Here is a 144,179-nt window from a genome sequence, read left to right as displayed (position 1 = left end):
ATGGTCACTTTGGCCTTTTTAGCTGCTAAACCCTTATGTTTACAATTTACTGTGAGCAAATTTATTGTAGTGACTACCTCACAATATGTTATAGATAGATATATATATATATATATATATATATATATATATATAGAAAAAGCAGGGTGGGCTGCACCTCAAAGGAGTGTGAAGATAGGTGCACGCAGCGGCTGGTCCCAGGTCCCGGGTCCGTATCGCTAGAAGAACAGATTTGCTGCAGCACACAGAGTAGTGACAAGTGGTTTATTTCATTCCAATTGCTACGTTTCAGCCGCACATGCGGCCTTTTTCAAGCACAAAGCTTTGTGCTTGAAAAAGGCCGCATGTGCAGCTGAAACGTAGCAATTGGAATGAAATAAACCACTTGTCACTACTCTGTGTGCTGCAGCAAATCTGTTCTTCTATATATATATATATATATATATATATATATATATATATATGTAATTGGTGATGGCTTACTTTTTTTTTTTTTGCTGTATTCCTCCTTGATATGCCACCCCATATGTGTATATGTTTTTAGGTAAATTTTTTGACTTATCCATATTTCAATAAAGTACAATTATTATTCTTATAAGTGACTCTATATTTCTTTGTGTTTAGTATATTGTTGGGAGTTCACCTTAGTGTGCCATAATATAATAATTGAGATTATTCTTATTTTTCATACCCACTGTCATTTTGATTATTTATTTCAGTTGGTACAGGAACATTGCTCGTGTCCGCTTGTATTCTTTTTATAGATTAATGTAATGCATATTGATCTGATAGATCGGCATCGTGGGGTCAAACCCATGTAACAGGACCCTAAAAATTAGCCATTTTAAATATTTTTTAAAAAGTCCATATTAGTTATGTAACTTGTCATGAATGTGATTAAGTTTGTAAGAAATAAGAACGTCTTTATCTCCCAGGCTGGTATGACTTCCCATATATCAATAAGAGTGAACAATTTGCATATATTTTGAATTATTTTTCTGTATTAATCACAATTAAGGTGGACTTCAGTTTTCAGGTTTGCATGCACACTTGCCATGTTGTGCCTAGGGATGTGTTGCTAAGTCCTCATGCATGAATGGGTTAATCGGCTTTAGGTTGCGTTGCTTATTAAAGCTGGAGGGCAACGGCAGGAGAGAATGGTTTATTCCATTGAGATTTAGCAGCTGTTGTGTTGTTTTCCCCTATTACGTTTAAAATCATCTAGCTTTTCCTTCTGTTGAACCGCCGAATAGATAACTAAAGGTCGCAAATACTGCTAAGTTCTTGGAGAAGACACATTGAACTCTCAAATTTCTCCTGCCCCTTACAGGAGAAACGCAAAAAAACTTTTCAAATATTACATTGTTTTCTTTTTAACATGAGCTGCTTATCGTGGATAGTCCAGTTAGTTATTGTGCCCTTGGCTCTCCAACTAGGTAAGATCTCTGCCTGCCTGCATATCTCTGTAATTTAACTATATGGGTTTTATTTGTTGATGCTTTGCATTTTGTAATTGTACAACTTATGAGTTTTATTTCTTTATAGGAGTACTTGATGGTGTTGGTTATTTCTAGATTTTCTAAATGTTTATGCAACTTTGTTTTATAAGTTTATATACTAGAAAACAGTTCGGTGCTGCAGAATATGTTGTCACTTATTTATGATTTTCGGTGACTTCCATAAGGCTGGATTTACACAGTGTTTAGCAGCATTTTAGGCGTTAAAGGCGTTTTGATTGGTTTTTGTACATAAAAATACCAGATTTTACTTTGATTCTATATTAAAATATAAAGCACATTGTGTACAAAATATTGTTATGTTGCTTTTAGGGTAACAGGTTTTTGTTTTGTTTTTAAACGCAGTTTGTTCTACGTTTTGCGTTCTTTTATTAGAGTGTTTCCAGATAGGATCAAACTATATTGATCCTATATTTGACAGTGCTTTAAGGTTAAGTTGATTGAATGTATTCACATCTGTGTTTTATGGCCGTTCTACTTGATTGTTAATTAACAAAATGTTTGGGGTCTATATTACATTGTTTCTAGTCTCATAACATCCCCCCAAAAAGTACTACAATATATTTATACGATAGGCCATCAGAATGATTATTTATATGAAAGATAACGTTTTGTAATGCATCAGAGCCCCTATGAAGGCCTACATGTATTATAATTCCCTGGAAAATAAGCTCCCAAATGCAATGCCCCAGTTTTTCAACAGGCTTAGCAAAGGCACAGACAGGAATACATGGGTCAAAATCTGCTGCGTTTTTATGCTTTATATATGTGCCATCATTTCACAAGCTTCTGTTTGTCGTTATATGTTCTTATAATAATATTTTTTGTACCTACTGTTTTCTTTAGCTTATGCTCAAGTCTAATATTTTATACTGTTTATTACGTTACAGTTGCATGGCTGATAGCTGTGTTATATAATATCTGTTTTTCTGTTTAATGTCTTCATTTCAGTCAAATGGTTCTTGTTTTTTTTCTATTTATCAAATGCAGGTGATATGAAAACTGGTGTTTCTAGAATGATTGTTGCTAATTTATTCACATTGGTTATTTATAAGTAAATTGTGATGCTTAAAAGCCAGCGAACTATACTATGCTAGAGCTAAATGGCAAGCTAAGAGGAAAAAAGAGTTTATTATGCAATCCAACTGTTGAATAGGGGCAGTCACACCAGGATAGACAAAAATTATGGCAGATTGCTCCGCCATTCTGTTATTCTGTTAACATAAAATTCACCAGAGAGATGATTCCCCTGAATTGTCTGACGAGCCCTTCAAAATCCTGAAATATAATGGGCCTCATTTACTGGTCGCTGAAATCGACCAGTTTTTGTCTGGTTATTTTGTCTGAGACATGTCTGCGCCAGTGTGCGACAGTGTGCGCCTGAAAAACCCGTCAAACCCAGAAAAAGGGCGTGGTCTGTCGCAAAAGGGGCGTGGTCCACAAAAAAAGGGGCGTGGTTTCACAACCCGACCAATTTACTATGGAATTCACAGAAAATCCTGTGGGTAAATGGCTGGAAATATCGACCTAGAAAAAGCTGGTCAGAAAATGTTCCCGACTTTTCCCAATAGCAAATAGAGAGGAATCCTACAAGTCTGAAACAACTTTTCCCACTAGTAAAAACCCGAAACTCTTAGTAAATGAGGCCCAATATCTCTTACATGATGTCTTTATTGGATTTAAGTTTAAATGGGTTGTCCCAGCATTAAGACTTATTCCCTATCCACATCATAGGAAATAAGTGTATGATTGGTCTCTAGAATGGTGTCTTAAGTCTTTTATCCAAGTAGAGATCATATAGGCAACATGGCTCTATTTATTGTCTATGGAAGCTTCAGGATATAGCCAAGCGCTGTACTCCACTGGCAGCCCCGCATGCATCGCCTTCCCACTGCTTACATTGGCCGAGCTGCACGCTCGGCTCTTCTTCCCCACTGCAGACTTCAGATCTTCACCTCTTTACTGTCTCAGATTCTTGCTTATTGCAGCCACATTTAGAAGAACAAGACATGATATGGTTGCAATAGAACTTAGATAGAATTTCAGGTGAATACTTCAATGGGCATTTCTTCAGAGCCCCCTTCCTGTGTCCAAGGCCTTGACATTTTTAATACCCTGGGCCTGTCCTTAAATAGGTACTGTCAGCTACAAAAACTTTTTATATGTTGTACATTTTGGCAAAACATTAAAGGGGTTCTCCGCTACTCAGCATTTGGAACAAACTGTTCTGAACGCTGGAGCCAGCGCAGGAAGTTTGTGACGTCATAGCCTGCCCTCTCATGACGTCACACCACCCCCTCAATGCAAGTCTATGGGAGGGGGCGTAACGTCATGAGGGGTTAGAGCTATAAAGTCACAAGCTCCTGGCGCCTGCTCCAGCATTCGGAACCGTTTTTCCAAAGGCTGAGCAGCAGAGTACCCCTTTAACCTTTCTAATATAGTTTATAAGAAAAGGTTATTTATTTTATTATAGAAATCATGGCTTATAAAATCAAGGCTTTGTCAGCTCATGAGAGCACAGAGGAGTGTTAGCCCACCCTCACTGTCTGGACGTATTTTATAAGCCATGATTTCTATAAAAAGGAAATAACATTTTCTTATGAAGTATATTAGAATGGTTAATGTTTTGCCAAAGATGTACAACATATAAAAAGTTTTTGTATCTGACAGGACAGGCCCAGGTTGTTAAAATTGTCAAGACCTTGGACAGAGCAAGTGGGCTCTGAAGAAAAGGACTATTTTCACACTACCACTTTCTTAAATGTTTAGTGAAATCCATAACAACTTTTTTGTCCATGTCAAAAGTTGAGATCGCAGTGTGTTTCAGTTCTGAGATCTGCTGCAGTTAAAAAAAATGGAGGCAGCAGTACACGACTCACTCCCCCACTGTGAATTCTTTTTTCTGCTTAAAGGGGTACTCCAGCCCTAATAAATCTTATCCCCTATCCCAAGGATAGGAGATAAGATGTCTGATCGCGGGGGTCTCGCTACTGGGGATCACCGCAATCTGTCATTCAGCACCCACCTTTGCAAGCTCTCTGCAACGTTGGAGGCTCTGAGTGTGCAGCGTGACAACCACGGGGCCGTAGTATCGTGACATCACGACTCCGCCCCCTGTGACATCATGCCTTCCCCCTCAATGCAAGTCTATGGGAGGGGGCGTGATGGCTGCCCGGCCACCCTCCCATAGACTTGCATTGAGGGGGCGGGCATAATGTCACACAGGGGCGGAGTCGTGACATCACGATACTCCAGCCCCGTGGTCGTCACTCTGCACACTTGGAGCCTCCAGCGCTGCGGAGAGCTCACAAAGGTGGATAGGGGATAAGTGGTACAATGGAGTGAAAAGGTTGGATCTGCTGGCCAGCCAGGGAGTTAAGGCACCCAGGTAACTACACTGCTCAAGAAAATAAAGGGAACACAATGCAACTCCAAGTCAATCACACTTCTTGAAATCACACTGTCCACTCAGGAAGCAACACTGATTGACAATCAATTTCACATGCTGTTGTGCAAATGAAACAGACAACAGGTGGAAATTATAGGCAATTAGCAAGACACCCCCAATAAAGGAGTGGTTCTGAAGGTGGCGACCACAGACCACTTCTAAGTTCCTATGCTTCCTGGCTGATGTTTTGGTCACTTTTGAATGCTGGCAGCGCTTTCACTCTAGTGGTAACATGAAAAGGAGTCTCCAACCCACACAAGTGGCTCAGGTAGTGCAGCTCATCCAGGATGGCACATCAAGGCGAGCTGTGGCAAGAAGCTTAGATGTGTCTGTAAGCGTAGTGTCCAGAGCATGGAGGCGCTACCAGGAGACAGGCCAGTACATCAGGAGATGTGGAGGAGGCTGTAGGAGGGCAACAACCCAGCAGCAGGACTGCTACCTCTGCCTTTGTGCAAGGAGAAGCAGAAGGAGCACTGCCAGAGCCCTGAAAAATGACCTCCAGCAGGCCACAAATGTGCATGTGTCCACTCAAATGGCCAGAAACAGACTCCATGAGGGTGGTATGAGGGCCCGACATCCATAGGTGGGGGTTGTGCTTACAGCCCAACACCATGCAGGATGTTTGGCATTTGCCAGAGAACACCAAGATTGGCAGATTCGCCACTGGTGCCCTGTGCTCTTCACAGATGAAAGCAGGTTCACACTGCGCACATGTGACAGATGTGGCAGAGTCTGGAGACACCGTGGAGACCGTTCTGCTGTCTGCAACATCCTCCAGCATGACCGGTTTGGCGGTGGGTCAGTAATAGTGTGGGGTGGCATTTCTTTGGAGGGCCGCACAGCCCTTCATGTGCTTGCCAGAGTTAGCCTGACTGCCATTAGATACCGAGATGAGGTCCTCAGACCGCTTGTGAGACCATATGCTGGTACGGTTGGCCCTGGGTTCCTCCTCACGTAGCTGGAGTGTGTCAGTAGTTCCTGCAAGAGGAAGGCATTGATTCTATGGACTGGCTCGCTCGTTCCCCAGACCTCAATCCGATCGAGCATATCTACGACATCATGTCTCGCTCCATGCACCACAGACTGTCCAGGAGTTGGTGGATGCTTTAGTCCAGGTCTGGGAGGACATCCCTCAGAAGACCATCCGCCACCTCATCAGGCACATGCCCAGTCATTGTGGGGAGGTCATAGGGGCACGTGAAGGCCACAAACACTACTGAGCCTCATTTTGACTTGTTTACATCAAAGTTGGATCAGCCTGTAGGGTGGTTTACCACTTTGGTTTTGAGTGTGACTCCATACCCATACCTCCATGGATTGATAAATTTGATTTCCATTGATAATTTTTGTGTGATTTTCTTGTCAGCACATTCAGCTATGTAAAGACGAAAGTATTTCATACGATTAGTTCATTCATTCAGATCTAGGATGTGTTATCTTTGTGTTCCCTTAAAGGGTAGCTCCCACCATCAATTTTTTTTCTTTTTTCTGTCCCTGCCTATTACCCATCTATCCCTGCCTTTAAGTTTTTTTTTTACATATTAAAAAATGCCTTTTTGTCTGCCTGGTAGCAGGCAGACTTCCCCAGAAGGCACCACGTCACTGATGCCTGCTGGGGCTGACACTTCCGCCCGTAGTTCACCTTTACAGGGTGCCTCCAGCTGGTTCCCCACTGCAACTCCCAGCTTGCCCTGACATCTATTGGCTGTCAGGGCATGCTGGGAGTTTAGTGGGGAAACAACTGGAGGCATACTGTATAGCTGAAAACAGTATCTGTGATCGCTGTGCACATCCCGCTCCCCGCCGCGCAGCCCGCAACCCCCCGCCTAAGCCCCTCTCAACTCACTCCCCACCCCCCCTTAGTTCAGCTATTTAGTGTCCCTCCAGCTGTTTCCCCACTACAACTCCCAGCTTGCCCTGACATCTATTGGCTGTCAGGGCATGCTGGGAGTTGTAGTGGGGAAACAACTGGAGGCATACTGTATAGGTGAATGGCCGCACATCCCGTTCCCGCCACGCAGCCCGCAACTTTTTGGGAACCCAAGCATTTTAGGTAATTTTTTTTTTTTTTACATATGTAAAAGTCGTGAAAGCCCTGTGGGGTATTAAGGTTCACTTTACCCCTTTTTACGTTCCCCAAGGGGTCTAGTTTCCAAAATGGTATGCCATGGTTTTCTTTTTGCTGTCCTGGCACCATAGGGGCTTCCTAAATGCGGCATGCCCCCAGAGCAAAATTTGCTTCCAAAAAGCCAAATGTTACTCCTTCTCTTCTGAAACCTGTAGTGCGCCAGCAGAGCACTTTTCACCCCCATATGGGGTGTTTTCTGAATAGGGAGAAATTGGGCTTCAAATTTTGGGGGGTATTTTCTGCTTTAACCCTTTGTAAAAATGTAAAATTTTTGGGAAACCAAGCATTTTAGGTAAAAATTATAATTTTTTTTTACATATGCCAAAGTCGTGAAACCCCTGTGGGGTATTAAGGTTCACTTTACCCCTTTTTACGTTCCCCAAGGGGTCTAGTTTCCAAAATGGTATGCCATGTTTTTTTTTTTTGCTGTCCTGGCACCATAGGGTCTTCCTAAATGCGGCATGCCCCCAGAGCAAAATTTGCTTCCAAAAAGCCAAATGTTACTCCTTCTCTTCTGAAACCTGTAGTGCGCCAGCAGAGCACTTTTCACCCCCATATGGGGTGTTTTCTGAATAGGGAGAAATTGGGCTTCAAATTTTGTGGGGTATTTTCTGCTTTGACCCTTTGTAAAAATGTAAAATTTTTGGGAAACCAAGCATTTTAGGTAAATTTTTTTTTTTTTTTTTTACATTTGCAAAAGTCATGAAACACCTGTGGGGTATTAAGGCTCACTTTATCCCATGTTACATTCCCCGAGGGGTCTAGTTTCCAAAATGGTATGCCATGTGTTTTTTTTTTGCTGTTTTGACACCCTAGGGGCTTCCTAAAGGTGACATGCCCCCCAAAAACCATTTCAGAAAAATGTTCTCTCCAAAATCCCCTTGTTGCTCCTTCCCTTCTGAACACTTTACATAGACATATGAGGTATGTGCTTACTTGAGAGAAATTGGGCTATAAATACAAGTAAAAATTTTCTCCTTTTACCACTTTTACCAAAAATTCAAAAATTGGGTCTACAAGAACATGCGAGTGTAAAAAATGAAGATTTTGAATTTTCTCCTTCACTTTGCTGCTATTCCTGTGAAACACCTAAAGGGTTAAACACTGACTGAATGTCATTTTGAATACTTTGGGGGGTGCAGTTTTTATAATGGGGTCATTTGTGGGCTATTTCTAATATGAAGACCCTTCAAATCCACTTCAAAACTGAACTGGTCCCTGAAAAATATCGAATTAGAAAATTTTGTGAAAAATTGGAAAATTGCTGCTGAACTTTGAAGCCCTCTGGTGTCTTCCAAAAGTAAAAACTCATAACTTTTATGATGCAAACATAAAGTAGACATATTGTATATGCGCTGCTCTGCTTTTCAGCCTGTGAGCCGCAGTGCTGGCCGCAGTGCTGCACATCCTCCCCATGTCGGAAAATGAATTGTGAGCCGCAGGCGCAGGGCTTCTGTTCTGATCAAAGAACAGAAGCTGTCACCTCCCCCTGCAAACGCTGAAAGCCAGTGAAGCGCAGGGCTTCTGTTCTGATCGGAGAACGGAAGCTGTCACCTCCCCCTGCAAGCACTGAAAGCCAGTGAGCCATGGGCACTGCAGAGCTTCTGATCCTGTGGCTCACTTGCTTTCAGTGCTTGCAGGGGGAGGTGACAGCTTCCGTTCACCTATCAAAACAGAAGCCCTGCGCCCGTGGCTCACAAATCATTCATTTACCCGACGTGGGGAGGATGTGCAGCGCTGCGGCCAGCACTTTGTCTCACAGGAGGAGAAGCAGAGCAGAGCCTGCGGTTAACATATGATTAGTTCCCCAATGTGGGGACAGAGCGCTACGGCTTATATTGTGATATTGACCGGTAATGTGGAATATGAAAAATTGATATTGTAAAAAAAAAAAAAAAAACACCAGTATTCGGTATGAACCGGTGTACCGCTCAGCACTAGGCCCTGAAATGAAAACACAAAAAGAAAAAAATTGGTTGGATCTCGAGGTGTTGAAATGGTTGACATGCCGCAACAAAAATCCTTTTTGTGCCTAAGGCTAAGAATATGCCCTGGTCATGTGATACTAACATAGTGCACAGATTATTACTGCTAGAGTTCAGTTATCAAATCTCTCATGTTACTAGCCATGCATCTATGTAAGCATACAGAACCATCCTTTACACGGCTGCAGGAATTATGTTCCAACCCCACATGTGATAAAGGCAGGCATCGTAGTAATACGCCATGTGTATGTAGACTATTATCCTTGCTAGTTAGAAGTCCTGCAATGAGAGGCACCATATGTGGCCACAGTATGTCCTGCACATATTGCTGAGCTGTTAGTTTCCCTTGTATCACTACTAGAGGTGACTGGCTGTCATATGTGTTCGCTCCCCATATCCTCACAACAGCAGTTGGAACAGTGTGTTGCTCCACAGCAAAGGCAGAATTGAAGTGTTCACCTCAAGGCCTCCATACTTGAACCCAACTATCCGTGAATTTGCAAAAAAAAACTGGATTCGTCACTAAAGACTTTAAGTCCATAGAAGTCCATGTTTTTTGTTCATAACACCAGTGAAAATGAAAGCGATGGCATAACACATAATGGGTACCATGACAACAAATTTTCTTCTGCAAAGCGCTAGGAAATGGTCCCGGTAAAGACAGAGGTATGCTATAAAGGTGTTACTTCTGGTGATGGTTGATAGTGAGCAATAAAATTGTGGGAGCTGCTCATGTGGATTAAATAATCCTCTCTACTGGAGGTCTGTCTAGGCCGTCTGAAGGCAGTGTGTGTGCCCTCACATACCCATTGCTCCCAACATCTCCTTACAGCTTGGTCACAATGGCCAAAATGGCAAGCAGTTTGTCTAAACAACCACCCTCCTTCTCTAAGTTCAGTTGCGCCCCCTGTCAATTGGGAAAAATGTCATCAAGTGCATAAAGGCAATTCTAGCTTTCAACAATCTGTTACCAATAAGTGCACTACCTAAAATAGGGCATCAGGGGAAGCACTTTTATGTCCCCCCGGGGTAAGACCCAGTTGCTATCATTAACATATCTGCCTGAGACTTACCTGATGCACATGCAGCAATCCAACATTATAACTATATGTGTGTATATATATATATATATATATATATAATCACAAAAACAAGGATAAGTTGGCCAGCACTTACTGATACCAAACTACTGCATGTACCTGGCATACAGGTGCACGCTGCTAGGTTGAATATACAAAAACAGGAGAATACAGCAGCACACTGCTAGCACAAAGATACAGATAAAACATGAAATGCTATAATGCTACATGCTACAATGCAAAAAAGGAAAAAATGAGGTACTTAGCTCACAATTTGGCGGCCAAATAGTTTGGACCATCCCACCAGGATAAGGTGACCTCATTGGGACAGACCCTAAACTGTGAATATGCCTCTGTGCAATCAGTTACTAGGCTTGTAAGGTCTGAAACCTCCAGCACCTTATAAAGATGGGTGGGGTGCAAGAGCCAACATAGGTGGGATGGTCCAAACTATTTGTCCGCCAAATTGTGAGCTAAGTACCTCATTTTTTCATTTTTTGTATTGTAGCAATATAGCATTGAAACAAACAACAAAAAACGTGGTCTAAAATGGCTGGAGGTGCTCAACCCCAAATGCGGTTGTGCATTTATACTGAGGGAACAGATCCTGCCCTTATAGTCCATTGCTAAGGGCGATCCCCCAGCCTAAAAATGCATACAATGGAGGATGCCTGCAGTGGACTACAAGTGCCACAATAGAATCCTACACCAGATAGACGGTGTGGATGTGTAACAATTAGAATAATACAATACAGGAATATGGGTGCACTACTGTGGTAGATGTATACAATGACATTGGCTAATCCCTCAACACTGATGTTAAAATTGAGACATTCGCCAGTATATCCTTATATGAAGGACACACCAGAGCCCGCACACCAACGCCAAGGTTTCTCAAAATGGCGTGGGACCTACGCTAATCCTACCTGTGCGTGATAAGCAAAACAGGGGCCAGTGGGCAATTACGGCAGCATTCGGTCGACTCACAACCTCCTCCCAGATACCCTCCAGCGTGACTGAGCACACATGCAATGGGAGGAGGGAGGCAAGTTGCAAGCCCCACCTGAGTTGGCTAATGTGGGTGCATAGCCTCACAGGTGCTACCTTAATGCTGCCTTGAATATATTCAAGGCGCATTAATTATGGAGTTTATACACCTCCAAGTATAAAATTTAAACAAGCAACAAAAAACGTGGTCTCAAATGGCTGGAGGTGCTCAACCCCAAATACGGTTGTGCATTTATACTGGGGGAGCAGATCCTGCCCTTATAGTCCGTTGCTAAGGTCGATCCCCAGCATAAAAATGCATACAATGGAGGATGCCTGCAGCGGACTACAAGTGCCACAATAGAATACTACACCAGATAGACGGTGTGGATGTGTAACAATTAGAATAATACAATACAGGAATATGGGTGCACTACTGTGGTAGATGTATACAATGACATTGGCATTTCATGTTTTATCTGTATCTTTGTGCTAGCAGTGTGCTGCTGTATTCTCCTGTTTATATATATATATATATATATATATATATGTATATATATATATATATATATATATATATATATATATAATTTTTCTTTATTTTTTTTCTTTATATTATACTTTTTTTTCCCCCTCTAAGTAATTTGACAGGTGGGTACAATAAAAAGGCTAACATTTAGTCCTACTGGGACATTAGCTTTGTAATGTATGAGCTAAGAATTGTTGCCTGTACATCCTGTTTCAAGGATCAGTTTGGATGCTACAGTAGTTGATAAGGGTATTGTATATAGCAGTAGCCATTGTATAGTAGGAGTCATAAGAAAGTTTGTAAAAATCTAGTCTCCTATGGCGTTCAATGAGGATTCATAGTTGTCATGGCTCTATTATAAACAAAAGCTATGGTGCTAGTGTAGTCTAACATGACAGTGATGAAATACAAAACACAAACAGATATATAAATAGAACTAACCATCCAGTGATTAAAGATAGATGCACACACATGAAAACCATTCTTAGCAGTTTCTTTACAATAATGCTTTAATGGAGCCAAAGCAGTTGAACATGAGTAAATGTAGATGTGTTCGATTATCCCCCCCAAAAATACGGGCATATGAAATACATATACATATTACAATGTTAGTGTAATATCTCTGTCTTATTATATCTGTATCTCATGTGAGTATATCTTAAAGTACAGGTGACACTGATGACAACGATACTTACCTGGTCCCATTCCGTGCTGTGGTTGTCCGACTATCCTCTTCGGTATCTTCAGCTCCGGGCCCGACTTGGAGAATAGGAGGAGCTTAGTGACGTCACCACTAGTGTTGCTCGCGAATATTCGCAATACGAATTTTATTCGCGAATATCGCATATTCGCGAATTCGCGAATATTGGCGAATATAGCGCTATATATTCGTAATTACGAATATTCGTTTTTTTTTTTGTTTTTTTTCACAGTACACATCACAGTGATCATCCCTCTCTGCTTCCAGCTTGTGTGGTGTAAAGAAGGCTCTAATACCACTGTGTGAAACTGGTGTGCGAATTTTCGCATATGCGAAAATTTGCATATGCTAATTTTCGCATATGCAAATTTTTGCTTGTACTGATTTTTGTATATGCTAATTTTCGTATATACTAATTTTCACATACGCGAATTTTTGCATATGGGAAAATAAAACGCGAATATTCGCGGATATATGACAAATATTCGTCCATATATTCGCGAATATTCGCGAATTCGAATATGGCCTATGCCGCTCAACACTAGTCACCACTGCTGTTCCCGCATCTATATATACACACAAAAGAAAAAGGAGTCATTTCACCAATTCATATAAACAGTATATTTCTTTATTTTGTAACATAAAAACAAGAGAGGAAACAATCCCCAAGGGGAGAAAAAACAAGTGGCAAAACAAAGGGGTGTCACTCCGAGCCCCTCCAGTAACCCTTATGACAATATACGACTATAAAATATTACTGTCCCCAATAAAGTGCATATGCATGAATCAAGTATCATGATACCTATATGTGCAATAATGCAAAACAGTACTGAAGTGCAACAGTATTACATAGTAAAGGATAGCACTATCCAGTGTCCCAAAAGAAAAATCAAAACAGCACCACAAAGGTATACATGCAAGATTAGGGGGTATACATACAGAAAATATCCTAAGTAGGAAGGAGGAGATCGGAGCGACACCACTCCAACGCTGGCGTTTCGGCAGGAAAGCCTTTGACGCATCTAGCAAACAGCAGTAGCGATGTCACTAAGCTCTGAACCATGCAAAAAGTCAGACCTGGAGATGAAGATACAGAGGATAGCCAGAGAACCACAGCACGGAACAGGATAAGGTAAGTATTTTTGTCATCAGTGTCAACTGCACTACGTTTCTGTACTGACAGGTTAGTGCAGGTGACACTGATGACAGATTTCCTTAAGAGTCCTTTTTGCATTATTATTGTACATTGTTGGTATGAACCAAGGAGCACAGATATGAGTCTTGCCTGTTGAGTAAGATCTAGAGAACTATTGTATCAGAAGTGTCACCCTCTTCTATGTATGTTGATGGCACCAAGAACTAGGGTTCTTAATGCCATCTTTCGGGAGAAGGAAGCCTCTGTACTAGGAGCCCCATATTGATGTGTCAATGAGCATTTTGATGCCAAGACACTGCACTACAACATGTCCAGGTGGCAGTAGACATGTCCTTTAATTAGTAAGTGAATGTTCACTCAGTACATCACATGGCAAGTAAAAGAGACCTTCTGTTAGATAGAGCAAAGGTCCAGGCCTGAGCAAGCCACTGAGGAGCAGCCAGAGGATTGGGTGGTGACTAGGGCTGCATGATATGGGAAAATGTGCAATTGCGATTATGGGCCTAAATATTGCGATTTCGATATGCGATGCGATATAATAAATAAATGGTGAAATCCCGATATTTCATGTAAAATCTCCTCCATTTTACAACTATCCATCATTTTATGCCCACCGCCCATTTCACATCTCCCCATTTCTCTCTCCCCTTGTCACATTCTCCCCTCATTGTCTCATTCTCCCCCCATCACATTCCCCCTCTCCCTGCCAAATTCTCCCCCCATATCGCATCGCACCCCCCTGTCACATTCCCCCCTCCAACTGTCACATTCCCCCTCCTCCTGCCACATTCCCTCCTGTAACATTCTCCCCTTGTCACATTCTCCCCTGTCACATTCTCCCCATTACATTTGCCCTCCCCCGTCATATTCACGCCATCCCCGTCACATTCCCCCCGTAACATTCCCCCTCCCCCCGTCACATTTCCCCCCCTGTCACAATCCCCCCCCGTCACAATCTGCCCCCCCCCCCCGCCCCCCTGTAGGTAGCTTTCTGTACTGCAGCAAATACACTCAGTTTCCTGGATGGTTTTCTAATCTCCTACCGGATCTGGGAAACCCAGAGTGTTTGCAGCCAAAAAAGGCCTTTCCCCATCAGCCAATCACTGGCTTGACACGTGACACCGCTGCGGCCAGTGATTGGCTGAAAAGGGAAAGGTCCTACTACTTGTATGGTAAAGAGGAGACACCGGACCACATGGAGACGAATGGCATCTGCAGGGCTGATGGGGAAAGGTCTTTTTTGGCTGCAAACACTCTGGGTTTCCCAGATCCGGTAGGGAGTAGGTGAGCAGAAGTTTTTTTTTTTTCCCCCGGCGCCCTTTTACTTAGCTCAGTGTTTTTCTACCAGGATGCCTCCATCTGTTGTGAAACTACTATTCCAAGCATGTCCGGATGCACCCTGGATGCACCCTGGTTGGGAAACAATGACTTTTAGTATTTAAATTTGTTTTTACCTGCTCTGGCCGGACCCCTCCTGCAGCAGAACATGTGAGCCGGCCCAAGAAGATAATCGCAAGTTTTCCCTGGGGGCCGTATCGCTATATCGCAGAAAGCAAAAATCTTGATTCGATTGCTTTTGCGATATATCATGCAGCCTTAGTGGTGACCGAGACGATAATGGAGGTCCAGGAAGCCAGCTATGATAGTACCTAGTGAATGCTTGACGTGAGTGAGAAGGAGAGCACAGTATGGCTCTTAGAGAAAGGGTAATGGAGGGCCTGAGCAAAGCTGTGAACAGTTGATATCTAAAAAGCAGCAATGGGAAGGCTGGATGAAGTGTTGGGGGCCAGTGGATACAAGGAGATCTTAAGTGAAAGAGAACACAGCACAGTATTTGGGGACTTCACTGATAAAAGCCAGAGAACTTGTATCTCAGTGTTTCAGCGAATGTGAGCTGTGGGGGTGCGTTGCTTGGAGGTCTAAGAGAACGCTTGTAAAGAATATACCTGATCTCTGTTTGGGCCAGATTTATAAGAGACGGGGATTCTTCTGCAATGAGCCCACCAAAGGGTTAGTATATGTTAGAGTACCCTTCTTTTACAAATGAGAAAAACCACACTGAGCTATCTTTAAACTGAGGTAGACTGTTCCATTGGATTAGCCCCTTCTGCTAAACCTAAGTTGGAGTAATACATTTAAGAAAAGCACAACATAGGGTGTTACCAGGTCCTAAAATGTAGGTTGCTTCCCTGACTGAGCACAACACTAGTGTAGGCACCCTAATGCTCTCTTGTCACTATCATTAAGGTTTATTGGTAAACCAAAACGTGTCAGCATTTCATTTGGCTTTGACATTTATGTTTATTTTTGTACTATTTTTAATGGACAAATTAAAGATTTAGGGGGAGATTTATTAAAACCTGTCCAGAGGAAAAGTTGCCCATAGCAACCAATCAGATCGCTTCTTTCATTTTTCACAGGCCTTTTCAAAAATAAAAATAAAATAAAAGTTGCTATGGGACACTGCGCAAATTTTCTTCTGGACAGGTTTTGATAAATCTCCCCCTTAATTTTTTATGGGAGCTGAAACCATTTTTCTTTCTACTTTGTACCCTAGTGCTCCCTCAGGAGTGGCAAGTGCATGAACAGGTAGGAGAAAATGCTGTGTACAGAGCGCTGCACAATCAGGACTTCAGTATGGAGTTCCTTTTTATTGTGGTAAAGGCAAGGCTCAAGTTCTGCAGGAAGGCGTGGGAACTGAGTTCCTGCACTTTTTTCACAGCATGAACACTGTTCCCAATAGCAGGACCAGTCCTTGAGTGAAAATCTTGGGTGAGTTCCCACACTTCTTTTCCCCAAGACTTGACCCCTGGAAAGGTATTTTCTTTTCGGGGGACAGCCAACTAGCAACAGCTGATGGGTACAGGTGACACCTCCTAGTTTGGTCAGTAAAGTAGGTCCTGAATGGGGGGGGGGGGGGGGGCATTTGTCAGATGGCTTCAGATACAGATGTCTCCCATGTACAGCAGCAAATTCTATGGAATTGTACCACAGAATTGCACCAAATATTTCTCACATTACTACATGTTGTTAGTAATTAAGTGGGAATGTTTATTTCTTGTCAGTTCTTTACTAATATTGTAGGAAAACTGTATTTCTGGTCAGGTACCAGTCATAGAATTGCTGAGAGAGATTTCCTGTGTAACTTTAGCCCGTTTAAGGACACAGGGCGTAACTGTACCCTGAGTCCGCTCCCGTTTTATATAGCGGGTCTGGTCCCGGCCGGGACCCGTGGCTAATAGCGCCTGGCACTGATTGCGGTGCCGCATGCAATTAACCCTTTAGATGCGGCATTCAAAGTGGATCGGCGCGTCTAAAGTGAAAGACTGCCACTGCGAAATTGCGGTGTCCCGAACAGCTTGCAGGACACCAGGAGGATCCCTACCTGCCTCCTGCGTGTCCGATCACCAAATGACTGCTCAGTGCCTGAGATCCAGACATGAGCAGTCAAACGGCAGAATCATTGATCAATGTTATCCTATGGGATAACAATGATCAATGTAAAAGATCAGTGTGTGCAGTGTTATAACATTGCAAAAAAAAAAAGGTGCAAAAAAAGGTGAATAAAAATCATTTATCCCCTTCCCTAATAAAAGTAAGAATCACCCCCCCTTTTCTCATAAAAAAAACTGTGAAAATAACAATAAAAATAAACATATGTGGTATTTCCGCGTGCGGAAATGTCCGAATTATAAAAATATATAGTTAATTAAACCGCACGGTCAATGGCGTACACGCAAAAAAAAATCCAAAGTCCAAGATAGCGTATTTTTGGTCACTTTTTATATCATTAAAATACTGCCCCGTACGCGGAAAAATAAAAAAGTTATAGGGGTCAGAAGATGACAATTTTAAACGTATACATTTTCCTGCATGTAGTTATGATGTTTTCCAGAAGTACGACAAAATCAAACCTATATAAGTAGGGTATCATTTTAATTGTATGGACCTACAGAATAAAGATCAGGTGTCATTTTTACCAAAAAATGTACTGCGTAGAAACGGAAGCCCCCAAAAGTTACAAAATTGTGTTTTTTCTTAAATTTTGTCGCACAATGATTTTTTTCTCCGTTTCGTTGTAGATTTTTGGGCAAAATTACTGATGTCATTACAAAGTAGAATTGGTGGCACAAAAAATAAGCCATCATATGGGTTTTTAGTTGCGAAATTGAAAGAGTTATGATTTTTTAATTGTACGAAAAAATGAAAGTGCAAAAATTGAAAAAACCCTGAGTCCTTAAGGGGTTAAGGTAGGAATATCTTTTGTATATTAGGAGTACTAATCACCACTAATCTGTGTTATCAGCTATATACTGTGTATAGTGATTGGTTCTTACTGCTGTGTACACTATATATATATATATATATATATATATATATATATATATATATATATGTATATAAATATATATATATATATATATTTATTTATACTATACTTGTTACCTCATAATTTGTCTTCATTCCTGCCTTCTCATATAGATAAACAACCTGTGAGGTAAAATAAAAGTATGAGTCAGCACAATGGGGGGTTTGTATGAAGCTTTTTACCCTGTTTTTTTGTCTGTGATTTGTCGCAATTTTTCCTTTATGTCATTTTTTGCGACAAACAATTGCGCCAAATGGTTTAGAACAAAATCACTGATTTCACTTTGTTAGTCGTGATTTCAGTTACAATCATTCTTTGGTTTGGAATTCATCAATTGCGACTTTTTGATTTTGCGCAAGTTTTGGCGCAAATTCCTTCATTAAATCTACACCATGAATAAAGTGACAGAGAAAATAGCTACAACAATAGAATGTCCCAAAGTCAGATTTACTGCCTGGAATTCTGGGGTCTGCGCCTTTTGTAGGGCTACATTTGTGCCAAAATTACAAACTTGTGTACGACAATTGACAATTTTGGTGCAAATATGCTCCATTTGACACAAAAAAACATACATAAAATCACACATTGCTACACCACTATTGATACATGTCCCCCAATGTCCTTCATTTAGAGAGTGGAGAGTGGAGTTTTCTTTGTGAATTTTTTTCCAGACAGGTATTTTTCCATGGTATTTACTTATTTTTCATATTTTTCATAACATTTTTCTTTTCCCTACATTTTGCTTTTATTTATTTATTTATTTATTTTTGCAATTGTCCTGAGCTGTCAGGTTTTCCAGAGCTCAAATCCACCACATTTTATGTGCGGACATTAGTAAATATGTCAGGAACACACCCCTTTTCAGTGGCATGTCTCTTTTCTATGTGTCCACACTGCTTTTTTGGGTTTTCTGCATAAAGTGTAGAGTTAGTAGGGTTTTTTGGGTTTGTCAGAAATTCAGGCGCACAACACATGCCACACAAAAAAACCTTACAAAATCTACTCGGAAAAACCTTAGTAAATGAGGCCCAATGTGTGCCTGAAAAGGGCCATACAGTATGGGATCCCCTCTCAGAAATGAAAAGGAGGAGGAAGTTGTGAGGATATCCTGAAAAGTAGTGATTTCCTTCTGTGGGAAATAAGAGAGCGTATATAATCTCTTTATTTTCTTCCTGAGAAGAAATTCTTTAAAGAAGTCTGGCTCCTGAAAAGGACAATATTATATGTAACTCAAGCGCTGAATATGAGGAGAGGGGACTAATGTGGAATATGTGACAGAATGGACATCATCAGAAGAGTCTTGTCCTGCACTAACAATGCAAGTAGCCATATGGTCAGCCTGTATATCAGCATAGAGCTCACTGAGACAAAAAAAAATATATGAAACTGCAGCCAGTGAGGTACACGGCACACCTCTATAAGACAGACCCTGCACCTCTAAAAATATGTTCACCCTGAGGAATTTACTCAAGTACGGTAATTCCGTTCGCCATTCCACTCCAATTTATCCTTAAATGAAAGTTCAATTGACTTTCCTCTGCCCTGTTCACACTGAGGAATTTCCACTAGTGGAATTCTGACACAGAATTCTATTCCACCTGAGGATTGAACATGTTCATTCTTCAGGTGGAATCAGTGGCTAAAAGCCCATTTAAGTCAATGGGATTTTTTTTCCTCACAAAATGAGTTTCACACGGAATTCATGCAGAATCCTGCACAGAAATTCTGCATGAATTCTGTGCGAAATCTGCGTAAGGGAGAAATGGCAAGAATCAAGTTTTTCCTGACCAAAATGATTCCTCTTTAGCAGGGCCGGACTGGCTTAGCGGGATACGGGGAAAATTCCCCGGTGGGCCGCTCACCCTGGGTCAGGCAATGTCCGGCCAATTGCTCAGGTACAATGGCTGACCCATGTTTACATATTCAGCGCAGCTGCGGGCTGCGGCGCAGTTCGGTCGGGCTGCCTGCGGCACAATGCGGTCAGGCCGAGGCGGCCGCGGCCCGCCCATGCACTCTATACTACACTAGCATACAAGGGCCTGATACTAGTATAAGGCCCTTGTATGCAGAGCAGCAGCGGCCGCACAGCGAAGAAGCTTATAAGCTCCGGCTCTGCCTCCCAGCCCTCTTAATTTTTCACCTCACACCAGCTCTATAACTAGGCGGACCAAGCGCCCGCTTAGGGGCGGCCAGGTCCGCAGTCCGGGGAGGGGGGGGGGGGCGGAAAATTTGCTGCCCGCTCCGGTCTGTGTCCGCCCGCTCTGTCTGCCACCCAACCCCCCCTGCCTGCGGCTGTACTGCTTCTCTGTAGCCCTGGGAGCGCAGGGGAGTCACGTGCGGCATCACATGCGGCGTCATTTCCCCTGCGTCTTTACGCCGTAAAGCTGGAAGCCCGGCACTGCTGCTGAGTGCGGGACGGATCTACGTGTGATTAAGATAAGCATGGGCTGCGGAGGGTAGGCTGAGGAGTACAAAAGAATAAAGTTGGGGGGGGATGGGGGGGTTAGGAGACTGAGGAGGGGGGGTGTTGTATATGTATTATTGATGGGGGGGAGGCTGGGGGTGACGAACAAGGAGGAAGGGGTGTATAATTATGATTGATGGGGGGAGGCTGGGGGGTTAGGACCAAGGATGAGCAGGGGGGGGGGTGTATAATTATGATTGATGGGGGGAGGCTGGGGGGTTAGGACCAAGGATGAGAAGGGGGGGTGTATATTTCTGATTGATGGGGGGGTTGGGACCAAGGATGAGAGGGGGTGTATATTTATAAATGATGGGGGGGGGGGGGGGTTGGGGGGTTAGGACCAAGGATGAGGGGGGGGGGTGTATATTTATGATTGATGGGGGAGGCTGGGGGGTTAGGACCAAGGATGAGGGGGGGTGTATATTTATGATTGAGGGGGGGAGGCTGGGGGGTTAGGACCAAGGATGAGGGGGGGGTGTATATTTATGATTGATGGGGGGGAGGCTGGGGGTTAGGATCAAGGATGAGGGGGGGTGTATATTTATGATTGATGGGGGGGAGGCTGGGGGGGTTAGGATCAAGGAAGAGGGTGGGTGTATATTTATGATTGATGGGAGGGAGGCTGGGGGGTTAGGACCAAGGAAGAGGAGAGGGGTATATATTTATGATCGAAGGGGGGAGGCTGGGGGGTGTTGGTGAGGATAACAAGGATGGGGGGGGGTTTGGGGAGGTGTGAGGCTGAGGAAACCAAGGATAAGGGGGAGGTGTATATGCATGATTGATAGATGCGGGGTCCAAAGAATATGGGATAAGTTATAGATTGTGGGGGGGGGGTCCGATCGCTGGGATCCCCGCGATCTCCAGTACGGGCCTTGGCAGTCAGCTGGAAAAGAGGTATGCCGACCCTGCACGAAGTGCCGGCTGACACACCACTCCGTATACTCCATAGAGATACATGGAGGGAGCGTTCCGACCACGGCTTCCTGTGGGGTCAGACGTCAGCTTCTGGCATACTGACTGGGCCCCTGTGCATAACTTATCCCCTATCCAAAGGCTAATCCAAAGACTAATGGCAGTATTATGTTTAGGGCACAGTGCATGGCAGTATTATATTCAGGGTACAGTGTGTGGCAGTATTTTATTCAGGGCGCAGTGTATGGCAGTATTATATTCAGGGCGCAGTGTATGGCAGTATTATATTCAGGGCTCAGTGTATGGCAGTATTATATTCAGGGCGCAGTGTATGGCAGTATTATATTTGGGGCGCAGTGTATGCCAGTATTATATTCAGGGCTCAGTGTATGGCAGTATTATATTCAGGGCTCAGTGTATGGCAGTATTATATTCAGGGGGTACAGTGTATGGCAGTATTATATTTGGGGCGCAGTGTATGGCAGTATTATATTCAGGGCTCAGTGCATGGCAGTATTATATTTGGGGCGCAGTGTATGCCAGTATTATATTCAGGGCTCAGTGTATGGCAGTATTATATTTGGGGCGCAGTGTGTGGCAGTATTATATTCAGGGCTGAGTGTATGGAAGTATTATATTCAGTGGGTGCAGTGTGTGGCAGTATTATATTCAGGGCTCAGTGTATGGCAGTATTATATTTGGGGCGCAGTGTATGGCAGTATTATATTCAGGGCTCAGTGTATGGCAGTATTATATTTGGGGCGCATTATATGCCATTATTATATTCAGGGCTCAGTGTATGACAGTATTATATTCAGGGCTCAGTGTATGGCAGTATTATATTCAGGGCTCAGTTACATAGTTACATAGTTAGTACGGTCGAAAAAAGACATATGTCCATCAAGTTCAACCAGGGAATTAAGGGGAAGGGGTGTGGCGCGATATTGGGGAAGGGATGGGATTTTATATTTCTTCATAAGCATTAATGTTATGAAGAAATATAACATCCCATCCCTTCCCCCATCCCTGTATTATATTCAGTGGGTACAGTGTATGGCAGTATTATATTCAGGGCTCAGTGTATGTCAGTATTACATTCAGGGTGCAGTGTATGGCTGTATTATATTCAGTGGGTACAGTGTGTGGTAGTATTACATTCAGTGGGTGCAGTGTGTGGCAGTATTTTATTTAGGGCACAGTATCTGGCAGTATTATAATGATTATTGTCGTCATACAGAGGATGAGGATCTGCTGACATAGGGGGAGATTTATCAAAACCTGTGCAGAGGAAAAGTTGTCCAGTTGCCCATAGCAACCAATCAGATCGCTTCTTTCATTTTTCACAGGTCTTCATGAAAATTAAAGAAGCAAGCTGATTGGTTGCTATGGGCAACTGGGCAAGTTTTCCTCTGCACAGGTTTTGATAAATCTCCCCCATAGTGAGGAGACAATGAAGTTTGGGCTTCAGACTCTGCAGAGAAGATGGAGCTGGAAGAAGACCTGGCGTCTGGACCAGAGGAAAAGGAACGACAACAGAGAAGACGTCACTCAGGTCAGTGATATCATTGTGTATTCTCCTGACTGTCCCATCACTGCTGTAATTTGTAGGTTCTGCAGTGATGATGGGGACACTGTACTCCAATCTGCGGCCTTCAGCTGTTACAAAACTGCATACCATAATGCCTGAGGCTCCAGACATGATGGGAGTTGTAGTTTGCAACAGCTGGAGGTCCGCAGGTTTGAGACCACTGCTGTACGCTGTATCCCTATGCCCGGGCTGCAAAAGATAAAGAAAATAAACTTTAACTTACCTACGTCGGCCTTACGCTGGGGACGGGAACGTTGGACAGCCGTCTGCCTTTCACCGGCCGGAGCGATGTCCCGCCCCGGCCAGTGATAGGCTGAGTAGTGTTGCTCGCAAATATTCGCAATTCGAATATTATTCGCGAATATCGCATATTCGCGAATTCGCGAATTTCGCGAATATAGCGCTATATATTCGTAATTACGAATATTCGTTTTTTTCTTCACAATACATATCACAGTGATCATCCCTCTCTGCTTCCAGCTTGTGTGGTGTAAAAAAGGTTCTAATACTACTGTGTGAGACTGGCGCGCGAAAATTCGCATATGCTAATTTTCGCATATGCGAATTTTCGCGTATGCTAATTTCGCATATGCTAATTTCCACACATGTTAATTTTCGCATACGCGAATATTCGCGTATGCGAAAATAAAACGAGAATATAACGAATATGCGAATATTCGCGAATATATGACGAATATTCGTCCATATATTCGCGAATATTCGCGAATTCGAATATGGCCTATGCCGCTCAACACTAAGGCTGAGCCCACTGTCATGTAAGAAGCTGGCCAGAGCTTTGTCACCCATGTACAGCCCTCTGTCTCCCCTGCACACTCCTCTACACCCCTCTGTCACCCATGTACATTCCTCTACACCCCTCTGCCACCCATGTACACCCCTCTACACCCCTCTGTCACCCATGTACACTCCTCTACACCCCTCTGTCACCCATGTACATTCCTCAACACCTCTCTGTCACCCATGTACACCCCTCTGTCATCCATGTACACTCCTCTACACCCCTCTGTCACCCATGTACACTCCTCTACACCCCTCTGTCACCCATGTACACCCCTTTGTCACCCATGTACACTCCTCTACACCCCTCTGTCACCCATGTACAGCCCTCTGTCTCCCCTGTACACTCCTCTACACCCCTCTGTCACCCATGTACACTCCTCTACACCCCTCTGCCACCCATGTACACTCCTCTACACCCCTCTGCCACCCATGTACACTCCTCTACACCCCTCTGCCACCCATGTACACTCCTCTACACACCTCTGCCACCCATGTACACTCCTCTACACCCCTCTGCCACCCATGTACACTCCTCTACACCCCTCTGCCACCCATGAACACTCCTCTACACCCCTCTGCCACCCATGTACACTCCTCTACACCCCTCTGCCACCCATGTACACTCCTCTACACCCCTCTGCCACCCATGTACACTCCTCTACACCCCTCTGCCACCCATGTACACTACTCTACACCCCTCTGCCACCCATGTACACTCCTCTACACCCCTCTGCCACCCATGTACACTCCTCTACACCCCTCTGCCACCCATGTACACTCCTCTACACCCCTCTGCCACCCATGAACACTCCTCTACACCCCTCTGCCACCCATGTACACTCCTCTACTCACCTGTCACCCATGTACACTTTTCTACACCCCCTCTGTTACCCCTTTACACCTATACGCCCCTGTATTCCTCTTCACTTGTAAAAGGGGAATCTGGAGGCTGATGCTGGTAAAGTGCGGAGCCTAATGGGTTTGTTTTGCAGGTTTAACGGTGAAGAATTGTGGCTGGAAGAAATGGTCAGGACGGTCCGGACCAGACGAACGACGCTGATCAGAGAAGACGTCACATGTGAGTTGCTGTATAAAGCAGCACTTTAAACTACATACCCACAGATAAATAGATATTGGAATTTGTGTGCATTGCGGCTTTTAAAAAATGTTTTTATTTTTTTTTTTCTCGTCATCTTTGGTCAGGGTGCCCCGCAAATTTTTTTTTCCGGAGGGGTGCCATAGTGAAATACAGTAGCAATTTATTTCTTCAAAATATATATGGAGGAAATAAATTAAAAAAAAAAAAAAATAAATAAATATATATATATATATATATATATACTGTACTGTAAAGTGATGAATCTAGGCGTGGCTACCGATGGCTGACGCGATGCTGTGGGGCTGGTCTGCAATTATTTCCAGGGCTGGTTTTCATCCCCAGTCCGGCCCTGCTCTTTAGTTCTGCTCCAATTCCTCATTGTGAACATAACCTAAGGCTATGTTCAGACCTAAGAATGTCCGCACAGAGACTGTGGGCCCCGGAATAATATATGGGCCGGAAACATCTCACACTGAAATTCCGCTGTGTGCACAGCACAGTAGAATCCCGTTGAATTCAACGGAACTCTGCTGCAGCAGAATTTCCGTGTAAACATTTCCAAGAGGAATTCTGCACAGATATTCTCATATGTGAACATGGTCTGATAGCGGGACTGCAGCCTGTGAGGAAGACAGCATTCCTCTATGAGACAGACCCTGCACCTCTAAAGGCCATGTTCACATGTTGGAATTTCCGTACGGAATTCCCTTTGGAATGTCGGCACAGAAATTCTGTTGTGCTGTGCACACAGTGGCATTTCCATGCCAGATGTTTCTGGCATGGAAATTCCATTTTCCGTGTCCCCAGAAATAGAATGAACCTGCTCATTCTTTCTGCAGACACCGCACGGAATGCATAGCCGTCTATAATATGTGTTATGCTGCCACCTGCAGTTTGCGGAATGTCTGCATGGAGATTTTCCATTTGGACATTCCGACTTGTGAACATAGCCTAAGGCTAGGTTCACACTACGGAATCTCTGGGCAGAAAATATCCGCCCGGAGATTCTGAGTGCGGCCAGCTCCGACTGCAGTCTCCAATAGACTGCAATGTGTTCCGTGAGTATTTCTGCCTGAAGAATGAGCAACACCATTCTTCAGGCGGAAATTTTAAAGCGGATTTTCTGTTCACAAATTCCACTTCACAAATTCCGAAGTGTGAATTTGTGAACGGAAACCCATTCACTACACTGCCTGCAATTTCAAAGCGGAATTGCTGGCGGAAATTCCATAGTGTGAACCTAGCCTAAGAGTGGGACTGCAACCTGAGACAGAGCCATTTCAGGTTACACATAGAAGCGCTGAAGGAAAATTGTTTGTTTGTTTGAACATATAAGATGCCTTTTAATAAGGCTGCATCGTGTGGAGTGTTTGCTCCACAATTAGTTCACAGCATATAGACACCGCAGAAGCTTTGTTAAAGGGGTACTCCGGTAAAAACAAATTTATTCTTATCAACTGGTGCCGGAAAGTTAAACAGATTTGTAAATTACTTCTATGTAAAACTTTTACTCCTTCCATTACTTATCAGCTGCTGTATGCTACAGAGGAAGTTGTATAGTTCTTTTCAGTCTGACCACAGTGCTCTCTGCTGACACCTCTGTCCATCCAGAGCAGGAGAGGTTTGCTATGCTTGTACTCTGGACAGTTCCTGACACGGACAGAGGTGTCAGCAGAGAGCACTGTGGTCAGACTGTAAAGAACTATACAACTTCCTCTGTAGCATACAGCAGCTGGTAAGTACTGGAAGATTTAAGATTTTTAAATAGAAGTAAATCTGTTTAACTTTCTGGCACCCGTTGATTTAAAAAAGAAAAAGTGTTTTCCACCGGAATACCCCTTTATGCTCCGCTATGCCTTGTCTGAGGCATGTAAAGCGATTGCTTCCTCATTTATCGCCAGCCAACAGGTTACCTCACAACTTATGTGAACCTTAGAATATACGCAGCAGTAGACTCTCATTGATTTCAATGTGATTCTGCTTCTCTGTTCACACGGCAGAATTTCAGCAGCAGCAACATCTGGCGCGGAAATCCTGAATGTGGAATCCCCTTGGCCGGTGCTCCACTGTCTGTGGAACGTCTGCATGGAATTTTTTGTCAGCATAGCTGTACTCCACTCACTTCTCTGTTGCAATAGTGGAAATTCTTCCATATTAGTCCATTAGGAGATTTTCTGGGGAGAAAATAAATACACACATACATATATATTTACACATTATGCAGTGCATAATGTACGCCAAACAAATCCATATTACTTTCACTCCTACCTTTAACCCCTTAAGGACGCAGCCCTTTTTCACCTTAAGGACTGAGCCCTTTTTCGCAATTATGACCACCCTCACTTTACGAATGAATAACGCAAAAACGCTTTTACCGAATATTCTGATTCTGAGACTGTTTTTTCGTGACATATTCTACTTTATTTTGGTTGTAAATTTTCGGCGTTAATTGCATCCTTTTTTGGTGAAAAATCCCCAAATTTCATGAAAATTTTGAAAATTTTGCATTTTTCTAACTTTGAAGCTCTCTAATTGTAAGGAAAATGGATATTCCAAATACATTTTATTTTTCTTCACAAACACAATATGTCCACTTTATGTTGGCATCATAAAATGGACATACTTTTGCTTTTTGAAAAAATTAGAGGGCTTCAAAGTAGAGCAGCAATTTTCAAAAATGTCATGAAAATTGCTAAATCTGAAGAGACAGATGTTACAGAACTACAACTCCCAGCATGCCTGGGCAGTCGAGGCATGCTGAGAGTTGTAGTTTGGCAACATCTGGAGGGCTACTGTTTGGGCCACTGTAACAGTGGTCTCCAAACTGTGACCCTCCAGATGTTGCAAAACTACAACTCCCAGCATGCCCAGACAGCCTTTGGCTGTCTGGGCATGCTGGGAGTTGCAGTTTGGCCCCCCCTAGTGGTTGCCACAGTAAAGATCGATTAACTTTCACTTTCAATCCCCCCCCCCCCCCCCCACTGTCAATTCTTTACCTGAGCAAAGATCCAGCAGGCTCCAGCGAAGATCCTTGGTCCCCAGGCATCTTCTCCTGCAGGTATGGCCTCCATCTTCTTCCCAGAGCCCCTCGACATCCAGGGGCGGGCAGAACGGGGGTTGCCATGGCAACCCCCTGTCCTGCGCTGCCATTGGTCAGAACTCCGTTCTGAGTAATGGCAGGGGATAGGAGGAGATCGCAGCTTTGCGACCTCACTCCTATCCTTTAGGCTGATCGGGGCTGTTGCTGACAACTCCGATCAGCCCTATTTTCCGGGTGATCGGGTCACCAGAGACCCGATCAGCCGGGAATTGGAGAAAATCACATGTCTGAATTGAAATGCGATTTTCTCCGATCGCCGACATGGGGGGTCTCAGGACCCCCCTGGGCGATGTGCCAGGGTGAATGCTGAATGATTTCAGCAGGCATCCGTCTCCGGTCCCCAACTGGCTAGCGGTGGGGACCGGATTTCCCACGGGCGTATGGATACGCCCTCGGTCCTTATGGACTAGGAATGCAGGGCGTATCCATACGCCCTGTGTCCTGAAGAGGTTAAGGCCAGGTTCACATTGGGTAGCTCTGGACAGAAAACTTCCCTAATAAAACTTTGAGTCACCCCTCTTTTCCCATTTAAAAAAAAAAATGATATAAAGAAAAATAAATGCGTAAATGTCTGAACTATAAAAATATAATGTTAGTTAGACTGCACAGTCAATGGTGTATAAAAAAAAAATACCAAAGTCTAGAATTGCGTATTTTTTGGACACTTTGTATACCCTAAAAAAATGTATTAACAGCGATTAAAAAGTCCCTTTAAAACAAAAATAATACATATTAAATACTACATATCACGGGGCAAAAAATAAGCCCTCACACATCCCTGTATACGTAAAAATAAAAGACGAGTAAAAAAAAATTAAATCAGTTACACTATCAGTTTTCTTACACGATGCGTTGATCAGAGTCTGTGCCTAAATAAATTACATAGATTCTAATCCATTGATTTTAAAATGTTTAATTTATCATCAGGTCAGCAGAATATTTCATCAGCAAAAAACTCAGCCATCTTTGCTTTTTATATCAAGCTACACTGTATAAGTTTTTACTGTACAGTCCGATATAATGGAATAATATATATAATACATTGATGTTTAGATGATGATACACATATATGGCTTAGTACTTGAGTTACTGATTATAGTTTCTACAATTTATGACTACTGCCTGCTGTGTGCTACCTTACCTATCACATGTAGCTAGTTGGCTGTCTGACATTTATCATTGTCTTTAGGCTAAGTTTACACTTGTTTTTTTTTCTGGCAGTTTTAGAGCCAAAGCCAGGAGTGTATTTAAAAGGAATAGGACATATAAAGGAAGGACTTACACGTCTCTTCACTTATAGATCCACTTCTGACTTGGGCTCAAAAACTGCAGTGGCAGTTTTCCAAAAACTGCCAGGAAAAAAACAAGTGGAAATTTAGCCTTAGACTGTTTTTTGTGTCTAAAAAAGGGGCAAAAAAGGGGCAAGCAGGGTTTTTTGCGCCTTTTCTTGTTTACACAATTTTGATGATTTTGAGTTGCAATCCACTGATTTTGAGTTGCAATCCACTGATTTTGAGTTGCAATCCACTGATTTTGAGTTGCAATCCACTGATTTTGGCAATACACATGATATGGACGGGTTTTATGAACTGCACCTTTTTGTGAAAAGGCGCAAAAAATGCGCAAAGCCACTGAAAAGTCTCTTAAACTACACCAGCCCAGACTTAGCTTAGCTTTTTGGTGTATGTGAAGAGAGACATTTCAGAAAATGTGACCTGCACAAAATTTATCAAATGCTCTTTGACCATTTAATAAATTTGGTGCTCCTACACATTACCAGCACACAAAAAAAAAAAAAAAAAAAAAAAAAGGTGTAAAAAAAAGGTTCACACTACAATAATAAATGTTGGCCTATGACTTGCAAACTAAATTTTCTCTAGGGACTTACACCTCTTAGCACGCCCAGTACTTTCCTTTCTTCTGCTCTTAGGCCTGTCATTAGTCTCAAAATTGCATTTACTGGTGTAATGTGTGTGTTACCAATGACAGTTTATGAGGTGGTATGATATTTTACTGCAAGCACAACAAAGCCTAACATCTCTCTCTCTCTCTCTCTCTCTCTCTCTCTCTCTCTCTCTCTCTCTCTCTCTCTCTCTCTCTCTCTCTCTCTCTCTCTCTCTATATATATATATGCATTGCAGAAGGATTGCAGTAACACATGTTTTGCTATACACATGTTTATTCCCTTTGTGTGTATTGGAACTAAAACAAAAAAGGGAGGAAAAAAAATCACAACAAAGCAGATAAAAGGTGAGAAATTCACTTAGTCTTTGCATTGTGTGTCTGTGTGTGCCACACTAAGTATGGACAACAGAAAGAGGAGAAGAGAACTGTCTGAGGACTTGAGAACCAAAATTGTGGAAAAATATCAACGATCTCAAGGTGACAAGTCCATCTCCAGAGATCTAGATTTGCATTTGTCTGCAGTTTCCAACCCTTTGCACTGTAGCTAATCTCCCTGGGCGTGGACGGAGAAAATTAATGAAAAGTGTCACTGCAGGATAGGTGGATAAGCAGCCCCAAACAAGTTCCAAAGATATTCAAGCTGTCCTGCAGGCTTAGGGAGCATCAGTGTCAGCGCTAACTATCCGTCGACATTTAAATGAAACAAAATGCTATGGCAGGAGACCCAGGAGGACCCCACTGCTGACACAGAGACATAAAAATGCAAGACTACATTTTGCCAAAATGAACTTGAGTAAGCCAAAATCCTTCTGGGAAAAAGTCTTGTGGACAGATGAGACCAAGATAGAGCTTTTTGGTAAAGCACATCACTCTACTGTTTACCAAAAACAGAATGAGGCCTACAAAGAAAAGAACATAGTACCTACAGTGAAATATGGTGCAGGTTCAATGATGTTTTGGGGTTGTTTCGCTGCCTCTGGCACTGGGTGCCTTGAATATGTACAAGGCTCATGAAATCTGAGGATTACCAATGGCTTTTGGGTCGCACTGTACAGCCAAGTGTCAGAAAGCTGGGTTTGTGTCCGAGATCTTGTGTCTTCCAGCAGGATAATGACCCCAAACATATGTCAAAAAGCCCCCAGAAATGGATGGCAACAAAGCGCTGGAGAGTTCTGAAGTGGCAGCAATGAGCCAAGATCTAAATCCCATTGAACACCTGTGGAGAGATCTTAAAATAGCTTTTGGAAAAAGGCGCCCTTCAAATAAGAGAGACCTGGAGCAGTTTGCAAAGGAAGAGTGGTCCAACATTCCGGCTGAGAGGTGTAAGAATCTTATTGATTTTTATAGGAAGTGACTGATTTCAGTTATTTTTTCCAAAGGGTGTGCAACTAAATATTAAGTTAAGGGTGCCAATAATTTTTTCCAGCCCATTTTTGGAGTTTGGTTTGACATTATGTCCAATTTGCTTTTTTTCCTCCCTTTTTTGGTTTAGTTCCAATACACACAAAGGGAATAAACATGTGTATAGCAAAACATGTGTTACTGCAATCCTTTTCTGTGAGAAATACTTCATTTTCTTGAAAAATTTCAGGGGTGCCAACATTTACAGCCATGACTGTATATATTGCATGCACAGCAATATTCAATTACTTTTCAGACAGAACTAGGAGGCATTGCCTGTTACCCATTAGCTGTTGCTATGTTACTGTCATTTTCTATTTTCCTGGAGAAAATGTAGTTTGCAGGTCATAGATTCTTGCAAAAATGTACTAATTTATTACCACAATTAGAAATTCATACTTTAGTCCTAGTTGCGCAGCACTTATGTACACAGCCTTTTCTTCTACCTGTGCATACCTAAGTTAAAGGGGTTTACTTTTTTCATGTGACTCTTAAAGCGTTACTGTCGTTAGAAACAACCTTTTTTTAATACTTCCTAAGGGTGCATTCCCACAGGGCGTATACGCAGCGTATTTGACACTGCGCAAAATTTATGGCAGCAGCGGGAAATACGTTGCATATTCCTCTCTCTCTATACACACAGGGCTTTTCGGCGGCAGCCTTATGCGTGTAGTGAGTTTTGGAGGCGGGCCGTGTGTCGGCGTGTCTGTGACGCGCGGCTCCGCCTCCAAAACTCACTGCACACATAGGGCTGCCGCCGGAAAGCCCTGTGTGTATAGAGAGCGAGGAATACGCAGCGTATTTCCCGCTGCTGCCATAAATTTTGCACAGCGTCAAATACGCTGCGTATACGCCCTGTGGGAATGCACCCTTAAAAGCATTTTCCTATTGTACTTCAATAAAAAAAATGGGATTGCTAAAGATGTGAAAAATGGTTTAAAAGAATGGCCATTAGGGGTCTCAGTGTATCAGTGCAGTGTATCAGCTAGCTTTTACCAGTGTGAGACAGCTTGCAGTCTTTTCAAAAGAGGAGGTGCTTAAAGGGGTACTCCTGTGGAAAACAATTTGTTAATTACTTCTATTTAAAAATCTTAATCCTTGCAGTACTCTTCAGCTGCTGTATACTACAGAGGAAGTTCTTTCCATTTTGAATTTTTCTGTCTGACCAAAGTGCTCTCTGTTGACACCTCTGTCCATTTTAGGAGGTCCAGAGCAGGAGAAAATCCCCATAGCAAACCTATACTGCTCTGGACAGTTCCAGTTCCTGAAATGGACAGAGGTGTCAGCAGAGAGCATTGAGTTCAGACAGAAAAGAACAACTCAACTTTCCATGGAGTATACAGCAGCTGATAAGTACTGGAATCATTAAGATTTTTAAATAGAAATAGATGTTTGTGCACACCTCATGACAGAGGATGGGAGGGAAAGAAGCTCATCATGCTCTTGGAGAAACGCCTCCAGCCTCCAAAAGAAATGGATATTATTATGCTTACAGCTCTTATACGGCACATTACTACACTCACTTGAGAATTTCTTTTTACATTTTCTTATTAAGGACTGTAACGCTTTAAACATTCCTGTTCTTGCAATAAACATCATCTTTATTATACTGAAGCTTCGCTGTTGTCAAATCAGAAAAGTAGGATCTTGAATTTCAGATGAGTTACCCAGAAAATGTAAACACAGTACTGTGGCCAGATGGTCATTTCAAGATCATGCAGCATTTTTAACTTTGCAGTTCAGGCTTCAGCAGGATCATGACATAACCCTTAATCCATGATCTTGAACCTTTGTGTACTAAGCAGAAGATTAATTTATTTAGTCTCTGAGTCACAGAGAGAAAGCATATCATGTGCCTTCTATATTATGCAGTAAATAACATTGAAATGTAGAGTGCACCCGGTGGGATGCAAATAAAACACAGACAATGTGATAAATTAGCCCAAAAAGTTACCCATCTAAACGTGAATGATGACGATTAACGTAATAAGGTCATTCCCAAGAGCCAGAGAAACACCAAACTAGCTATAGACCCCCACCAAGGAACCATAACCTCTTCTTAGGCATAATTTATACGTGCACCTTTTTAAAGCTTTTTCACATAACAACAGATGCAATGGATATAAGGTCTCAAACATGGAAAATTAAATTAGCCTCAGCCTCACCTAAGTGATAAGTGAATTAAGATACCTGAGTGACTTGGTTTAGGTTCCTTGGTTTCTGATATGATATCTTACTTAAAGGGGTTCTCCGGTGCTTACACATCTTGTCCCCTATCCAAAGAATAGGGGATAAGATGCCTGATCGCGGGAGTCCCACGGCTGGGGACCCCCGGGATCATGCACGCGGTACCCCGTTTGTAATCAGTCCCCGGAGCGTGTTTACTCCGGGACTGATTACAGGCAACCACCGGGCCGGCGGCGTGTGATGTCACGCCTCCGCCCCCGTCTGACGTCACGCTCCGCCCCTCAATGCAAGCCTACGGGAGGGGGCGTGACAGAATAGGGGATAAGATGTCTGATCATGGGGGTCCCACCGCTGGGAACCCCCGCAATCTCTCCTGCAGCCCCCCTGTCATCTGGTGCACAGAGCAAGCTTTGCTCTGTGCCTGATGACTGGCGATGCAGGGGCCGGAGGATCGTGATGACACGGCCCCGCCCCTTGTGACACCACATCCCGCCCCCTTAATGCAAGTCTATGGGAGGGGGCGCGGTAGCCATCACAGTACTGTACTGCTGCTAGAATTGTCATCTACACCAATCAGTCATAACATTAATCCCTTAAGGACATAGCCCATTTTGGCCTTAAAACATATCTGTTGGAGCCCACAAAAAAAAATAAAAAATTAATTAGTTACTCTATTACCTATATTTATTATAAAAATACCTATTTTCATTAGCTCACAGTGTTAGAAATCCTCTCAGGGGAAGAGGGCATGTCCCTTCCTTGTGGTGGTAGGAGGTGATTGGTGTGTCTGCTCATGCAGCCTTGTCCATGAGTCATCTTTTGTCCATAACTCATGGACAAGCCTGATGCTGCTGCAGGACTGGTTAGTGTCCAAGTAGGTATGGGGACCCCTAGTGGTGGGATTTTCAGGAGCAACCATATTACAAAAGGTCTTTAACCCCTAGTTGCCTTCGGCAATCTCCGGCTCTGCCATAGAGATGTATTGAGGGGGCGTGTCGGACGCCGTTTCGTGCGGGGGTCGACACTCGCTATCTGGCCGGAGAGCCTGGCCCCCGTACAAAGAGATAGCGGGGGGCCCCAGCGGTTGGACCCCCCGCGATCTCAAACTTATCCCCTATCCTTAGGATAGGGGATACGTTTTTCACCACTGGATTACCCCTTTAAGTTAAAAGGGTACTCCAATGGAAAACTTTTTTTATTTTATTTTTAAATCAACTGGTGCCAGAAAGTTAAACAGATTTGTAAATTACTTCTATTAAAAAAATCTTAATCCTTCCAATACTTATTAGCTGCTGAATACTACAGAGGAAATTATTTTCTTTTTGAAACACAAAGCTCTCTGCTGACATCACGAGCACAGTGCTCTCTGCTGACATCTCTGTCCATTTTAAGAACTGTCCAGAGTAGGAGAAAATCCCCATAACAAACATATGCTGCTCTGGACAGTTCCTAAAATGGACAGAGATGTCAGCAGAGAGCACTGTGCTTGTGATGTCAGCAGAGAGCACTGTGTTCCAAAAAGAAAAGAATTTCCTCTGTAGTATTCAGCAGCTAATAAGTACTGGAAGGATTACGATTTTTAATAGAAGTAATTTACAAATCTGTTTAACTTTCTGGCACCAGTTGATTTAAAAAAAAGAGTACTCCTTTAAGGGGTTAATTTTCAGCAGTAACAACATTTAAAAAGTTTTTGGATTTGACAGTGCTCATTTAAGGACACAGTTAATTTAACACAGTGCACTTTATGGTAAAAATGACATGTACTCTTTATTCTGTAGGTCAATGCGATTAAAATAATACCAATTTATTTCATTTCAATAGTTGGACAATTACGTTCGTGTCGATACCAAATATGTAAAAAAAAAATTCTATTTTGGGAAAATAAAGGTCATTTTATTTTTTATTAGGGGAGGGGTTTTATATAATTTTATAGACATTTTATTTTTTAATTTACACTTTTTAAGTCCCGCTAGGGAATTTTTGTATAATGCTATGCCTATGGTATAGCATTATACAGGGTGGGCTATTTACCGTATTTATCGGCATATAACACGCATTTTTTAGGCTAAAATTTTTTGCCTAAAGTCTTTCTGCGTGTTATACGCCGATAAGCCGCTGCAGTTTAATGATTTAAAGTGGGCGCTTTAAATCAATGAACTGCAGCGGCTTTTGCAGGTCCAGAGACCTGCCTTCGTTGCCCGATTCTCTGCCCCTGCCTGTCCTAGGGTCCAGTAACCACCGCCGCCACTGCCCCATTGCCTACCCCATACCCGGTTTTATAATTACCTTTTCCCGGGGTCGGGTCCACGCTGCTTCCGGCTCCGGCATCTTCTGCATCGTTGCTATGTGCTGCGCAATGACGAGTGACGTCTTCAATGCGACGTCACCGTCACTGGCCCGGCACACAGTGACAGCTGAGGACGCCTCCGGAGCCAGAATCAGCGTGGACCCGACCCCGGGAACAGGTAATTATAAAACTGGGGATGGGGGAGGTAATAGGGCAGCGGTGGCTGCAGTCTCTGGATAGCCAGGGGGAGAGAAGTAGCGGCAGGAGGACTCTAGACCCCAGGAAAGGCAGGGGGAGAGAAGCGGGCAGCGACGGCCTCTCTCCCCCTGCCTTTCCTGGGGGCTTCTGCGGGGTCAGAAACAGTCTATCAGGGTATACACATGCACACACACACACCCTCATTTTACCAAGGATATTTGGGTAAAAAACTTTTTTTTACCTAAATATCCTTGGAAAAATGAGGGTGCGTGTTATAGGCTGCTGCGTGGTATACCCCAATAAATACGGTATATGGATACACCTTAATAAAATGGGAATGGTTGGTGATATTAACTTCCTGTTTGTGGCACATTAGTATATGTGAGGGGGGAAACTTTTCAAGATGGGTGGTGACCATGGCTGCCATTTCGAAGTCAGCCATTTTTAATCCAACTTTAGTTTTTTCAATAGGAAGAGGGTCATGTGACATATCAAACTTATTGGGAATTTCACAAGAAAAACAATGAACTTTATTATTTCATGAGTTATTTACAAGTTTCTGACCACTTATAAAATGTGTTCAATGTGCTGCCCATTGTATTGGATTGTCAATGCAACCCTCTTCTCCCACTCTTCACTTCACACACTGATAGCAACACCGCAGGAGAAATGCTAGCACAGGCTTCCAGTATCCGTATACACTGCTATATACAACTATATACACCGCAGGAGAAATGCTAGCACAGGCTTCCAGTATCCGCAGTTTCAGGTGCTGCACATCTCGTATCTTCACAGCATAGACAATTGCCTTCAGATGACCACAAAGATAAAAGTCTAAGGGGGGTCAGATCGGGAGACCTTTGGTGCCATTCCACTGGCCCACGATGAACAATCAATCCACTTTTCAGGAAACTGTTCATCTAGGAATAGGTTAAGTATTCCATCTTGGAAAAAGAATAGTGACAGGGGGTGAGGGAGGGGGGGGGGGGTACCAGATAAGGTCACAGTGGGAGTTTCACCTTTAAAGCAAATGACTAGTAAAGTGAATAACGAATTATATTGGGATAAAAAAGGCCTATTACGTTATACTCTAATCTGAGCTGTTCACTTTCTTTTTCAACTTGCCTAGAACATCATCTTGATTTCTTCTAGCCACCACTCGTCTCTTCAGAATATGCAGGACAAACATCTTAGTCTCTGAACTTTTCCAGCACCTTCCTTACCTCCACACTATCTCCCTATCCATAATCCCTCAAATATTAGTTCCCCCTTAGGTAACTATTTCCCCCTAGTAGGTTGGTTTCACAAAGGAGGTGGGAAGTCTCCCATTATGTAGGTTTGTCCCCCAGGTAGGCAGATAGTTGATCAATTAGGCAGGTATGCCTTTAAGTAGATAGTTCCTCCATTTGGTATATTAATGACGGCCAAGAGGTCAATTCACAATTGAGCAAACATACCCAATATGCAGTCCTATGCCTAAAATCATTGCTAGTCAGCATCACATCGGCCTGTGTGGTTTTTTAAAAAAATGCCTAGTTTTGCACAGAGCTCTGGTAAAACAAAAGCTGATCGGTGTGGTTCGCCGTGGGCAAAACCAGGCAGTTTTGGTTTCAGGCAAATCTGGGCCACAGTCTCAGGAATACAACAAATAGTAATACTGTAACTACTTTAGGTATTGAAGGAGTACTCCAGGATAAGAAAACTTATCCCCTATGCTAAGGATAGGGGCTAAGTTTCAGATCGCAGGGGGTCCGACCGCTGGGGCCCCCTGCGATCTCCCGTACGGGGCCACGACAGTTGCGGCCAGGGGGTGTGTCCGACCACCGCATGACACGGCAGCCGACATGCCCCCTCAATACATCTCTTTGGGAGAACCGGAGAGCTGCAATCAGCAGCCTCCACCTCTGCCATAGAAATGTATTGAGGGGGCGTGTCGTCCGACGCATCCTGCTGTGGTCGAAATGCGCTATTTTGGCAAAAGGCCGAGGGCCCGTACAGGAGATCACGGGGGGCCCCAGTGGTCGGACCCCCCGCGATCTGAAACTCATCCCCTATCCTTAGGATAGAGGATAAGTTTTCTTATCCTGGAGTACTCCTTTAATGTATAATCTGGCCCTACAGTAATGTTTTGTTTACTTTGAAGTAATTTCTATCAGAATAATGTATTACCTCTGCATAATTTCATTTGGTGTGGTCAGCTTAAAGGGGTACTCCGGCGCTAAGACATCCAAAGGATAGGGGATAAGATGCCTGATTGTGGGGGTCCTGCTGCTGGGGACCCCTGTGATCTTTCACGCAGCACCTCGTTACCATCAGCCCCTGGAGCATGTTTGCTCCGGGTCTGATGATTGCTGATCACGGGGCCGGAGTATTGTAACGTCATGGCTCCACCCCCTCAATGCAAGCCTATGGGAGGGGGCATGATAGCTGTCACACCCCTTTCCATAGGCTTGCATCAAGGGGGCAGAGCGTGACGTCACACGGGGCGGAGCCGTGACGTCACACGGGGCAGAGCCATGACGTCACAATACTCCGGCCCCGTGATCGGCAGTCATCAGAGCCGGAGCGAACATGCTCCGGGGGTGGATGGTAACGGGGTGCTGTGGGAAAGATCAGGGGCGTCCCCAGCAGCAGGGACCCCCTCGATCAGGCATCTTATCCCCTATCCTTTGGATAGGAGATAAGATGTCTTAGCACTGGAGTACCCCTTTAAGAAAGTTGAGTTATCTATATCACTCTGTAGCCTGTTACAATAACTAAAATTATAATTTTAACCTGGTTTCTAAGATAATGGCTATTTTACCTTTTGTAGCACATACCCGCATAATGGGGACATACCTGCCTAATGGGGGAACCATGTATCTAATGAAGAACATACCTGCTCCTTGGGGAAACTATCTGCTTAATAAGGGACATACTGACTACTTAATAGGGGACAACCAACTACTGGAGAAACTACCAATCTAAGCACATACCTGCCTAATTTGCAACTATATGCCTACTTGGGGGGTGTACCTATATAAGGGGGACTTTCCCCATTTTTACCTGGTTAATGAGATATAACTATTTTACCCTTTGGTTCCAGATATGCTAATAAGCCCCAAATAACCATTTTGGTGGTAATTTGAATTTACAGACAGTGTCATAGCAGCTCATTGAGTGTGATCTTGTGAGAATAGCACCCTCGTCCCAGGAGCAGAAGGATGGTCAGGATGCTTGGCAGAAAGAGGAAGCAGCTACACACACACACACACACACAACACACACACACACACACCAGATTCAAGGATTACCAGTATGACTAAGTATGTTGGTGGTAGCTTCTGGGATGAGGGTTCTCTTCCTGTCAGTTACTTCCTCTGCTCCTGGAAACCAATGTGTACATGCAGGTAGCTTCTTCTTCTCTCTTCTTCTTGCCAAACTGTGCGTTCATCCCTTCGCTCCATGCACTGCTCACTTCAGCCAATCACTGTCCTCAGCAGAACATAAATTATTACAATTTGTAACTATGATTTCTCCCATATATTCCAGCACTTTATAATCAGATAATATAACCCACATATAATTAAAAAATTGATCTGCTTATTGCTTATTAGTATCCATTTTGTTTTTTTGCTTCAGCTCTTTTACATATTCCAGTGAAAGCAACAAGCAGAAAATGTGACACTATTTATAAAGGATTTGCTGACTGTCTTATCAGTCTGGGAGATAGCATGGCTCAAAATGTCCAGCAATCCAAAGTAAATGAAGAGCTTGATGATGCGGAAGAGCTTGACTCCATATGCAAGTAAGTCTTCTGAACTATGTGGACAGTTCATATATTTATTTTAAAAAAGGTCTCGTCATTTGGGCAAAAATACTTCCAAAGCTGATTTTATGGGCTTACAAAGTGGGCAGTTGTCCAGAGCCAGCTGTCGGACAGAGCACTTATTTAATACAATCAGGAGTTTTATAACTAATCTTTATTAGTATAAGGGCATCCTGGCTGTCCTCTGAAAGATGATGTCGGGGGGATGGTAGGTAAGAAAAGGATTGGACATGTTAGATTTCAATTGCTTGATCCTTTTGTTTTCTGAGAGATAAGCTGCCACAAGAGGAGAAAAAACAGCTGACCGCTCCTTTTACATCTAGAACATATGAATGCTCATCTGGTCTGAACATGTTTCATGTTTATGAAAGGATCGGGAGAGATACTAGTCTGCTGACCAAATAAGGCATGGGCACCTTAAGAGGGTTTTCACTATCAATCCCTTAACCAACCAATTACATCTAGGATTTAACCACAGCATTCTTTACCACCATAGACATCAACTCTCCTCTCCCCTGTATCATAAATAAACCATTCACTGGGATGTCACCATTCATAACCATTCTTGATTACCAGATATTGTCCAATTTAATTCCTTAACAGCCTTAGTTAAAATGCAGTGTGGTATTTGGGAATTGACTTGTACTAAGTACTATATAGCATTATTATGTGGGTTTCTTAATCACATAGATAGACATTTATCAAGCGATTTAGTTAAAAAAAATTTACTAAAAATGTCGCACAAATGTCGCACCTGCGACTACGCGATTTTTCGTGTGACATTTTGAATGGAAAGCGAGAAAAGCAAGTTTTCCAAAACTTAACTACGTAGTAATAATTTTAAAATGGACTACGGGTAGTCAGGTATTCATTAACCGCGACAGTCGCAACTGCGCAAAAAAAAGTCGCAACAAGGTCAAACATGGAGCCGAAAAAGCTACTACCAAAGTAAAAAAGAATTATCAACAGGCTGAAACCAGTTGATAAATAAGTCACACATAAGCAAAAAAAAAGTAAAGAAAAAAGTACTAAAAAAAGGAATACATAAGCAAACATTGATAAATTTCCCTCATAAATAGTACCTGTCGCTTAATAAACTTTTCTAAACTAACTCAGGCTATGTTCCCTAACTACACCCCCCCCCCCCCCCCCCGCTCTTAATTTTTTTTTAAGAGCTTTAAAAAGCTCTGTATCTTACCTTTCTTCTTGCTCACATTAGTTGAGCTCCAGGCAGGAGGATGTGTGCATGCCCCAGCAGGTGCTATGTCACTGAAGCCTGCTGGGGGGACTGCTTCGGCCCTCACTTCATCGAGGAGGAGCAGCGCAATAAGAAACTGCAGAGTTCCCTAGACCAGCCGGGAGAAGGTGAGGTCGCTCTGTCACCTGTCCCTAGCATGCGGCTGTCATCCCCATTACCTCCAGCCCCGCTGTCTGCTCGCAGTGCCAGTGAGCTGCGGCGGAATGCTGGCCTGACAGCTTTGAAAATGGAGCTGTGTGGCTGAAGGCAGCGGGGATGACAGGGGGAGGGGTGCGGGGGCGCGAGTGGCCCAGCAGAGTGTGTGGCGAGTGAGGCGCGTGCGGTGGGGGGGGGCAAGCGAGTGAGGCAACCGCTGTTTGGCATCTGGAAAGATGGAGACAGCCAGGTATTTTACTTGCAGCAGCTAGACCCTTGAAGTACAACCTGTTTTGGTAATAGATATTGATTGCTGGTATACAATTGGTCACAGAAGAAAATGTTGTAGTGAATAATATTCAAGATCAGAATTGAAAGTATTTTCTATTTAAGGAATCCTAGTATAATGGGATTTGGTCTCTTAGAATTGCCTTTATAAGTTATTAAAACAGTTGAAAAAAATATTTTTGCCTGACCCCACATAGACTCAGAGGGGAAGATTCATCAAAACGTGTGCAGAGGAAAAGTCAACCGGTTGCCCAAAGAACCAGTCAGATCGCTTCTTTCATTTTCATTAAGGCCTGTGACAAATAAAAGAAGCAATCTGATTTGTTGCTATGGGAAACTGGCCAACTTTTCCTCAGCACAGGTCTTAAAGGGGTATTCCAGGAAAAAAACTTTTTTTTTATTTTTTGTATCAACTGGCTCCAGAAAGTTAAACATATTTGTAAATGACTTCTATTAAAAAATCTTAATCCTTTCATTAATTATCAGCTGCTGAAGTTGAGTTGTTGTTTTCTGTCTGGCAACAGTGCTCTCTGCTGACATCTCTGCTTGTATCGGGAACTGCACAGAGTAGAAGAGGTTTGCTATGGGGATTTGCTTCTAAACTGGGCGGTTCCCAAGACACGTGTCATCAGAGAGCAGTTAGACAGAAAATAACAACTCAACTTCATCAGCTCATAAGTACTGAAAGGATTAAGATTTTTTAAATAGAAGTAATTTACAAATTTTAAAGTTTAACTTTCTGGAGCCAGTTGATATATATTAAAAAAGTTTTTTCCTGGATAACCCCTTTAATGAATCTCCGCCTTAGTTTGTTTCGAAATCTCAGACAGCAGTATTTTGTATTCTCTGTTTACTTTTGTATAAAGTACAGTAGCTATTTTGACAAATAGTTTACAGTGATAAACAGTTCATATGTGGCTTCCATCAAGCTTTCTGGAATTTCTGACAGCAACAATGGTGTAGCCTACAATAGAAAACACAATGGGGCCCCAATGGACTCGATTTAAGTCAATACGATTTGTAAGGATCCTTTTGAATGCGTCAGAAAGTGGAACCGTTATATTGGTCATATTAGATAGAATCCGTGATGCCTGTGTGAACAGTGCCTTACATGTAATCCATACCACTATTATCAAATTTGGCAACAATAAATCCCTACAATGCTGTACAAGTATGTTGTTTTACATTACTAATGATGCAAACCCAATTTATGTATTCCCCTTGAGTTCTTTACATACTAAAACAACAACAGATAATGAGCTTGCCACCTTATTCACGGATTAAATTAATATAATCAGAAACTAACTATATCCAGCTAAATCAGGCTCCATCTGACCAGCCCATCTGGACAGACAGTTGCACTGTAAATTAATTTTCTCCTGTGACTGTTCAAGTTCACTACAAATTGACTCATTAGCAGGGAACAACACATGCATGTAACACACATGCAAAGGCAACGCTTCAAGTAAAGGTTTAACAAAGGAACGGAAATATGATTTAAAAGAAGCGCATATAGTATACGAGTATAAGATCTATTTTTCTAAATGTCAACCATACTTTAAACTTACACTTAAACACATTCATCATTTTGATTTGCTTTGATGCATATTATATTTGATATAGGTTAAAAAAAATAATAATAAAAAAGATAAAATATATTTGTTTTATGGTTCATTCTCTAGTTAAAATTGTGCATAAAAAAACAGAGATCTTAAAGGGGTACTCCGGCCCTAAGACATCTTATCCCCTATCCAAAGGATAGGGGATAAGATATCTGCCGCATTGCCAGCTCACAAACTGCCGGGTACCAACCACGGGGCCGGAGTATTGTGATGTCACGACTCCGCCCCTGTGTGACGTCACCCCCCGCTATGCAAGTCTATGGGAGGGGGCGTGACGGCCGTCACGCCCCCTCCCATAGACTTGCATAGCGGGTGGTGACATCACACGGGGGCGGAGTCGTGACGTCACGATACTCCAGCCCCGTGGTTGGTACCCGGCAGTTTGTGAAATGGCAGCGCGACGTGCAGCTCAAAGAGGTGGGTGCCGAATGCAAGATTGCGGGGGTCCCCATCGGCGGGACCCCTGCGGTCAGATATCTTATCCCCTATCCTTTGGATAGGGGATAAGATGTCTTAGGGCTGGAGTACCCCTTTAAGTTATTAATTGTATTAAGCATTTTATATATTTAAATAAGGGAATAAGATTAATAACCAGTGACTCAACACCAAGCAATCCTTAGGTTATGTTACCACCGGCAATGTCGGCACAGACAGTTTCTGTGTGGACATTGCCCCGACAGCGGTGCATCGACAGAACATATCGATGATAGGACCGCTCAGAAAACCGCCGTCTCATAGATGGCAATGAATTACCATGTGGACTCTATAGACATGTAAATCTACAATGTAAATTCAGTGTCTATTGTATGACTGATATTGTCATTTTTTTTTATGTAGGTCCTGGGATGAATTTCACAAGTGTGCAAGCAGTGTCCTGATTAATTGTCCTGAAGATACAGCTGCCATATGGGAATCTCTAAGACAGGAGTCAAGGAAAATCCAGTACCAGGGCAATTTACATGACCTGTGCACTTCCAGGAATCAGCCTCCAAATAGCATGGGGGGCATGGATACTGGCGAAACAAACAAAGAAACCCTCAGAGGTTTAGCATCCATGGTACACCATAGCCTACTACCAACTGTTATTGCTCCAGTACTGGTTTGGATTGCAACTGAAATAGTATTATAACTGTTGCAACTCTAAAAATAAAGAGAGATTTGTCTACATATTGCAAACATAATTTTCAACTATATTTTTCTAACCCTTTATACTTAAAAATATGAATTCAAACTTGGACATTATTTAAAATTCTGTGCTGAAAACTTTCTCATTATATCGTTGTAGTGGTTGTAGATCCTTTTTCCATTTCTGAGCTCTAAATCTCCTTGTTATTTGCTTCCTTTAGCCACCTAGATATAATGTAGATAATACCATTATATGTATATTTGCAATATACATTGGTTCAAGAATGTGTATATTTTTGGGTAAAAAAGTGCTATCCCTGCATTTATCGCCTCTGTGTCTCTAAGATGAGTTCAAAGTGAGGGAGAAGCAGGGCTCTGTGCAGGCTCCTGGCTTGTCAATCATTCTGATGTGTGAGCTGGGAGAGTGTCATAGACCGTCACTGCACAGAGCCATGCTTGTCCTCAGGTTACAGAGCCCTGCTTGTCCTCACTACACAGAGCCATGCTTGTCCTCAGGTTACAGAGCCCTGCTTGTCTTCACTACACAGAGCCCTGCTTGTCCTCACTACACAGAGCCCTGCTTGACCTCACTACACAGAGCCCTGCTTGTCCTCAGGTTACAGAGCCCTGCTTGTCCTCACTACACAGAGCCCTGCTTGTCCTCACTGCACAGAGCCCTGCTTTTCCTCACTGCACAAAACCCTGCTTGTCCTCAGTGCACAGAGCCCTGCTTGTCCTCAGTGCAAAGAGCCCTGCTTGTCCTTAGTGTACAGAGCCCTGCTTGTCCTCAGTGTACAGAGCCCTGCTTGTCCTCAGTGTACAGAGCCCTGCTTGTCCTCAGTGTACAGAGTCCTGCTTGTCCTCAGTGTACAGGGCCCTGCTTGTCCTCAGTGTACAGAGCCCTGCTTGTCCTCAGTGTACAGAGCCCTGCTTGTCCTCAGTGTACAGAGCTCTGCTTGTCCTCAGTTTACAGAGCCCTGCTTGTCCTCAGTGTACAGAGCCCTGCTTGTCCTCAGTGTACAGGGCCCGGCTTGTCCTCAGTGTACAGAGCCCTACTTATCCTCAGTGTACAGAGCCCTAATTGTCCTCAGTGTACAGAGCCCTGCTTGTCCTCAGTGTACAGAGCCCTGCTTGTCCTCACTACACAGAGCCCTGCTCGTCCTCAGATTACAAAACCCTGCATGTCCTCAGTGTACAGATCCCTGCTTGTCCTCAGTGTACAGAGCCCTACTTGTCCTCAGTGTATAGGGCCCTGCTTGTCCTCAGTGTACAGAGCCCTGCTTGTCCTCAGTGTACAGAGCCCTGCTTGTCCTCAGTGTACAGAGCCCTGCTTGTCCTCAGTGTACAGAGCCCTGCTTGTCCTCAGTGTACAGAGCCCTGCTTGTCCTCAGTGTACAGAGCCCTGCTTGTCCTCGGTGTACAGGGCCCTGCTTGTCCTCAGTGTACAGAGCCCTGCTTGTCCTTGTTACGCTGAGCGCTCCGTGCCCCCTGCTGACCTCGGAGCGCTCACAGCGTATGTCCCCAGGTAGCGCTCCGGCGTCTCGGCGTGTGCGTCCCTGCTCTCTAGGGGGTGCGCGCGCCGGGACTCTTAGATTTAAAGGGCCAGTGCACCAGTGATTGGTGCCCGGCCAAAAGTGGTTATTAAGGGTTAAGGTTTGTGTGCTGGTTGGACTTAATTAGGCATTCACCTGTGCACTGCCTATAAATACCTTCTCCTCCCACAGCCTCCTGCCGGATCTTTGTGCCTTGTGAAAGCGTTCCCTGTTGTTCCAGTGTTACCCTGCCTGTTGCCGACCCGTTGCCCGTGACTACCACCTTAGAACCTGTGCTGCCTGCCCTGACCATTGCTACATCTGACTACGCTTCTTCCTATTCCTCCTGTACCGCGTCTATCTCAGCAACCAGAGGAGTTGAGTCGCTACCGGGTGGAACGACCTGGGGATTACCGCCGCAGCAAGACCATCCCGCTTTGCGGCGGGCTCTGGTGAAAACCAGTAATCCCTTAGACTCCGTTCCCCTGGTACGGCCCGCACCATCTCTCCTCTGGTCCAGTGGATCCACCTCCTGCCATATGATCGGACCGTGAGAGTCCTCAGTGTACAGAGCCCTGCTTGTCCTCAGTGTACAGAGCCCTGCTTGTCCTCAGTGTACATTGCCCTGCTTGTCCTCAGTTTACAGAGCCCTGCTTGTCCTCAGTGTACAGGGCCCGGCTTGTCCTCAGTGTACAGGGCCCGGCTTGTCCTCTGTGTACAGAGCCCTACTTATCCTCAGTGTACAGAGCCCTGCTTGTCCTCAGTGTACAGAGCCCTGCTTGTCCTCACTACAAAGAGCCCTGCTTGTCCTCAGTGTACAGAGCCCTGCTTGTCATCAGGGTACAGAGCCCTGTTTGTCCTCAGGGTACAGAGCCCTGTTTGTCCTCAGGGTACAGAGCCCTGTTTGTCCTCAGGGTACAGAGCCCTGTTTGTCCTCAGGGTACAGAGCCCTGCTTGTCCTCAGGGTACAGAGCCCTGCTTGTCCTCACTGCACAGAGCCCTGCTTGTCCACCCTCACTTCTTGTATTTGGTCTCCTCATAGAGACACACAGGCAATAGCTGCAGGGACAACAATATACATATTTTTTTAACCAATGTATATTACAAATAAACATATAATTGTATTATCTACATTATATAAAAAGTTTTTGTTAATGGCAGGTACACTTTTTTTAAGTGTCGCCATTGAACATCTTTCAATGGAAATGATGAATGCATGTCTAATAAATGTAAAGAGTTTTTTAAGGCTAACAAAAAAAATGGGACAGGGGATGGTAGGAGTAATAATAATAATATTGATAATAAAAATACTTACCGCTTTGCTCATTCTTGGTCCAGTGGCGCTGCCGCTCTAGAGTTCCAATGAACATCACCCTATACTGTATATATATATGTTAGAAAAACAATAGTGCGGCACTCCAGAAAATTCAAAGAAAGGTGGGTTTATTGTCTCACAACATAGCAGCAACGTTTCAGTTTCTCACTGGAACCTTTTTCAGGCTTGAAAAAGGTTCCAGTGAGGAACTGAAACGTTGCTACTATGTTGTGAGACAATAAACCCACCTTTCTTTGAATTTTCTGGAGTGCCGCACTATTGTTTTTCTATTTCTATTTGGACTGTGGTAAGGTCTGGAGTGCTGGCATCGGGCATTGGATATAAGGTAGTACTGCAAGAATATACGTTATGCATATGTTCACATGTATGTATTTTGCTGTGTAGTTTACTGCAGACTTTCTGAACGTAATATTGCTACACATAGACTTAATTGAATGCAAAATATGCAGCAAAAATACACACGTGAATAGATTTATCAAAACCTGTGCAGAGGAAAAGTTGCCCATAGCAACCAATCAGATCGCTTCTTTCATTTTGCAGAGGCCTTGTTAAAAATGAAAGAAGAGATCTGATTGGTTGCTATGGGCAACTTTTCCTTTGCACAAGTTTTGATAAATCTCCCTCTAAGGGTACATTCACACATGGGTATTTTTGCTGAAGATTAGCTGCTGCAGATTTTGATGCCCATTGACTTCAAGCGAATCTGCAGCTGAAAATACGCACGGGTGAACGCACCCTAGGGGTACAGGATCTGCTGCATATTTTCTGCAGCTGATTTTGCTACCTATTGAAGTTAATGGGTAGCAAAATCTGCTGAACAAAATATGCAGCAGATCCTGTACGTGTGAATGTACCCTTAGGGCTTGTTCACATGAGCAGATTTTGCTGCTTTTTATTCCTGCTGCTTATTTTTTGCTGGTAAGTCAATGATAAAATAAGCAACAGAAAATAAAAAGCAGCAGATCAGCTGTGGAAAATTTGCACAAAAATCCGCTCGTGTGAACAAGCCCTAAGGGTACGTTCACACGCGCATATGTTCTACTGCAGATTTGCTTAACAGATTTTCTACCCATTGAAGTCAATGGGCAGCACAATCGGTAGCGGCAAATGCACAGCAAAAATAGGAACCTGTGAACGTACCCTTAGGGTGCTTTGACACGCTAGTAACTTGCATCGGGTTTCCCGCTGCGGAAATCCTGCTGCGAGTTACGCTACCATTGATTTAAATGGATCCACAGACAGTCCGCAATGGTGTCGGACTTGCGGACTGTCCGCGGACCAATTCAAATGAATGGTAGCGTAACTTGCAGCAGGTTTCCCGCAGCGGGAAACCTGCTGCTAGTTACTAGCGTGTGAACGCACCCTCAGGGTAGGGTCACACGTAGCATATTTTGCTGTGTATTTGCTGCTGCAGATTTTTCTACCTATTGAAGTCAATGGGTAGCAAAATCTGCACAAAACTATGTGAACAGACCTTTAGGGTGTATTCACACATACAGGAGCTGCTGTATATTTGATGCTGCAGATTTGAAGCTGTGTTAAATCATTCTTTACATGGAAATCTACAGCATTAAATCTTCAGCAGATCCTTCATGTGTAAAAACACTTTAAGGGTCAGTTCAGACGTCCTTATTTTTGCTACAAATTTGCTGCAGCAGATTTTGCTTCCCAATTGATTTAAATGGGTAGCCAAAAAAGGACGTGTGAACTGACCCTTAAACTAAATTATTAGATTAGAAAATGATGTTACACTTTAAACTGATCTTGTCTTTCCTGAACATTTATTTATCTCTTCGCCTTGAATTGATAACTCAGCAGAACTATTAGCTGACTTGTCAGAACATAATATATGGGAATCTCACAAACATAGCAGAATAATATTTTATAAGAACAGTTTGCAAATGTTATCAATTCTTCAATGTTTTTGTATTGACATTTTACTGTATTATATAACTGTGAACATTGTGTTTGCTTATTATGACCACTTGCAGTTGCACACAGAGCATACAGTCATTTTTCCTTAAAATATATCAATTTCCGACATTATGACAGATGTAATATTGTGTGTCTAGTTTATATTTTATCACTTGTCCAAAAAAATTGATAAATGTTACATACATCTTTCCTGAAAAGTAAAAAAAACAAAAAACACCACCAGAAGATGGTCACCCAGTTTTCTTCTTTTACTTTATAGCAAATATTCACATTACACAGATATAACACAAAACAGTGTTTAATGCAATTATCCTTAAAAGTAGGGTAACACAAATGAAAGGAAATTATTTAATTTAACATCATATGTGGGTGCCCAGTGGTGTATTTAGGGTATGTTCTGCCCTAGGACTCTTTGCATATTAAAGAGGTACTCCGGTGGAAAATTATTATTTTATTTTATTTTTTCAAATCAACTGGTACCAGAAAGTTAAACAGATTTGTAAATTACTTCTATAAAAAATCTTAATCCTTCCAGTACTTATCAGTTGCTGTATACACCAGAGGAAGTTGAGTTCTTTTCTGTCTGACCACAGTGCTCTCTGCTGACACCTCTGTCCATGTCAGGAACTGTCTGGAGCAGGATAGGTTGGCTATGGGATTTGCTCCTGCTCTGGACAGTTCCTGACACGTACAGAGGTGTAAACAGAGAGCACTGTGGTCAGACAGAAAAGAACTTCACAACTTTCTCTGGAAAATACAGCAGCTGATAAGTACTGGAAGGATTATTTTTTTTATAAAACTAATTTACAAATCTGTTTAATGTTCTGGTACCAGTTGATTTGAATTTTTTTTTTCTGGTGCCAGAAAGTTAAACAGATTTGTAAATTACTTCTATGAAAAAATCTTAATCCTTCCTGTACTTATTAGCTGCTGAATACTACAGTGGAAATTATTTTCCGTTTGAAACACAGAGCTGTCTGCTGACATCATGAGCACAGTGCTCTCTGCTGACATCTCTGTCCATTTTAGGAACTGTCCAGAGTAAAAGGAAATCCCCATAGCAAACATATGCTGTTCTGGACAGTTCCTAAAATGGACAGAGATGTCAGCAGACAGCTCTGTGCTTATAAAAGAAAAGAATTTCCGCTGTAGTATTCAGCAGCTAATAAGTACAGGAAGGATTAAGATTTTTTAATAGAACTAATTTACAAATCTGTTTAACTTTCTGGCACCAGTTGACTTAAAAAAAAAAGTTTTTCACCGAAGTACCCCTTTCATGTATGAAGACCCATTGGTGAGTGATACCTTTTATTTTCTTCTTATGTGTAGTTTTTAATAAAAAGTGTAAATTCAACAATTTTTACCACGATCAGTCATCCTTATCAGGGTAGTGATAAGTTGGACTCAGGACATGTCTATCTGCTCATTGGCTCACTGTCCTGCTCCTAGAGAAATATTGCCCTACACTCATCAGCTGTCACCAGTACTGCCCCCTCCTCACAAGGATGGACTTGTCCAAAGTTGAAGACAGCTGCCAAAAAATAATCTGTCCTCAGCCCCACCCCCTGATAAAGCGCCGCCCTAGGCCTGGGCCTTGTTGGTCTAGTTAAAGATATAGGGGGATATTTATCAAAACCTGTTAAGAGGAAAAGTTGCTCAGTTGCCCATAGCAACCAATCAGATAGCTTCTTTCTTTTTCTTTTTTTTTTTTTTTTAAAGGTCTTTGAAAAATGAAAGAAGTGATCTGATTGGTTGCTATGGGCAACTGGTCAACTTTTCTTCTGTACAGGTTTTCATCAATCTCCCCCAGAGAGCTATATGTGCTTCTGCAAAAGACGTGTGGCTTCTGTTGTCTCCACACACCAAGAAATGCTGCAGAATTCTGGAACAGGATTCTGGTGAAGTTTAAAGGGGTACTCCTCCCCTAGACATCTTATTCCCTATCCAAAGGATAGGGGATAAGATGTCTGATCGCGGGGGTCCCGTGGACGTGTCAACAGGATACAAAAAAGTTTTGACTAATGTAAACTTAGTAATTATACAGCCCAAGAATGTTTCAAATTTATCAGGCTTTTTGATAAATATGTCATATCCTTAGACTGCCTTGTCTAAGTTAAGACCAACTATTAGTTGGGTTAAAAGGGTACTCCGCCCCTCCAAAGGATAGGGGATAAAATGTCTGATGGCAGGTTACCGCCACTGGGAACCCCCGCAATCTCTCCTGCAGCACCACCTGTCATCGGCTGCACGGAATGAACTTTGCTCTGTGCCTGATGACGGGCGATACCGGGGCCGGAGTATCGTGATGTCATGGCTCCGTCTCTCATGCCATCACACCCCGCCCCCTCAATACAAGTCCATGGGTGTGGGTGTTACGGTCGCAATGCCCCCTTCCTGGGTCGCCCATCATCAGGCACGGAGCAAAGTGCGCTCCGTGCAGCAGATGACACAGGGTGCTGCAGGAGAGATCGCAGAAGTTCTCAGTGACGGTACCCCGCCATGAGACATCTTATCCCCTATCCTTTGGATAGGGGATAAGATGTCTAGGGGCGGACTACCCCTTTAACCCAACTACTAGTTGGTCTAAACTTAGACAAGACAGTCTAAACATATGACATATTTATCAAATAGCCTCATACATTTGAAACATTCTTGGGCTGTATAATTACTAAGTTTACATTAGTCAAAACTTTTTTGTATCCTGTTGACATGTCCAGTCTAGGCATCTTACTTGATTATAAGGCACTTTTTGTTTTATAACATTGAAAAAAAAAAGACAGCTGTTTGAATGGGATGCATAAACATGATGTGAACAGGCTCCCAAACAGTTTTAATAAATCTAGGTGATTGTTTTCTGCCATATCAGTACTCTATGTATCATAGGATCATGATTCTATGATTTTTGCCAGGCATTGCTTGACTACATGTCGTATGGACTTTAATGAGTAATCCATTATTTAAATCTAAATAGTATGAATTTGCAATCTCTGTCAGAGTAATCCTAGGACATGGAACTGTTCCAAGTCCTTGAGTTTCTAAACCACAAGATCATGTCAGAGTCAGTATATGCTGATTTAGCAAGCATTACCTTGTATGTCTCTCTGAAATGTTAATACATAACAAATATAGATTGACACATTAAAAAATTAAATAAGTCAGTCAAGAAATATATTCATGTTACAAGTCCCTCTGTAAACATTTTGACTATGTTCTCATGGCGAATTATTTGTAGAATGTCTGCCCGGAAAACATAGGTGAATAGTCTGCAAATAGTGGGTGCTATCAGAACATGCCAGCACTAGAACCGCTTGAAAATGCACCATCTCTATAGATGGCAATGCATTTACAAGTTTCTGCCGCAGAAATTCCTCTGTGTGCACGGTTCTGCAGAATCCCACATAAAGCAACAGATTTTCTGAGTGTAATTTTTCCCTTAGATTTCACTTGCAATGGCCTTATATTCAATGGTCCCTCAATATATGATATTAATTGGTTCCAGGAAGACCATTGTATTTTGAAACCACTGTATGTTGAGACTATAACTCTATGAGAAATGGGTACAATACAGAAGCATAAGTAGGCATTCCTTAATCTAGGACAACAAGTATGTTCTCTGCAATTTTTCTTAATACCCTGCCAAAGCCTTGTTGGTACCCTCTCGGGTACATGCCTCAACGCCCCCTCTCAGTTAGAGACGTCTATAGATGTTAATGCAGGGGCGGACTTACAACACTCAGATGCTCCACGCTGGTCACACTTCTGCCCCTATTACAGCAAAATCCCTCTACCACCCCTACACACAAAATAGACTAAATTTTATATATATGAAACATTGTTACATAGGTAAAATTATTTTCCATGACCAATAATACCAGTATACAATGAGTAAATATATACCACCACACAATAACTGGATAATACTGCCATACTGTACTAAATAAAACCACTATACACAGACCAGTATACTATACAGGATCTGTATACTATATAAGTGATTATATACAGGACCATATGGCAGTAGATATCAACTATACACAGGATCTGTACACCATAGAAGTGATTACAGTTACATCTAGGGACTTACAATTACGTATTTTCTGATCAACATTGTCCTCTTTCCTTTTCTTCTCCGTCTGGATCAGACCGCCATGTTGATCTCATCTGCAGGACAAACATGTTAGACACTGCATTTTTTCAGTGCCCTCCCCTCCTCTACACAATTTTCCCATCTATAGCCCCACAAACTGTAATAATGCCCTCCTTGGTGTACTGCACAGTAAAAGGGCAGGTAGGTAGTTAGCCAGGTAAATAAGTAACTAGGTAGTGTGAGAAGGTGAAGGGCATTGTTGTTGATGGTCGGTATGTGTCACCAAGGCTCCTGGCCTTGGTGAAGTAAGAGCCGATAATTGTCCAGTGTCTGTGCTGCGATGAAGACTGACACTGTTGCTGTAGTATGGCTGGAAAGTCAATCCGGGACGGCTCTTACTGGGAATGGTCAAGTGTTGGGTGGGGGCCATTCCCCACAATCCAGGCCGCCTTTTGTTGGCCTTAAAGGCAGTCTGCTCCACTAGCTGAGGGGGCTTTGCATTCCGCAGCTCACACTGCCAGAGAGCTGAGTTTTCAGATCTTCCTTGTGGAGTGTGGAAGCTGGTGAGCAGAATGCCTGGAGGCTTGGAAAAGACTAGCTTGATGCCACATGGCATGGACTAACACCTAAGGAACGCAGGTGGACTTTTGTTACTTTTTTCTTTGATCTGCATTTAAGACTGTTTGCTGTTTTCCAAGTGTGAATAAAACACTGAACTTTGATTTGAAAAGTCCTGTTTCACTGGCTCTATACTGCAACCGCACCTGTCTGCAAGAGTGAGTAATCACATTTGGTGGAGGATGCGGGCAATGCAGTGAGGTCAGCGATTGAGTTGCAGCATGCTGTTGCTAAGAACCAAGCCTGAGATAACCCGTAGGAGTTGTTACAAGGGGCAACAATCCAGCCGACAAGTGACCGTCAGTACGGCGGGAGTGTTTTCTCCAATGAGTCAAGGCAAAGCAGTGTTCCAGTGACCGCAGTGTTGCTAAAATGGAGGCTGTTTTCAAAGTGCTCATGGAGGCCAACTTGCAACAGCAGGAGACCAACAGGATCCAGCAGGAAACTAACAAGCATCAGCAGGAGTCCAACAAGCAACAGCAGGAGTCCACCAAGCACCAGCAGGAAACCAACCAGCTGTTACTAGAGCATGTAATGGTGCTACAAGCAGCAGTGATAATCTGGAATGCCCCTGATGCCCGGAAAGCTGTACGGTTGGTGATCCCCAAGATGACACCCTTGGATGACGTCGAGACCTACCTGGCGGTCTTCGAGAAAGTGGCCACGAGGGAGAAGTTACCCCGAGAACAGTGGGCCGTGGTCATTGCTCCGTTCCTGACATCTGGACCCCAGCAGGCATACTTCGACTTGCCCGACGACCAGACTGTTGACTCATCAAGGGTGAGATCTTGGCAAGACTGGGGGTGAATGTGTTGGTCCGGGCCCAGCGGGTTCATCAGGGGGAATACAAGTCTGCTGAGCCTGCCAGGCCGCAGTATTACGACCTGTTGCACTGCCTGCAAAAATGGCTGCAGCCAGAGGTGCTAAGTCCCCACGCTATGCTGGACCATCTCCTGGCCGATTCATTCTGGAGGGCTTTGCCTCATTCCCTCCAAAGCTGGATTGGCCAGACAACCCCTGGCAATGCACTTGGGATGGTGGACCTGGTGGAGAGGTTTGAGGCCACCATGAAACTGCGGAAGGGGGCAGTGAAACCCAGGAGGTCCCCACCCTTGTCCAGGTGGCTAGAAAGCCCTAAAAATCCCCAGGAGGTGTTTCCCAAAGGCCACGCCCGTTGTTGTGTTGGGGGTGTCAACAACCGGGACATGTTAGGGCCAACTGTCCCCAGCGGGAAGAGCCCATGGACTCTTGTCATCTCTGCCAGGTGAGGGTGAGAGATAGTGTTGTGGTGGCCCTGATAGATTCTGGTATCATGGGGACACTGGTGAGATCCGACCTGGTACCGCCCACCGTGTATACAGGCCGAAAAGCGGGGGTGGTGAGCATTCACAGGGACTTGAAAGACTATCCTACTGCCCTGGTAACATCATCAATGGCGACCGGACGTGTACTCACGAGATTGCCACATGAGTTGCTAATTTGGAGAGACTTTCCAGGGTTCTTGTCTTTGTGGCCTCAGACAGGAGTCCCCCAAACCCGTGAGGCAGGGATGTCCCCAATAGACTGGCCATACTCAAGGGTGATCCCGGAACCCTGGGAGCCCGAGTCAGAAGGGACAGCAGTTGGGGTGACCACCACTATGGTGGAAGAGGAGGTGTCGTCTCCACTGAGTGTAATGGTAGAAGATGTGGAGGAACTGCTGTCAGGACCAGTGTTGGCAGACCTCAATGTCTCAGGAGAAAATTTTGGTACAGCACTAGGACCCGATATCTCGGGCCTGGGAAAATGTATTAATTGTAGAAGGTGCACAACAACAACCGGGAGCCGAGACTGTATACCACCGTTTTGTGGTCCAACAAGGGATGCTGTACCAGGTAAACAAGGTACGGGGTGAGAGTGTGGAACAATTGGTGGTGCCTAAAGCATATCGGAGGCTTGTGTTAGAATTAGCCGACCAACATGTTCTGGGAGGGCACCTGGGCCAGCAGAAGACGCAGGACCAAATTTTGCATCGTTTTTACTGGCCCAGCGTGTATAAGGAGGTCGAAAAGTATTGTGAATCTTGCCCAACATGCCAAATAACTAGCCCCCAGCCACATTACCGTAGTTCCCTGGTCCCCTCCCGATTATCGTAATAAGCCTAATAAGCACCAGACCTGCGGTGCACAGCAGGGACAGTGCTGTACGCAAAAGTGATTGGGACGCATAGACATGAAATAGACAGTCCCCATACATGATGTTACCTGAGTGGTGATATCTGTCTGACTGGCTATCAGTGTATACTACTCACTAAGGGCCAAACGTTACGCCCAAATTCTACATACATCATATGGTTAAAGCCCTTATGCTCCATACGGCCATATGGAGACAGCACCTATTGATGTCTAATTAGACACGTAGTAACAACAGTGGTCCATAGGCTGGTCAGAAGGGACCTGTCCACATAGCTTCACACACGTGACATAAACTTGATGTGACTGGGTTGGTGATTTTAAGTGTGTGTTTTTTTTTTTTGCGTTTATGTCAGAACCGCTGTAACGATCAGCCACCCCTGTGCAAATCACCTCAAATGTACATGGTTCTCTCACTCCTGAGCCTTGTTGTGCGCCAGCAGAGCATTTTACGTCCACATATGGGGTATTTCCGAACTCAGAAGAAATTGCGTTACAAATTTGCGGGTTCTTTTGCATTACAAAACTTTTTTCCTTTTACTTCTTGCGAAAATGAAAAGCATGGGGCAACACCAGCATGTTAGTGTAAAACATTTTTTTTTTTACAATAACATGCTGGTGTAGACCCAAACTTTATCTTTTCATAAGGGGTAAAAGGAGAAAAAGCCCCCCAAAATTTGTTAGGCTATTTCTCCCGAGTATGGAAATATGTGGCCCTAAACTGTTGCCTTGAAATATGACAGGGCTCCAAAGTGAGCGAGCACCATGCGCATTTAAGGCCTAAATTAGGGATTTGCATAGGGACGGACCTGGATGCAAGAATAACACTTGCCTCCGAAACCAAAATTAGCCTACGGCAGTGTTTCCCAGACAGGGTGCCTCCAGCTGTTGCAAAACTCCCAGCATGCCTGGACAGTCAATGGCTGTCCGGCAATACTGGGGATTGTTGTTTTGCAACAGCTGGAAGCTCTGTTTTAGAAACTGTGCCGTAACAGACGTTTTTATTGGGGGGGGGGGGGGGGAACTGTGTAGGGGTATGTGTATATGTAGTGCAGCGAAAAATTTGCTGCATCTCAAACTTGCAGCGAGAAACTCACTGTAAACCCCCGCCCGTGTGAAGGTACCCTGTACATTCACATGGGGGGGGGGGGGTGTAAACTTCCGACTGTTGCAAAACTACAACTCCCAGCATGCCCTTTGGCTGGCTGTCCGTGCATGCTGGGGGTTGCAGTTATGCAACAGCTGGAGGCACAATGGTTGCAAAACACTGGGTTAGGTAACAAACTCTGTGTTTTGCAACCAGTGTGCCTTCAGCTGTTGCAAATACTACAACCCCCAGCATGCACGGACAGCAGAAGGGCATACTGGTACTTGTAGTTATGCAACTGCTGGAGGCATACTACTACAACTTCCAGCATGCCCTTTGGCTGTCCGTGCATGCTGGAGGTTGTAGTTATGCAACAGCTGGAGGCATACTGGTTGCAAAACACTGAGAGTTTGTCACTTAACTCAGTGTTTCCCAACCTGTGTGCCTCCAGTTGTTGCAAAACTACAACTCCTTGCATGCATGGTCTGTCAGTGCATGCTGGGAGTTATAGTTTTGCAACAGCTGGAGGCACACGGGCTGGGAAACACTGAGTAAGGAAACAGACAATGTTTCCCAACCAGTGTGCCTCCAGTTGTTGCAAAACTATAGCTCCCAGCATGAACGGACAGCCAAAGGGCATGTTGGGAGTTGTAGTTATGCAACAACTGGAGGAGAACAGTTTGGAGACCACTATACAGTGGTGTCCAAACTGTAGCCCTACAAATGTTGCAAAACTATAAGTCCAAGCATGCCCAGACTGCCCAGGCATGCTGGGAGTTCTAGTTCGGCAACATCTGAAGTACCACATGTTGCCGAACTACAACTCCCAGCATGCTTGGGGACAATGGGGCAATTGATCCACGCCTCTATTTCAAGTGCTGAGATTTTCCAAGCGGACATTTCCCCGTGCAAATATAGCCTGATAGTACCCTTCCGAGATTAGACCCTGGATCCGCCGCTGCACTACTCCCACCAGGTCGATCTGTTGTCACATTTGTAATGATAAAAAATTTGGGATACTGGAGATTACTTTGTGTCCTCTTACAACAACCATCTCACTGTCCAGAACTGCAAAGAGCAAGATGACAATTGACATCATCATCAAATTAGACACCTTTTCTACTCACATATTAACCCGTTAACGACAAAGCCAATTTTCATTTTTGTTTTTCATTTCTCTTTCTCACCTTCTGAAAGCTATAACTCTTTCATTTTTCTTATCCACAGAGACATATGAGTGCTTGTTTTTTTTCGTGTGAGCGATAGTATGTTGAGGGGCGTTACGAGACATCACAGGGACATGGCCGTGACAGCCATGCCGATACTTCGATACTTGCATAATTTCTTGGTGAAAAATTCCAAAATTTTGCATTTTTATAACTGCGAAACTCTCGCAAATGCACATACCATGTAAATTATATATTGATTCACAAATACAATGGGGGATATTTATCAAAGGATTTAGACTGGTTTTTCCTATCTACATTTGTCGCACATTTGCGACTTTTCTACGACTTTTGCTCTAGAGGATTTTTAGAAGATGATGCATGCTAGTCTATTTTAGACGGAAATGCAATGGAAAATGCATTGGTGCTGAATTTATCAAAAGCGACTTTTCAGCGACAAGTCGCATCGGCTGAAAGTACGCTGAAATGTCAGACCATGCTGGAGCAGGTTTAAATACAGTCTAAAGCATAGATCTCAAAGTCTGTGCACAGAATTTATCAAGAGCCGTGCGCCTTTTGATACATTAGACGCACAATAGACCGGCCTAACCCTCTGTAGTTTGGTCTATATTGATGCGGGACATAGACAGCTTTGATAAATATCCCCCATCAACTTTATGATGCCAACATAAAGTAGACATATTGGGGGATATTTATCAAAGCTGTCTATGTCCCGAAAATCAAAATACCCTACGGCAATATCCTACGGCAATATTTCCTAAACAGGGTGCCTCCAGCATGTCTGGAAAGTCAATGGGGTTTACTACGAGTGGAGGGGAGTTTTCTTTGTGGGTTTTGATTCCAGACAGGTATTTTCCTAAAGTATTTACTAACGTTTCCCTACATTTTGCACTTTTCCCTACATTTTGCTTTTTTAAAAGCTGTTCTGATCTGTCGTGTTTTTCCCCAGCTCAAATCCACCACATTTTCTGTGGAAACCTTAGTAAATATGTTGAGATTTTTCAAAACTGTCGGGGACACGCCCCTTTAGTCGGGACCACACCCCTTTCTTCTGTGGCCATGCCTCCTTTTCAGGTTTTTCTTGTAAAATAGAGAGTTTTGTTGTTATGATCGCAAATTGTATCGCTCGGAATGTGCAACACAATTTGGTTGCAAAACCCAAGAAAAAAAGAGTCTGGCAATGTTGTTGGGAGTTGTTGTTTTGAAACAGCTGGATGCTCTGTTTAAGAAACAGTGCTGTATAAGATGTTCTTAACTTCTATGGGGGGGGGGGGTAACTGTGTAAGGGTGTATGTACATGTTGTTTTTTTACTCGTTATTTTGTGCAGTGCAGTGTGGTGCTTTTAAGGTACATTCACAGGGGACCCTATTTTCCCATTGTCTTTTTATCCCAAAAAGTGGAAAGAAAAATAATTAATAAACATACCGTATTTTTCGCCCTATAGGACGCACCGGCATATAAGACACACCCAATTTTAAAGGTGCAAAATCTAGAATAAAAAGATTCTGAACCCAACAGTGATCTTCAGCCTGCGGACCTCCAGATGTTGCAAAACTACAACTCCCAGCATGCCGTCATCACGTCGCTACGCACGCCGCTCCTATTGGATGACGGGACGGCGTGCGCGACGACGTGATGGCGTTGAAGGAGAGCGCCAGCCATGCAGGGGATCCCGGCACGGAGCAGACACAGAGGAGGCAGGTAAGGTCCTTCCCGGTGTCCTGTAAGCTGTTTGGGACGCCACGATTTCATTGCGGCGGTCCCGAACAGCCCGACTGAGCAGCCAGGTTAGTGTCACTTTCCCTTCAGACGAGGCGGTCAGCGTTGATCGCCGCATCTGAAGGGTTAATGCAGGGCATCACCGCGATCGGTGATGTCCTGTATTAGCCGCGGGTCCCGTCAGATGATGGACCGCCGCGATAGGTGTGTGTATTTGCCGTATAAGACGCACTAACTTTTTGCCCCCAGCAGATGGGTAAATGTAAGAACTATCATAACATAATGAATGTTAATAATCCCGTATGGTGAACGCGTAAACATAATAAAAAAAAGGCCAAAATTGTTGCTTTGTTGTCACATCACATCAAAAAGAGTTTTAAAAGATTCAAAAGTTGATACATCAGAAAAGCATAATTTAATATTTGGTACAGATTGTTTGCAATTACAGAGATCATTTCCTGTAGTTCTTGACCAGGTTTGCCCACATTGCAGCAGGGATTTTGGACCACTCTTCCATACAGACCTTCTCCAGATACTTTGGGAGCGGTTTCTGGGCAATATGGACTTTCAGCTACCTCCAAAGATTTTCTATTGGGTTCAGGTCTGGAGCCTGGCTAAGCCATTCCAGGACTATGAGATGCTTCTTACGGAGCCAATCCTTAGTTGCCCTGGCTGTGTGTTTAGGGTTGTTGTCATTCTGGAATACCCAGCCACGAACCATCTTCAATGCTCTTACTGAGGAAAGGAGATGGTTGGCCAAGATCTCGCGATACATGCCCCATCCATCCTCCCCTCAATGCAGTGCAGTCGTCCTGTCCCCTTTGCCGAAAAGAAGCCCCAAAGAATGATGTTTCTACCTCCGCGCTTCACGGTTGGAATGGTGTTCTTGAGGTTGTACTAATCTTTCTTCTTCCCCCAAACATGGCGAGTGGAGTTTAGACCAAAAAGCTCTATTTTTGTCTCATCAGACCACATAACCTTCTCCCATTCCTCTTCTGGATCATCCAGATGGTCATGGGAAAACTTCAGATGGGCTTGGACATGCGCTGGCTTGAGCAGAGTGACCTTGCGAGGGACCTTTAGTGTGTTTCTTGGAGACTGTGGTCCTAGCTCTCTTCAGGTCATTGACCAGGTCCTGCCGTGTAGTTCTGGGCTGATCCCTCACCTTCCTCATGATCACTGATGCCCCACAAGGTAAGATCTTAAACTTCTTCCATTTTCTAACCATTACACCAACAGTTCTTGCCTTCTCACCAAGCTGCTTGCCTATTGTCCTGTAGCCCATCCCAGCCTTGTGCAGGTCTACAATTTTATCCCTGATGTCCTTACACAGCTCTCTGGTCTTGGCCATTGTGGTGAGGTTGAAGTCTGCATGATTGAGTGTGTGGGCATGTGTCTTTTATACAGGTAACACGTTCAAACAGGTGCAGCTAATACAGGTAATGAGTGGAGAACAGAAGGGCTTCAAATATACTCAATATGCATGTCATGCAATAAAATGTAAATACATTTTTTTCACAATCATACAATGTGATTTTCTGGATTCCATCTCTCACAGTTTAAGACCCCTTTCACACTATAAAATGAATCCATTAAAAGATCTGTTATAAACGTCCGTTAGAAAAGCCTTAATAACGGATGTTACTAAATCCCATTCAAGTCTATGTGATTTTTTGATTATCCGTTATGACCCGTTATAGCCCTTCATGAATAACGGACGTTAGTTGTGACAGAAGAAATAACGGCACATGCACAAATTTTTCTTCCGTCACAAGAAACGGGTAAATGAACAGCTGTTATATTTAACACTGAAGTCCATGCCAACTGGATGAGCCTTTATGTCATCCGTTTGCACCTGGTTTATAATATCCGTTATTACTTCTGAGCATGCTCAGGAGAGGTGACATCAGCAGACTCCTGCAGTGCTGAGGGACTAATACTACTCCCATCATGGAACAGACTTGTTTCCATGATGAGAGTAGTAGTTCCCTGGCTGCGGGAGTCTGACGGTGGCCGGGGAGGCTACTTTAGTGTTTGTACTACAACACCCATCATGGAACAGACTCTGTTCCATGATGGGGGTTGTAGTACAGGGTCTGAGGGGTTGAATATTTATTCAGCTGTTAGGACCCGTTATTTCATCCATTATTATACATCCATGTTTACACAGAAAACTTTTTAGTTTTTTTTTTTAAAGCAGTTCAATATTAGAAAAGTATCTAAACATGGGTATCATTTTAATGTAATTGACCAACAAAATATTATAATAATGTAATTTTTACCATAAATTGTGCAGTGTGAAAACGAAAGCTTCTCAAAATTGTGGTTTTCTTTTCAATTCCCCCACATAAATATTATATTTTTGCCTTTGCCATAGATTTTATGGTAAAATGTGTAAAATCATTACATAGGACAATTGGCCGCGCAAACAAGCCCTCATATTGGTCTGTAGATGGAAATATTAAAGAGTTCTGATTTTTCAAAGGAGAGGATGATAAAACAAAAATACAAAAATAAAATTAGCTGTGTCCTCAAACGGGACTTCTTCTTTAAGGTCAAAATGGACTTAAAGTGTTTGTCCGTTGGTTCTTTTTTATAGTTATGTGGTGCATATCATTATATTTAGCTCACCAGTTCTGTGCCTGGTTTCTTTTTCTTGTCTGGTGTTCTTTTGTAGTTATTTTAAAATCTTCCCGGAAGATACTGTTTGTTACTGGCTTCCTGTGACTGGCGCTCACATTTTTCACTCAGAGTTGTCGGCCATGTTGTGAGTGCCATGTCACTTACTCAGCTGTGACGTTTTCTGCTGCACCTCCTCCCAGCTGCTGCTCTGCCCTGCCCCCCATGAATATGGTAATCACATTCAGACTTTTTTTATTTTATTGATCGGTTGTGGCAGTCATTGGCTAATGATCAGCCAATAGCTGTTCAGAACGGAATCCGCAGCACCTATCTTCTTACTTGTTGCGCAGCGTCCTTAGCAACTGACTTACTTCTGAGCAACTAAAGAGAAAAAAGACAAAAGGATGCGCTCCCTTGTGTGATACCCAAATAACAGATGGTAACGCTCAATGTGAATTAGCGCTTACCAGATGCGGTTGTACTCCATCCAAGTACAACCATGGGAAAGAGTGTGTTTAGGTATAAGATCTCCAAATTCCCTCTAAACAGGCAGAGATCAAGAAGGCGCTGGAGATCAAATAAAATGTAGCTTTTCTTTATTCCCACAATGCAAATTGTTTCCTGGAGGTTCCACTTCATCAGGCTTAAGGGTTACAACCAGGTGTGCGGTTTTTATAGGGAAAATGCTTAACCCCTTAAGGGGAGAGCATTAACCCTTTACAATATTTTCAAAACATACACATACATTATAACATATAAAATCCACATAATAATACATAAGAAAAAAATATATATATAAAGTTGTTACATCAGCAGACAATACCACAAAAATTCCACAGAAGAGATATTGTATAAACATAATTTTTTTCATATATATATTTTTATAACACCAAATATTACTTCTGAGCAGACTCCTGCAGTGCTGAGGGACTACTACTCCCATCATGGAACAGACTTTGTTCCCCGTCTACTCCAGAGTCTGTTCCATGTTGGGGGTAGTGGTACAGGGGCTGAATGATTGATCGCACCGGGTCTCACTTCTATCGGGCTGTGGCGGAGAATGAATGAAGCCAATATGTCCGTCATGTCGGCTCCATTCAATCATTCTCCACCGCAGCCGTCACCCGACTTGTCCCCTCTGCTGCTCTGCTCCGCTCCTAGAAGATGAGGAGCATCAGGCAGCCAGGAATAAGACCACTGGGGTAGATATGGACACGGGGAGGATATTGACATTTGGGAGGATCTGGACATGGGGGGGATAAGGACATGTCGGGGGGGAATAAACTTATGCACACTGGGGCCAATAAATTATTAAAAATATGCATGGGGGCATACATTTAGGGTTAACACAGTATTCAATTTTAAAACCCTGCCAAGAGCCCTGAATGGCTCCTTGGTGCCGGCCATTCACGACTCCCTGCGGGGGATTTAAAAATGAAAGTTTAAACAGTATATACATATCTCTTCTTTAAGGTCAAAATGGACTTAAAGTGTTTGTCCGTTGGTTCTTTTTTATAGTTATGTGGTGCATATCATTATATTTAGCTCACCAGTTCTGTGCCTGGTTTCTTTTTCTTGTCTGGTGTTCTTTTGTAGTTATTTTAAAATCTTCCCGGAAGATACTGTTTGTTACTGGCTTCCTGTGACTGGCGCTCACATTTTTCACTCAGAGTTGTCGGCCATGTTGTGAGTGCCATGTCACTTACTCAGCTGTGACATTTTCTGCTGCACCTCCTCCCAGCTGCTGCTCTGCCCTGCCCCCCATGAATATGGTAATCACATTCAGACTTTTTTTATTTTATTGATCGGTTGTGGCAGTCATTGGCTAATGATCAGCCAATAGCTGTTCAGAACGGAATCCGCAGCACCTATCTTCTTACTTGTTGCGCAGCGTCCTTAGCAACTGACTTATTTCTGAGCAACTAAAGAGAAAAAAAGACAAAAGGATGCGCTCCCTTGTGTGATACCCAAATAACAGATGGTAACGCTCAATGTGAATTAGCGCTTACCAGATGCGGTTGTACTCCATCCAAGTACAACCATGGGAAAGAGTGTGTTTAGGTATAAGATCTCCAAATTCCCTCTAAACAGGCAGAGATCAAGAAGGCGCTGGAGATCAAATAAAATGTAGCTTTTCTTTATTCCCACAATGCAAATTGTTTCCTGGAGGTTCCACTTCATCAGGCATAAGGGTTACAACCAGGTGTGCGGTTTTTATAGGGAAAATGCTTAACCCCTTAAGGGGAGAGGATTAACCCTTTACAATATTTTCAAAACATACACATACATTATAACATATAAAATCCACATAATAATACATAAGAAAAATATATATATATAAAGTTGTTACATCAGCAGACAATACCACAAAAATTCCACAGAAGAGATATTGTATAAACATAATTTTTTTCATATATATATTTTTATAACACCAAATATTACTTCTGAGCAGACTCCTGCAGTGCTGAGGGACTACTACTCCCATCATGGAACAGACTTTGTTCCCCGTCTACTCCAGAGTCTGTTCCATGTTGGGGGTAGTGGTACAGGGGCTGAATGATTGATCGCACCGGGTCTCACTTCTATCGGGCTGTGGCGGAGAATGAATGAAACCAATATGTCCGTCATGTCGGCTCCATTCAATCATTCTCCACCGCAGCCGTCACCCGACATGTCCCCTCTGCTGCTCTGCTCCGCTCCTAGAAGATGAGGAGCATCAGGCAGCCAGGAATAAGACCACTGGGGTGGATATGGACACGGGGAGGATATTGACATTTGGGAGGATCTGGACATGGGGGGGATAAGGACATGTCGGGGGGGAATAAACTTATGCACACTGGGGCCAATAAATTATTAAAAATATGCATGGGGGCATACATTTAGGGTTAACACAGTATTAAATTTTAAAACCCTGCCAAGAGCCCTGAATGGCTCCTTGGTGCCGGCCATTCACGACTCCCTGCGGGGGATTTAAAAATGAAAGTTTAAACAGTATATACATCGCAGAGTAGCGCAGCATGCCACTCGCTCCCCTGCTTTATAATTTCTCATCGCATCGGGTGTCAGAAGTGAGACGATCAATCATTCAGCCCCTGTACTACTACCCCAAACATGGAACAGACTCTGTTTCATGATGAAGGTAGTAGCACAAACACTAATGTAGCCTCCCCAGCTGACGGCAGACTCCAGATGGGAACTACTCCAGATGGGAACTACTACTCCCATCATGGAAACAAGTCTGTAGTAGTAGTCCCTCAGCACTGCAGGAGTCTGCTCAGAAGTAAGTTAGTTGCTGAGGATGCTGCACAGCAAGTAAGAAGATAGGTGCTGCGGAGTCCATTCTGAACAGCTATTGGCTGATCATTAGCCAATGACTGCCACAACCGATGAATCAGTAAAATAAAATAAAAAAGTACGAATGTGATTACCATATTCATGGGGGGCAGGGCAGAGCAGAAGCTGGGAGGAGGTGCAGCAGAAAATGTCACAGCTGAGTAAGTGGCGTGGCACTCACAACATGGCCGACAACACTGAGTGAAAAATGTGAGCGCCAGTCACAGGAAGCCAGTAACAAACAGTATCTTCCGGGAAGATTTTAAAAAAACTAAAAAAGAACACCAGACAAGGAAAAGAAACCAGGCACAGAACTGGTGAGCTAAATATAATGATTTGCACCATATAACTATAAAAAAGAACTACCGGACAAACACTTTAAAGGGGTTAAAGGAGTTATCTAGGAATAAAAAAAAAATTCAGGGCTAATTTCTTCTAAAAGCAGCATCACAACTGTCCTCAGGTTGTGTGTAGTATAATAACTCTGCTCCATTTCTGTACATGGAACTGAGCTGCAATACAACACAAAACCTGAGGACAGATGTGGTGCTGTTTTCTGAAGAAATCAGCTCTGTCTTTCTAATCCTGGACAACCCCTTCAACCCTCCAAAGAAAGTCTATTACTCCAAAATGGGTTAAACAGTGATCCTGGCAACGACAGGCCTGTTAGTAAACCCTCCATTGTATGTAAATTGTCTTAAGAGATTTTCTAAATTATTCTATATTGGAATATTACAATAAAATTAAATGTATGGCTCCATATCGGCATGGGTTTATAATTAATCGGTCCTGTCAAACTAACCTGATCAGCTTTTATGTGGTGAGCTCAAGACTGGACCCCAGTGAAACGATTTTCCAAAGCATTTGATAGTGTGCCACATGATGCCTGGGCTTGAAGAAATGTGTGTAAGTGGGTAAGTAAGTGGCTCAGTGAATGGAAACAGAGAATGTTTATGAATGGTACATACTCTGAGTGGGTGACTGTTACATTTTTATTAATGACCTTGAATAGGGATTGTAAAGTGAAGTGTCAATCTTTGCAGATGATGCTAACATTTCTAAAGCAATTAACACTATAGAGGACAGTGCACTGTTACAAATGGATCTGGATAGGTTGGAGATTTGGGCTGAGAAGTGGCAGATGAGGTTCAACACTGATAAATGTAAGGTAATGCACATGGGGAGTAAAATCCAGGATGGGATTATGTACTAAATGGGAAAACACTGGGTTTTATTGGCATAGAAACAATTAACAAAAATAAATAAGGCAAAACAAAAAATACAATGAGCATTTTTTTTATAAATTAAATTTATTTTAGTCACAATAATATATAAAACACTTTTTATATTATATATCACCAGACTCTCTAAATATATAGTTCTAAGTGGGAATTGCGTTAATAAAATGGAAAAAATGGCAAAAGTGTTTGCATTTAACAATATAAAAAAAAACTCAAATTATATTGTACAATACAATATGCTTACCTGAAAATAATATGTTATAAAATAATACTTGTCAAAAAAATAACAAAGCATGAAATAATTATGCAGCCTTAAAATTAGACTAGTTATGGCTGACAGAATGAGCAAGCAGAAATGAAAGCCAACAATGGCTTAGAAAAGGAGGACCAAACTTTTGTTTTTTTTTTGTTTTTTTTGTTTAAAGAGTCATCATATTTTCTCTTTCTATCAATGCAGCTGTATGAGTGCTTGATGGTTTGCAGGACAGATCACATTTTTTAAAAGAACCAGTTTGGGGTACATAGTTTTTGATCAACGTATTTTCTTCTTTGTTTTTCTTTGGTAACTTTGTTGTATAGGTCTTTTATACATGATGGTACCACTCTTTCAAAGTCACAACATAACAAAACAAAAAAAAAAAATGCTTCAGGCATACTCTTTAATTGGTGCTGATCCTGTGAGCTCATATCCTGTTTTTTATCCTTTTATGGCTCTTATTTCCTTGTTTATGTTGCTTACACAGCCTGCAGGAGGAGGGGGTGTTCCCTTGGGCATGCATAACACATGTCCTCACATTTCATGTGGGAACTTCCACCCTCACTCATCAGAGATGACAACTAACTGCTATAATTGTGCAATAAACACATTTGTTAACCACTGTTTATTACAATTACATATACAGGAAACGAACAGAGGTGTCAGTAGAGAGCACTGTGGTCAGACAGAAAAGAACAACTCAACTTCCTCTGTAGTATACAGCATCTGATAAGTACTGGAAGGATTACGATTTTTAAATAGAAATAATTTACAAATATATTTAACAACTGTTTAATCAGTTGATTTGAAAACATTTGTTTTCCACTGGAGTACCCCTTTAAAGGACATTCCAAAACAATCTTTTAAACTGTGTTATAACACAATACTGTACTCTAGTATACGAAAACATTATTGCCTGTCAATAAAAAAAAAGAAAAAGAAAAACTGATAAACTGTTAGGCACAGCATAAGTAGCAAATAGCCATTGGTGGTCTAGATGCCTTTTTTAGACCTATGGTTGCCAAAGTAACCCTTCGCCGGCCCTTGATTGACAGGGCACTAATGGGATCATAGAGAGCTTTCTCCTTTGCATTCAGCTGTGAGTCTAACAGTGTTAGCAATACAACATAGAAGATAAGATCTCTGGTCTAAGACATATTCTAGTGTAACAAATCATTATTTGTTTCTTAATTTTCTAAACATTCCTTTCATAAATTAGGATAACTGCAATTTTCCAGTGTTCTTTCTAAAATGCTTGCAGCCGATCTTGACATTATGGCCACCAAAAGCAGAAGCTTGCCAACTCTATTGTATCCTGTTGACTTTGCGGATTCTTATATTCATGCTAGATTTCTTGGATGCATATAAATTACATTTCGCGAGCACAAACTGTCTAAAAACATTCTGGATGCTTCTTCCCCCTTTTCAGAGCAGGTTTCTAAGCATTTCCTTGTTCTGGCCTTTAGCGTCCTCTCTGAATTAATATTTTCAGAATCATCTCGGGAGAGTACAAATTTGGACCTCATGGTATCGATTAGATGGTTGAGATGACCCTCTGTTACTCTATTCAGAATAGTTTCCCTGTTTCTTTTTAGGGTCTCAACATAGTTTGCACTCCAGACAAGATGTGGACTGGAAACATGATCTACAAAAAAAATGTACATATAAATACATGCAAATATCTTAGCCTATTTCAGAACTGAATATTTTTCCAATAAGTCTGCTTAGTTATCAATCAGTCAAAACTGGATCATGACAAAATGTCTCTAACCCCACAAGACTTTTTTTTTTTAAGTGTCCCTGTTATCTCAAACATGCCACAGAGATATTGCAAACATTTTTTAAAGTTTGGGTCTCAGTGCTGAGATCCCTTTGATTATAAGAACAAGCAGCAATCTACGCCTTTCTTCCCCTGACGGCCCCGTTATAAGTCTTTGGGCCGCCTGAGGTCGGAATTAATTGTGTGGTATGTTCTAGGGTCTGTATTAGTTTAGAGTGTCTAGTCTGAGGTTTGAATCTGGTTTGAGGTTAAGTTAATTTGGGGGCCTCATCTGGTGTCTGAATGAGGTTTAATGGTCCATCCTTCAGTGTGAATTCATTTAAAGGGGTTATCCAGGAAAAAATGTCTCGGGAACTGCCCAGTTTAGAAGAGGTTTGCTATGGGGATTTGCTTCTAAACTGGGCGGTTCCCGAGACACATGTCATCAGAGAGTACTTAGACAGAAAAGAACAACCTTAACTTCAGAAGCTCATAAGTACTGAAAGGATTAAGATTTTTTAATAGAAGTAATTTACAAATCTGTTTAACTTTCTGGAGCCAGTTGATATATATAAAAAAGTTTTTTCCTGGATAAATCCTTTAAGGTCTAATCTGAGGTCTACATTGATTTAGATGTCTGGTCTGAGGTTTGCATTTGTTTAGCGGTCTTTTATCAGGTCTGTATTTATTTAGGGATGTTGGATATGGCCTGAATTCATTTTAGAGTCTAATCTGGGGTCCCATGCCTCCCCTGTTATTGTCTTACATAATTAATGTAGCTGAAGAATGTATTGGGTTCTGAAGAGAAGCAGCATCCACTGGTAGCTCATGGGACAGGGAGCCTATTGTATCTCTAAGGCTGTGTTCAGACGTGGCAATCTCCATGCAGACATTCCACAGACTGCGGGTGTTGGCATAACATGCCGGTGCTAAGACTGCTCGGAAATGCACCGTCTCCATAGACAGCAATGCATTTCCATGCAGAGTCCGCAGAAAGAATGGACAGAAAGGACGAATGGAACATGGAATTGAAATTTGCATGCACAGCTCAGCAGAATCCCATTAAATTCAATGGGACTCTGCTGCTGCAGAATTCCACACCGAAATTTCGACGTATGAACATAGCCTTATGGCCTAACATAAAGCCATTCCATTCTAGAAATCTGTAGGACCCTTTTCTGTTTGTTGTTTTTTTGGACTAAATATTTAAATTAAGTAATTTGTGTAAAAGGTATATATCAGCTGTATTGTCTACACCATCTATGCAAAAAATTAAAAAAGTTTCTACCTGTTGCGTTCCTGTGCATCCAGCTAACCCCAGAATTCTTCCGTTCAGGACATTTGATAGGCACAGAGTTATTGGAGGTTGAAACTGGCAGACTGGCTGGTAACACATAAAGGAATATAATACGTGAGAACCCTAAACTATAGATTATTTTGTGCCAAAACCCATTGATTTTGGTCAATTATCAATCTAAAACTCATGGGAAAACTGAGACATGGAACTGGTATTGCATAAATCCCTGTGTCACACACTTTCCAGAATAAGGCAGATTGGGGCAGATTTATCAAAACCTGTGTAGAGGAAGACTTGTGCATTTGCCCATAGCAACCAATCAGATCGCTTCTTTTAGTTTTCACAGGCCTCTAAAAATAAAAGAAGCAGATTGGTTGCTATGGGCAACTGCACAACTTTTTTTTTTATAAATCTCCCCCAATACAATTTATTGGTTAAAGGGGTTGTGCGCTGCCCTGCCTTTCGGAGCTCCGCTCGCAGCGTCCGGAAGTTCATTACTCCGAACGCTGTGTGCGGGCTTCCGTGTTCGCGGCCGCCCCTGGTGACGTCACGCCCGGCCCCTCGTGACGTCACACCTGCCCCCTCAACCAAAGTCTATGAGAAGGGGGCGTGACATAGACTTTGGTTACGGGGGCGGGCGTGACGTCACGAGCGGCCGGGGCGTGACGTCACGAGGGGGGCGGCTGCGAACACAGAAGTCCGCACACAGCGTTCGGAGTAAGGAACTTCCGGACACTGCGAGCGGAGCTCCGAAAGGCAGGGCAGCGCACAACCCCTTTAAAGAAATAAACAACAGCTTAGCTACTAGACAGTCTAAAGCTGGGTTCATTCTGTGTGGGAGGATCAGTTGGGGGGGGCGCTCTGATGCAGAAGTCAATGGGGTCTCTTAGGATCCATTGTGCAGAGGTACGGAGGACTAAATAAATTCTCCCCATAATTCCTGCTGTTGTTCAAGAAGATAATGCAGTGTGCAGACTATAGGTTCGTGAATCCCTCTTCGAAGCTTCATGTGATTACCAAGTTCACAGTCACAGTCATTGTGCAGAGGTACGGAGGACTAAATAAATTCTCCCCATAATTCCTGCTGTTGTTCAAGAAGATAATGCAGTGTGCAGACTATAGGTTCGTGAATCCCTCTTCGAAGCTTCATGTGATTACCAAGTTCACAGTCACAATTTGGACAGATACAGAATATTAACCCCTTAAAGTCCGGGCCAATTTTTTTGTGGGGTTTTATTTTTCCATAGCCATATGGGAGCTATAACACTGCACACACTGATCTTTTACATTGTTCAATGGTTTCTCATAGTAAACCATTGATCAATGATTCTGTCGCTTGACTGCTCATGCCTGGATCTCAGGCACTGAGCAGTCATTCGGCGATCGGACAGCATGGAGGCAGGTAGGGACCCTCCGGCTATCCTGTAAGCTGTTCGGGATGCCGCGATTTCATCGCGGTGATCCCGAACAGCTCCCTGAGCTAACCGGCATTAGTTTACTTTCACTTTAGATCCGGCGTTCAACTTTGGCCCCGCATTGTAGAACGGAAGCGGACTCATGACGTACCGATACGTCATGGGTCCTGTAGGGGTTAAAGAAATAATGAACATGTTCATTCTTTTAGCTAACTTCTCTCAGAAATGCATTGCCATCTATGGAGACGGTCCATTTCCGAGCGGACCTAATGCCGACTGATTTTTCAACAACACCCACACAAAATGTCCGGGGGGATATTGTGAATGGGCCCCCACTGTTAAGGATAAGCAAATCATATCTGACGAATCCGAATTCGTTACGAATTTCAGGAAAAATTTGATTCGCAATGCATGCTAATATCACTGCGAATCGCTTCATTAAACTATTTTTAGTGCAGTCCAGGCTCCAGGGCATCTAAAATGGCAGATACACATGTGAGGACATGGGGCAAGGAATCCTGGGAAGGCGGGAACAGGGGTCGGCGGGATGACCCTGAATCACATGCAGCATGCAGCCTATCAGCAGCCAGTCACCCTGTGATGTCACAGCCCTATATAATCGACAGCCATCTTGCGACAAGTCACTTCAGCCTTTTATTGCGCCCGCATGCGAGTCCCAGCCCGTCACTCACCTCCGTCCTCTGCCTCTGTTCCTCAGCTCCGGCGAGCGTGCCCCAGCCTCCTAGGGCGCGCGCCGGAGCTCTGAAATTAAAAGGGCCAGTGCGCCCGTAATTAGCCTCCACACCTGTACCTAAGTTCAAGCACGTCCCTCATACCCCTGCCCGATCTTTGTTTGCCACAGTGCATTAGAGAAAGAGTTAATCTGTGTTCCTTTCCGTGTACCAGACCTTGCATTCCGTGACGTGACCCGACCGTGTTCCTAGCTACCTGCCTATTGACCTTCTGCTACCTTCCTGTCTACACTCCTGTGCCGCCTGCCCTGACCTCCTGCCATCCTCACTATGTCTTGTCTCATCCCTTCTGTGCCCCGCTTCACCTCAGCCCCTGTGTGGTCGAGTCGTGCCATGGGTAGCAACCTGGGTGCCGCCTGCCGCAAGTCCATCCCGCTTTGTGGCGGGCTCTGGTGAAAACCAGCGGCACCTTAGACTCGGCTCCCTGGCACAGCCCTCGTCATCTACCACACAGATCCAGCGGATCTACTACCTCTCCAGCTCCAGACTACCATGGTCCAGCAGATCTACTACCTATCGAGTTCCCGTTGACTGCGGTGAGTCTAACAAGTGATTCACCTCAAGCCCAAATCCAGCCTAGAAGCACTGATAGGGAAGGGAGTGAGATTTAGAGAGAAAGTGCAATTTTGGGTGTAGTACACAGCGACTGTATGCTGCAGCACTGGTGTGTACAACAACTGAAAATCTAATAGTAGCAAGCCCTAAAAGCATAGTGTCCTCTATTAAGTGTAATATGTGCATACATCTATGTGGTGTACCATTTTGTTCCTGTTAAAGTCTTAAGGGCCTAGATACTGTGAAAGGCCAGCCAAAAGTACACACCTGCTGGTGTTGTAGACAAATACTGTTTTAAGTGTAGTGGAGCGTATTGTACTCCCCTCATATACATACTAAGTATGTCAGGCAGAGAAGTGCCAGGACGTGCACAGAGAAGTGGCAGAGGCCTAAATTCATCAGGCAGAGGTCGCAGCAGACTAGGGGCGAGTGGCAGCAGGAGTTGCAGCAAGAGACCTGAGCTCCCGGTATCACCTAGTGGTTGTGTCTCGACCAGCAACCCAATTGCTATCATCGATTGGTTAACACGGTCATCCACTTCATCACATGTGACATCTGACACCACAGTCAACAGTCGGTGGGTTCCTCAGACACAACCCTTAGTTGGCATGGACCGGGAGCAGTCCCTGTCCTCCCATTGCCTCTGTTCTATGCTGTTCCCTCTCCCACAGAAGTATCATGCTGTGGGTTCAGCTCCACTATTTAATGAGGACGATCTACTAGAGGACAGTAAGCAGCTACTGCCCAGCCAAGAAGTGAAGGAGATATCTGCTGCTTCCTCTGCTAGGCGGGCAAGTAGGGATGAGGAGAGTGGCGTGGGAAGTGGTGTTGTGAGCATTCAGGTTCCTGAAGCAGACACTTTTGAGGAACCTGAGGAGGACATCAGTGACGTGCAGACACAACTTGATGATGATGAAGCCGATCGCACTTGGGAGCCGGGTGCAGAAGGGGCTTCATCATCATCATCATTAGGAGAAGAGGGTTGCAGGTTGCACGGGAGGCAGCAGCTGAGCCAGCAAGGTGGTAGCATGGTTGGCAGTCAGCATGGTGGCAGAACTGGAAAGTCTGGAGTCAAACGTGCCTGGGGTAGATCACCTGCTTCGCAGTAGCCTACCATCCCGGGAGGTAGGGGAAAGAGGTTCCTGGAGTCAGCGGCAGTAGCAGTCAATCAGTGCGGATTGTTGGTGGGAAAATCAGCTACTCGGTGGTGTGGCAGTTTTTTTTATCAAGCATCCGGCACATGCAAGATGTGGCGGCAGAAGGTGAAGAGTGGCAGGGTCCCAATGTAGGCACCACTGCCCTGCGTCAACATATGCAGCGTCACCATACTGTGGCTCCGATATGGTGGTCCAGCCTGCTGCATCACCCAGTGGCACGCCGCTCCCTGTTTTAGGAAGCCAAAGCTCCACCACCTCAGACGAAGGGAGATGTGTTTCATACCATCTTCTGTCGCTCCAGATGGTCCTGCTCCTCTTACTTCGAGTCAGTCATTCCGCAAGAGACAACAGTATGCGCCCACTCATCCAACAGCGCAGAAGCTGCTGGTGCTGCAGTTTCTCCCTTTTCAAGTGGAGGACTCTGCACCTTTCACAGAACTGATGGCTTGTGCCGAGCCGAGGTGGAGAGTCCCAAGCCGTCATTTCTTTGGGAAGAAGACAGTACCAGCCCTGCACAATTTTGTGGAACAGAAGGTGGGCCAGTCCTTGAGCCAGTCTGTGTGAACCAAAGTGCACGGCAGCGCAGAGGTGTGGAGCTGTAACTACGGTCAGGGACAATACATGTCCTTTACGGCCCACTAGGTGAATGTGGTTCCTGCACAGCCACAACAGCAACTTAGACAGGTCATGCCGCTTCCGCCTCCACGCTCTCAGGCCATTGGTCCTGCGACAGTGTGCGACTCCGCCGTCTCATCCTCCACCATGTCCTCAGCCTCCACTGCACGGACAAGTCTCCGTGCCCCTCCAGCATTCCATGTGTGCAGGGCACGGTGGTGTCACACTGTTCTTCACATGGTTTGTCTTGGCGAACGGAGTCACACAGGGGAGGAACTGCTAAAAGTCATTCATCAAGAAATTGAATCATGGCTTACTCCACGAAAACTGGAAATGGGAACCATGGTGACCGACAACGGGAAGAACAACTTGTCTGCGCTGCGACAAGGAAGCCTGAGACATGCGCCGTGCATGGCACACGTGTTCATTCTGGTTGTCAAGCGGTTCCTGAAGTGTTCTCCATATCTGCAAGACATCTTAATAATGGGAAGGAAACTTTGCATGCACTTCAGCCACTCGTACACCGCAAAGCACACCCTCCTTGAGCTGCAGCTTAAGAACGGCATCCACCAACATAGACTGATTTGCGATGTTTCCACATGTTGGAATTCCACCCTCCATATGTTGGACCGACTATACGAACAGAGAAAAACCATCATCGATTTCTTGATGATCCAAGCGGATAGGGTGACTCCCCTGTATAACTTCAATGTCAACCAGTGGCAGCTCCTACATGACACCTGCCGTTTGATCAGGCCCTTTGAGGAAGCCGCATTTTTAGTCAGTCGCCAGGATTAGGGGATGAACAACATCATTCCACTGCTTCATCTAGTACAACACGTGTGGAAAAAAATAGCTGGTCAGAGCACTGGAGACATGGTGCCTACATCTCCTGGCCACATGAGCCCTGTGGGATCTGAACTGGAAGACGGGGAGGGGCACAGTGGAGCACAGTTTAGGTTTCGCGAGATGGGTGGTTTTTTCTAGTCATCTGACAGGACAGGAGGGCAGCCCCACACAGGAACCTCTCCCTATTTCCCCCTACAAACACTGCCATTTCCCAGGGTTTTTAGGTGGAAATAGAGAGAGTTTCCTGTGTGGGGCCGCCCTTTTAGGGTGAGTAACACTTGCCAAGATGGGAATTAATAGGATGAGAGTAGGGCCTTACAGGGGAAGTTTTTACCCCCACCTGCTACAATGGACAATGCGTTGTTCCCTTTTACCTCTTCGAGGAAAGTGTTACTTGTTGTTACGCCGAGCGCTCCGGGTCCCCGCTCCTCCCCGGAGCGCTCGCTTCACTCTCCCCGCTGCAGCGCTCCGGTCACATCCTCTGACCCGGGGCGCTGCGATTCCACTGTCAGCCGGGATGCGATTCGCGATGCGGGTAGCGCCCGCTCGCGATGCGCACCCCGGCTCCCGTACCTGACTCGCTCCCCGTCTGTCCTGTCCCGGCGCGCGCGGCCCCGCTCCCTAGGGCGCGCGCGCGCCGGGTCTCTGCGATTTAAAGGGCCACTGCGCCGCTGATTGGCGCAGTGGTTCCAATTAGTGTGTTCACCTGTGCACTTCCCTATATCACCTCACTTCCCCTGCACTCCCTTGCCGGATCTTGTTGCCATTGTGCCAGTGAAAGCGTTCCTTGTGTGTTCCTTGCCTGTGTTTCCAGACCTTCTGCCGTTGCCCCTGACTACGATCCTTGCTGCCTGCCCCGACCTTCTGCTACGTCCGACCTTGCTTCTGCCTACTCCCTTGTACCGCGCCTATCTTCAGCAGCCAGAGAGGTGAGCCGTTGCTAGTGGATACGACCTGGTCACTACCGCCGCAGCTAGACCATCCCGCTTTGCGGCGGGCTCTGGTGAAAACCAGTAGTGGCTTAGAACCGGTCCACTAGCACGGTCCACGCCAATCCCTCTCTGGCACAGAGGATCCACTACCTGCCAGCCGGCATCGTGACACTTGTCTTCAAAGGATGGCCCCACACAGGAACCAATCCGCAATTCCACCTAAAAGCCCTGGAAAATGGCATTGTTTGTAGGTGGAAATAGGTTGTACATAGCCTCAATACTTGCTTGTGCACACTAACACTTTTACAAAAGAGACCATATTCTTCTGCCTATCTGCCTCAGCTGCTATTCTGATCCTGATGCAACACATCTGATGCCAAGTTCTCATTTTTTTACCCACCTTTGTCACCGGGTATTGGTATTGCCACCCACCGCACCACTGTCACCGGGTCAATTTCAGGACTCCTGATGCTGCTTCTGCCACCTCCAGGCTGTCTCATTCTGCCACCATATGTTCTCCTCATGCTGATGCCAGCTCCAAGCTGTCTCATACTGCCACCATATGTTCTCCTCATGCTGCTGCCACCTCCAGGCTGTGTCATTCAACCACTTTATGTTCTCCTAATGCTGCCGCAAACTCCAGGCTGTGTTATTTAGCCACTATATGCTGCCGCCAACTCCAGGCTGTGTCATTCAGCCACTATATGTTCTTCTCATGCTGCTGCCACCTCCATGCTGTGTCATTCAGCCACTATATGGTCTCCTCATGCTGCCGTCACCTCCACGATGTGTCATTCAGCCACTATATGGTCTCCTCATGCTTCTGCCACCTCCAGGCTGTGTCATTCAGCCACTATATGTTCTCCTCATGCTGCCGCAAACTCCAGGCTGTGTCATTCAGCCACTATATGCGGCCGCCAAATCCAGGCTGTGTCATTCAGCCACTATGTGGTCTCCTCATGCTGCCGCCAACTCCAGGCTGTGTCATTCAGCCACTATATGTTCTCCTAATGCTGCTGCCACCTCTACGCTGTGTCATTCAGCCACTATATGGTCTTCTCATACTGATGCCCCCTCCAGGCTCTGTCATTGTGCCGCTCTCCGACAGTAATTTTAATAGCGATGCCTCTGATCTGCATGTCATACTGAATAACAGTATTATTTCACTAAGCCATTACTACCCTATGCGTGTTACAGCAAGGCAAAGTGTTCTACACCCCTATTGAGGCTCTCTGTAGGCCAGAAATAGCAGTTTTTTAATAGCGATTCGCCGCAAATAAATTCGGACCGAAACTATTTTTAGGAAAATTCGGCTTATCGGCCGAATCAAATTTTTCAAAAATTCGCTCATCTCTACCCACTGTGCATAGGGAGAAAACATTCAATTATTGGTGGGTGGGCAGGGGAAATAGCAACTCTTTTCTGGCCTGTTTTAAGGTGTAAGTTGTCCTAACCTACAGTATATTCCATAAGGTCCAGACTGCTGAAGATAGTGTATCTAACGCTGTTATGCTGATAACCTACATGACAAGTTCCCATTTAGGTTACCTTAATACTATATGTTTAGATATTGTATAAACCGTACGGTACAATGAGGTTCAAACATTATACCCTATGAGATACGTTAATATCAGTGCCCTTAAAGGGGTACTCCGCTGAAAAAAAAAATGTTGACACCTCTGTCCATGTCAGGGACTGTCCGGAGCAGGATAGGTTTGCTCTGGGGACTTGCTCCTGCTCTGGACAGTTCTTGACATGGACAGAGGTGTCAGCAGAGAGCACTGTGGTCAGACAGAAAATAAATTCAAAAGGAAAAGAACTTCCTCTGTAGCATATAGCAGCCGATAAGTACTGGAAGGATTAAGATTTTTAAATAAAAGTAATTTACAAATCTGTTTAACTTTTTGGCACCAGTTGATAAAAAAATAAAATAAATCCACTGCAGTACCCCTTTATTGTCCATTATAAAGCTCGCTCTGTATTTATTAGTGAGTGGCACAAGAAGAAAGTCCCTAATACCATGTTGTTCCCTTGAGTAATACATTTCAGGTTAGTGGAATAAAAGCCTTTGATGACAAGGATTTGTTTTCATGCGTTAACTTTCCTCTTTAGTGACAATGCTCAGGTCATTAAGTAAAGAGCAAATGTTTGCTTATGGATGGCTTTGTTTAAAAAAGGAATTACACTGTCATACACAATAGCAATGCAGTAAAAAAGATTGTTTTATGCCATTTGCCCAAAAAAGGAGATATTTCAACTCTACATACTAGTGGTCTGAACCTTTTTAAAGTCTAATGACTGACTGCATAAAACATTCATACATATTATCCCTACACCTATCACCATTTCACCAATTAAAACTCTCCTCAAATCCACCATTGTTTTATGTGATAATTTAAAAAGGCTCTAAGAGACTGCAATCACAGACATACCTCTATGACGCACTCAAAGACATTTTGCCCAGTTGACTGACTTTGTGAAGCAAAATGGTTGTTTCGATGAATTGCCCTCCATCTAGGCAATTCTGACCATGCTGTTAGGATGTGTTGGGAGCAATTGTTACATTAGGGCACACACACACACACACACACAGTGAACAAGCAATGGATAGCCCAGACAGACCACCAGTATAGAGGATAGCTTGATCTGCCAACAAGCATGAGCTGCTCCCACAATTTATTTTTCCATCATCCAGGCACATATGACAGTCAGTCACCCCTAGTAGCGACAGCTCAGCAATATACAGTGGTCCCTCAACATACGATGGTAATTCGTTCCAAACGACCCATCGTTTGTTGAATCCATCGTATGTTGAGGAATTCGTGCAATGTAATAAGTGCATTTAATACTCACCTGTCCCCGCCACTCTGGACCGCGTCCTCACTGCTCCCGATGCTGTCCCGCTGCTTCGGCGTCTTCTTCAGGATCCTCCGGTTTCTTCCGCATCTTCTCCGGTGTTCGGGCCTCGCTTTCTGGTGACGTTATTACGTTGCTGCGCCGGCACAGCGTGTGCAACGACATAATAGCGACGCCAGAAAGCGAGGCCCGGACCCTGGAGAATATGCAGAAGACGCCGGAGGATCGTGAAGTGGACCCGGAGCAGCAGGGATAGGTAAGTGAACCTGTCCGGGATGCTTAAACTGCTATCCGACAGCAGCTTAAGCATTTTGCGCTGTCGGATAGCAGTTAATGCGATGGCCCCGACATATAAAAGCATCGTATGTCGATGCTGACATCGACATGCGATGGCCTCTGAGAGGCCATCGTATGTCGATTTGATCATATGTCGGGGCCATCGCATGTCGGGGGGTTACTGTATGCAGGACATCTTGGGGCCACATGTGTTGCCTCTCATGGCAGGGCTTCCAACTGGCTTTTTTTTTAGCCCACACAAAGCACAGGTTACTGAGGAATGTCTCCAACAGATTACAGCACTTCTTTTGCCTGCCCAGTTGCCAGATTTATCACCAAGTGAGCATTTATGGGACCAGCCTGGATGCCAGCTTCAGCTACCTAAGAGTGTGCGGAATCTACAGGCCCAGCAGTACATTCTGTGGACAAATGTACCAAAGGATGTCATAGAGAACCTGTAGTCCTCCATGCCCAACCGTGTCTCATCTTGTATCCAGGCTAGATGTGACCCAACAGCGCAATAGAACCTAATTTTACACCAGGTTACACAGGTTTTAGTATCCCTGCAAGTAGGTGTCTAAATCCGCCATTTAAGGAATACTTTACCATCATCCTACCAAGAAAACGAGGGTCCCAAACCTGGTACTCAAGTATCCACCCGAATTACCCAGTTTGTACAGTCTCTTAGTCATCATATGGTGTATTTACTGTGCCAACTTGTCATATATTGAGTAAGAAGCATTCAGTGACATGAATTGCCTGTAAGATCTCCAAAAACGAACACTCAGACGTATTATTCATTTTATTCTCTATACTTTTCCTAGATCGATTCAACTCTTCTTTCAGGAGCATAGCCCTTCACAACATTTTATTTTGTGGAGGAGAATTAAATTATTAGTTGGGATTGAACCAGCCCAAGAGGGAGGACTGTGCATTTAAGTGTTTTGGGGATTGCTATTTCTTCCTATAGCTAATAATTGATGCCTGTATCTCTTACATCTCTTCTCTCCAGAGCAGGAGCGTTTCTATAAAGGTGCAGTTGTATGTGGACCATTGTAGCTAAAGAAATCCATAAGGAGACCAGTATTATAAACGGTACAGTTGGGGGATCTGTTACAGTTTGTGGACTTGGGCCCTGCATCTTCAATGTCACCTCTGCTCCAGAGTCCTTTTGACTCCAAGTGCTGCCACACTGGGTCCTGACATTGACCAACGTCAGACTAGCACCCATTTTTTAGAGGGTTTGGTCTGTTGTCTCAGTTTATTTTGGGTTTTGTTCTGAGCTGTCAATTTATCTCTGATGACCTCGCTTATATGATAAATCCCAATCCTAGAAAAGAGTGTTTAGAACCATTTTCTCTAGCCATGGAGAACTCCTGATAATAAAATGACTACATTTAGTCTCAAGCTGTTTGCCATTCTGTTACATATTTATGAGCAGACAATATGCTACTGTTTATTTCAACCTAAACATTGTCTGGATTCAGATTACAGGCTGCAGGACAGGAGTAACTCATAGTCCTTCACCTGTATTTTAATTTTAAAAAATTGCATTACGGGGTCCAGTTTTAATAATCAGTTACAGAATAATTAAACGCCACTTACAAAAACTTTGGATTATATAATGAATGCTCTCACCACTTCTCTTCTCTTTCTTTGGCCCAGGACATAGTGAGTGTACATCAGGGCTTGATTCAGGTTCACTCTGTGTTCTACTTCTATGGCTCTTAGTCAACCAACCCTCCTGCAGATTGTACAAATCAATCTATTAGATTTTTATACTCACATGCAAATATTTAAACACACAAGCAAAATAACTATTCCTAATAGATTTTTTTTTTTTTTTGCTAAACTTATTCTATCAATGTTTCCTACTAGTTATGCCATTGTTGGCCTGGCTTTTTTAGAGGCTCCATAGGTAATCATTATAGTCTATAGCTGATCAAATAGCTTCCAAAGAAGGTTGATTGGTGCCAATAGGTGCTGAAGTGGCACAGTGCTTTCATAATTATGCACAATGGTCTCACAATGATGGTGTATCCCAGCTACAGGTCACAGATAGCTTTCCTAATAAATATGCAAGTTTTCAAAAATTTTTTGTCATTTGGTTGTTCCAATGATAACCTGTAAGGCTTCTGGGAATTTTAGACCTATAAGCAAACACAGACCAGAAGTCTAGAAGTGATAGGGGTAGATATAGCCAGAAAACATCATAGTTCAGGTCCATTTACATATGAAGTAACCCTATGAAACTGGAAAGCTCCCTGCAAATGAGCTTTGTATGAATAGATTTTGGCACTGAACAGTAAACAACCAGACTGCCGGTTCTGGCTCTTTAGCTTTTTGGTGAGAACCAAATTCCTAGCTGGAGTTCCATTGTAAATTAGGGAATTGCTATTGACATAGCATATTAAAGAGGAAAAATGATTGTTGGCCAGTAAACTTCCCGGCTTACCAGTTAAATTTGGCATATAGGAGTCAAATGAATCTGTTTCCAATCAGTTGTTGGCTGTAGGTTTGGCTTCTAAGATATCAGAGACCGTTAAAGGGGTACTCCGGTGGAAAACTTTTTTTTTTTTTATGAACTGGTGCCAGAAAGTTAAACAGATTTGTAAATTACTTCTATTAAAAAATCTTAATCCTTTTAGCACTTTTTAGCAGCTGTATGCTACAGAGGAAATTATTTACTTTTTTTAAAGGGGTACTCCGCCCCTAGACATCTTAGGGATAAGATGTCAGATCGCCGGGGTCCCGCTGCTGGGGACCATGGGGATCGCTGCTGCAGCACCCCGCTATCATTACTGCGCAGAGCGAGATCGCTCTGCACGTAATGACGAGCAATACAGGTATCGTTACGTCACGGCTCCGCCCCTCATGACGTCACGGCCCGCCCCCGTCAATACAAGTATATGGCCATAGACTTGCATTAAGGGGACGGGCCGTGACGTCATGAGGGGCAGAGCTATGATGTCACGCTGCTCCGTCCCCTGTATCGCCCGTCATTACGCACAGAGCGAACTCGCTCTGTGCTGTAATGATAGCGCGGTGCCGCAGCGGCGTTCCCCGGGGTCCCCAGCAGCGGGACCGCGGCGATCTAACATCTTATCCCCTATCCTTTGGATAGGGGATAAGATGCCAGGGGCGGAGTACCCCTTTAATTTCTTTTTTTTGTGTTGTCCACAGTGCTCTCTGCTGACACCTCTGTTTGTGTCAGGAACTGTCCAGAGCATCATAGGTTTGCTGTGGCGATTTTCTCCTGCTCTGGACAGTTCCTGATATGGGCATCAGGTGTCAGCAGAGAGCACTGTGGACAACACAAAAAAGAAATTCAAAAAATAAAGATTTTCCTCTGTAGCAAACAGCTGCTAAAAAGTACTGAAAGGATTAAGATTATTTAATAGAAGTAATTTGCAAATCTGTTTAACTTTCTGGCACCAGTTCATTTAAAAAAAAAGTTTTCCACAGGAATACCCCTTTAATAACACAGAGAGATGATATGGCCAGTCACATATAGCATATATGGCATTACTATGCCTCTATACAAGTACATTTACAGAAGTGTAATACAGTATATGGATAAGCTTAGTGCACCACTGCTAAACCCACACTTTTTAGTGGCTCCTATATTTGGCTTATGAAACAAGGTATGATGTCCATATTATACCCTCATAGGTTTTGTTTATATGAAATAATCCCCTTAATAATCATGAGTCTGTTAAAGTGAAAGAAGAACATTATAAACTGATACAAAAAAGAAAAAAAATATATTATCTTTACATAGATACTTACATCCAGATATTTGATATCAAATTCCACGGTGCTCTCCTGGGAGTGCTGAGCGGCCATCTCCTGAAAAATGGTCATTGCATTTAGCATAGTTTACTAGCTTTTTCCTACTGAAGATAGTTGTAATTCCTATTAACATAGGGCAACATTGAAGCCCAGAGCTATGGGTGTAGGATTTCAGATAATTGCACAGATATCAATTATTATTGCTGGAAATCTCTTCAGATTTAATGTGGTGTCATATTTACCTTAACTCTTTCTAAAATGCAGGAATTCAAAGAGGACCTGTGGCCTCAGTATCATGTTTTCTTATAGCCTTCTTATAGTTGTGCCATTATTCAGTTAGGCTGTATTTACACCATGATTTGAGTGTCCGCTGCACAGATATGGTTTCAGAAGCTTTAATCGGATGAAATCGTATCTGTGCACGGACATGTACAGGCCCATTAACTATTATGGGGCTACGGACCCAATCGTGGTCTGCTAGTGACTACGATCTGGTCATTTTCTAAGCATGTCAGATTTTTGACATTGACTGAAAATCGTGGTCTGCCAAGATTTTCAGTCCGTGTGAAAAATCTAACATGCTGAGAAAATGACCAGATCGTAGTCACTAGCAGACCACGATTGGGTCCGCAGCCCCATAATAGTTAATGGGCCTGTACATGTCCGTGCACAGATACGATTTCAGCCAATTGAAGCTTCTGAAATCGTATCTGTGCAGCGGACACTCAAATCGTGGTGTGAATGCAGCCTTATTCTTCCTAGAAATGGGACTTAATGACTAAATAGCCAATTGGGCATTACCAGCTGGGGGCATGTTCCTACACCATGTGAGGCTTTCAATTTAAAGCTGACTGTTCCAGAGTTTGTAGATTTATCAAAACCTGTCCAGTGGAAAAGTTGCTGAGTTGCCCATAGCAACCAATCAGATCGCTTCTTTCATTTTTCAGTGGCCTTGATAAAAATGAAAGCAAGCAAGCTTATTGGTTGCTATGGGCAACTTTTCCTCTGGACAGGTTTTGTTAAATCTCCCTCAGTGAACTTACTCTGTAAATCTGTTTTCCACTTCATGGCTTAGTTGCCGTGGTTCCTTAACGCTTCCACTTTTTGTTAAAATCACTTACAGCTGATCATAAAAGATCAGGGAAGGAATAGATTTAATGAACTGACTGGGAATTCAGAGAGCTCTTTAGAATTACTCATCATTTCACAAGGGGGACCAGACCCCTTTTACCCCTGAAACATTGCTAGCTGGGATCTGTCTATAGAATTTGTTTCTAAGGGTTGGACTTCGAATCCTTACTTAATGTGGTACTCCACCCCTTGACATCTTATCCCCTTTAAAGGAGTTATCCAGTATTTAAAAACTAAAAATTTGACTCGCAGTAAAGAATGGATCACTATACACCATTTTTTAAATCAGACGATCCATATGTGCAGAGGTTTACCTCTGCGCACCTCTTGCTGTGTTTCAGGTTTGTCAGTGATCTCTCAACCACTGGGACATTGAACAGTGCTGACATCTTGGTCTGCATGCGTAGCAATCTGCCGGAGTGATAAACCAAGCTCTAAACCAGTCTAAGGGTACACTCACACAAGCGGATTTTCGCAGCGTATATCGCTGCAGATCCGCTGGTGAAGGTCCGCTCTATGCCGTCTTTACATGTGCCTGCTCGTATCGGCAATACGCCGCTACGAGCAGACACACTGCGATGCGAGTTGCAGTATACTCGCACATCACAGGAGCTCTCTGCCTTGCTCACAGCAGAGAAAGTGGCCGCGATGTGCGAGTATGCCGCGCACATCGCTGCAGGGTGTCTGCTCATCGCGGCGTGTTGCTGTTACAAGCAGGCACATGTAAAGACTGCATAGAGCGGGCCTTCACCAGCAGAGCGTTCACACGAAAGTATTTTTGCTGCAGATCTGTTGCAGATTTGCTTCAGCAGATTTTTCTGCCCATTGAAGTGAATGGGCAGCAAAATCTGCAGTAGCAAATCTGCAACAGATCTGCAGCACAAATATGCACGTGTGAACGCACTCTAAGGGTACTTTCACTCGTACAGGATCCTGCGCAGGATTAGTAACTGTAGATTAGAAGCTGTACCTAGTCATTTAGTTTACATTGAAGTCTGCAGCAGAAAATCCTGTGCATCAAATCCTGCACATCAAATCTGCGTGTGTGTGAACGTACCCTAAACAAGTAATAAACCAGTTCAAGAATTAAGTCCCTCTCAGCTGTAACAAGTGGCAATAACTGACATGATGAAGAACAAGAGGCATTGCACAATCACACTGTACTGACTTGGATTTTTGAGTTTTTTATGTCGCTGATAATATTTACTTTCAATCTGGTTTTTATATTATTAAAGCTGCTCCTACATGCCACAGATTAGAGCTAGGAGCCTGAGAATGTGATTATTTGCAAATCTTATTAATGCCAGCTACTTCCTCGGTTTAGGTAATCTTTTGGCAAAATTGTTGGTACCCTTCCGTTAAAGGCAGAAAACCCCACAATGCTCCCTGAAATAAGTTGAAACTGACATAAGTAATAATAAATACAAATTTACTAAAAATTATCTGATCAAAATCAGACATCGCTTTTGAATTGTGGTTCGACAGAATCTTTAATAAAACAAAAATGATGGTACCCTGAACGTAATAATTCTTAACACAACCTTATGAGATTGTCACTGGAATCAATGTCAGGAAGCTTGGTCTCAGTTGCAGGTCATGGGTCCTTCTTTAGAATAAAACACAGCTTAAAGGGGTACTCCAATGCTCAGAGTTTGGAACAAACTGTTCCAAACGCTGGAGCCGATGCCGGGAGCTCATGACGTCATAGCCCCTACCCCTCATGACGTCACATCCAGCCCCCTCAATGCAAGTCTATGGGAGGGGGAGTGACAGTTGTCACGCCCCCTCCCATAGACTTGCATTGAGGGGGCATGACATCATGAGGGGGGGGGGGTTATGATGTCACAAGCTATTGGCATCGGCTCCAGTGTTCAAAACAGTTTGTTGCAAACTCTGAGCAGTGGAGTACCCCTTTAAAACACCCAAGAGAAGCCTCATTGAAAGTAACAGAAAACACTTGATTCCAATGATTGCCTTAAAAGGTCGTACAAAAAAATATTAACCCATCATTTTTGTCCAGGCCAGTTTCATCACAGTTCAAAAGCAATGTCTCCTTTTCATCAGTTAATTGTCAGTAATTTTGTATTCATTATTTCTTTTATCAGTTTCAAGTTATTTAAGCCAGCACTGTGGGTTTTTCTGTCTTTACAGAATGGTACCAACAATTTTGTCCACTACTGTATATATCACAGGGTAATATGGGAAAAATCTTTTACCTTTTCTTTATTTAGGCAGTCAATTTGACATTGAATCTCTTCTTTGGAAAAGCTCTGAAGGATGTTGTTTAGGCGAGACAAACACTCTGTGTGTAAAATGGACGTCAATTAGAAATCATTTCTCACAAACAGGTTTTGTCATTTCAGGTGTTGGGCTCTACTACTCTCAATCTAAAAAACAGGGTTTTCTCAGCCATAGGGGATAAGATGCCTGATCGCAGGAGTCCCGTCCCGTCTCAGGAGCATGTTCGCACCGAGTCTGATTACTGTCGATCACGGGGCTGTGACGTCACGGCTCCGCCCTGTGTGACATCATGGTCCGCCCCCTCAATGCAAGCCTAAGGGAGGGGGCGTGAGGGCCGTCACGCCCCCTCCCATAGACTTGCATTGAGGGGCGGGGCGTGATGTGACACGGGGGCGGAGCCGTGACGTCACGCTCTTTCGCTCGCGTGGTCGGGATCCGAAGCCTCCAGCGTTGCGGGAAACCGTTGAGGTGGGTTCTGCAGCCGAGATTCCGGGGGTCCCCAGCAGCGGGACCCCCACGATCTGACATCTTATCCTTTGGATAGGGGATAAGATGTCTAGGGGCAGAGTACCCCTTTAAATAATATTCCCTCTTCCACAGCAGCGCACTTCTAAATGCTATCATAATACTTGAATTATGCAATAATTTACATGGAATGTAACACAGAAGCTTAAGTATCTTATACTTTTGTAGTATTAGAAGATCTAGTTCAGTCATACACATGTCCAACTTACCAGCTGCTGTCGGCCTCATATGGGGGTTCTGATGCCAGCACAAGTTAGTGAGTTGACTTAGATTTGCACGTTGACTGTGGTGGAGACTGGTGTCTTTTAAGAGAACATCTATGTTTGGTTGTGGTCTGATCCCTCTAGTTACTTCAGTTACCAGCTTCAGATGATTATTTTCTGTAGCAAAAATGTTGATTACAAATTTAAACAGATTTGCTTGTATGAAAATTTGACTTGTGCTGTTAGAAATATTCTCACTTAAGACATTGATAACATATTGCTAGCATATCCCCTCAATGTCTAATGGATAGAGGTCTAACTTCCATGACCCCCGGCGTTAGCTAGAATTAAAGGGGTACTCCGCTGCTCAGGGTTTGGAACAAACTGTTCCGAAAGCTGAGCCAGCACTGGCAGCTCGTCATAGCCCCACCTCTCACTATGTCACGCCCCGCCCCCTCAATGCAAGTCTATGGGAGGGGCCCCTCCGGGAGGGGCCCCTCCCATAGACTTGCACTGAGGGGGCGGTGCATTACATCATGAATGGTGGGGCTATGACATTACGAGCTCCCGGCGCTGGCTCCTGCGCTGTTCCAAACGCTGAGCAGCGGAGTACCCCTTTAAGTAGCAGCCATGTTAGGAAAGTAATGTATCCCTTTGGAACCTATTGGCTAGACACAAGTTTTTTCTGGGCTGCATAGTTAACATTCCCTACAAATCCAAGCTGAGATGACAGTAGAGGAAGGGGCATTGCTGTTCCTTAGCAACATTACCACAAATGATGGGTAAGAGCAAATAGCAGAGATAAAAATGGATCTTCACCAGGAGCGATTACGGTGTTGAATGAAGGCGACTGTATTTGTGGAATTCACATCACAAGGTTTATTTAGGCACAACAAACAATGCGTTTCTTGCCTGAAAAGGGCACTTCCTGATGAAGTGCCCTTTTTTGGCAAGAAACACATTGTTTGTTGTGCCTAAATAAACCTTGTGATGTGAATTCCACAAATTGCAATTGCCAAGTATGTCTTAGTACTGCACTAGGGGAGCGTGTGCCTTTTTTTTTCTATTTTCCATAGACACCTACTACACTGGGTAAATACTGGTTGAACAGATTGATATCACCACGTGTAATAGGCTCAGAGACTGACGAACAAGCAAATGCTCTTTCTTTTGCGGATCACATAGTTTTAGCAGGACAAGAAACAACAGTTTGTTAACCACTCATATCCCAGTGTAAATAGGAAATCTACAACTGACAATAATGAAAGTAAACCATGCAAATGCTCTTCAAACAAAAGCCAATCTACAGGGGAATGTGGAAAGCCCCTCTTAATATATGTTGCAGGGTCAGATAAAACAAGAACTTACCGTGGAAGGGTTGTTTTCGGCTGAGGGTTTCATACAAAATAATTCCCAAGCTGCAAAGAAGAGTAATAATTAGAATAAATACAGGACACATTGAATTCAGCAGAGAGCAACCTGTGTGTGCATGTATACCTATATTGTGCCAGGATTTGCAGCCTATATTTGTTCTTCAGCTATGTGTTCTTGCAAATAAGCAGATCATTGGGCTACTAAGTCTGCATTGTCTTATTAGGGTACGTTAACACAATTCGCTGCAAGTTAATTCACCTCATTGAGTGCGCCGAAAGTCTGCATTAGTGGCAGATTTTCAGATTGCCGGTGGTCCCATTGAACCCATGGAAGGCAAACTCGCAGCGTATTTCCCGCAGTGGCTAAGCTTCTGCAAATTAAGTTGGTGTGAAACTGTTGAATTCGAAATTACTGCATCTGGGAGGTCATTGGCCAGCATTGGTCATCTCTATACCATAGCAGTAAGCTGAAGATATATTTAAATGGTACATAACCTTATGCTCTGACTTCCCACAGACTTCTATTATTAAATGTTGCCGTGGTATACGTTTTTCCTCGTAGAAGTATATGCTTTTACATTGTTTAAAGGGGTTATCCAGGAATAGAAAAACAGAGCTAATTTCTTTCTTTTATTTTTTTTTTTAAATGCTCCCCTTCTTTCTCCAGGTTGGGTGTGGTTCTGCAGCTTAGTTCCATTGAAGTGAATGGAGCCAAGTTGTAATACCAAACCTAACCTGCGGAAAAGACGTGGAGCTGTTTTTTAAAGAAATTATCTCTTTTTTCCCCCCATCTTTTAATTCCTTGACAACCCCTTTAAAGGGGTACTCCACCCCTAGACATCTTATCCCCTATCCAAAGGATAGGGGATAAGATGTCTGATCGCGGGGGTCCCGCCGCTGGGGACCCCCGCAATACAGCATGCAGCACCCACCTGTATCTGCTTCCGGCAGCGCTGGAGGTTCTGGCTCCCGACCACGGGAACAGAAGATCGTGACGTTACGACTCCGCCCCCATGTGATATCACACCCCGCTCCCTCAATGCAAGTCTATGGGAGGGGGCGTGATGGCTGTAAAGGTGGTTGCTGCATGCTATATTGCGGGGGTCTCAGTGGGGCGGGCCCCCCCGCGATCAGACATCTTATCCCCTATCCTTTGATAAGTCTCCCCCTATAGCCTTATAAAAATGGTAAAACTGGGTGTAATCATGCCTTTATGCTTTAAAACTTTGTACAAGAATTGTATTTAAGCTTTTGCACATTCACCAGTCTGGAAAGGCAAGGTGACAACCACGTACAGTCAACCAGAGACAGATATATTAGTAGAATTTCTTTATTCCCCCCTTTTTTTTTTTGGAGGTGGGGGCTTTCGTCAATGTTCTGCCTACTGACCTGTATATATCATCTGCCAATGTTATTCCATGTTTTTGCAGCCTTTGAGGTGAAAAATATATTACAGATGCATTTTCCTGATGGGCTGTGGAAACATTTACTTTCTGGATGTCTGAAAGCCAAAAATCTGAAAGCTGTAATAAGGAGCATTAATCAGTGTGTGCACCACAGATATGAGCAGGTTTGTGATATGGTATGAAAAAAGAAAAGGCAAGATAAATGAACTTTATTTCTTGACAATGATGCATCACCGAAGAGTCTATGCAAAGGCATACACATTTCTTATCTATCTTTTATTTTTTTCATTATGTGTCTGTCTCATCTATCCATCCATGTATCTGTCTGTCTGTCTATCTGCCTCTGGATTAGAAATCTCCAAAATTTCTTTGTGCTTGCCTTATTAATATTTGCTTACACACTAATATTTATTCAGATTTGTAGCATACTGGAGAAAATAGAAGGATTTATAAAAAAAATTGTGCAAAATATTTTTATTTTATTTTCTTACCTTTGCCCGGTATTGTGCATCCAATAATATGTTGGAGGGTTTCAGCCGCTGATGCAATATGGGAAGATGCTGGTTGTGCAAAAAATACAACCCTTCAGAAACATCTGTTAGGATTCTAATGCCTATACTTAGTGGAAGTTTAGGGTACAGATCATGCTGTAATTAAAGAGAAGAATAAATATAAAAGTAAATATGAGTGCCTACTGTCACCATGTTCTCAAGATCTGTACCCAGGGACCCCACTATTAACATAGTTTTCCCCTGCATGTGAGATGTACCATTACATGCCAGCCATTTAAATTATGTCCAAAAAAGGTCCTCCAGTGCATGATCTAATGTTACTTAGCATTTCTGCCTCTTAGAAAGGGTTACAAGTCAGAGATGCCTCTCTTTGACATCCATAAGACCTTTATAGTACAGCCCTCTTCGCAGAGACCACAGATTGACACACATCTCAGTATACAGTGTCGCTATTTTGCTTTATTTATGCCTTCAGCAGTACAATAAGCCATCATAAAGTCTTTCATTAATAATAATAATAATCATAATAATAATAGATGACTCTGCTCATACTGTCAAAGGCTATACAGTAAAGCTAACAAGTGTGCTAGACAAAACAGAAAGCATTATCTTATTGTTATTGCTCTAGTGGCCATGGAAAAGCTCTAATATTTCAAGACCATTTTATGTGAAGAGTCACCACCAAAAATTTGGATGTAATTTTTTTTAATGCTACATTCCCTTTAAAAGAATTCACTAAGAAACTTATCCAACCTGGTATATTAAAGAGTGCAGTGACTCATTCGGCATCCATTCTGTCACAATTCCAAATGTATTTGGACTCCAGAATATCCCAACTATATTTATAAGACGTTCAGATCTTTTGCTGCTAACATACTCCACATCACTGAGAATTGTCTGACGGTCCCTTTAAGAAAAAAAACTTTACTGACATTACAAATATTACTGACCTTATAAACTGTATATAACTATGGCATTATGCAATACCTATTAGTACTGTTTTTAAGAGGGATTTTCTGACAATGTAGCAGATTTTAAACCAGGATAATCACGTCTCTTGACAGTCAGTCACCCTACGGAAGCAGTTTAAAGGGGGATACATTTGTCAGGATAGGCCATCAATGGCTGGTCATCAGGTTGCTAAGCCACAGCACCCACACTACACAATTAACATGTCTGGAAGCCGTGCTCTGTTCATTCTGTGTTGTGGCTGTGCATGGGTGTTGCAGTGCGGCTCCCATTCATTTTAATGGGAGCTGAGTTGCAGTAACCCAGTACCACCACAAAACAGGGAATGGTGCATTGCTTTCAGCTCTGTTGATTACATTGGGGAGGAAGGAGGTATGTGTCACACCCTGCAAATTAGCGATTGATGGCCTATCCTGAGGAATGGCCATCAATGTACAATGACAGGAAAACCCAGTTTGGGCAAAATATAAGCTGTCATAAAAACAGCCTGAACTCTGCACTGGAGAGGCCAAAATGGTATGCTGCTGCCCTACTGTGTAATCAGATTGGTACTGCCCAGTGGGAACTATGCCATGGTACATTCACATTTTGGAGGAATTACCATGAAATCAGGGCAAAAATGATAATGAAAACTTTGGCAAAACAATGTCATATTGCCACATGATATGAACAAAAAGAACATAATCTAAGTGGAACGTATCTTTACTATGGTATATTTTGCAATATGTATACATCTGTAGGGACATCAATGGCTCATCAAGCATCAAGAAAATTTCCCCTTCACGGTGTGCCTTTGCTCAGACAATGATAGTTCTTTTCATACCTGAAAATGAATGTTTACTTATGATCAGAGAATATCAATGATCTCCTGTGAGCTCAGCTTACCTATCATTTCGTTCAGCCAAAGCCAAGAGTTTTATGAAGACAGAGGAGCCAATGGGTGCGTAGGTAGATTTATAGACATATTCTGTGCTTGTCTTCACTATCTTGTAGGTCTTGAGGTCCCTCTGACTGATAACAGGTAGTGACATTGTTGAGATAAACAGTAGTGTTGTCAAAGTAATAAAGTTTCAGGATAGAAATGGTTCTTTAAATTGTCAAACTACATAGTTTTGCTGGGAAGCAGCAAGGCCAGTACTGAAGTCTGTAACGTTGGGGACACAAAAAAAGTACAGGCAATTAGCAGTAAAAATGCATCTTTTTGCAGTAATGACTTACATTTTTTAAAATTTTAGTAAAGTATTTTGACGCAATCTTCAGTATCTCATACAAGCCATTAAATCATCTGTGGCTTGTTGAGCACCACCTGTGAGATCACTCCACCACCTCTGATTGGTCTACAGTTTTGAGTGGTTTCACCAGTAAAAGGCTGGGTTCACACATGGTATTTTGATATATTGATCATGCATTTAAACAGTTAAATTACTAGCATCGAAGTGATATCCAATGTCGGTCATTACTGGCAGGTGTTAGCCTGCACCCTACTTTCTCACCCGATCCATTCTTTAACCCTTTAAGGACTCAACCCATTTGGGCCTTAACCCCTTAAGGACTCAGCCCATTGTGGCCTTAAGGACTCAGACAATTTAATTTTTACGTTTTCATTTTTTCCTCCTCGCCTTCTAAAAATCATAACTCTTTTATATTTTCATCCACAGACTAGTATGAGGGCTTGTTTTTTGCGCGACCAGTTGTCCTTTGTAATGACATCACTCATTATATCATAAAATGTATGGCGCAACCAAAAAACACTATTTTTGTGGGGAAATTAAAACGAAAAACGCAATTTTGTTAATTTTGGAAGGTTTTGTTTTCACGCCGTACAATTTCTGGTAAAAATGACATGTGTTCTTTATTCTGAGGGTCAATACGATTAAAATGATACCCATTATTATATACTTTTATATTATTGTTGCGCTTAAAAAAAATCACAAACTTTTTAACCAAATTAATACGTTTATAATCCCTTTATTTTGATGACCTATAACTTTTTTATTTTTCCGTATAAGCGGCGGTATGGGGGCTCATTTTTTGCGCCATGATCTGTACTTTTTTTTGATACCACATTTGCACATAAAAAACTTTTAATACATTTTTTATAATTTTTTTTTTAATAAAATGTATTAAAAAAGTAGGAATTTTGGACATTTAAAATTTTTTTTCGTTCACGCCGTTCACCGTACGGGATCATTAACATTTTCTTTTAATAGTTCGGACATTTACGCACGCGGCGATACCAAATATGTCTATAAAAAATGTTTTTTACGCTTTTTGGGGGTAAAATAGGAAAAAACGGACGTTTTACTTTTTTATTGGGGGAGGGGATTTTTCACTTTTTTTTACTTTTACTTTTATATTTTTTTACATTTTTTTTTTACACTTGAATAGTCCCCATAGGGGACTATTCATAGCAATACCATGATTGCTAATACTGATCTGTTCTATGTATAGGACATAGAACAGATCAGTATTATCGGTCATCTCCTGCTCTGGTCTGCTCGATCACAGACCAGAGCAGGAGACGCCGGGAGCCAGACGGAGGAAGGAGAGGGGACCTCCGTGCGGCGTTATGAATGATCGGATCCCCGCAGCAGCGCTGCGGGCGATCCGATCGTTCATTTTAATCGCGAACTGCCGCAGATGCCGGGATCTGTATTGATCCCGGCACCTGAGGGGTTAATGGCGGACGCCCGCGAGATCGCGGGCGTCGGCCATTGCCGGCGGGTCCCTGGCTGCGATCAGCAGCCGGGATCAGCCGCGCATGACACGGGCATCGCTCCGATGCCCGCGGTTATGCTTAGGACGTAAATGTACGTCCTGGTGCGTTAAGTACCACCTCACCAGGACGTACATTTACGTCCTGCGTCCTTAAGGGGTTAAACCCTTAATGACCAAGCCCATTTTCACCTCAAGGACCAGGCTAATTTTATTTTTGCGTTTTCGTTTTTTTCTCCTCACCTTCTAAAATCCATAACTCCTTTATATATCCATGTACAGACCCATATAAGGGCTTGTTTTTTGTGTGATCAAATTTTACCATAAAATGTACGGCGAACCAAAAAAAAATTTTTTTAGGGATGAAATTTAAATGAGAACCAAAATTTTGCACATTTTGGAGGGTTTTGTTTTCACACTGTACACTTTACAGTAAAAATTATATGTGTTCTTTATTCTGTGGGTCAATGCGATTAAAATTATTCCCATGGCTAGATACTTTTATATTTTTGTACCGCTTAAAAAAAATCTAAAACTTTTTGTACAAAATCAGTAATCTAAAATTGCCCTATTTTGACCACCTATAACTTTTAAATTTTTCCGTATATAGGGCGGTATGAGGGCTCATTTTTGTGCCGTCATCTGTACTTTTTTTAGATACCACATTTGCATATCTAAAACTTTTAGATCATTTTTTATAAAAAATTTTGTAATAAAATGTGAAAAAATCAGCATTTGTGGATTTTTTAAAATTTTTTACGTTTACGCCACTCACCGTACGGGATCATTAACATTAAATTTTGATAGTTCGGACATTTATGCACGCGGCGATACCAAATATGTTTATTTTTTTTTAAATTATGCTTTTTGGGGGTAAAATGGGAAAAACGGACAATTTTTCTTGGGAGAGGGGATTTTTCTCTTTTTTTTACATTTATTTTTACATTTTTTAACTTTTTCTTTACACTTTTTATGTCCCCATAGGGGACTATCTATAGCAATCGTTTGATTGCTAATACTGTGCAGTGCTATGCATAGGACACAGCATTGCTCAGTATTATCGGTGATCTTCTGCTCTGGTCTGCTTGATCTCAGACCAGAGCAGAAGACCCTGGGAGACAGCCGGAGCTAGCTAAGGGGACCTCCAGCTGTCATGCTGGATGATCGGATCCCCGCGGCAGCGCTGCGGTCAATCTGATCATCCAATCAAAGTGCCGCAAATGCCGTGATCTGTATTGATCACGGCATCGGAGGGGTTAATGGCGGACATCCGCGTGATCGCGGATGGCGGCCATTACCGGTGGGTCCCTGGCTGCTGCTAGAAGCTGGAACCTGCCGTGTATGACGCGAGCACCCTTCCGATGCTCGCGGTCATACACAGGACGTAAATGTACGTCCTGGTGCGGGAAGTCCCGCCAAACCAGGACGTACATTTACGTCCGTGATCGTCAAGGGGTTAAAGGGGTACTCCGCCTCTAGACATCTTATCCCCTATCCAAAGGATAGGGGATAAGATGTCAGATCAACGCGGTGCCACTGCTGGGGACCCCCGGGATCGCCGCTGTGGCACAGCGCTATCATTACTGCACAGAGCGAGTTCGCTCTGTACGTAATGAAGGGCAATACAGGGGCCGGAGCATCGTTACGTCACGGCTCCACCCCTCGTGACGTCACGGCCAGCCCCCTCAATACAAGTCTATGGGAGGGGGCGTGGTTGTCGCCACGCCCCTGCCATAGACTTGCATTAAGGGGGCGGGCTGTGATGTCACAAGGGGCGGAGCCATGACATCACGCTGCTCCGTCCCCTGTATCGCCCGTCATTACGCACAGAGCGAACTCGCTCTGTGCAGTAATGATAGCGGGGTGCCGAAGCGGCGATCCCGGGGGTCCCCAGCAGCGGCACCGCGGCTTTCTGACATCTTATCTCCTATCCTTTGGATAGGGGATAAGATGTCTAGGGGCGGAGTACCCCTTTAAGGACTCAGACAATTTTATTTTTAAATTTTCGTTTTTTCCTCCTCACCTTCAAAAAATCATAACTCTTTTATATTTTCATCCACAGACTAGTATGAGGGCTTGTTTTTTGCGCGACCAGTTGTCCATTGTAATGCCATCACTCACTTTACCATAAAATGTATGGCACAACCCAAAAAATACTATTTATGTAGGGAAATAAAAAAAAATGACATGTGTTCTTTATTCTTTGGGTCAATACGAGTAAAATGATACCCATAATAACATCATTTTCTATTACTGTTGTGCTAAAAAAAAATCGCAAACTGTTTAACCAAATTATTACTTTTAAAATCCCCCTAATTTGAAGACCTATAACTTTTTCATTTTTCGGTATAAGCGGTGGTATGAGGGCTAATTTTTTGCACCGTGATCTGTACTTTTTATTAATACCATATTTGCTTATATAAAACTTTTAATACTTTTTTAAATTAATTTTTTTAAATAAAATGTTATAAAAAAGCAGCTTTTTGGACTTTTTTTTAACGTTCACGCCGTTCACCGTACGGTATCATTAACATTCTATTTTAATAGTTGGAATATTTACGCATGCGCCGATACCAAATATGTATATAAAATGTTTTTTTGACACTTTTTGGGGGTGAAATAGGGAAAATGGGACAATTTACGTTTTTATTGGGGGAGGAGGTTTTTCCAAATTTTTTTACTTTTATTTTTTAGCATATTTTTTAGGACATAGCACTGATCAGCATTATCGGTCATCTTCTGCTCTGGTCTGCTCGATCGCAGACCAGAGCAGAAGACCCCGGGAGACGGGCGGAGCAAGGTGAGGGGACCGTCGGCCGCCATGCTGGATGATCGGATCGCCGTGGCAGTGCTGTGGGCGATCCGATCATCCATTCAAAGTACCACGATGCTACAGATGCCATGATCTGTATTGATCACGGCATCTGAGGGGTTAATGGTGGACAGCCGTCCTTACGTGCATGACGTAAATGTACGTCCTGGTGCGTTAAGTACCAGCTCACCAGGACGTACATTTACGTCCTGCGTCGTTAAGGGGTTAAATGTACCAGATGCGTTAGGAAGGGGTTAAACTGTACCGTCCTCTTCTGACAGTAGGTGGTGCCACCTAAGGCTACTAAAGCAAGTGACCTCATGTCAGAAGCGCCTGTGCCTCTTTGTAAGAAACCCCACATATTCTTTACTTTGTACAAGTGCTTCTGTGATCTCCAAGTATGCCTCTGCATTCAAATGACCACCAGGAAGAGAAAAAGTAGCAGTCCTCCAGCTCCAAAATTAAAACTTCAAGGCTAGAATAGTACAAAATTGCAGATTCACACTGAAGGCATCAAAACTATGAATTAACACATGTGGAATTATATACATAACAAAAAAGTGTGAAACAACTGAAAATATATAATATTCTAGGTTCTTCAAAGTAGCCACCTTTTGCTTTGATTACTGCTTTGCACACTAATTCTCTTGATGAGCTTCAAGAGGTAGTCACCTGAAATGGTCTTCCAACAGTCTTGAAGGAGTTCCCAGAGATGCTTAGCACTTGTTGGCCCTTTTGTCTGCACTCTGCGGTCCAGCTCACCCCAAACCATCTCGATTGGGTTCAGGTCTGGTGACTGTGGAGGCCAGGTCATCTAGCGTAGCATCCCATCACTCTCCTTCTTGGTCAGATAGCCCTTACACAGCCTGGAGGTGTGTTTGGGGTCATTGTCCTGTTGAAAAATAAATGATGGTCCAACTAAACGCAAAATGGATGGAATAGTATGCCGCTGCAAGATGCTGTGGTAGCCATGCTGGTTCAGTATGCCTTCAATTGTGAATAAATCCCCAACAGTGTCACCAGCAAAGCACCCCCACACCATCACACCTCCTCCTCCACACCAGCACACCTGTGAAGTGAAAACCATTTCAGGTGACTAGCTCTTGAAGCTCAACAAGAGAATGCCAAGAGTGTGCAAAGCAGTAATCGAAGAACAAGGTGGCTACTTTGAAAAACCTAGAATATTACATATTTCAGTTGTTTCACACTTTTTTGTTATGTCTATAATTCCACATGTGTTAATTCACAGTTTTGATGCCTTCAGTGTGAATCTACAATTTTCATAGTCATGAAAACAAAGAAAACTCTGAATGAGAAGGTGTGTCCAAACTTTTGGTCTGTACTGTATATATATATATATATATATATATATATATATATATATTATCATAGGATGTTGCAAAATCTTGTTATACCTTTTTTTTATTGGACTAACAGTATTTTTTTTTATCAACAATTTCTTTATTTTGCAATAGAAGACATATGACAAATTACATGTTCAAATAAAACAATATCCAGAGATAACATCCTCTGGTGTAAATGTCAAATAACGTAACATACATTATAATCGTCATAAAGCAATCAGCATCTGAAAACGGTAAGTATGCAATTATGTAATGTCCTATCGTGACCTTGCTACAAAAAGTGGTACGATAGAGTCTCAGTATGATATTTATGTGTCATAACGAACAAATCCTATCAAGCAGGTCAAGTACCGATACAATGCCCTGCTGTAATAAGCAATCTCAAAACACCTGCGTAACATAAGATATCTTCAGTGTTCAAAAGGGCGCTTTGGGATTAATACCCATTACTCAAACTAACTGACAAACAGAGACAAGAGCGTTGAGTGTATGAGTCAGAGAGAAAAGAGAGAAGAGAAAGGAGTATAGAGGTGCAAGGGCAGGGAGAGAGATAAACATCAAGAGAGTAAAAGTCAGCAGTCAGGATAGAGTAGAGAAGATTGGAACGTAGTAGCAACCACCACCCACTTTCCCATGCGCACAACCTAATAGTTCTGGTGACGCATATACACAGAGATGGAAATCATAAGTATTTGGTAAGCTGGGCCGATAGAGAACATAAAGCAGGAGTCAAGTTTAACAGATTTCAAGGGTACCTAGAGTGTGAGAGAGAGCACAGACGTTAAGTACCAAGTAGTATGTTGAAAAGGGTGCATAATATTGTGCAGTTCCACCGTTTCCATTTGTGGAAAAACTTTTTGTCCTGTGCTCTCTATCCTGTAGGATTATTTTTTTATCCAGATGAAAGAGCTGTTTCAGAGCTTCAATGAGGTATGTAATAGATGGTAAATTGGCCGTTAGCCAGTCTTTCAAGATGTGAGTTTTGCTAGTGTGCTAGTGTGATAATGGTGTGAGCTATTGGCGGAAGGTGGCCATATGTGTATTCATTGTTATTTTCATGAATTGAGATATGGAACAGTGCCTCGCAGTGGGTTAGATCACCATCAAAGGAGCTAACCAATTTCATTAGGTCCGATACCTTCCGCCAGTAGTCCTGTATCGGAGCACACTGCCAAAGACAATTGTCACGATGCCGGCTGGCAGGTAGTGGATCCTCTGTGCCAGAGAGGGATTGGCGTGGACCGTGCTAGTGGATCGGTTCTAAGTCACTACTGGTTTTCACCAGAGCCCGCCGCAAAGCGGGATGGTCTTGCTGCGGCGGTAGTGACCAGGTCGTATCCACTAGCAACGGCTCAACCTCTCTGGCTGCTGAAGATAGGCGCGGTACAAGGGAGTAGACAGAAGCAAGGTCGGACGTAGCAGAAGGTCGGGGCAGGCAGCAAGGATCGTAGTCAGGGGCAACGGCAGGAGGTCTGGAACACAGGCTAGGAACATACAAGGAACGCTTTCACTGGCACAATGGCAACAAGATCCGGCAGGGAAGTGCAGGGGAAGTGAGGTGATATAGGGAAGTGCACAGGTGAAGACACTAATTGGAATCACTGCGCCAATCAGCGGCGCAGTGGCCCTTTAAATCGCAAAGACCCGGCGCGTGCGCGCCCTAGGGAGCGGGGCCGCGCGCGCCGGGACAGGACCGAGGGAGAGCGAGTCAGGTACGGGAGCCGGGGTGCGCATCGCGAGCGGGCGCTACCCGCATCGCGAATCGCATCACGGCTGGCAGCAGAATCGCAGCGCCCCGGGTCAGTGGATCTGACCGGAGCGCTGCAGCGGAGAGAGTGTAGCGAGCGCTCCGGGGAGGAGCGGGGACCCGGAGCGCTCGGCGTAACAGTACCCCCCCCCTTGGGTCTCCCCCTCTTTTTAGGGCCTGAGAACCTGAGGAGCAGACTTTTATCTAGGATGTTGTCCTCAGGTTCCCAGGATCTCTCTTCAGGACCACAACCCTCCCAGTCCACTAAAAAAAAAGTTTTCCCTCTGACCTTTTTAGAGGCTAAGATCTCTTTGACAGAGAAGATGTCCGAGGAGCCGGAAACAGGAGTGGGAGGAACAGATTTGGGAGAAAAACGGTTGAGGATAAGTGGTTTAAGAAGAGAGACGTGAAAGGCATTAGGGATACGAAGAGAAGGAGGAAGAAGAAGTTTGTAAGAGACAGGATTAATTTGACACAAAATTTTGAAAGGACCAAGATAGCGTGGTCCCAACTTGTAGCTAGGGACACGGAAGCGGACATATTTAGCGGAGAGCCATACCTTGTCTCCAGGGGAAAAAACGGGAGGAGCTCTTCTTTTCTTATCCGCGAACCTCTTCATGCGTGGAGAAGCCTGTAAGAGAGAATTTTGGGTCTCTCTCCATATAATGGAAAGGTCACGAGAAATTTCATCCACAGCGGGCAGACCAGAGGGCAAGGGGGTAGGGAGGGGGGGAAGAGGGTGACGGCCGTACACCACGAAAAATGGGGATTTGGAGGAAGATTCAGAGACTCTGAAGTTATACGAGAATTCGGCCCATGGAAGGAGATCTGCCCAGTCATCCTGGCGGGAGGAAACAAAATGTCGCAAATAATCACCCAAGACTTGGTTAATTCTTTCTACTTGTCCATTGGACTGGGGATGATATGCAGAAGAAAAATTTAATTTAATCTTGAGTTGTTTACAGAGAGCCCTCCAGAATTTAGACACAAATTGGACGCCTCTATCCGAGACGATCTGCGTAGGCAACCCGTGAAGACGAAAAATGTGTACAAAAAATTGTTTAGCCAACTGAGGCGCTGAAGGAAGACCAGGAAGAGGGATGAAATGTGCCATTTTGGAGAATCGATCAACGACCACCCAAATAACAGTGTTGCCACGGGAAGGGGGTAAATCAGTAATAAAATCCATACCAATCAGAGACCAAGGCTGTTCGGGGACAGGCAGGGGATGAAGAAAACCAGCGGGCTTCTGGCGAGGAGTCTTATCCCGGGCACAGATAGTGCAGGCTCGCACAAAGTCCACAACATCCGTCTCCAGAGTCGGCCACCAATAGAAGCGGGAGATGAGTTGCACAGATTTCTTGATGCCCCCATGACCAGCGAGATGGGAGGAGTGACCCCATTTGAGGATTCCGAGGCGTTGGCGTGGAGAAACAAAGGTCTTTCCTGGAGGAGTTTGCCTGATGGAGGCTGGAGAAGTGGAGATCAGGCAGTCAGGTGGAATGATGTGTTGCGGAGAGAGTTCAACTTCTGAGGCATCCGAGGAACGAGAGAGAGCATCGGCCCTAATGTTCTTATCGGCAGGACGAAAGTGAATCTCAAAATTAAATCGGGCAAAGAACAGAGACCACCGGGCCTGGCGAGGATTCAGCCGTTGGGCAGACTGGAGGTAGGAGAGGTTCTTGTGGTCGGTGTAAATAATAACTGGAAATCTTGATCCCTCCAGCAGATGCCTCCATTCCTCAAGTGCTAATTTAATGGCTAGAAGCTCTCGATCCCCGATGGAGTAGTTCCTCTCCGCCGGAGAGAAGGTCCTAGAAAAAAAACCACAAGTGACAGCATGCCCGGAAGAATTTTTTTGTAAAAGAACAGCTCCAGCTCCCACTGAGGAGGCATCAACCTCCAATAGGAAGGGTTTGGAAGGGTCAGGTCTGGAGAGCACGGGAGCCGAAGAAAAGGCAGACTTGAGTCGTTTAAAGGCGTCTTCCGCTTGAGGAGGCCACGACTTGGGATCGGCATTTTTTTTGGTTAAAGCCACGATAGGAGCCACAACGGTAGAAAAATGTGGAATAAATTGCCTGTAATAATTGGCGAACCTCAAAAAGCGTTGGATAGCACGGAGTCCGGAGGGGCGTGGCCAATCTAAGACGGCAGAGAGTTTGTCTGGATCCATTTGTAGTCCCTGGCCAGAGACCAAATATCCTAGAAAAGGAAGAGATTGGCATTCAAACAGACATTTCTCAATTTTGGCATAGAGTTGATTGTCACGAAGTCTCTGAAGAACCATACGGACATGCTGGCGGTGTTCTTCTAGATTGGCAGAAAAAATTAGGATATCGTCCAGATATACAACAACACAGGAGTATAACAGATCACGAAAAATTTCATTGACAAAGTCTTGGAAGACAGCAGGGGCGTTGCACAGGCCAAAGGGCATGACCAGATACTCAAAGTGTCCATCTCTGGTGTTAAACGCCGTTTTCCACTCATCCCCCTCTCTGATGCGGATGAGGTTATAGGCGCCTCTTAAGTCCAATTTAGTAAAGATGTGGGCACCTTGGAGGCGATCAAAGAGTTCAGAGATGAGGGGTAGGGGGTAGCGGTTCTTAACCGTGATTTTATTAAGACCGCGGTAGTCAATGCAAGGACGTAGGGAGCCATCTTTTTTGGACACAAAGAAAAATCCAGCTCCGGCAGGAGAGGAGGATTTACGGATAAAGCCCTTTTTTAAATTTTCCTGGACATACTCAGACATGGCAAGAGTCTCTGGGGCAGAGAGAGGATAAATTCTGCCCCGGGGTGGAGTAGTACCCGGGAGGAGGTCGATAGGGCAATCATAAGGCCTGTGAGGAGGTAGAGTCTCAGCTTGTTTTTTGCAGAAAACATCCGCGAAGTCCATATAGGCCTTAGGGAGACCGGTTACTGAGGGAACCACAGAGTCACGGCAAGGGTTACTGGGAACCGGTCTTAGACAGTCCTTGGAACAAGAGGGCCCCCAACTCTTGATCTCCCCAGTGGACCAATCCAGGGTTGGGGAATGAAGTTGAAGCCAGGGAAGTCCAAGGAGAATTTCCGAGGTGCAATTGGGGAGGACCAAAAGTTCAATCCTCTCGTGATGAGATCCGATGCTCATTAGAAGGGGCTCCGTGCGGAAGCGTATGGTACAGTCCAATCTTTCATTGTTTACACAATTGATGTAAAGGGGTCTGGCGAGACTGGTCACTGGGATGTTGAACCTGTTGACGAGAGAGGCCAAAATAAAATTTCCTGCAGATCCAGAGTCCAAGAAGGCCACGGTAGAGAAGGAGAAGGCAGAGGCAGACATCCGCACAGGCACAGTAAGACGTGGAGAAGCAGAGTAGACATCAAGGACTGTCTCTCCTTTGTGCGGAGTCAGCGGACGTCTTTCCAGGCGGGGAGGACGGATAGGACAATCCCTCAGGAAGTGTTCGGTACTAGCACAGTACAGGCAGAGGTTCTCCATGCGGCGTCGTGTCCTCTCTTGAGGTGTCAGGCGAGACCGGTCGACCTGCATAGCCTCCACGGCGGGAGGCACAGGAACAGATTGCAGGGGACCAGAGGAGAGAGGAGCCGAGGAGAAGAAACGCCTCGTGCGAACAGAGTCCATATCTTGGCGGAGCTCCTGACGCCTTTCGGAAAAACGCATGTCAATGCGAGTGGCTAGGTGAATAAGTTCATGTAGATTAGCAGGAATTTCTCGTGCGGCCAGAACATCTTTAATGTTGCTGGATAGGCCTTTTTTAAAGGTCGCGCAGAGGGCCTCATTATTCCAGGACAATTCTGAAGCAAGAGTACGGAATTGTACGGCATACTCGCCAACGGAAGAATTACCCTGGACCAGGTTCAACAGGGCAGTCTCAGCAGAAGAGGCTCGGGCAGGTTCCTCAAAGACACTTCGGACTTCCGAGAAGAAGGAGTGTACAGAGGCAGTGACAGGATCATTGCGGTCCCAGAGCGGTGTGGCCCATGACAGGGCTTTTCCGGACAGAAGGCTGACTACGAAAGCCACCTTAGACCTTTCAGTGGGAAACAGGTCCGACATCATCTCCAGATGCAGGGAACATTGGGAAAGAAAGCCACGGCAAAACTTAGAGTCCCCATCAAATTTATCCGGCAAGGATAGGCGTAGCCCAGGAGCGGCCACTCGCTGCGGAGGAGGAGCAGGAGCTGGCGGAGGAGATGACTGCTGAAGCTGTGGTAGTAACTGTTGTAGCATAACGGTCAGTTGAGACAGCTGTTGGCCTTGTTGCGCTATCTGTTGTGACTGCTGGGCGACCACCGTGGTGAGGTCAGCGACAACTGGCAGAGGAACTTCAGCGGGATCCATGGCCGGATCTACTGTCACGATGCCGGCTGGCAGGTAGTGGATCCTCTGTGCCAGAGAGGGATTGGCGTGGACCGTGCTAGTGGATCGGTTCTAAGTCACTACTGGTTTTCACCAGAGCCCGCCGCAAAGCGGGATGGTCTTGCTGCGGCGGTAGTGACCAGGTCGTATCCACTAGCAACGGCTCAACCTCTCTGGCTGCTGAAGATAGGCGCGGTACAAGGGAGTAGACAGAAGCAAGGTCGGACGTAGCAGAAGGTCGGGGCAGGCAGCAAGGATCGTAGTCAGGGGCAACGGCAGGAGGTCTGGAACACAGGCTAGGAACATACAAGGAACGCTTTCACTGGCACAATGGCAACAAGATCCGGCAGGGAAGTGCAGGGGAAGTGAGGTGATATAGGGAAGTGCACAGGTGAAGACACTAATTGGAATCACTGCGCCAATCAGCGGCGCAGTGGCCCTTTAAATCGCAAAGACCCGGCGCGCGCGCGCCCTAGGGAGCGGGGCCGCGCGCGCCGGGACAGGACCGAGGGAGAGCGAGTCAGGTACGGGAGCCGGGGTGCGCATCGCGAGCGGGCGCTACCCGCATCGCGAATCGCATCCCGGCTGGCAGCAGAATCGCAGCGCCCCGGGTCAGTGGATCTGACCGGAGCACTGCAGCGGAGAGAGTGTAGCGAGCGCTCCGGGGAGGAGCGGGGACCCGGAGCGCTCGGCGTAACAACAATGATACAAATCAGCCCTTTCCAAGTTACATTTCGGACAATTAGTGATTCTGTCTGAATGTCCTACAGAAGGAGGAAGCGTGAAGGCGAATATAGCTGCATGTATCAATTTTAGCTGCATCCCCCTCCATTTTTCATTGAGAACATGTGTCCTAAAGTCGGAGAAACCCTTCAGTACGTGTGGAGATAGGTCATCTTTTTGCAGCGTTTTGACCCAGTATCTACCGATTGTTCGGTCAGGGGAAGGAATAAACCATTTCCTAAGCTTAGTATAGAAGGTAGAAATAGACCTATCATCAGCATAGGAGATTATGTTATCAAAATCATTGAGTCTAATTTCGGAGGTGATATTTTTCAGTTTAGAGAAAAAATGAGACGTAAGTTGAGCATATTGCAGATAATGGGAGGGTGGGATATCATATGTGGAAGTTATTTCAGACATGATATACCATCGGTTTTGGTCTACATTCATCAGATCCTCTAAAGTGTGAACTCGCTTTAGTCTCCACTCTGTGAACAATGCATTGTCCCGTCCCGCTGGAAAACTGGGGTTATTCCATGGGGAGAGGTATTTGGATATTTGATAAGAAAGGCCCATTGTTTTCCTAAGAATCCGCCATGTAGTTAAGGTATCTTTAAAAAGGAGGGACCCTCTAACATTTGGTGGGAGAGATGGGACAGGGCAGTGTAGTAATTCTGTCAAACCCCAGGGATGGGCTAGCTGTTGTTCTAACAGTAAGTTGGAAAATCTAGAGGAATTATGAAACCAGTCAGTGATATGTCTCAATTGGCACGATAAATTATATCCTCTGACGTCGGGGAAGTTTACCCCCCCTTCCCAACAAGGCAACATAAGGGTGCGGATTGCAATCCTTGGTTTCTTACCAGACCAAATGAATTTAGTAAAGGTGGAGGTAATTGTATTGACATCAGAGTGTTTTAGTAACAATGGTATGGTTTGCAGTGGATATAACAATTTCGGGAAACTACACATTTTTATCAAATGACAGCGACCCAAGAGGGAAAGGGGAAGATGATGCCAATGCAGGAGTTCTTTTTGCATTTTTTCTATTAAAGGGGGATAGTTGAAGGAGTACAAAGATTGTTGGGATTTCCCAACTTTGATACCTAAATAAGTAATATAATTTGTAGCTATAGGTATCCCCATATCTTTTAGAGCCACTAAATAAGCAGAGGAAGGGCGAACGAGCGGCAAAAGGTGAGATTTATGTGCGTTAATGCAGTAACCCGAGTACCCACCAAAAGATTTCAATATTGGCAAAATCTTGGGTATAGCCTCAACTGGATCATTAATGTACAACATTATGTCATCGGCGAACAGGGATATCCTCACCTCCCCGGCCCCTACCAAGACATCAGCAAACTCATTTGTGGAAGATAAATATCTCACCAAAGGTTCTAAAGCGATATTAAAGAGCAGGGGGGAGAGAGGACAGCCCTGCCGCGTCCCAATGTACATTTGGAACCTAGTGGACAAATATACGGGTAAGTATATTTGTGATTTTGGAGCCGTATAGTACGCACTGAGCTACGTCCTGAATGCTCCACCAAAGCCCATTTCGTCCAATACTTGGTCCAACCAGAGCCAGCTGATATTATCGAATGCTTTTTCAGCTCTGGCTGAACCACGACCGGCCGTGTCCAGGACTGCCAGTAGTGTTCTGATATTAAGTACTGCCGACCTGTGTTTAATGAACCCTGATTGTGCTGGGGATATTAATGAGTGCATAATTAGAGAGAGCCTATCAGCCATTAATTTAGAAAGGATTTTAAGGTCTACGTTTATTAAAGATATCGGTCTATAAGACCCTGGATCTAGAGGATCTTTATTTGGCTTAGGTATAAGGCGTATATACAATAAAAGTGCTGATTCAGGGAGACTCTCTCCGCTCAGGACCCCATTAAATAGTTCAGCAAGGACCTCCGGCACCTGGTCCTGGAGAATTTTATAGAACTCTCCTCTCAGGCCATAAGAGTCAGGAGCCTTAAAATTAGCTAATGTCTTTATAGTGTTTTTAATTTCCTCTATAGAAACCAGGGCATTTAGGCACTCTGACTGGGCAGAGGTGATTTTATCTAACTTCACTTTCTGGAGAAGAGTGTCAGAAGCAGGAATCGATTGGGCGGTTGTGGAATAGAAACTGGCGTAATATTTGCCCATGTACTCAACTATATTGCGTGGGTTAGAAAGTATGGTACCATGTGTCGTACGCAGAGATAACATTTTAGGAGATGGCCGTTGGCCCCTTGCCAGGTTTGCTAGCAGGCGACCCGATTTGTTTCCAAGTCTATGGAGGAGCGCCAGGAATTCCGTATAGTAGTATTTTTCCCGTGTCTCCAACCATGCATCAAAAGATTCTTTTGCTTGTATCCACTGTGTTTTGTTGTGTGTGGTAGGGTGAGATAAGAATATGGTATACGCCTTCCTAAGTGTATCACTGGCTCTGGTGTATTTTAAGGCTAGTTCCCTCTTTTTCCCGGCTACGTAGGAGAAGATATGTCCTCTAAGGACCGCTTTAGCCGCGTCCCAGAATAGTTTGGTTTCAGACCTATGCTCTGCATTGTTTGTGGCGTAGTCTGTCCACCAACTCATAAGTAGTTGTTTAAAGGATTCGTCCTTATACAATGCAGCAGGGACCCACCATATGAAGTTGCTACCCTGTGGATATTTGTCCAATAAATGTAAAGAGACAGGAGCATGGTCTGAAACCACCATATCCTCTATCTGGGAGTCTAGAGTTGAAGGTAGCATTGAGGAATGTACAAATATGTGATCAATACGGGACCAGGTATATCGTGCATGGGAGTAAAAGGAATATTGGCGTTCCGTTGGGTGTTGGATGCACCAAGGATCAACCAGAGATGTGCGTCTAAAAAGGGGGATAATACATTGTCTCTTTGGGATTCCTGTGATTGGGGAGCGCTGGAGGAGCGATCCTCGCAAGTGTTTAGTACTGCGTTGAAATTCCCCCCCGACTAGTTTAAGGGCAACTGGATCCTGCAAAATTTGTTTCTCCAAAGAGGAGAAGAATTCCCCATTAGACGTGTTAGGGCCATAGATATTATATAATCTAATATGCCCACTGGGTGTGTCCAATAGTAGTGAGTGTATGCGTCCCTCAGTATCATGCGCAGAGTTAGGTAGCTTACATGTAAGATGTTTACTAACCAAAGTGACAACTCCCGCCTGTCTGCCATTAGAGGGGGATCCCACAACCACTTCCACCCATAATTTTTTCAATCTGATGAAATCAGCCTCTGGTAAATGAGTTTCCTGTAACATGGCTATATCAGCCTTCAATTTGCGCAAATGTCTCAAAACTTTCATTCTTTTATGGGGCGAACGCAACCCCTTAACATTCCATGTAATTATGTGCATATACTACACTGTCTTCTAGATATGGTATCCGTGCTGTCATCGCTGATAGAGGACTCGAGAATGTGGTGGGCGGTGGCTGCTGACTGGAAATAAGATAGAAAACAAAGAGAAGTAGAGAGAGAGACAGATTGGACCAAACAATACAGATGATCCTATGGCTCAGGAAACAAAACACTCCCAACCAACCGCTACCTGTGCCACACATGACTTCCTTTTTTCAGGGAGAGTACCTACTCCCGTCTGCCCTAAACTGCAGCTATATATTATACAGGGGCTGTGCCCACTGTGGTGGTAGAGTTAGCGAACCAAACATCACAGCTATCAATCAAATAATATGAGGGGGAGGGGAGGGGAGAAAGGGGGGGGGGGTGAGGGGAAAAGGGAAGAGAAGGAGGGAAGCTTGGGGGGGAGTGTTGTAGATGGAGGGGAAGTAAGGAAGAGGAGGGAAGGAAGGGAGAGAGGGGAACAGGGTAAGGAAGGGGTAGATAGTTAGCCTGGTGCAGATCGGAAAAATTCCTAAACATGGGGGAGTTTCAATGGTGGCTCAGAAAGTGTCCAGGCAAGTCAGTTCAATATCTAGGCAACATCACCTAGTCAGTATCACCCAATAGCCTACAAATGTTAACAGGTAGCAACAACAACATAGCTAGGGGTACTTATATTGGACAGCAACTAAGTAGTCGCTATCAAAAACCACAGGTAGAGAGATTAGCTTTCAAAGGATATTCAACAAGGAGATAGTTCTGGAAGAGAACACAGGGATCTTCCCAGAAAGAAGGTCATGAAGCAGTGTCGGCAAAATTCCTCGTTCAGGTGGCAGAGTCAGACCCCTGCACTGGTGGGGGTGGAGGTGGAGTACAATCGGCGTCCACAGTGTCCACGACAGGACTGTGAGGGGGCCATTGAAACGGTACCATAGGATCAGTTGGCATATGGCGTATTTGTCTGCGTCGCTTCTTCTCCGGGCTGACAAATTATGCTGCTGCTATAGGGTTCCAATTGGGTGAAGAGCTGTGAAATGCTGGTGGAGCATTGAGGGGAAGTTGCAGAAAAGACACTGCGTCCCGGGGGGAGCGAAACATTTTTGTCACACTGTCCAACATAGTGACGTGAAGGATGGCTGGATATTGAAGGCAGAATTTTAAACCTTTTTTGAAGAGGTACGAACAGACTGGGCTGAATTATTTATGTTGTTTAGTCACAGCTGCTGAGTAGTCCGCAAAGAGGATGACTTTGTGGCCTCTGACGAGTAAAGGAGTAGAGCGTTGCCTAAATGCCCGCAGGATAGCCTCCTTGTTGTTGTAATCCAGGTAACGCATGATCACCTGCCTGGGGCGTACGTTGGTTTGTGCAGAAGTAGTGTCCACATCAGGTTGGGGGGGGGGGGGGTCCCACTCTGTGAGCCCGTTCAACACGCATTTGGTGTTGTAGTCCCAGAGCAGCGGGTAGATCGGACTCACAAAGTTGTTGTAAAGATTGCGGTCGGATAGTTTCAGGTAAGCAGATCATCCTTAGATTGTTCCTCCTGGACCTATTTTCAAGGTCTTCTAGACGGTCCTTCATATATGCATTTTCTTTAAACAAGGACTGAATAGCACCCACTGAGGAAGTGGTAGTAGTTTCTACAGCATTCATTCTGTCCTCCAGAGCCCCCACAGCCAGCGAGGTGTTGGCAAGGTCCTTTTGGATCTGCTGAAGCGAGGCTGACAGCATTTTGACCATAGTCTCCTGTAATGCAGGGAAGAGGCGTTCCGCCATTAACGCCGCTTGCTTCGGAAAGTCCACAGGTGACACTGAGGGTGCTTTAGGGGCATCTGCAGCCAGCGCCTGTTCAATAACAGCAGGAGCGGGATCATGCGTGTGCATAAAGAGTTCAGGGGTAGGTGGGAGAGAAATGTCCATTTCAACTGCCTGTACCTCTTTGCAGGTAAGGTGAGCTGGCTGAGATGATTTCGCGCTCCCCTCCTGTGTAACAGCCGGCGCCATCTTGGGTGCTTCCTTCTCCTGCACGGCCAGAGGCTGTTCCGCACGGCTCTGTGATTTCGCAAGGTAGCGATCCATCGCGATCGGGTCCCGGGGTCACTCCCCGATGAACCACCGCTGCTGGAATGGTTTTATATGCGGGTAAGAGGCTGCAATATGGTTCGGGTAGGAGCGCACAGACGGGAGCAGTTCGCCTCACGTCCTCACATCCCTGTGCCGGAACCGGAAGTTGGACTAACAGTATTTTATTTTGTAAAGACAAGCTTTTGGGATTCCTCCTCTTATCAAGTCAAAAGCATTTCTGAGCACACAAGAAGAAAACACACAGGTTACATCTCAGAAAATATGCAGGGTTAAAAACAACATACGGTATGTGAGATGTAACCTGTGTATCTCTTCTTGAGATGCTTTTGATAAATCCCGAAAGCTTGTCTTTGCAAAATACTGTATTACAAGATTCTGCAACATCCTATGATTTTGCATTTGCATCACTAAACTAATATGGCTACTACAAACATATATATATATATATATATATATATATATATATATATATATATATAATCATTAAATCAAAATTTATTTTTTATTTTTTATTGATAACATTTAAAACCAAAATAAGGGAGATAGCAGGGCAGGGCAAAGTCTGTCAATCACAGTCTACAGTAAGATATACTTAAATATAATATTAATATCTCTATTACAGCACAGGTGGGTAAACTAGCAGGTTGGAAGTGGCATTGACTGTGATTAACACAAAGCCTTCTAGAGGAACGTACATTGCACTGAAGATTTTGGAAGGTTAAAATTTAACTTTTATTCCATCAATTAAAAGATTGAGCACACAAAAATAAAGAATATAACAAACTAAACAGCCGCCATCAATGTTCTCAACCTATGACTGCGACAGGTCAGAATAATTTTGGGCACGTTGCAAAAGTTCAATACAGTACTAACATCCACTCATTACTGAAAGACACATGCCTGTTTTCAGACTGAGGTAGTTAATGCAGCAATACTGATAATATGCAGAAAATGCGAGTCATTCAACAGTCCTTTATATTGATAGCAGCAAGGAATGTGATCTCCACAATTGTCATTGCACAGTCCCAAACATACCGTATATAATCGAGTATAAGCCGAGTTTTTCAGCACGATTTTTCGTGCTGAAAACGCCCCCCTCGGCTTATACTCGAATGAACTCTCCGACTGTCAATCCCTTCATCAGTGGTATTCAACCTGCGGACCTCCAGATGTTTCAAAACTACAACTCCCAGCATGCATGCTGGGAGTTGTATTTTTGCAACATCTGGAGGTCCGCAGGTTGAAGACCACTGCGGCCTTCGTCGTCATCCAGACCCCCTTTAGTTTTCTACTCACCTACCCTCGGTGTAAAGTAAGGGTGAGCTGGTCCGGGCCATCTATGCTGCAGGGACCGTCCAGTGGGGAGGGTTAGTCGTTCCAGGCTGTCCATTTTCACCAGGAGGCCATCTTCTCCGCTCCGGGCCGGCCCCAGCCTAGTGACGTTGCCTTGACGACAACGCACAGGGACGTCCGTGCGCAGCAGACTTCCCTGCGCATGAATGTTCCTGTGCGTCGTCGTCAAGGCGACGTCACTAGTCCGGGGCCGACCTGGAGCGGAGAAGAGCAGCATAGATGGCCCGGACCAGCTGACCCTTCCTCCCCACCGAGGGGAGGTGAGTAGAAAACTAAAGGGCGGTCTGGATGATGATGAATATAATAAAGGAGGTCCCAGCACTCACCGATGCAAGCAAATGGTATTTATTGTATATCCAAGTCACAGGACGCGTTTCGGCACAGGACGTGTTTCGGCAAGATGCCTGATCGCGGGTGTCCCGCTGCTGGGGACCCCCGTGATCTTCCACGCCGCACCCCGTTAGAATCAGCCCCCGGAGCGTGCTCGCTCCTGGTCTGATTAGTAGCGATCACAGGGATGAAGCATAGTGACGTCACGGCTCCACCCCCGTGTGACGTCACGCTCCACCCCTCAATGCAAGCCTATGGGAGGGGGCCTGACATCTGTCACGCCCCCTCCATAGGCTTGCATTGAGGGGGCGGAGACGTGACGTCACTATGCTTCGTCCCTGTGACCGCTTGTAATCAGACCCGGAGCGAGCACGCTCCGGGGCTGATTCTAACGGGGTGCGGCGTGGAAGATCACGGGGGTCCCCAGCGGCGGGACCCCCACGATTATGCATCTTATCCCCTATGCTTTGGATAGGGGATGAGATGTCTTAGCGCTGGAGTACCCCTTTAAGGAGAGAAAAAACTACTTAGTTAAGTCCAGCACTAGCAGAGAAAAATTACAGAGTAGAACGTGAAACCAGTATGAGCTCTGTAAATATTATTATGAGTTAACAGATCCCATTAAGAATTTTGTGGTATAGTTATAAATGCAAATCTCGTCAATGCCTGTGAATTACAAGAAGCACATAGGCAAGGCAATGTTTTGGGGATGATAATCAAGATATAGAGCAATTCGCAATTTCACCACTAGGTGGCAGCAGATCCCAGGTAAAAAGTATACTCAGAGATGTTATATAGGAGAATATGGAGTATTGAACTTCTGTATCATCAAATGTTTAGTGGGATCCAACATCAAGAGTATAACTTCTTCTTTATCCAAGTTCTTTATCCAAGTTCAGATAGTATAAAATGGTAGGTATCTGTAGCATAAGTGTTGTCAAGAGTTCTTAACTAGCATCCACTGCCTCAATCAGAGCCTATGAGCTTCAACAATTATGTATTCTGCAGTACAGTTTAAGTGATCCTGTTCATAATGTGTCCGTCCCAAAGTCTTGGGGTCAGAAATTATGTTCCACAGACTTAAAGTTAGTATTCTGATGTTAATTAATGGCTCTCCAGGTCTGAAGGCGCTGCGTGAGGACTTCTGGGTCTCCCTCCTCTCTCTGTCACTGTGAAGCGAGGGCTTGTAAAGATGGCACACAGCGGGCGCTTTAGTGAGGCAGCGGTGCAAGGAGGCACCAGACTTCTCCCCACACAGCTCCTGATTCCCCAGAACTCAGCAGGACCTCGGGTTTAGAAGGTATGAGAGCCCACCCTTCCCCATCGCTCTTTTTTCTGCTCCTGTACCTTGTATCGAACAAGGCAGGCGTCTTTCAGCACAGGCCTTCCTCGCAGCTCGGGGCGATGGCGGCGGTTACCATTAGCAGTAGCTAGGGCTGTCTCACCCTCGGTCCGATGATTCGCCGGCCGCACGCCTTCTTAGTTGGGTTCTATCAATCACCGGGGTATTCCAGGGTGTTGAAAATAAATAATGGACAGTTTCCAGTCAGTTTAGGCAGAGTAAAAACCGCTATTATCACAGCTATAGAGCGAAGCTCAGCAATCTTGCGACTCACTCCATCAACTTCCGGCCACGCCCCCCAAAGCACATCATTCTGATTACCGAAAACAGAATGAGGCCTACAAAGAAAGGAACACAGGAAGATTTATCAAAACCTGTGCAAAGGAAATGTTGTCCAGGTGCCCATAGCAACCAATCAGATGGCTTCTTTCATTTTGCACAGGCCTTGTTAAAAATGAAAGAAGCGAGCTGATTGGTTGCTATGGGCAACTGGGCAACTTTTCCTCTGCAAAGGTTTATAAATCTCCCCCACAGTACCTACAGTGAAATATGGTGGAGGTTCATTGATGTTTTCGGGTTGTTTTGCTGCCTCTGGCACTGGGTGACTTGAATGAGTGCAAGGCATCATGAAATCTGAGGATTACCAATGGATTTTGGGTCGCACTGTACAGCCCATTGTCAGAAAGTTGGGTTTGCGTCGAGATCTTGGGTCTTCCAGCAGGACAATGACTTCAAACATACGTCAAAAAGCTCCCAGAAATGGATGGCAACAAAGCGCTGGAGAGTTCTGAAGTGGCCAGAAATGTGTCCAGATCTAAATCCCATTGAACACCTGTGAAGAGATCTTAAAATTGCTGTTGAGGAAAAGGTACCCTTCCAATAAGAGAGACCTGGAGCAGTTTGCAAAGGAAGAGTGGTCCAACATTCCAGCTGAGAGGTGTAAGAAGCTTATTGTTGGTTATAGGAAGCGACCCATTTCAGTTATTACTAAGTTAAGGGTGCCAATAATTTTGTCCAGACCATTTTTGGAGTTTGGTGTGACATTATGTACAATTTGCTTTTTTTCCTCCTTTTTTGGTTTAGTTCCAATACACACAAAGGGAATAAACATGTGTATAGCAAAACATGTGTTACTGCAATCCTTTTCTGTGAGAAATACTTCATATTCTAGAAAAATTTCAGGGGTGCCAACATTTACGGCCATGACTGTAGCCAACAGATGTTGGGGTGCAACTTATCCCCTATCCACAGGATAAGGGATAAGTGTCTGATCGCGGGGGGTCCGACCGCTGGGACCCCACTGCGATCTTCCAAACAAGGCCCCCGCTTTGTCGCTCTATGTGAGCAGCTAATGCACGAAGCGCCGACCTCATACAGTTCTATGGGAGAGGCAAGGAGGCACGAACGCTGCATCTCCCATAGAGATACATGGAGGAGGAGTGTCAGCCGTGACGTCACGCTGCGGCCGTCACGCCTCCTGCATGGCAGAGCCGTGGCCCTGTGCAGGAGTTCGCGAGGGTCCCAGCGGTCGGACCCCCCCCAATCAAACACTCATCCCCTATCCACAAGCTGTCTTTTGCTGCAGATGTCCTTTAATGTTAAATAAAACAAAGATACCAGAAGATTGTATAAATAAAACTCCAGCTTCTGCCCAATAATGTACATATATTGCTCTCAGTTGAGAATCAAATGAGATCAAAAGTGCCTGCAGAACGTTTCTAGCATGTGGACTTTTTAATGATGTAAAACAAGTATACAGTGGGGATCAAAAGATTGGGCAACCCTAGGTAAAAAATTGTATTAATGTGCATAAAGAAGCCAAGGAAAGATGGAAAAATCTCCAAAAGGCCTCAAATTACAGATTAGACATTATTATAATATGTCAACAAAAGTTAGATTTTATTTCCATCATTTACATTTTCAAAATAACAGAAAACAAAAAAATGGCATCTGCAAAAGTTTGGGCACCCTGCAGAATTTATAGCATGCACTGCCCCCTTTGCAAAGCTGAGACCTGCCAGTGTCATGGATTGTTCTCAATCATCATCTGAGAAGACCAGGTGATGTCAATCTCAAAGGTTTTAATTGCCCAGACTCATCTGACCTTGCCCCAACAATCAGCACCATGGGTTCTTCTAAGCAGTTGTCTAGAAATCTGAAACTGAAAATAGTTGACACTCACAAAGCTGGAGAAGGCTATAAGAAGATAGCAAAACTTTTTCAGATGTCAATATCCTCTGTTCGAATGTAATTAAGAAATGGCAGTAATCAGGAACAGTGGAAGTTAAAGCAAGATCTGGAAGACCAAGAAAAATATCAGACAGAACAGCTCACAGGATTGTGAGAAAAACAATTCAAAACCCACCCTTGACTGCACAATCCCTCCAGAAAGATCTGGCAGACACTGGAGTTGTGGTACACAATTCCACTATAAAGAGATACTAGTCCAAATATGGTCTTTATGGAAGAGTCATCAGAAGAAAACCTCTTCTATGTCCTCACCACAAAAATCAGCATTTGAACTTTGCAAATGAACATATAGACAAGCCTGATGCATTTTGGAAACATGTTCTGTGGACCGATAAGGTTAAAATTGAACTTTTTTGCCCGGAATGAGCAAAGGTACATTTGGAGAAGAAGGGGAACATAATTTAATGAAAAGAACCTCTGTCTAACTGTTAAGCATGGGGGTGGATCAATCATGCTTTGGGGTTGTATTGCAGCCAGTGGCACAGGGAACATCTCACGAGTAGAAGGAAAAATGGATTCAATAAAATTTCAGCAAACTTTGGATGCTAACTTGATGCCATCTGTGAAAAAGCTGAAGTTAAAGAGAGGATGGCTTCTACAAATGGATAATGATCCTAAACACACCTCGAAATCCATGGGGGATTACATCAAGAGGCATAAACTGAAGGTTTTGCCATGGCCTTCACAATCTCCTAACCTCAACATAATTGAAAATCTATGGATAGATCTTAAATGAGCAGTGCATGACAGACAGCCCCGAAATCTCAAAGAACTGGTAGACTTTTGTAAGGAAGAATGGGCAAAGATACCTCAAACAAGAATTGAAAGACTCTTGGCTGGCTACAAAAAGCGTTTACAAGCTGTGATACTTGCCAAAGAGGGCAGTACAAGATATTAACCCCTTCCCGACCTATGACATACCTGTACGTCATGGGTGGCAAGGTGTTCCCGACCCATGACATACAGGTACGTCATGGACATTACTGCCGCTACTCGCGGCATCCCGCAGCGCCCGGAAAGATGGTGGCTATCACTGATAGCCAGCCATCTTACCGTGCGACCACGGGGGGTTTCGTCCCCCACCCCCCCCCCAGCGATCGCTGCTATCAGCTGGTCAAATCTGACTAGCTGATAGCAGCGTTTTGCTATGAAAATACTTAGCAGCGCGGTGTGTGAATCCCGATCACGGGGATCGGGACACACACCGCTCTGCTAAGTGTCCCTGACCCGTCCCCCGGCGTCACTTACCCGTCGGAGCGGTGTCCCGAGCGGTCCCGGCGTCCTCCGTGCGTTCCCGGCGTCCTCCGTGCGGTCCCGGCTGCGCTGCGTCGCGGAGGTGAGTTTCCGGCAGCAGTGCGGCATCTTCATTGGCAGCAGTGAGATCGCCGTAAAGCGATCTCACTGCTGCCTCTGAGAGTTTCAAAACTGCAACTCCCAGCATGCCCAGACAGCCTTTGGCTTTCTGGGCATGCTGGGAGTTGTAGTTTTGCAACATCTGGAGGCCCACAGTTTGGAGACCACTGTATAATGGTCTCCAATCTGTGCTCTTCCAGATGTTGCAAAACTGCAAATCTCAGCATGCTCTGTCTGTCCAGGCATGCTGGGAGTTGTAGTTCTCTAACATCTGGAAGAGCACAGATTGGAGACCATTATACAGTGGTCTCCAAACTGTGGACCTCCAGATGTTGCAAAACTACAACTCCCAGCATGCCCAGACTGCCCAAGCATGCTGGAAGTTGTAGTTCGGCAACATCTGATCCTTCAGATATTGCCGAACTACAACTTCCAGCATGCCTTGGCAGTCTGGGCATGCTGGGAGTTGTAGTTTTGCAACAACTGGAGGCACACTAGTTGGGAAACATTGTCCGTTTCCTACCTCAGTGCCTCCAGCTGTTGCAATTGTTGCAAAACTACAACTCCCAGCATGCACGGACAGCCAAAGGGCATGCTCGGAGTTTGCAACAGCTGGATGTTTGCCCCCTCCCCCCAATGTGAATGTACAGGGTACACTCACATGGGCGGAGGTTTACAGTGAGTGCTGCAAGTTTGAGATGGCGCAAATTTTGCGCTGCAGCTCAAACTTCCAGCGGCAAACTTGCTGTGAACCTCTGCCCATGTGACTGTACCCTAAAAACACTACACTACACTGACACTAACCTAAAATAAAAAGTAAAAAACACTACATATACACATACCCCTACACAGCCCCCCTCCCCCCAAAAAATTAAAAACGTCTGGTACGCTACTGTTTCCAAAACGGAGCCTCCAGCTGTTGCAAAATAATAACTCCCAGTATTGCCGGACAGCCATTGACTGTCCAGGCATGCTGGGAGTTTTGCAACAGCTGGAGGCACCCTGTTTGGGAATCACTGGCGTAGAATACCCCTATGTCCACCCCTATGCAAATCCCTAATTCAGGCCTCAAATGCGCATGGCGCTCTCTCACTTTGGAGCCCTGTCGTATTTCAGGGCAACAGTTTTGGGACACATATCGGGTATCGCTGTACTCGGGAGAAATTGCCTTACAAATTTTGGGGGGCTTTTTCTTCTTTAACCCCTTATGAAAAGGTGAAGTTGGGGTCTACACCAGCATGTTAGTGTAAAAAAATAAATTTTTTACACTGACATGCTGGTGTTGCCCTATACTTTTCATTTTCACAAGAGGTAAAAGGGAAAAAAGACCCTCTAAATTTGTAACGCAATTTCTCCTGAGTATGGAGATACCCCATATGTGGACGCAAAGTGCTCTGGGGGCGCACAACAAGGCCCAGAAGGGAGAGTGCACCATGTACATTTGAGGCGATTTGCACAGGGGTGGCTGATTGTTACAGCAGTTCTGACAAACGCAAAACAATAAATATCCACATGTGACCCCATTTTGGAAACTACACCCCTCACGGAATGTAATAAGGGGTGCAGTGAGCATTTACACCCCACTGGTGTATGACAGATTTTTGGAACAGTGGTCTGTGAAAATGAAAAATCAAATTTTTGATTTGCACAGTCCACTGTTTCAAATATCTGTCAAACGCCAGTGGGGTGTAAATGCTCACTGCACCCCTTATTAAATTCCATGAGGGGTATAGTTTCCAAAATGGGGTCACATGTGGGGGGGTCCACTGTTCTGGCACCACAGGGGCTTCCTAAATGGGACATGCCCCCCCAAAAACCCTTTCAGAAAAACTCACTCTCCAAAATCCCATTGTCACTCCTTCCCTTCTGAGCCCTCTACTGCGCCCCCCGAACATTTTACATACGCATATGAGGTATTTCCTTACTCAAGAGAAATTGGGTTACAAATTTTAGGGTGATTTCTCTCCTTTTACCCCTTGTAAAAATTCAAAAATTGGGTCTACAAGAAAATGCGAGTGTAAAAAATGAAGATTTAGAATTTTCTCCTTCACTTTGCTGCTATTCCTGTGAAACACCTAAAGGGTTAAAACACTTACTGAATGTCATTTTGAATACTTTGGGGGGTGCAGTTTTTATAATGGGGTCATTTATGGGGTATTCCTAATATGAAGATCCTTAAAATCCACTTCCAACCTGAACTGGGCCCTGAAAAATTACGATTTTGAAAATCTTGAGAAAAATTGGAAAATTGCTGCGGAACTTTGAAGCCCTCTGGTGTCTTCCAAAAGTAAAAACTTGTAAATTTTTTAATGCAAACACAAAGTAGACATATTGTATATGTGAATCAATATGTAATTTATTTGGAATATCCATTTTCCTTTCAAGCAGAGACTTTCAAAGTTAGAAAAATGCAAAATTTTCTAAATTTTCATGAAATTTTTAGATTTTTTACCAAGAAAGGATGCAAATATCAGCGAAATTTTACCGATAACATAAAGTAGAATATGTCACGAAAAAACAACCTCGGAATCAGAATGATAAGTAAAAGCATTCCAAAGTTATTAATGTTTAAAGTGACAGTGGTCAGATTTTCAAAAAATGCCCAGGTCATGAAGGTGAAAATGGGCTGGGTCATGAAGGGGTTAAAGGGGTATTCAAGGCCAAAACTTTTTTTTTATATATCAACTGGCTCCGGAAAGTTAAACAGATTTGTAAATTATTTCTATTAAAAAATCTTAATCCTTCCAATAGTTATTAGCTTCTGAAGTTGAGTTGTTGTTTTCTGTCTAACTGCTCTCTGATGACTCACGTCCCGGGAGCTGTGCAGTTTTTATGGGGATATTCTCCCATCATGCAGAAGTTTTCTGTCTAACTGCTCAATGTTGATGTCATGTCCCTTGAGCTGTGCATGATGGGAGAATATCCCCATAGAAACTGCACAACTCCCGGGACATGACATCAACATTGAGCAGTTAGACAGAAAACTTCAGAAGCTAATAACTATTGGAAGGATTAAGATTTTTTAATAGAAGTAATTTACAAATCTGTTTAACTTTCCGGAGCCAGTTGTTATATATAAAAAAAAGTTTTGGCCTGGAATACCCCTTTAACTCTGCAGGGTGCCCAAACTTTTGTAGACGCCATTTTTTTGTTTTCTGTTATTTTGAAAGTGTAAATGATGGAAATAAAATCTAACTTTTGTTGACATATTATAAGAATGTCTAATCTGTAATTTGATGCCTTATGGAGATTTTTCCATCTTTCCTTGGCTTCTTTATGCACATTAATACTAATTTTTACTTGGGGTGCCCAAACTTTTGATCACCACTGTACCTATGCCTCCCCTTTATGTTTTGTGGCACCAGCCACAACTTGAGGAGTATAGAGACAAGTAACAAGAACAGGAAGTAAAAGGAGTGGTGATGCATACAATGTACATCACCACTCAGCAGGGGCTGGAAGATCCATAGCCTGTGCTCCAATCACAGCAGGGAGTAAGAGAAAAAAAGCACTGTATGTTTCTCACCTTGCTTTACTTACACTGCGGGCTGCCAACTAAAGTGAAGTGAGCACCCTCCTACTTAGACTGGTGGAAGTGGTTACCACTGTTATGTCACTTCATGTGTTTTCCAAAAGGTAAGTAGCCATTTATTTCTGTAGGAATGTTTATATGTGACTCTATGTATGCAAGTTATAGCTATCTAAATTGTGGGTTGTATGTGTGACTATGTGGGGATTGTGTGCATATGTGTGTCTGTGTAAGGGGCCATGGTTTAGTCTAGGCAGGTGTTGAATGCATGAATAAGTGCATCCAAGGAAGTCGTTATGGCAGGGCCGTAGCTAGGTTGTGGCGAGTACAGCTGCAAGGGGGCGCAGAGAACATTTGACCACCTAACAATGTAAAATGAGTGGTGATGGATACAATGTGGGCATCACCACTCAGTATTGGACTTTCTACTCCTGTACTGTAGCACTGTGGCGCAGGGCATATGCTTTAGGCCATGTGTGAGGGCACCATTTTATCACAGGCAGCCTGCAGGAGATGTCCTGAGCTCCTCCGAGTGACAGAGCCCTGAGCTGAGAATTCAGAGGGCATAGCTACAGTGCAGGATCAGTAGGAAGGTAAGTGGGATTAAAAAATAATTTCTGGAGGTATTATTTATTACCCTTTAGTTAATGTCTTATACCGTCTGCAGCGCCTGTGTAGAGCTGGGGTCACCACTATATGTTTGCTGTTTGGGGGGATATTAGTCTTTGCACAGTGGTTATTCAGTATCAGTATGGTGGTATTTATCCCTTGTAAAGTGGTGATATGGGCCTGTGTAGAGAGTTTTTTGTTTCCCAATAATATGATGATATTATTAAGTCACTGCAGTACTAATATGCCATCCTGGTATAAAGGTATTATTTTATGATTCTAAATCCCAACCTAAGATAAAATCCAGAGTTGTCCCCTGGTGAGCGGCGGTGCATACACTGTAAACATTGCCACTCACTTAAAGGTCAAATAGACTGCTGGGTGTTGCTGGGTAGCTTAACATAGTTATGTGGGCATAAATAATTACATTTTCACTTCAGCCCTTGCCCCCACCAAATGTTATCTGCAGTTAAAATTATTTACAATCAAATTTATATAGATGATACTAGCTGAGTACCCGGCATTGCCCGTTTTTTTCTTCCTAATTCTTGTTGGGGAGGAAAATCAACAAAGGAGGAAGCTTTTGACTTCATATCTCATCCTCATATATTGTTGTCATATTCCAACCCCATATCCCGTCCTCATATGTCAACCTCATATCCTGACCTCATATCCTGTCCTCAAATCCCTACCTCCTTTCCCGACCCCCTATCCCGACCCCTTATCCCGACCCCCTATCCTGACCCCATATCCCAACCCCCCTATTGCGACCCCCTATCACGACCTCCTATCTCGACATCCTATCCCAACCTCATATCCTGTCCTCATATCCCGTCCTCAGGTAGGACTGATTTGTGATGAAGATATTGTAATCTGAAAGTAGAAGGGGACGTGGCTTTGTGCGACTGGGCATGATTTGCAAGCCAGACCGATACACAAAAAGGGTAGAGAATAAAAGGGGTGGGGCTTATACAGTGGGCATGTCTTTGTGAGATGGGGTGTGGCTTGCAAGCCAGACTGACATATTCACCAGGAGTAAGGTAACGGAAGTCCCATATACTTGCATGGGACTTGAAACAAAACCCCATCTTTTATATATGGGTGTAGATAAGGGTTAATTTAACTATCATATATTTTTATTTGACGTATAAGTAATACCAGATATTATTGAAATATCTCCAGCCGTACAGAAGTTATGTGGGAACATACATTTCCCATAGATTTGCATGGAACTTTAAACAAAAAACCCTAACCTCACAAATGGGGGTAGTTAAAGGGGTAGTCCAGAGGTGAAAAACTTATCCCCTATCCTAAGGATAGGGGATAAGTTTGAGATCGCGGGGGGTCTGACCGCTGGGGCCCCCCTGCGATCTCTCTGTACGGGGGCCAGGCTCTCCGGCCAGATAGCGGGTGTCGACCTCCGCACGAAGCGGCGGCCGACACGCTCCCTCAATACATCTCTATGGCAGAGCCGGAGATTGCCGAAGGCAGCGCTTCGGCTCTGCCATAGAGATGTATTGAGGGGGCGTGTCGGCCACCGCTTCGTGCGGAGGTCGACACGCCCCCTTCCCGTGGGCTGTCAGGGCTCCATACAGGAGTTATGTGGGAACATACATTTCCCATAGATTTGCATGGAACTTTAAACAAAAAACCCTACCCTCACAAATGGGGGTAGTTAAAGGGGTAGTCCAGTGGTGAAAAACGTATCCCCTATTCTTAGGATAGGGGATAAGTTGTTCACCACTGGGTTCACCACTGGACTACTCCTTTAAGGGTTAAATTAACTATCCTATATTTTAAGTGGACATATAAGTAACATGTGACCAAGTATTATCCAAATATCTCCAGCCGTTTGGAAGTTATGCAGTAACATATATTTCCCATTGACTTGTATGGGACTTTAAACAAAAACTCTGACACTGGCAAATGGGGGTGAGTAAGGGTTAAATTACCTATCCTATGTTTGTTGTTGACATATAAGTAACATGTGTGCCAAGTTTCATGTTAAAATCTTTAGCCGTTTGGAAGTGATGCTGGAACATACACACATTGGGGTTTATTTACTAAGAGCGGAGTGTAAGTTTCTTTGTGGGTTTTGATTTCTGACTGGTATTTTCCCAAGGTATTTACTAACATTTGCCTACATTTTGTACTTCTCCCTACGTTTTGCTTTTTTTTTTACAACTCTTCTGATCTGTCAAGTTTTCCTCAGCTCAAATCCACCACATTTTCTGTGGAAACCCTAGTAAATATGTTGGGATTTTTCAAAACTGTCAGGACCACGCCCCTTTTGTTGGGACCATGCCCACTTTATCCCATGGCCATGCCCCCTTTCGGGTTTTTGTTGTAAAATGAAGGGGTTTTTTTTGTCGCAAATCGTGTCGCATGGGAGGTGTGACACAATTTGGGCTCAAAACCCAACAAAAAAGAGTCGGGATCACATTAGTAAATAAACCCCATTGTCCCAGAGTTATCAATCACAGAAACTGGAGTGATTCTCCCAAGTAACCAATCACAGCTCATGTTTTATATCTTAAGGAGCTCTGGTAAAAAAAAAGGCTTAGCCGTGATTGGTTGCTTGGGAAACTCACTCCAGTTTCTGTGATTGATAAATCTGGGACAATGGGGTTTATTTACTAATGTGACAGATTCATAAATCAGGGCCATTGAGTTTTATATATATATATATATATATAGATTATGTAGTACAGGTTTGTGAAGCTTCTGGGCACACATTGTGAAATCTCTACAGCTGCAAGTGTCTCAGTGTTTATTGAACATATGGTTTATGATTAACTCTACAGTCATTGTGAAAGTAACCCTTCAATATACCCAGGAGGTTCCTCAAATTCTGCTTTAGAGAACAACACTTAAGTTACTTTTATAATATTCTAACACATAAAAGATAAATAATTTATATGGGACCATGCATATAGTTGAATAATGATCCATGCTAATATGGAATCCATGAACTATGTGGAAGTGCTTGACGCTTATGAGAAAAAAGAATGTAGCATAGACCAACACGTGTCACCTTACAGAGGTATTTACTCATCACAGAGGGAGATTTGTTGTCACTTATTGTAACGTTCACACTGTTAGAACTCATTGTATGGTGACCAAGGTTTACAATAAGTTCCCTGTATTCCCACTTTGCCAAGTGTCTTATTACATTTATTTTTTTTATCAACCGTATATACTCAAGTATAAGCCGACCCGAATATAAGCCGAGACCCCTAATTTCAACCCAAAAACCCAGGAAAAAAAGTTATTGACTCGACTATAAGCCTAGGGTGGGAAATACATCATCACCGCCTGTCAATCCCTTCATCAGTGGTCTTCAACATCTGCGGACCTCCAGATGTTGCAAAACTACAACTCCCAGCATCCCCGGACAGCCGATGGCTGTCCGGAGTTGTACTTTTGAAACCTCTGGAGGTCAGCAGGTTGAAGACCACTGTGGCCTTCATCATCATCCAGACCCCCCTTTAGTTTTCTACTCACCTCCCCTCGGTGGGAAGGAAGGGTGAGCTGGTCCGGGCCATCTATGCTGCAGGGACCGTCCGGTGGGGAGGGTTAGTCGTTCCAGGCTGTCCATCTTCACCGGGATGCCCTCTTCTCCGCTCTGGGCCGGCCCCGGACTAGTGATGTTGCCTTGACGACGACGCACAGGGACATTCATGCGCAGGGACGTCACAGACCAGCTCACCCTTCCTTCCCACCGAGGGGAGGCGAGTAGAAAACTAAAGGGGGGGTCTGGATGATGACAAAGGCCGCAGTGGTCTACAACCAGATGTTTCAAAACTACAACTCCTAGCATGCCGATGGCTGTCCGGGCATGCTGGGAGCTGTAGTTTTGCAACATCTGGAGGTCCGCAGGTTGAAGACCACTGAGAAGGGATTGACAGGCGGAGAGTTCACTCGAGTATAAGCCGAGGGGGGCGTTTTCAGCACGAAAAATCGTGCTGAAAAACTAGGCTTATACTCGAGTATATATGGTAATAGGAGAATTTTCTAAGTTGGGAATCCCTCCTGTTTCACATGTCACACAGACATGTCAAAAGTTTTGATTGGTTGAGGGTCTTAGTACTAAGACCCTCACTGATCTCTAAATATAGCTGGACAATGTGCGCAGCTGTGTGATCCACCCCAGAACTCACCGCCTGATCTGACATATTGAAGGAGTCTATAGACTTCAAATCAAGCCAGTCTCCTGCAATGCATTATATCAAGCAGCTATCTTGTGCTCTACCGGACTATTTCTGGAGCTTGATCAAAACATGTTTGTATAACATGTCAAAAGTAATATTTTAACTAAAGGGGTCCTAAAAGATCAAGAATGTACTAAGGGATTGTTTCTAAAGAAATCACCCTACTCCTTGGAGACACCAATTTGGAATGTAAGGTTACATTGTAGCATATACTCTATTAGGAATCTACAAAGTCAGTTTTCTTACTAAAAACAGAGTGCTCCTTTTAGACAAGTTAACAATAGTCCATCAACTTGTTAGGACTTACCAAAAGACTTTCCAGTTCTGTATGCTAGGACCGACAGTCAGTGAGAAGTAAGATTTTTCCTGGGAGAGCAGACAGAAAGTCAGCAGTGTATACTCCCGAGCCAGAACATTCTCGCCAGCCCTGCCTGCAAGTCTTGAAATTCCCCTTTTTTTTTTGTTTGTAAAGAGGCAGTGTTGTAAATACAGAAATATAGTGACAGGAAGAAATATAATCCCTCCCCTCTCTAAGCATTTCTTCATAAGACTAGTCTGTGTAAAAGAAGAATATGTGGTTTACTTGATCCAAAGTTAATACACCTTACATTTAGTTTTCAAAAGGTTAGAAGCAAAGTGTTATATTTATAAAACCTGCCACAGAATTTGGGGAAAGAGTTTAGTATATGAAAAGTTTATCCAAGATGTGGCATGAATTTCAAATCTATTCCCTAATATTGTTTGTGGTCAAGGCTACAAACATGAACAAGCTAATAATAACAATAAAAGTAATAATGAAACTAGTGATGTCAATAGCGCTAACGATAATAGTACTAACAATAATAATACTAACAATAATAGTAATACCGACAATAGTAATAACGCTAACAATAATGCTAATAATTATAACACTAACAAACACCCACAAAATAACACTAAGACCAATACTATTAAATAATATGACCATACTAAGTAATAATAATAATAATATACTTACAGCAGTTAGAACTTTGCCCAAAACCGCAACCGTGGGCATGCCTATAGAGGGCCAAAAAACCTGGCATTAATCAAGAAAATCAATTATCATCTACCTCGACCGAACACCAGACCTTAGAAGAAATCTGCCTTAGTACAGCAGAATACCAGGAACCACATAGTGACGTACACCCCGCCTTGAGGTGCAGGGGCGTATCTATACCCATGTAACATCCGCTCAACTGGCTGTCAAGGCTGTATTCAAACCTGTATGATTGATATAAATTCACATGTTAGTTTATAGTGAGCCATAACCTCTTGCAAGGGCCCGTCTATAAATGGCCAAAAACCCAAACAGTAACCTTTGACTCCCTACCACTGCCTGCCAATGATGCTAATGCTCTGAAGACATGTCAGAAACAATAAATATGCAGTGTATCCCCTTGCAGATGTGGCAGGCATAACGGGTATACTACGGATAATGAACCATGATATTATTGGACTGAAGACGTGTGAGTGACAATATTAACGCAGTCAATCCCCCTGCAGACGTGGCAGGCATAACAGGTGAACAACCACCTGTGTGTCGAGATGTTATTGCTCTGAATGCATGTCAGTAACAACAATTTGTGCAGAGCTACCTCCTGCAGACCTGACAGGTATAACCACCTAAGTGTCGTAAGGTCATTGCTCTGAAAACGTGTCAGTAAAAATAATGTGTGAGGAAACCCCCTGCAGATGTGGCAGGCATGACTGGTATATATCCACCTAGTAATGAGATGTTATTTCTCTGATAACATGACCGTAACACAAACCTACGCAGTACTTCCACTATGAATGTATGCACCAAATGTATACTACAACATAAGCACAAATCGCCTATAACTGTATTTTTCGAAGAATGCTATGATCGTATGTACCGAAATAGAGCCAGAACATATACCCCTACTAAAATTTCGCCGAATACAAAGAAACACATTGCCATGACATCCGCACAGCCTAATTGCTGTCACCATGTACCCATAATATTGTCACCAAATGTACAGGCTTAATATGTGTTACGTTATGCGCTCCGGCCGCACAGCTGGCCACGAGCGCATGATCCCGTTATCTACTGCTGCCGTTGTGGCTGGGATCCGCATCGCGGGACGTGCCCGCATGCGAATCCCAGCCCGCCCCTTGCCTGGTGCTTCTCCTGCCCCCTCTCTGCTCGGCGCGTGCGTCCCCGTCCCTCAGTGTGTGCACCCGTGCCAGAGTTTTAAGATTTAAAGGGCCAGTGTGCCTATTAGTGAAGTAACACCTGTGGCTCATTGATAAATCCCTCCACCTCCCACACTTCCCTGCAGGATCTTTGTTGCCCTAGAGCCTGAGAGAAAGCATTCCTGTGATTGTCTTGCCGTGTATTATACCCTTTGTTCAATGACCTGACCTTGCTCCTTTGCCGCCTGCCTACTGACTTTTTGCTACGTTCCTGACTACGCTGCTGTGCAGCCTGCCCTGACCTTCTGCTATTCTGGCCACGAATTGCCTTATTCCTCCTGTGCCTCGAAATCCTCGGCTGCCTGTGTCGTCGAGCCATGCCAGGGTTAGTGACCTGGGTGCCGCCTGCCACAGCAAGTCCATACCGCTTTGCGGCGGGCTCTGGTGAAAACCAGCGCCACCTTAGACTCCGCTCCCTGGTACGGTCCGAGTCATCTGCCACACAGGTCCAGCGGATCCACATCCACCGGTCTTCTGAAACGTGATTGTTACAATATGTACAGCATAAAACAGCATCAACGCTATACACCTGCACCGTCTTAAAGCTATAACAACTCCCACATAACCTTAACCTAACCCACAATATCATTCCCCTAACTTATGCTATAGCATATTCAAAAGATAGCTGCTACCACTACATGCACAGAACAACATGCTAATACCGACTCCCCAACCAAATGCTAAAACAGCATGCCTCAAACAACCATATGCCCTGAACAATTGCTAAACCCTTTACAGCCTAACATGCCAGATGAAATGAAATGAGAACCTAACTGAGACCGACTGAAGACACGGGACCTGAAAGAAGAAGAGTAGAGTTGTGATTACTATGAAACGTATGAAGAATAGTAAAATTAAGTAAAGTCCTGAACATTCAGACATACAACGAGATGCTACCACCACAGCCTGAAACCATCAACCTAGCGATAATAGAAACAAACTGCTTACATAAAGCCTAAACGTGACAGAGCTGAAAACGTGGGAAACAGAGCACCACTATCATGAAAATGCAATGTACTTCAGTACACGAGAAACCAACGAAATACCAATGTGGCAGCCTAATGAAAGCGACAAACCAAAACATGAAAAAGAAGCATGACCGTAGGCTATGATGACAGCCTAATAAGCTGATAGCCTAATGCAAAGTTAACACCCTGTAATAACCACTGCATCGTGAAAGTGCCACAGCAAACAATATGCATAACGTACCTGCCATCGCGAACGTATGCGGGGAATTCATGCTATAACCAACTGCATGACCTATGCTATGATAAAAGTGTGCATTATATATATGCTATAGTAACCAGTATGCGGCTTACCTCAAACTCCAGAATGCCACCTAGAGACATCAGATACCATTAGACTACAACCACCTAAACGTCAAAAATGTATTGCTCTGCAGACGTGAAAGTGAACTGTAAATTCAAATCCCACCTGAATGCGAATCAGGTACCGTGGGGATATAAGCACCTATATGACGAGGTATTATTGCTCTGAAGACAAGTCCTTAACAATAAGCGTACAATATGCATCCGACCTGAAAACGTATCAGATACTGTGGGCATATAACCACCTAATTTTGAGGTATTATTGCCCTGAAAACATTTCAGTAACAACTGTGAAATCACATCCCCACTGAAGATGTGTCCGGTAACAGGAGGAATACAATTATGTCTGTGAATTATGACTTATCAAAGTTTTTATATATATATATTCATAGTGAGGAACCGTCCTCGGGGATAGCTCTGGGATCGTCCTGGTCACTTGCCACTGGACACGTTTCCTCGCAATAACTCGCAAGACAACAGTTCAGCATACAAGTCTGGCACCTTGCCAGCTTTATTTATACAGGTTGCAGGTAAAGCAAAACATAAAACAGGAACAAAATAAAGTCCTAGACCGTCTGGTCACTGACTACAACTCTCAGCATGCTCTGTCTACTTACTGGTGAGCTCCCCTCATCCAGTTAAAACAGTGCCACCTGCAACCTGATTACTCACAGTTCACTTTGTCACTTGGGCCACTCACAGCTCCTGCTGTGTGCTTCAACAGGGACCACTGTCTCCCCCATACAGCGACCTGCTGTAAGGGAGAGCCCAGATCAGACTGAGCCTCTTCCATTTGAGCACCTCCCCTGTCTGCCGCCTGATTATTTAGGCCCTAGGTGAGGGATTCTTCAGTCAGGAATCAGTCAAGGAAATGCACCCTTTCTTTGCCACTTTATCACTGTATGTAAATAACGTTAAACCTTACCATACATGAACTACTGTTATGATCTCCTTGTAAAGTGACCTGATAACTAACAATAGTGCATGCCCCTGAAAACGTGTCAGGTATCGTAGGTAAGCAATTAATTAAATATGTAGTTACGCTCAGCAAATGTCAGTAACACTTGATGGACCGAGAAATTAATCACAGAAAACTTTTGGCATCAGTCTTAATAGTGACACAATGTAACCTTCTGTATGAAATAAATACGGAATGCTAATCTAACAGCAATGCACCTGATAACTTTAACGACAACTATGAAGACAAGTGAGATGACTACTATGAAGCTGTATAGGTAATGACTATATTACATGCAATGACTGCCATGAAGACACCCATGACATGACTGCTAAGAATATATATATATATATATATATATATATATATACACATGCATAACAAGCCTGCTGTGAAGGCATGCATAAAATGACTGCTATGAGGATATATATACAAATGACTACTAAAAGAACAATTAGCAATGATAATGTATACAAGGAAGGACTACTACATATCCGTGAAACGACTACTATGAGAGCATATAGATGAAATGACTACTGTGAGGACATATAAATGATTATTATGAAGAGTATACATAAAATGACTACCATGAGAGTGTATATATGAAATGACCACTATGCGAATGTATACATGAATAACCACTATGAGGTCTGTACATGAATGACCAGTATGCGAGCTTATACATGAAATGTCCACTATACGGGTGTGTACATGAATGACCCCTATGTGAACGTATACATGAAATGACCACTATACGAGCGTATACATGAATGACCCGTATGCGTGTGTATACATGAAATGACCACTATGTGGGCGTGTACCTGAAATAACCACTATGCGAGCGTATACATGAATGACCACTAAGCAGGTGTGTACATGAAATGACCACTATGCGAGCGTATACATGAATGACCACTATGCGAGCATATACATGAATGACCACTATGCAGGTGTGTACATGAAATGACCACTATGCGAGCATATACCTAAAATGACCACTATGGGAGCGTATATTTGAATGGCCAGTATGAGAGCGTATACATGAAATGACCACTATACGGGTGTGTACATGAATGACCAGTATGCGAGCGTATACATGAAATGACTACTATGCGGGAGTGTACCTGAAATAATCACTGTTTGAACGTATACATAACCATATGTAACACTGTGGCTAACTTTTTGTGAACTGACTATTTCCTGTTGGAGTTGGTTCTCTCAAACTAAAAGTCCCATGATTCTGTGTTTATAAGTGTGGGTCACTTTTCTCCCTCCTGCACATCAGCCACCCCACCCATTGAAGCACAAATGAGAAGCATTCTATGACTAGTGTTTTTTAACCAGGGTGCCTCCAGCTGTTGCAAAAATACAATTACTTGAAGTGATCCCTCCACCCATTGAAGCAAAGACAAGCTACCTTTCATCACATGACAGGTGATGTAATGTCTTGGGCAGCACTGCAATCTGGAAAAACCTGACACAACACTGATTTTGTATGCTGTCAAAAATAAACTTTGCGGCAAAAATCACAGAAGAATTGTGCGACCACCATCACACAGGTTCAGACACTATATTATGAACTACACTTACTTTAAAGCCCTTGTAGCATAGTCAACTAAAACTTTTTGTATGCTGTAAATACACCACAAAACCGTCATTTTTAAAGGACAATTCCCATTATGCTATCACTTTCTTACCTTGGGGTTGTGACTGCTGATATTATCACTAATCCAGAGAGTTTCCATAATGTTCTGTGATAGGAATGACCCTTTAATTACTATTAGATTGTTGTTTTTAAGAAAATTATTTAAGATAGTTTTACTCCATAACTGACTACAGAAGTTACATATCTAACTACCCGGATACACTGCTAACAATGGAAACAACCTGCACACCAAGTGGTTATCTTATGCACTGGGTAAATGTTTATGTTAGACCTGTTATGTAACCAACCGGTTCTGCAACTTGTCTAAGCGTCATTATTTATGCATACTTGTCTGATCATTTGCTAGGTATGTCATTCATATAGTCTCTAATATATAACTGACACAATAGAAAATCCTGTGACGTTTTGCTCTAAAGTAAACATACACTGCTTTTGTTTCTCTACAGGAATGAGTGGCATACAGTAATTAATAATTGCATTAGTCACAAATTTAAGGAAGGTTTAATTTAGCAACATTAAATTCTGTGACCGTGTGCATTTTGTTTCTCTAGAATGTGGAAGTAGAAGAAAATCCTTAATTTGGTCAGGATTGTACTTGTCAAAACAGTTTCTACTGGGGCCTCACCAGCCGAATCATGATGATGCCAGGGTCTCACCAACAAAGAAACATACATCATCCATATCTCCCCTGATCAAATACTACCACACCGCACTTAACACCTCCCCTATAGCATGAAGTAAATACAACAATGCGGCACAAAATGCTTCCCCAATTGCACCAAAGAAACACCACAGTCCAGCAAAAATAACTCTTCAGAGGAGCCAAAAAAAATACCATAATGCAGTATAAAAGATCTATCACCAGGGGCACCGAGTATCACAGTGCAGAATGGATTTTTTTCCCTGAGCATTGACAAACAAGTATCATAATAAAGTGTAAATTAACGCCTAGCAGTGACAAGGCTGCACATACAGTAGTATAACACCATGGGATTAAGTGTATTCAAAGTTATTTGTTTTAACACAGGCTTTCAGGTTTCTTTTGAAACATCACCTCCCAGTTCTATCCTTTCTGCAACATGGATAGCACTTGTGTAATTAGTACCAAAGTTAGGAAGATTTGGCCCTTGTATGTGGTACTGGCTGTCAGGGAAATGTCTATTCATTTATTAAGACTTGAACTTATCGAGAGAGTAGCCTTTGCAGTTATAAACAGTGCCTCCTGCACTCCTGGAGCATTTTGGCAAAGCACCCACAACCACTCATCTCCTGCCACTGGTTAATACATACAGTGCCTTGCAAAACTATTCCCCCCCCCCCCCCTTGACTTTTTCCGTATTTTGGTGCCTCACAACCTGGAATTAACATGGATTGTTTGAGGATTTTGATCATTTAATTGACAGAACACACCCACAACTTTTAAATGTTTATTTTTATTTATTGTGAAGCAAACAACAAATAGGACAAGATAACAGAAAAAGTCAATGTGCATTACTGTTCACCCCCCTAAAGTCAATACTTTGTAGAGCCATCTTTTGCAGCAATCACAGCCCTCTTTGGATAAGCCTCTATGAGCTTGCCACATCTTACCACTTGGATTTTTGCCCATTCCTCCTTGCAAAATTGCTCCAGCTCCTTCAAGTTGGATGGTTTGCGCTTGTGAACAGCAATCTATAAGTCTGACCACAGATTTTCAATTGGATTGAGATCTGGGCTTTGACTAGGCCCTTCCAACACATTTACATGTTTCCCCTTAAACCACACAAGTGTTGCTTTAGCAGTGTGTTTTGGGGTCATTGTCCTGATGGAAGGTGAACCTCCATCCTAGCCTCAAATCATGCAGAGTGGTACAGGTTTTGCTCAAGAATATCCCTGTATTTAGCACCATCCATCTTTCCCTCAACTCTGACCACTTTCCCAGTCCCGACTGCTGAAAAACATCCCCACAGCATGATGCTGCCTCCACCATGTTTCACTGTGGTGTTCTTTGGGTCATGTGATTTGTTGGGTTTGCGTCAGACATAGCGTTTTCTTTGATGGCCGAAAAGTTCAATTTTAGTCTCATCAGACCAGAGCACCTTCCTCCATACATTTTGGGAGTCTCCCACATGCCTTTTGGCAAACTCAAAATGTGCCTTTTTGTTTTTAGCGGAAAGTAATGGCTTTCCTCTGGCCACTCTGCCATAAAGCCCAACTCTATGGAGCGTACGGCTTCTTGTCATCCTATGTACAGATACTCCAGTCTCTGCTGTGGAACTCTGCAGCTCCTCCAGGGTTACCTTAGGTCTCTGTGCTGCCTCTCTCATTAATGCTCTCCTTGCCCGGTCCGTGAGTTTTGGTGGGCGGCCGTCTCTTGGAAGGTTTGCAGTTGAGCCATGTTTTTTTTTTTTTTTTGTGGTTATGATAGATTTGATGTTGTTCCTGGGGGTCATCAAAGATTTGGATATTTTTTTTATAAACTAACCCTGACTTGTACTTCTCAACAACAGTGTCCCTTACTCGTTTGGAGAGTTCCTTGGTCTTCATGGTAGTATTTGGTTACTGATGCCTCTTGCTTAGGTGTTGCAGCCTCTGGGGCCTTTCAAAAAAAGGTGTGTATATGTAATGACAGATCATGTGACACTTAGATTGCACACAGTTGGACATCATTTCACTAATTATGTGACTTCTGAAGGTAATTGGTTGCACCAGAGATTTTTATGGGCTTCCTATCAAAGGAGGTGAATACATACGTACATGACAATTTTCTGTTTTCTATTTCTAAACAATAGTTTAATTTATATATTTTTCTCATTTCACTTCACCAACGTAGACTATTGTGTTCTGATCCATCACATACAATTTAGATTAACAAAACATTGAACTTAAGGGTGTAATATGCCAAAATACGAAAAAAGTCAAGGGGGTGAATACTTTTGCAAGGCACTGTATAACGCGCATTAGCCCTGTAAAGCACCAGTACATTCATATTCTTGGTTTAGTCAAATACATGTTGACACAGAAGCGCTTTCATATAATGCATATGTGGTGGACCAGTACAGGAGTTGCACCCCTGTACCATAGCTGCCCTGTCCATCAGACTCCATTCCATGACCCCTGCCCCCCCCCCTTTACTTGTGTCCTATATATCCTGTCAAGTGCCTATGTTATGTAACCTATGGGACCCCTCCTCCCCCATATAAGCCCTGGGTGGAGCTTCCTCAGTCTCTTTAGTGCTGAGGTCAAGTCCAGAGAGAGTGTCTGGTGTCCTAAAGAGGAGGCTTAAGTCTACCACGCAGCCATGGATCCACAAGTCCACTACCCCCTGGTCTAAGTCAAAGCCTGATAAGCCACAAACGGGGTGAAGTCAGTCATAGTCAGTCTAAGTCAAATCAGTCAAGTATTCTGTATCAAGTCAGTGTGGCCCTGCATCAATTTGTCCAAGTCCACTATTAGAGATGAGCAAACTTCCAGTAATTCGATTCGTCACAAACTTCTCGGCATGGCAGTTGATGACTTTAGCCTGTATAAATTAGTTCAGCTTTCAGGTGCTCCGTTGGGCTGAAAATGGTGGATACAGTCCTAGGAGAGAGTCTCCTAGGACTGTATCCACCTTTTCCAGCCCACCGGAGCACCTGAAAGTTGAACTCATTTTTGCAGGCAAAAGTTAGCAAACGCTGAGCCGAGAAGTTTGTGACAAATCGAATTACTGGAAGATCGCTCATCTCTATCCACTATAAGTCCCAGCAAGCACTGTGGTCTCTGAAGTCACTGGTCACCTCCTTGGGCCTAGCCAAGCTGTATAGACTGTTACATCTGTCTGACTCAGTAAAGCTGCTGTTGTTCCGTAACTTGGCATCAGAGTCATTATTTGCCCCCATGCCTAGCCCAGGATCCAGCAGTATACCTTTTAGTGGTGTAGAGGATAAAGCACGCCCTGGTATCACGAACACAAGGGGTTAATACCATCTGCTCCTAGGGTAATTCCATCTGCCCTCATCACATCCTCACCACACGAATTCATGTGAATTCACATAAAGTTCCAGTACTGGGTTTAACCTGTTCAGGACGCAGGGCGTATGCATCCGCCCTGCATCCCGAGTCCTTAAAGACGTAGGGTGTATGGATACGCCCGTGGGAATTCCGGTCCCCGCCTCTAGCCGGTTGGGGACCGGACGGGGATGCCTGCTGAAATGATTCAGCAGGCGTCCCGGCACATCGCCGAGGGGGGGTCCTGAGATCCCCCCATGTCGGCGATCACAGGAAATCGCATGTCAATTCATTCATGTGATTTTCTGCTATTCCGGACTGATCGGGTCTCTGGTAAACCGATCGCCCAGAAAGTAGGGATGATCGGAGCTGTCAGTGACAGCCCCGATCATCCTAAGGGATATGAGCTAGGTTGCAGTGCTGCAACCTCCTCCTACCCCTTGCCATTAGTCAGCACTGAGTACTGACCTATGGCAGTTGAAGACGGGGGGTGCCATGGAAACCCCCCGCTCTGCCCACCCCTGGATGTCGGGCAGAATGGGGGGAGAAGATGGTGGCCGGTACCTGCAAAGAAGATGCCGTGAGGACCACTGATCGTTGATGACATCAGGAGATCAGCGGCGGAGGTAGGGAGGCGACGGCGTGGAGCATCAAGAGAGGTGGCAGTAAAGCGATCTTTACTGCTGCCTTCCTAGTGGTTACCAAACTGCAACTCCCAGCATGCCCAGACAGCCAAAGAATATCAATTTTCCTTACAAGCAGAGAGTTTCAAAGTTAGAAAAATGCTAAATTTTCAAAATTTTCATGAAATTTGGGGATTTTTCACCAAGAAAAGATGCAAGTAACGCCGGAAATTTACCACTAAATAAAGTAGAATATGTCACGAAAAAACAATCTCAGAATCAGAATAATCGGTAAAAGCATCTTAGAGTTATTAATGCTTAAAGTGACAGTGGTCAGAATTGCAAAAAATGTCTCTGTCCTTAAGGTGAAAATGAGCTGCGTCCTTAAGGGGTTAATCAAACACACATTGCATGTACCTGGTTTTAAAGGTAATAATGCTATAAAAACAACTTCATATAACATGCATTAACCCTGTACAGCATCAGTACCACTAATCTTGGTTTAATCAAACACACATTGTATTTACCTGCTTGTAAGCTAACAGCACTATAAAACTGCCTTAATATAATACACATTAGTCCTGTAAAGCACCAGTTCATCCGTATGAACTGGTCTAATTCAACAAATTTGCAGAAAGTAAGGCACAGCAGGGTCCGACTTTAGGAAATAGGCCTCTACGTAAGCACATGGAAAGGCATTACAAGACCTGGCTACAAATATCCCTAGTCCACTAATGCCTGCTGTATGGTGACTACAGCTAACACTACTTCACCGCTGCCTGCTGGCCACAGCAACCGCATTGCACAATCATGTGGCACAGAGGGTGGGCCACTTCAGTTGTCGGTGTGCAGCACAGTGCATGAAGTTCAATATTTGAAAAAAACTACATTTTTAAACCTCCTGCTGTTCACTGGATACTAGCAGGTCAAGCCAGGCCTTTTTAAAGTTTTTAAACCTCATGCTGTCTGCAAGGCTGGCGACTACCAGTCCCTCAAATTGGCCTAGATGCAGAAAGCGCGCTCTCTGCCTCTAGCACTGCACAGGCGCAATGAGGAGGCTGGTGGCGGGAGCGAGCGCTTGCCAGGATAACACGCTGCGGCGTGCACAGGGGAAAAGCTAAGATGCGCATGTGCTGGGACCTGTGTGTCAATCACACAGCGGTCCCAGCGCTGATGTACAGGGGATAGGCGTGTCGGCGGCGGGGAATAGCAAACTTTGTGCCAGGCCTATCCGACTGTGTGCGGCGATCAAAAAATGTTTTTTTGGGGTGATAAAAGCAGAGACGACTAAGGTAAAAACACTACTGTAGACACAATCTGCACACAGTACAACGGCTGTGTGTAGGTTGTATAGCCCCAAGTTCATGACAGTTGCGCTTTCAGCTATGCCTTCATAAATTTGAAAAACCTTAGTTTGAAAACCTCCCTCTCTCCAATAGCAACTCTTACCTGTTCACCTCCTGCTGTACGCTGGACTGTGGCATAACTATAGGGGGTAGCAGTAGTATTGGGGCCCTGTGTCTGAAAGGCCCCAAGGCACCTTTTCCCCATAAGAAGACATCAGTAGTTTAAATGACACATGGAAGACATGGGGCCCACTTTCAGATTTTGCATTGGGGTCCCACAACTTTTTAGTTACGTCTCTGATGCTGGCTGCTACAAGCCCCTCTGCTTGCTGCTGCAATTTCAAGCTAGGCCCTTGGGGGCTTCGTGGGTAGAGCGGGTTGTGCGGCGGGGTTCGGGGTAGCGGCCGTAACAAAAGATATTGGTTTCAAAACAGGGTGCCTCCTGTTGTTTCACCACTACAACTCCCAGCATGCCCTGACAGCCAATAGATGTCAGGGCAAGCTGGGAGTTGTAGTGGTGAAACAGCTAGAGGCACCCTGTATAGATGAAATAAGGGCAGAAGTGTCGGCCCCAGCAGGCATCAGTGACGTCGCGCCTGCTGTGGAAGTCTGCCTGGTAGTGAGCACACTACCAGGCAGACAAAAAGGCTTTTTTAATATAGTAAAACATAAATTTAAAGGCAGGGAGGGGGTTAGGGATAGATGGGCAATAGGCAGGGACAGAAATTAGGGATGGTGGGAGCTACTCTTTAAATCTTCTCTTTACAACTGTGCTCTCTTAAGCATTATTCTGTACAATAATTTCTGAATTATTTAATTTTACCTGTCACTTTGTTACTTGCAGATGAGTTAGTGATAGCCAGCAGGGAAAATGCTATTCTAAATTCATATGCATTGGTGTCCTTGTAATGCATGGCTTGACCCTACTTCACCAGGGCAAAAGTATCTCTTTCTTATATTTAAATAATATTTATTTGTTCCCAAAAAAAGACCTAATATCACTGTATAATAAAATCAAAGAACGGAGATGTAAATTGGAATGCAGGTGGCACAAGTTTAGCATCAGGTTTTGGCAGAAGAGTCGTGGCACTGTTCAGCGTCACCAGTCCAGGTCATGAGCTGGGTCAATGTAGTACACAAGGGTCAGGAATAGGCAATTTTGGGTAAACATGCACACCTTTACTAAATAGGTTTTGCCAAGTAGGAATAGGTAGAAGACACAGCCACAAAAAAAAGGATAGAAGGAGGAAGCCTGGTCTCGTGGTGGGGAGCAGGAGCAGAGACTGGGTGATGGTGAGTGCCAGGGCAGAAAGCACGCTGTTGGGTACTGACTCCAAGCATTACACAGATATACATGCACCAAGAGAGGGGATGTATCCCCTAGTTACATATCCACCAGATATTCAAGAGCGTCCTTGTCACACTTCACGTTCTGGCCGCGAGCACATTGTCCCTGTGTCCATGGCTGCCGGCGGGGATTCGCATCACGGGACACGCCGGCATGCGAATCCCAGCCAGTCACACACAACGCTATGCTCCCGCCTCCTCCACTGTGTCTCAGCTCCGGTGCACGTGTCCCGGTCTCCTAGGGTGCGCGCGCGCCAGAGCTCTGAAGTTTAAGGGGCCAGTACACCCATAATTAGTTGTACACATTACACTACTCTATAAGGTCCCTGCACCTCCCACACTTCCCTGCCGGATCTTCAGTGCCCCTAGCCTGAGATTAAGCGTTCCATATTGCCTGTTTGCCTTCCCGTGTATCCAGACCTTCCCACTACGTTATTTGACTTCGTACCTTTGCTGCCTGCCTTGACCTTCTGCTACATTTGACTATGCTACTGCCTTATCCTTCGGTACCTTGCTTTGCCCAGCTACCTGTGTGGTCGAGCTGTGTCGGGGGTAGCGACCTGGGTGTTGAAAGAGCACATCATGGCAGCCCCTATTTTTTTCTTAATAATGCAGTTAGAAGCATATCTGTGTCTAAGATTGAGAAAGGTTGCTAGCAGAGAAAGTTATCTGGTAGGAACTGCCACTTGTAAAAGAGGAAGCCACAGCTTAGTCATAGGAAGAATAGCTATAAATAGCAAAGTAAGGGAGGACGGTTGGCTACATGTAGAACAGCTGTTTTTAACTTAAATACATAAAGTTCATGTAAAATATATGTCCAAGGGTAGGTTCACACTATGATTTCACTCTACGGCTGCTGGATCCGTATCTATTTCATTTCAATGAGCCGACCGGAGTCAAACGGTGACTCCGGTCGACTTATTTTTTGCCCCGTATCCGGATTGGTGACCGGACCTAAAACCGCTGCATACCACGGTTTTAGGTCCGGCAGCCGTAGAGTGAAATCGTAGTGTGAACCCACCCTTACTGAGATGGAATAAAGCCTCGGCTGACCTTTGATACAACTCAGAATTGCAGTTTTGTGTTGTTGGAGAATTGCATGATACAATATCTTACAATGGATTATCCAACTGTCATACAGCCTTAGTAGAAACACTGTACAACACGATATTATCCATGTCCAACCCAGCCCCAAGTAGTTTTATTACTGAGTTACTATTACTGAGGAAGTAACATACTGTAGAAGCAAACAGGGAAGAGTACCAAGGTCGGTATTGTGCTGATGAACTGATACTGCAGGTGAAAAGCAATTATAAACTCAGTTACTAATGTTATTTACAAGCAACAATCACATTTCATTGTAATCAGAAAAATCAGTAACACACAAGCTTGTTTTCATGGTTTCATATTATCTTTACTATTTTTTTTAAACTTTAACTGTTCCTACGTGTTTATTTAGATTTTATTTCCAATGTTGACATATTTCTTCTTAAATGGGTAATCTGTCCCTAGATATCCAAAAGGATAGGGGATAACTTTTCTGACCACAGGGGGTCCGGCCGCTGGACCCCCCTTGATCTCCGAGCCAGCATTGCGGCGTTCTAAATGTTCCTGACCATACGCCATGTCTATGGGAGGGGGCGTGACAGCAATTACACAGCCGTCACACCTCCTCCCATAGAAATTAATGGAGGGGAGTATAACGGCTGTGGTTGCCTGTCATCTGGCACAAAGCAGAGTTCGCTACATGTGCCAGATGACTGCGGTGCAGTGCCGGAGATCGCGCGGGGTCCCTTTGGATAGGGGATAAGATGTCTAGGGAAAGCTTGGTGTATGCTGTTGTCACCAGGAATGTTTATTCTGTTTAGTTATGATGTTATGATATGATTTATACTTAAAGCAATACTATCATTTGTAAGAACATTTAGAAAAATGCTCAAGCCAGTGTAGTAATGTGCCCTAAGACCTGTATGCATAATAATGTGCATGTTTGTATATGTAAAATACAGTTTGATCTTTTTATTACTTTGCTCACTCTGCTTGCACTTCTGAAGGCTGGGGGTGTTTCTTCAGGACTATGACAATCTTGCTCCTTTCCTCCTCCTCCTCCCTCTCCTATGTCATGAGGTGTGCACAAACATTTTTACATTTGCAAAGCTTTGTGCCTAAAGTGCATGCTTTTTATAACCCTATTGCAGCCATGTGGAACCTAATGTGTTACACCTACACAGAGAAAACGTCTATTTTGTGCCAAAAAAAATTAAAATTTTACTTTTCGCAAAGCTTTGTGCGCAAAGTGCATGCTTTTTGTAACCCTAAAGCAGCCATGTGGAACATATGAAGCAAATACACAAGAAAAAAATTCATAAAATGACCAATTAGAAATAATTTTGCATATAAATAATAATTTAGCACCTTGTATTGCTTGTCAGTATGCATGGAAATGCTCCTCTTCTGAAAAGACTGCAAGCTGTCTGGATCCCACAGGGGTTCAGCTCACACTGGCGAAAGCTGGCTGATACACTGCTCTGAGGCACAGCAGAGAAATAACCACAAAACCAAAATATCTTGCTGTTAGGACCAAAAAAGACTTTGATACCAGGGTTCCTTTGCAAAATTAAAGAGACAGAGACCCCTAATGGTATTTTTTTTAATTTATTTTTTAACAATTTTTTCACATTCATCAAATTTTTTTCATGAAGTATATCATGAAAGTTCTTAGTTTTTATGTAAGTATTAAATGAAAAAAGTTGTTTCTAACGACAGTAATGCTTTAAAAGGATTTTCAGGCTTATAACAAAGTTACCCAGGGGCAGGAAAATAGGAGCACAAAAAAAAAAAAACATTTATACTTACCCTTCAGCTTGTTCCAGATCAAGCACCATTTCCGTTCCTAAGTTCCCAGCTAAAATGCCCAGATGGCTTCTCCTAAACTCAGTATGGGATACTACAGACAATCACTCACCTTAGTGGTCACATGCAAGTTTAAGTGCATGTGACTTGTCAGGCCTGTAAATGGGACTGAGGGGGGACCAAAACACTACCACTCTATTCATTGCTTATGGGACTGAAAAAAATATCCGATTGAAGCAGTCTGAATTTTTTTTATGCATTTACCCGTTAAAACAGTGTGGCGAAACATCACTTTACAAAGTCATTACGCCGAGTGGTAAGTGGTAAATTGATGTGGTATTAATGTTTTTGTCCTGCAAAAGAAGCAAACATGGACAAATCATATACTTATGGACTAGTGTACTGGAAGCGTCTAGGTCCTGGTCTAGCTGAAAAAAAGCAAGCATCCGAGTCTTGGCATTATAATTAGAGATGAGCGAAGTTACAGTGATTCGATTCGTCACGAACCTTGCGGCTCGAACCTGCATAAATTAGTTCAGCTTTCAGGTGCTCCGGTGGGCTGGAAAAGGTGGATACAGTCCTAAAAGATACCTGAAAGCTGAACTGATTTATGCAGGCTAAAGTCATCAACTGCCGAGCCGAGAAGTCCCTGGCAAATGGAATTACTGTAACTTCGCTCATCTCTAATGATAATATACTAACACGTGAAACGTAGTATTCCTTTTTCACAATTCTTGCATTTAAGAAAAGTTAACAGCAAAGATGGAACTTTTTTGACTCAAGCTACTGATTTAAAAAGACATCTCCTCGACCAAGGGTATCCAGTCAATATAATTGATGACAGCCTTGCAAAAGCAATGTCAGTCCAACGTTCTGACCTACTCAGCCCAAAACCAAAACTTAATGACAAACCTCATAGATTCATTTTCTCCTTAGCTAACTCCAATATGAATAGGTTTATAGCCATCCGCAGGCACTGGTACATACTGGAATTGGACCCTGATTTGAGAGAAGTTACTTGGTTACTTATCGAAAGAACCATACTTTGGGCAACATATTTAGAGAAGCAGGAACCCCGAACCAGGATGTACCAACAAGCGGATGTGATTGGCTAACCAGTAGTGCACCTAAGGGTAATTTTGCTTGTAGAACATGCTCTTTTTGTTCCCAAAATTTATCTTCCAATAAGTTACAACTGGGAGGCAATTGCCATTATGTTAGGGATATGATCACCTGCCGTACTTATTACCTCGTATAGGTCATCTTGTGCCCCTGCGGCTTCTTTTACGTGGGCAAAACTATTTGGCCCCTCCATGTCCGTTTCCATGAGCATGTCAGATCTATCAGGACTGGGGTAGGTGCCCCTAGATTGATTGAACACATAAGAGAAGCACACCCAGGTGATTCTAGAGTCCTTAAGTTTTCCGGTATAGAGAGGGTTAAGTTGCTTCCACAAGGCGGAGATAGACATACTATCCTATTACGTAAAGAAGCCTATTGGATTATGAAACTTGAAGTGGCAGGAGTTTTGGCACTCAATGATCGGATTGAAGTGGCACCATTTTTGTAACTCTTTAACATTATGGTTAACATAGTCCATGAACCTGACTCAGTGATACACAGAATGCTATTTACCTTAGCAGCAACAACCAGCCTTCTGTAGTTTTTGTTTTTGGATTTTAAGTCACATGATTCCACACCATGTGTTTTGTATATTGATCACATGTTCACTTTGTTTTGACACGTGACAATGACGCCGCTCACCGTGACGCCTACTTATGACATCACGCTTTGTGTGGAAGTTGAATACCTGCTTGAAGAAGCGCTGTGAGAGAGTGAAGCAGTCTGTCCCGGTTATGTCCCCCCCCACCGCCTCCACCACCGTACCT

General features: G+C 43.9%; 2 protein-coding genes across 2 annotated transcripts; one reads left to right on the top strand and one right to left on the bottom strand.

Moving 5' to 3' along the window:
* The first annotated feature begins 22,742 nt into the window (after nucleotides 1-22,742).
* On the top strand, nucleotides 22,743-44,322 carry NRN1L (neuritin 1 like). The gene is made up of 4 exons (XM_056526290.1): nucleotides 22,743-22,826; nucleotides 24,656-24,741; nucleotides 39,462-39,627; nucleotides 43,789-44,322. The coding sequence occupies exons 2-4, from the start codon at nucleotides 24,687-24,689 to the stop codon at nucleotides 44,078-44,080; spliced, it is 513 nt and encodes a 170-aa protein (XP_056382265.1). The 5' UTR covers nucleotides 22,743-22,826; nucleotides 24,656-24,686; the 3' UTR covers nucleotides 44,081-44,322.
* Nucleotides 44,323-67,084: 22,762 nt separating this feature from the next.
* On the bottom strand, nucleotides 67,085-143,761 carry LOC130277482 (receptor-interacting serine/threonine-protein kinase 2-like). Its single transcript, XM_056528156.1, has 13 exons — nucleotides 143,540-143,761; nucleotides 126,273-126,331; nucleotides 92,702-92,827; nucleotides 91,601-91,754; nucleotides 90,827-90,982; nucleotides 90,319-90,452; nucleotides 88,925-88,974; nucleotides 87,563-87,733; nucleotides 86,804-86,889; nucleotides 83,454-83,513; nucleotides 81,303-81,408; nucleotides 70,249-70,344; nucleotides 67,085-68,846 (listed from the first exon to the last, which is right to left on the bottom strand). Exons 1-13 carry the CDS (start codon nucleotides 143,759-143,761, stop codon nucleotides 68,542-68,544), a joined length of 1,725 nt encoding a protein of 574 aa, XP_056384131.1. The 3' UTR covers nucleotides 67,085-68,541.
* Nucleotides 143,762-144,179: the final 418 nt, after the last annotated feature.

Source organism: Hyla sarda, chromosome 6 (assembly GCF_029499605.1).
Source record: "Hyla sarda isolate aHylSar1 chromosome 6, aHylSar1.hap1, whole genome shotgun sequence".
NCBI classification, from domain to species: domain Eukaryota; kingdom Metazoa; phylum Chordata; class Amphibia; order Anura; family Hylidae; genus Hyla; species Hyla sarda.
Note: the sequence above shows the minus strand (reverse complement) of the source record. Positions and strands in the feature narration are given on the sequence as shown.

Bases quoted from the DNA above. Each gene is read 5' to 3' on its own strand.
- LOC130277482 (XM_056528156.1), bottom strand. From the start codon at position 143,761: ATGTCTATCTCCGCCTTGTGGAAGCAACTTAACCCTCTCTATACCGGA. The intron at 90,983-91,600 runs GTTGGATAAGTT...CTTTAATTACAG, and splicing joins TGCACTCTTTAATATACCAG to CATGATCTGTACCCTAAACT. The intron at 68,847-70,248 runs GTAGAAACTTTT...TTTTTTTTGTAG, and splicing joins GATGCACAGGAACGCAACAG to ATCATGTTTCCAGTCCACAT.
- NRN1L (XM_056526290.1), top strand. From the start codon at position 24,687: ATGGTCAGGACGGTCCGGACCAGACGAACGACGCTGATCAGAGAAGAC. The intron at 24,742-39,461 runs GTGAGTTGCTGT...TTTTTGCTTCAG, and splicing joins GATCAGAGAAGACGTCACAT to CTCTTTTACATATTCCAGTG. The intron at 39,628-43,788 runs GTAAGTCTTCTG...TTTTTTATGTAG, and splicing joins GAGCTTGACTCCATATGCAA to GTCCTGGGATGAATTTCACA.